The sequence below is a fragment of the Ruditapes philippinarum genome, unplaced genomic scaffold (genome assembly GCF_026571515.1).
Source record: "Ruditapes philippinarum isolate M1 unplaced genomic scaffold, ASM2657151v2 ctg5254_1_1_1_1, whole genome shotgun sequence".
Classification (NCBI taxonomy): Eukaryota; Metazoa; Mollusca; class Bivalvia; order Venerida; family Veneridae; genus Ruditapes; species Ruditapes philippinarum.
The window spans coordinates 1-144,179 of NW_026854361.1; the positions used below are offsets into that span (position 1 = coordinate 1).

At 33.0% G+C, this 144,179-nt stretch overlaps 3 protein-coding genes and 1 pseudogene across 6 annotated transcripts in view; 3 read left to right on the forward strand and 1 right to left on the reverse strand.

Moving 5' to 3' along the window:
- Positions 1-1,213: 1,213 nt before the first annotated feature.
- Positions 1,214-9,955, reverse strand: LOC132739946 (leukotriene A-4 hydrolase-like; annotated as a pseudogene).
- Positions 9,951-96,519, forward strand: LOC132739948 (transient receptor potential cation channel subfamily V member 6-like). 3 transcript variants are annotated; one of them, XM_060727793.1, is made up of 17 exons: positions 9,951-10,086; positions 34,966-35,815; positions 47,079-47,331; positions 49,393-49,548; positions 50,815-50,969; positions 62,195-62,338; positions 67,550-67,631; positions 68,933-69,048; positions 71,334-71,447; positions 71,682-71,789; positions 72,800-72,951; positions 77,472-77,581; positions 80,966-81,063; positions 84,029-84,052; positions 85,760-85,921; positions 92,993-93,193; positions 95,230-96,519. In XM_060727793.1, exons 2-17 carry the CDS (start codon positions 35,543-35,545, stop codon positions 96,208-96,210), a joined length of 3,129 nt encoding a protein of 1,042 aa, XP_060583776.1. In that variant the 5' UTR covers positions 9,951-10,086; positions 34,966-35,542; the 3' UTR covers positions 96,211-96,519. The 3 variants fall into 3 exon arrangements, with proteins under 3 accessions (XP_060583776.1, XP_060583778.1, XP_060583777.1); XM_060727794.1 differs by lacking the exon at positions 9,951-10,086 and adding an exon at positions 29,473-30,103; XM_060727795.1 differs by lacking the exon at positions 84,029-84,052.
- A 10,992-nt stretch (positions 96,520-107,511) lies between these two features.
- Positions 107,512-125,208, forward strand: LOC132739947 (uncharacterized). Of its 2 annotated transcripts, none has more exons than XM_060727792.1 (9): positions 107,512-107,980; positions 118,791-119,031; positions 119,531-119,814; positions 120,078-120,224; positions 120,570-120,729; positions 121,099-121,282; positions 121,666-122,928; positions 123,212-123,446; positions 124,042-125,208. In XM_060727792.1, the coding sequence occupies exons 1-9, from the start codon at positions 107,768-107,770 to the stop codon at positions 124,561-124,563; spliced, it is 3,249 nt and encodes a 1,082-aa protein (XP_060583775.1). In that variant the 5' UTR covers positions 107,512-107,767; the 3' UTR covers positions 124,564-125,208. The 2 variants fall into 2 exon arrangements, with proteins under 2 accessions (XP_060583775.1, XP_060583774.1); XM_060727791.1 differs by lacking the exon at positions 107,512-107,980 and adding an exon at positions 116,707-117,261.
- Positions 125,209-132,210: 7,002 nt separating this feature from the next.
- Positions 132,211-144,179, forward strand: part of LOC132739942 (serine/threonine-protein kinase Nek4-like) — a 17,075-nt gene continuing 5,106 nt past the window's right edge. Inside the window, exons 1-2 of the mRNA XM_060727788.1 lie at positions 132,211-132,408; positions 141,394-141,663. Coding sequence (XP_060583771.1) covers positions 132,316-132,408; positions 141,394-141,663 — 363 coding nt within the window. The 5' untranslated portion in view covers positions 132,211-132,315. The remainder of the gene's footprint in view (positions 132,409-141,393; positions 141,664-144,179) is intronic.

Here is a 144,179-nt window from a genome sequence, read left to right on the forward strand (position 1 = left end):
TCATCTCTGGCCAAGACTTTAATGCAAACTATGCAGTTTGAGGTGCAAGGGCCCATGAGTTGTCAAGTAATTGATCAAAACCATTTTACCAACAAGTCAATGACCCATGACCTTTGGACCCCTTGACCAAAAATCAATATGGGGTCATTTACTTGCCAAAAAGACCAATGTGCACCTACTATGTTTGAGGCTAAACAGCCCATGAGCTGTCAATTATGATTGGACACAGTTTTTTACCAAACAAGGTCAATGTGAAACTTAACCTTTGACGCCTTGAATCCTGAAAAATCAATAGGGACAATTCACTTGCCAAGACTAAAGCACCTATGCAGTTTGAGCGCCAAACAGCCTATGGGTTGTCAAGTTATTGATCGGTAACTGTTTTTACCTACAAGGTCATTATGATCTTGACCTTTGACCCCAAAACCAATCTACTGGCCAAGACCAATGCACATACAAAGTTTGAAGCCCAACAACCCAGAGGTTTTCAAGTTATTCATTTGAAACCATTTTTACCTACAAGGTCACTACAAGGACCTTTGACCCCTTGACTACAAAATCAATAGGGGGCATAACAATGTTTCATCCATAATAAGATTCCCTTCTTTGAAAAGATGCTCCATGTTATAAGATATTCTACTCCAAATAATGTGCCTTTAGTAATGACTTTGATAGTGGTTGGTCCATGTTTTCTCAGATACCCTACTTTAGTTGTATGTTTTGTTTTGTACAGAAAATCTTTCATCATGGTATAAATAAGGAACTGAAGATAATTTCAACAGCTTTAAAGCATTTACTGAAATATGCGTCTTATATCAGTAGAAATTAACAAATTCAAATACTTTTTTCCATTAAAGCCAATTTTTACATGGAAGCCATTATGTATTAAATTAGCCAAATATTTTTCATCCACTATTCACTTTTAGAACAAGCAAAAAGAGAAAAAACAGACTCAATAAAGGGATGCTAAAAAAGGCCCAAAAATTGAAAATGTTGGGCAGGTTCTCGTGTGAATTAAGTCTGTTGTACAGCAGTTATAAAGTGCAAGCTACTGTCCACGTCCCCTACACTAGGATTACGCTTTAATTTAATCTAGAACTACATTCATTTTAGCTGCATCCAAATATGAGTTTAGTATACAATACCTCCAGCATAATAAACTATAACAGTTTTCAATAAGTGTATGCCAGCCACAGCAGGGCTTTGAACTGACGAGTTTTTCCCCCGAGTCCCCACAAGGACTCCCTGCGATCTTCCTTTCTACAAAAACATTGTATTCCTTCGTTCAGCCTAAAACAATTGTTTAAACATTCATAATTTTAAGGCTTAAACATCATATATTAAGCTTGATTGTAATGAAAATTTGTAGGCTTATTTGAAAAACAGTTACATGTATGAGTCTGAGCCAGACAACTTAACAACTAGGTCGCCACTCATACTGAAATCTTTTCTGAATTTAAAATATTTCATTTGCAAGTTACAAAAATAGCGCGTTATTGAATAGTTGTAAGGTTTAATTCTAAATCTTATAAACGAGGCGGAACCAAAATTAATATTATGCTAGCCTCTGACAAACATTTATTTTGTTTAATTCAACGCTTTGAATTTTAAATTAAAGTATTGAATCTACATAATATAATATAAATATTCTATAAATCCCAGATATCTAAAAATTACAACGGTAAACCTTTACAAATAGAGTCATTTTTCATTGAAAGCCCTATAATGTAAAGCTAACCCATTAGCACGCTTATATGATATGTTTTATATAGCGCCAATGACATCATTTCAAAGTGTTATTACCACAAGCGTGTAATATCGTTTTATTAAATTTGGCTTTATTTCACCTTCCTGCCGCTTGAGGTTTTATGTGATTAAAATATAAATCTCCTGAATTCTTAAAAAGTTTCTAAATTCTTAATATTTGCTATAAATCAAAAATGTTCAAGCACCAAATAAGCACAGAAAATACCACTCATTTTCTTGAATTGAAAGCCAAACCTCAAAAATAAAAATATTCTTATCTCCCTATCGAATATCACAACCCCACCATATAGGGGGAAAGAAATATTGAAGCTAGTGGCCTTTATCATTCTGCAACTCGTGCCATTCGTATAAATTACTCACCAGAAATCGTCCCATGTTTTATTTGTAAACCAAGTTACCAGTCCAACTGTGCGAGATCTCGTGAGCAACAAACATCTGCCCAGAGAACGATCTCCTGCCTGAAACAAAACAAAGAGCAATAACTTGATTATTACCATTTGTTTGCTAAGCACTATCTTTCTTAAAGGGACTTATCTGAGGTTTCTTTGATATAAAGAACACAAATATATATTTGTGTTTCATTTAATGTTGGCCTATGATGCCAAACATGTGTTGTGTAATATTTCAGATCCATTTTGCTCACACTTTTTTTTCCCAGTATTATTATTTTCATTGCTCAAAATGACCTTTAAAACGGATTTAACTTAAATCAGGTTAAGGAATCACACAAAAATTTGATTTTAATCATCTTTTTTTCCATTTGAATTGACCCCCAGTTGATCTAAGTTTGAATTTTAAATCTGATATTTTCAGGCTTTTGACCACTGGAGTTCCTATTTAAGAGACGGTTATAGAAAAGTTTTACTCAGCCACCAGTTCGTGCCTAAATAATGCACCAGAAGAGCACCTGATATCTCCTCCACCAGTAAAGCTTGGAAAATGAACATATGACCCTATATAGTGTCAGTTTATATAAAACCCCAATTAAACCCAAACATAGTTAACAAAAAATAGAAAAGTTTCTGCTTACATATCAGATATAATTTGCTTCAAGGCATTGCTAAAATGCTAAACGGAAGTCTTAAGTCCTATGGAATTAACAATCTAGTTATGTACCCTACCCATGTGGTTTTGTATTTTCTGTTTGGGTTTTAAGTAATAGCAACACTTTTAAAGTCATATTTGTGTCATTCAAGCTTCACTGGTAGGGGTATCTTACCCTTTAGGTATCCCTCTAACTAACATCCTAATAGAACCATCTGTCTTCCGAGTGTTTGGACTTGAATCCAAATACATTGAGAGGCAAGAAATTCAACACCAAGGACCTTAAACACTTGACCACAAAGGCCTTCCTCTTACAGCATAATCATAATCTGTTTTTGATTATAATTAATAAACCACAAAAAGTGGACTGTATTAATCATTAAAGAAGATTTTTCTAAAAAAACTTACCAATAACGTAGGCGCTAACAAAGGTAAGACAGGGGTTCTCCATGCCACCGTACGGGAAAGATGGTGGCCAGCACTAACAGGTCATAGTGACCCCAAACATAGGGTCGAGAAGTTTTTTCAGCAGTTTGCAACAATTCTGTTCAGTCTTAAAATAGAAATTGCCTGCAAATTACCACCTGAGCATTGCATAAATTAAAATACTAAACAAAGACTTTAAACAGGAAATGCACTATAAAAGGTTATCAAGTATAAACAGCTAAATATTTACCATCTGTGGATTGTAAAATTGTTTATATTGTGATTATAACGATTACAGAATAACTTAATCAGTAAAATGAGAGTAATTTGTCATATTATTCAAAGCCAGAGGGGCAAGTGTGAAATTATAGCAAAACCTTCTATACTTTGTTCTGAAAACATTTTATTTTGTTTATGTACAATATACATGTATTGTATATTAAATAAAAAGCCTTTAAGAAAATACCAATAAAGTTTACTGTTTTTATATATTTTTTTTTTCTTTATATACCTGAATCACCCTCATTTTTTATATAAAATATGAAGCAGACATCTACCTTTAAACAAACGACCTGTCTGAGGGACATTGTGCTTGACTATTCTCAATGCTTGATAATAAAAACAAGAGTCATTATTTAATCATTTAGGAAAACTTTTAACCACACAAAGGGAAATAATTCAGTAAGTCTTTGCAAGGGTAATAGGTCTTTTGTCACTTGTAGGTATAAGTTTTGAAATATACCTCGGCAAATTCAAATGCTGATTGTTCCACAAGTTCTGGTTCTGACCATACTTTACTCCTTGGTCCAAGATCTCTGCAAATAATATCATACAAGCTTGTTAAATATAACTTGCTCTCAGTTTGTTGAGGGGTTATTGCCACTTTGACTAATTAACCTGTACTAATGGTAAACCTTTCAAATACATTCTATTTCAATTCTTTTAATTTGAAAAAAAAATGGTTAAAAAATTCTTGTATCATTCATATGCACCAGGAATGGAAACCATGGCGCGAGAAAAGGGGGGCGGGAAATAACTTGGCATGACATTCTATTCATTATCATATTATTTTAATACTGCATAAAGCAATAATTTTTCTTGTACATGTATTATGATATCAAAAGATAAGAAAGTCTCCTATACCTCTTTAGAGAGTGACAAGGTGCTTTTTTAAATTATGTTTAAATATGCTTTTATTTATAATAAGTTGTATAATTATACTGCATCACACTGATGGGACTATATTAAAGAATAAAATATTATGAGTAAGTTATAGTATGGTTTTCCAGTGGTATCTATAAATGAATAGAACTCAAAAATTATTTGTGACATAACCATTTAAATTTAAAGTGACATTAACTTACTTTGAAACAATATCTCCACCTACTATGGCAATGAGATAGCTTGGCATGGGTGTTTTCTGTCGGAAACTGTAAACTGTTTTACCAGGATCCGAGGCACTTGGTTTCGACCCCTCCAATAGCGCACTCATTAGAATTTTAATGACTTTAGGAGCAGTTATCTGTGAAATGAAAAAAAAACACCACTTCTGCTCAAAGGATTGATGCTTTAAACAGGGCTTCCATTCCAAAATCTAGAAAAGTCAGATTGAAAATGTCTGACACAGGAAGTCACAATAATTAGGTTTAGAAGGTAAAGTAACAAGCCAAAATCAGGAGTAAATGACTCCCAAACTTCCACTATGGAAGCCCTGTTTAAATAAATAGCATGTTTGTCTGTTGTTTTTTTTTTTAAGAGTATTTAAGCAATACTTTTTGCCGCAAAGTAGGTTTTATATTATCACCAACTGAATCATACTAAATGGTTTACATTATGAAAGTAGAAATTGTCGTGCAAATAAATGTCTTAATTACAACAACTGTTTCTTTAAACCAACAGAATAAGGCAATACTATAATTCAAAAACTTCACTAATGGTGCATGATCCCCCAATGACTCCAAAATCTACTGTGACAGTTATCATAATATACAGGTTTTTTTCTCTCTCCTCCTTTTTTTAAAAATATACCTTTGGGTGTTCAATTATATTTAAGAGCCAGATGTTCAGATAAAATATTTGTCTTTTCATCAAATGTAAGGGCAACAACTCTAGCTGTATCAATCTAATCGCCCCTTAAATCTAGCTTATCTGATTTTTTTTTTTCCAAATACATAATAAATTGTAGAGAATAAAGATCAGTGCCACTGTTGTTATCAACTTTTTGAAAACAAGTCAGTTTGACAATATTGAGATATTTTTGAGTGCTAAAATTTGGTTTATTTTGAGAGCTGAAATTCAGTTTGCCTTTAGCCTCCTAGCTGCAACAAATTCTACACATGCAACCAGTGCAGACCAAGACCAACATATCTGTGCCACCTCAATATGGTCTGCACTGATTGCTTTTCATTTAGTACATAGTTTGACATTTTCCATTAAATTGATAAATGGTTGTCATAGATTGAAAGATGGGCAAGTCTGCTACAGTAAGGGCTAATTGGAATAAAATTAATTACAGCAACATAAAAATAGAGTATTTTGAATGATCAGTGAAAAAAACAAACAATTTTTATACTCAAATGAAACAAAGTTACCTACCTTTGCTGTGTATGTACATTTAACATAAGGTGTATCCTGGCAGGGAACCATACTTCTACAGTGTATAGCCTGGAACCAGAACATTATCACATGTTGTTGAACATTAAACATTTGTTTTGAAGTTCAAGACAAAAAATACTAAGAAAAACCCAAAAATCCTTTTACAGTGTATAGCTTGAAACAGTACAGTGATTTTCCCCTTTATACATATATTACCAAGGCCTATAAAATGCCTCTTCCCAATTGAATTTTTCTTTAAAATTATGTAGTCTTTCCAAAAATTTGAACATACACCAGCTTTTTATTTCATAAATAAGGAAATGTAGTGAAAATTTTCTTAAAATTAAGAGGCTTTGACTTTTTCCCAATTAAGAGAAAAACCACTTACAATATTAATTTTCGACATACATAAAATATAACTTGAAGAGTTGTCTTGAAAAGTGCCAAAAAAGTGCTAGAAATACATAAGATAGAAATAGTGCATTTAAAGGAACCAGTTTATCTTTCTTCTCCATAGCAACATATTCAACAGACAACATATTAAGTGAAACACAAAAAACCCGAGCAATTAAAATGGAAACCTTACTGAATACAATCGTGTATATTTTTACTCAAGTATTTAATTTCCCTCAATCCCTTGATAATGACCATGCTGTGATACTATAAAATGCTATAGCTCCATTCTAGTTAAATTTTAACTGATGACAAAAGTGATAAATAAAAATGATACCTGACATTGACTGAACAAATATGGCTGCCTCCCTCCGGCAGTCTGTTCTGGGCGTAACCATTGAAGAGCACTGCATTCTGGAGATGTTTCATACTTTATAGTAATATCACATCTGAAAATAATATTTGTGTTATAATGCTGCATAAAGTAGGGGAACTGAGGTAGCAAAACATAACAAGAAAACAACACATACTTTCTGATAGGTGTTACTCTGGAAGCAAAAATGTATATATACAAAACAAGACCACTACAAACAGATAACTTTTTTTAAAGAAAAATGGCAAGCATTTGGATATAAGATATAAAAATTTTTTTTACCTTTTGTTATTTATTTTTTTTTTTTTTTTGAGAAGCTAGGGAGTCATATTGCCACTTTCAAGCTTTACCTGAGGAGGACCACGGGTGACCCTCTATGCATTGAATAAAAGATGTAAATAGAAACACTATCCTTTTGTAAGTTAGCTATAAACTCTCTAAGTTACATGTAGGTAAGTCTTCAGCAAGTTCAGAACCAAGAAGGACAAGTGATTCAAAGCCACCCCCCCTGCATTACCTTTTAATTACTATTATACAAATTCAAAACAATGATTTAATGCTTTTACTTTTTATCTGCAGATGTTGGAAGTTTTACTTCAAGTTTTGAACCAAAAGCTTCAAGTTTCTCCCCCAGTGAGAAGTTCAGCTGTTGACCGGTCTGCTTGTCTGTAACACTATGGACAGTTACATCACGTGTGTCCAGAATCTAACACAATATTGTACAGCATTAAAATAACATGAATTATAAAGAATATGTCTCATAACATAAATTATCATTAAAATAGCATATCTGAGGCATAATGGGCCTTTAAGTATGGTGACATGTCTGTTTCTATCATCCTCAGCAGATAAAATATACATATGATGCTGCATGCAAAAGATTATATACATGTATATGCCTAGAAGTGTGGTGTTTTTTCTCTATTTTTTAAAAAAATTAACAGAACAGTTCAACCTCGGCAGTGTAACACCCTTTGGGAGACAAAGATTTTGGTTGTTGCCATAAGTTGTTGCTCTGGAGAGGTTAAATTTTTAGTGCACTTCAGGAAAAACTGTTCTTGTAAAGATATTATTGCTCTACAGGAGGGTCTCTCAGTAAAGGAAAGAAAGTATATCTTAGCAGCTCTAAATTATTATAAATACAGCTTCTTTTTTTTAAAACCAATGAAAATAGAACACATATAAATGATTGAATGATATAGTTAATTAGTTAATTTGAAACATTTCAATACTTACAATAGCTTTAAAATAAAGATGCTGAAATTCCAAATCTGGACTGTGCTATTTTTATGCAGTGTTGGGTTTGAGTAAAAAGCAAATTTAGAATTAACTAGAAATGTGTCCATAGGACACGGATGCCCCCACATGCCACTGTTCTGTCAATCTTATGACTCTAGGTCAAATATTTTTTGGACTACATGTGCCACAAGTTGAAAACTAAAAATCAACAAAGGGCCATAAGTCTGTTAAATTTGGTCGCAGCAAAAATTCCTTCCTTTACTCCCATCTACACATTAAGGTTGTAAATCCCTGGAAGTTTAAGCAAAATCTGCCATCCGGTTTAAGAGGAATTACGTTCACAAAATTTCTACAAAGTATATAATGAAAAAATCAACAAAGGGCCATAATTCTGTTAAATTTGGTTGCAGCAAAAATTCCTTCCTTTACTGCCATCTACACATTAAGGTTGTTCATCCCTGGAAGTTTAAGCAAAATCTGCCATCCGGTTTAAGAAGAGTTGCATTCACAAAATTTCTACATAGTATATAGTGAAAAAATCATCAAAGGGCCATAATTCTGTAAAATTTGGTCGCACGAAAATTCCTTCCTTTACTACCATCCACACATTAAGGTTGTTCATCCCTGTAAATTTAAGCAAAATCTGCCAACCGGTTTAAGAGGAGTTGCGTTCACAAAATTTCTACATAGTATCTAGTGAAAAAATCAACAAAGGGCCATAATTCTGTTAAATTTGGTCGCAGCGAAAATTCCTTCCTTTACTACCATCTACACATTAAGGTTGTTCATCCCTGTAAGTTTAAGCAAAATCTGCCATCCGGTTTAAGAGGAGTTGCGTTCACAAGATTTCAGGACGTACGGACGGACTGACTGACTGACGGACGGACGGACAAGTGCAACGCTATATGCTCCCACATTGTGGGGGCATAAAAACATTCATATTCTATGAATATTGATAACATTCTCACCACTGTATCGACACCATCAACAAGTTTGTTGAGAGAAAGATTGACTTCTCCTGCTAGAACATGTCTTTCAAAATCCACCTCAAGATCTAGATCAATATGTGTGACTACAACTTTATCCGGGTTGGAGAAAGACGTTGGGTCAGTAGCACTAAGGGCCGACATTTCTGAAACAGAAATTGAACCTTTTCTATTTTCAATGTACACATTAATCATGTTATGTATTAACAAACAGTTTTTTGATAAAATTTTCCCATCTGTTTATACCCCCCCATTTAGCAGGGCTTCTTCAGTCAAAAACCCGTAGAAATGGGGTTTTCCAGTCACAAAAAATTAATTTAAAAAAAACATGCCCTTTAAAATCAAAAAAAAGAAATTGAGTTGACAAATTATTTATTAGAGCATTACTTTAAAAATGTTACAATTAATGCAAATGTTTGTTTGTTTGATTGGGTTTTACTTCATACGGCCACAGTATAGGTCATATGACGATGTAGGAAGAACTCAGGTGCCCTTCTGCAGTTCTGAGTATTATTTAAAGCACCAATGCAATGGGCACCCGAGTAGACCACCGATGTTCCTTAAGCTAGCTGGATAGCTTCTTCGCATGAAAGAATCCAAAGTCCCTATCCGGATTCGAACCAACAGCGGTGAGTTGCGAGTGGTTTGAAGTCAACGACCTTAACCACTCGGCCATGGATGCCCCTTTTCCATGCAAATGTGCATAACAGAATTGAAACACAGTCAGTTACAAATGTGAAATTTGGATTAACAATATTTTTTGTTATTATTATTCACTAATGACTTGTGCATCTACAGTATTTTCAGATTACCTTTACTATCAGTAGAATTAAAAACCATAAATTTCAAATAACTTCCTTTTTACTTTTTACAAATCTTTGGGTTTATTTCCAGAAAACCGACCACGTTTTTCATTACAATTAAATCTATCAATAACTGACTACAACTGCAACAATTATAAGTGAAGATTGTGTAAAAAAACATATAAGAATTGACAACAAACCTTCTAAATGAGACAGGAAAAACGTAATACTGTAGATACCCAAAACCGAAAATACAATGTTGCAATTTTTAGTCGACGCTAAAAATAAACTCTGTACTGTACTGGGAACCAACGGCGGGCACCTGTCACTTCCTGTTGAATGATCGTTTACATCACGTGATATGGATGTCAAGTGTTTCAGAGTTTGGAAGACCTAAATTTAGAAAAGAAGCCTTTTTTGTGATAGAAAGATTCTTCAGGTTAATGCCAGCGTGGCAGTCGTAAGTAAAAGTTTGAAAAATGTAATTTATTTAGTTTATATTCTTACAATAACCTGCGGTAATTATGAAAAATATGGTTTATCCTGATTTTTCAACTGCATGTTTTTCAGTGTCTTGACAGCATGTACAAAATTTGGCCTTTTATTAACATATCCAGTTGTATTGAATGTTTTCCTTCTTAAAAATCAAGACAAAGACTTGTGAGATAAACAAAAATGGTGTTGTAACTAGGACAGGGACGAATTTAGGGCACACAATGATAGTTACCATTTTTGTGCCACTTGCTATGCGCAGAGTCGGCGCCCCGCAGAGTATGGGCTACTAGCTGTTACTAGTCAAAGTCAGAATCTCGTAGAGGGTAGATATTGCCCATACACAAAATATCACAATATCTCATTGCATAGTTACTAGAACAGTAAGTAAGGACTATGTACAGTGTAGGTTGTTTGGACTTTACACCTCCTGGATGTTTCACCCCTGTATGTTTCACCCTCAAAACCCTGGTCTTTTCACCTCCACTTTTAAAATTTGATAAATATATGACATAAATACCATTATGGGTTATAACATTATATATAATATAACACATACTTGCAAACAATTACATTCATGATATAAAGAAGATTTTTTTGACATAAATATAGTGAAATTTCCCTGGGGAAATAATTATAATTAAATACATGTATGAGTTCTGAAAGAATTATCAGCTATAAGTCTACATGTATATATTATTTCATTTTTTTTTTGTTATCCAAAAATTAAATGCCATAAAAAATATTGATTAATTAAAATATGTTTTTATATAACAGATAAGAACAATTTAGAAGTGTGAAAGAATTTTGAATAAAGCATTATAAACACTGGTTTATTAATTACTAAATTAGCACCTTTAGAAGTGTGTAACTTATAGTTCCATAGATTTTAGAATTAAGTGATAAACAAATACAAAATCCAGAACAGGATATATAGAAGAGTTGCAAATGTTAGATATGTTTAAATATGTGATTACAATTAGTAAATTGTTAAAACATAAAATTTTTAGCCATAAATAGCCTTAAATCATCTATCCCAGTCCCTCATAAAACAGTGGGATGTTGATAGTTTAGGAGTTCATTTACATTGAAATATTTTTTTAATTTCTGATTTTACATACAAACATTATAAAATATATTTAAGATTTACATAGACATACAAATTAGCATATAAATTCATACAAGTTCACAAAGACATACAGTGTTATATTTTCTAATTTCTTATAAACAAGCCATTTGACATTTTTCAGAAATTAATTTGCTCTATTTTCAGATTTAACATATAGAAATATAGTAATGGATTTTTTAGTTCATAAAATAAAAAAACATTAATTTTCCCGTATCTGAAATTGTTACAAACTATGTCTAAGTTTACATGAATAATCAATATAGCATTTTCTGAATATATAGACAATTTAACATGTTCTGAGACTTTATTACAACGTCACAAGTACATACAATATATAATGATCATATAAAATTCTTAACCATTATAAGAACACTTAAACCAATGTTGATATTTGGATATATATCTATAAGTTAGTACATTTAATTTTATTTACTTACATGATTTTTAATATTTTAACTTTTTTTTACAAGAGAGTATTTTTCTATTAAAGTATTTAATTTGAAATAATTGGTAATAAATTCATTCTAGCTTGATTTTTTTAAAGCATTTTCAGCAAGTTTTTGTCATAGATTTATCATAATGAAGACTTTCTTGTTAATTGTTTATTTTAGAGTTGTGGCTCATTATTCAGGCCTCGACATTAGTGGTGGTCCCTTGGTCTGAGACCACCTGATTTTGGCAAGGACCACCTAATTTTAAAAGCCACTGGTCCGTCTGACCACTTGAATTATCTGGTTTGTGCAAGGCCTATTTGGGAGAATGGGGATTTAGTAAAAAAACATGTTATATACTTTTTGTTTAAATACATGTATATGGTTCATTAATCTCTAACTAGTTCAAGAAGTTCTTTAGTAATCAATATCATTTCATTTAAAGTTGCTAAAATTTTGTTGATGCAAGTTAAAAGAGTTAAGAATTTGTGATATTAATTACGGTCGAAAATTCATTCAAGTGATGATAGTAAATGGGATATCGGATAAACTTAAATTTCAGATACATGTACTTGAATAATGGCTACAAACTGAATGAAAAGGAAAAATATATCTAGTATTTTTTTGCTACTTATCTTTATTTTAACCGTAAGAGATCTATTTCTTCCAGAGTTGAAATTACTTTAAAAGGTTGAAAATACTCAATTTCAAAAATAAATATCAACCAACAAGCAACAGAGAGGTAAAAATTCTGTATTATAAATCTGTGAGAAAAATGTTATATATACCAATGGTATTATTTTTCATCCTTTAGATATTTCCTTGTTTTCAAAGACAAGAAAAAAGATAACAGTTTTATTTAAAATGTTAATCTGTAACAGATAATTATCATGATTATAAGACATACCACATATCAGCGCTTACTATTTTATTATTCCCTAACTTGTGTTGAGGGAGAAGTCACTTCAATATATAAGTTAACATGAATACGAGTCATGTTATGTTTTTTTAAATGAGATAAAAAAAAACACAAATAACTTTACAACAGAATACCTACTGACTTACTCTTCTTAATTTCTAATAGATGAAAAATATATATCTAAAAATATTTGTTTTCTTTAAAGGTTAATAATACATTCTATGTCCTCAATTTTGAAGCATATTTTTTTTCTATTAAAAGATTAAAAGAGTAAATAATTCAAAAACAATAATATAATAATAATAATTGACCACCTGACTTCCGGAGGGACCACCTATATTTGAAATCTAGTGGTCCGGCTTACCACCTGCTAAAAAAGTTAGTGTCGAGGCCTGTTATTGATTTTTATTTTGAAAGTTTGTTCAGACTACTAATGCAATTTGAATAAACTTACAGGATTAATTGATACCGCAAGTGCTTGCACATTTAACAGGTTTTCCAGTTGAATGGTGTTTTTTGGTGAGTTATGGCCCTTGAATATAAAAGGTTTATTGGCCTGTTAATTTTTGTGTTGTCTGCTACACAGTTACCTCTACATGCTACAAAGTAGGGCTCCATGACATATAGGGATCACTTCTATGTCCATCACAAAACTTGTCCGGACTACTCCTCAAAACGTACTGGTTCAATTTTAATGATCTGTACTTACTACCAAGTGTAGTTTTGCATATATTCAGCATTTTCCAGTTTAGTGATTTTTTTATCAGAGTGGTAGCCCTTTAATGGAACTGAGGTCCAAAAATTCTAAAACCACAAAATTTTAATTTCTTAGAAAGATCAGTTGGGGCACTTTAAAAACAGAAAGACATGCAAAAGCTAATTAAGAACTTTAATAATATAAAAAGAAATATCATATTGTTGTGCTATTCTTTGCCCAATTTGAGTGAAAGTGTTGCACTGCTCTTAAATATTGGGTCATTTGTCACAATTAGAAGTATCATTCTGGAAAATGGAGTGAGAAAACAATCTTAAATTTTTCACTGAAGATATTGGTGACTAGACCTACAAAAATCATTTCCAGTCCTGTCAAACCTCAGTGCAGTCCCTTTAATGATTTTTATTTTTATGTTTTGTCTGGACTATTTCTCTTATAATACTGATGCAAATTGAATGAAATGTTACAGGTTAATGGGTATCTCAAGTACTTGTGCATATTATTTAACTGTTGAATACTGTTTAACTCATATTTTCTGTTGAATGATTTTTAGCTCAGTAATGGCCCTTGAATAAAAATACCTTTTGGTCTGTAAATGATTTTTGTGTCACTTGCTATATAGTACCTGCAACATACTACAAAGTATGCACAACATATAGGGAACAAACTGTCCAATCACCCCACTATACAATTGATTAGTTCTCATCACAAGTTAAACTGTTAATTTATTATTGTCATGTTTAGTCATAAAGATTTAAAATTTATCTAAATTAAAAAAAAATATAGTCAAATGTAAATTTTTTTAAAGAAAACCTGGATCAAGAGTTGTTAAAAAAAGTATTTTTCCCTTTTAAAGTGGATTGGTCTACAATGGGCACAGTCTGTGCCACAATTCCTAATTGACAGTAGTCATATAGAGTTAACTGTAAAAGCCACCGGTTTAATATCCTGCATTTTATGTCTTTAAAATGTGGGCTAAATATACATCTCTCGCACATTGTATTTTGTATTGATCTAGAAGATCAACCTACTCCAGAAATGAAAAATGCAACTACATTGTTTGAAAATTAACATCATTTGATATTCTATTTTTGTTATACAAAGGTTTACACAACTTTCATCCCACAAGATAATCATGTTACTTGAGGTAGTATATAATTATATTGATTTTACATCATTGATATTGATTATAATTATTTGCATTGATTTCCTATAATGTTTTTGTAGAAACTTATGTTTGATGTATCATATACCATACACATAATTGTGTGATATTATTTTTAAGTTATTAACTTATATTCACATAACATAATTATGTAAAGAATGAAAAAAGATGCATGAACAAAATAATATGAATTTGTCAAAAAGGACATTTTGTTGGTTCTTGATTTGTAGAACTAGATAATGTGTCTGCCTTTGCAAAATAAAAAATACAATGTACATTAATGGAATGCGAAATTATACCCCTACAGCAGATAATTTTTTTTTTTAAATGGATATTGAATTCATTGAAAAGCATGAAAATTAGTGCCTGGGAATAATTATAAAATTGCAGTATTATTATTAACATTTTCAAATTTATACAAAATGTAGGAAGACATGTGTCGTAGTTCTACAAATTTAGCAACGGTTATGGTTAAAAGGTATTTGGTACTAAAGTAGCTTAATCCAAATCTGGTCAAAAAGTCAATGTGTATTAGTTAGGTTTTTAAGTATGTCAAGCACCTTGAAAAGGATTTAGATTTAGTAGAAATTGATCTTGTTATAATATCTGTTTATTTAATCAGTAATCTTAATGAGATTTTAACCTTAAGTATTATTAATGATTAATACCATGATTAAGTGTTTATTACGTATGTATCACCATTGTGTTTTTTTTAAAATAGGAAAATATTCTATGATTAAAAAAAAAATGTTTGTATGATACTCACTTTTAAATTGTTTACATAATAAACATACATAAGATAAAGAATTATATAAGTTCATGCTGAAGAAGGGGAAATAATTCCGATTGCTAATTGAATTTATAGTGTAAAATCATTGTCTTGTAATAAATTAGATCCTCAAACAAATGTACATACTTTCATATCTAGATGATATTTGTCCATATGTTTGAGTTTAATTATTAAAGAAGCTCCGCTGAGGAACATGAAAATTGAATTACTTAAAGATCAACTGTCCGGCACTTGAAACAGAAAATATGAAAATATATTGAAGAAATATATTGAAAATTGTATTTTCGTGCTATATTAGCCTAATTTGATTTAAAAGCTTTTTGTGTAATAGCCTGCACATATATGCAGTCTGACAATTAAAATTTACTCAATTTTGTATTGAAAACCCTTAATTTTCAAATGGATTGCTCCAATTTCAAAGCAGAGCAAAGTCATTATACAAATTTAGGAAGGAAGGGGTCTGAGGCTTTAAAAACAAAAATTTCATGTGTAAATGGGCTGCCATTTTTAGCTCGACCTTTTGAAGAATAAGGAGAGCTATTGTACTCATCCCTGAGCATCCATGTTTGTTAAGATTTTGTGTGCAAGTTGGTATTTCCATAACAACTGAAAGGAATGGGTTTACACTTTACACACTTATTTGAGAGTACAGTAAGAGATCTCTATGCAATGCCCATTATTCTAACAATTATGGCTCTTTATGAAGATAGAAAAGATTATATTATCCAAGTTAAACACTGACTGTGCTCCTACTTCTATTTTTCATTGGGGGTTTTATTAACCTTTGAAAACTGGGGGTAAAATGAAAAATCAGGGGGTACATAAATTTGTACAATATACTTGTATATAATTATATGAAATATACTCTAATTGAAGTGAAAAAAGTGTTAAAAAGAATATTTCTCAGTTCTTACTGGGATTTCCAAAATAGGAATACTGTGACTCCCAAGCCAGAAAAGTAAGAGTCCCAAATGACCGTCAAAAATATATTAAGCTGACTCTTTGCTGCAGTTGATGAATAAGAAGGGGGAGAGGGGATCAGAGATTAAACAGAGAAAAGGTAGTATAAGAAAATTGTAATATGTCAAAAAAATGGGAAACACTGTACCCCCCCCCCCCCGTCCCTTTAGGTGAAATTTTATTGGGATCAACACATACTGGCATATATCTCCATCTCAATTAATGTAACCATTATTTAAGTTATTTTAATTCATAAACAACTTTTAAATTGTTACTACATACCTTTGAACAACACAAAGCTTCCTTTTTTGGTAATTTTCTTTTAATTAATAAAATCAGCATCACGAAAATATGTGGCAAATGAAAATTTGTCAGTTTTCTGTATGAACATACACAATTTCAGCTATTGCAGATTACAGTTATATCAGATTTAATATTTTTAGCTCACCTGTCACAAAGTGACAGGGTGAGCTTTTGTGATCGCTTTTCGTCCGGCGTCCGTCCGTCGTCTGTCGTCCGTCCGTCCGTAAACTTTTACTTTAAATGACATCTCCTCATAAACCACTAAGCCAATTTCATCCAAACTTCACAGGAATGTTCCTTTGGTGGTCACCTTTAAAAATTGTTCAAAGAATTTAATTCCAGGCAGAACTCTGGTTGCCATGGCAACCGAAAGAAAAAACTTTAAATTTCTTCTTTAAAAAACCATAAGAGCTAGAGCTTAGATATTTGGCATGAAACATCTTCTAGTGAGTGTCTACCAAGTTTGTTCAAATAAAAGCCCTGGGGTCAAAATTGGCCCCGCCCCGGGGGGTCATTGATTTTCACTATATACATATAGTAAAAACTTAAAAAATCTTCTTTTAAAGAACCAAAAGAGCTAGAGCTAAGATATTTAGCATGAAACATGTTCTAATGGGTGTCTACCAAGTTTGTTCAAATAAAAGCCCTGGGGTCAAAATTGGCCCCGCCCCGGGGGGTCATTGATTTTCCCTATATGCATATAGTAAAAACTTAAAAAATCTTCTTTTAAAGAACCAAAAGAGTTAAAGCTAAGATATTTAGCATGAAACATGTTCTAATAAGTGTCTACCAAGTTTGTTCAAATAAAAGCCCTTGGGTCAAAATTGGCCCGCCCTTGGGGGTCATTGATTTTCCCTATATACATATAGTAAAAACTTAAAAAATCTTCTTTTAAAGAACCAAAAGAGCTAGAGCTAAGATATTTAGCATCAAACATGTTCTTATGGGTGTCTACCAAGTTTCTTCAAATGAAAGCAAAGCCCTGGGGTCAAAATTGGCCCTGCCCCTGGGGGTCATTGATTTTTCCAATATGCATATAGTAAAAACTTAATAATCTTCTTTTAAAGAACCAAAAGAGCTAGAGCTAAGATATTTAGCATGAAACATGTTCTAATAAGTGTCTACCAAGTTTGTTCAAATAAAAGCCCTGGGGTCAAAATTGGCCCCGCCCCGGGGGTCATTGATTTTTCCTATATGCATATAGTAAAAACTTAAAAATCTTCTTTTAAAGAACCAAAAGAGCTAGAGCTTAGATATTTAGCATGAAACATGTTCTAATGGGTGTCTACCAAGTTTGTTCAAATAAAAGCCCTGGGAACAAAATTAGCCCCGCCCCGGGGGGTCATTGATTTTCCCTATATGCATATAGTAAAAACTTAAAAAATCTTCTTTTAAAGAACTCAAAGAGCTATGGCTAAGATATTGAGCATCAAACATGTTCTAATAGGTGTCTACCAAGTTTGTTCAAATAAAAGCCCTGGGGTCAAACTTGGCCCCACCCCAGGGGGTCATTGATTTTCCCTATATGCATATAGTAAAAACTTAAAAAATCTTCTTTTAAAGAACCAAAAGAGTTAAAGCTAAGATATTTAGCATGAAACATGTTTTAATAAGTGTCTACCAAGTTTGTTCAAATAAAAGCCCTGGGGTCAAAATTGGCCCCACCCCGGGGGATCATTGATTTTCCCTATATGCATATATTAAAAACTTAAAAAATCTTCTTTTAAAGAACTCAAAGAGCTATGGCTAAGATATTTAGCATCAAACATGTTCTAATAGGTGTCTATATACCAAGTTTGTTCAAATAAAAGCCCTGGGGTCAAAATTGGCACCGCCCTGGGGGTCATTGATTTTCCTTATATGTGTATAACAAAAACTTAAAAAATCTTCTTTGAAAAAACCCAAATAGCTAGAGTTAAGATATTAAGCATGAAACATCTTTTAGTGAGTCACAGTCTACAAAGTTTGTTCAAATAAAAGACCTAGGGTCAAAATTGGCCCCGCCCCAGGGGTCATTGATTTTCTTTATATGGGTATAGCAAAAACTTAAAAATCTTCTTTGAAAAAACCCAAATAGCTAGAGTTTAGATATTAAGCATGAAACATCTTCTAGTAAGTGTCTACAAAGTTTGTTCAAATAAAAGCCCTGGGGTCAAAACTGGCCCGGCCCCAGGGGTGTCATTGTTTTTAACTATATGTGTATAGTAAAAACTTTAAAAAAATCTTCTTTCAAAAAGCCCAATGAGCTAGAGCTTAGATGTTTAGCATGAAACATCTTTTTATGGGTGTCTACCGAGTTTGTGCAAATAAAAGCCCTTGGGTTAAATTGGCCCTGCAACGTTGGGGGGCCTATATACAGGTGAGCGACCTCAGGGCCATGATATGGCCCTCTTGTTTTAATATGTTAAGATTGTTTTTAATTGGCTATTCTTACAACAAAAATTTCACATTTGCAATTTACAGCAATAATTCCCAGTGGGGGGTCTGTAAACTTCATTGTGTATTGGTAGATTTTCTTGCTTTTATCAATTTTAATGCAATTTCAGTGATATTTGTTTGAGAAATTGCTCCCAAGAATGATTTTTGAATTATACATGATTAAGTTTCTGATTTTCTGTGCGTGAATTATACATGATTATGTTTCTGATTTTCTGTGCGTATTTTTACCCTCTTGCTGTAAATTTCTGTACGTGAATTTTGACATTTATGCATAAAATACGCACATGTGTGTAAATGGGAACACTGCACTGAGAATAGTCTTGTACAACAATGTGAAAATACAGATATACTACTGAACATAGACTCATCAGCCGAGTTCCCATCTGTCACTGGATGTTTCGCCCCTTATCTCTGAACATCCTCAAGATGGTGGGGGAGGTAGTGCCCAATCAGGTACTACCTCGTCTACGATGGCTGCCAGGTTGGTTCATTGTGTCTTAAGCCAGAGCCAACTAGCCGTTCTCTTTGCAGCTTTGCCAAGAACATGTGCTGTCGTTTTCCAGGCTTCTCCTTTAATGCCCACTGCTCCCAGCATTCCAAACTGACTGTGATGGAAAGCCTCTGCAACCTGAACTTCTACTGGGAAGATCCATGTCTTCCATCCTCTATCACACTGTCTTACATACTGTTCTTGCTGGTCACATGATAAACCTATCGTCACAGGAGTTATGATGATGACATGGCCGACAAAATCTGGTCCATTTTTAGCTCACCTGTCACAAAGTGACAGGGTGAGCTTTTGTGATCGCTTTTCGTCCGGCGTCCGTCCGTCCGTCGTCCGTCCGTCGTCCGTCCGTCCGTAAACTTTTACTTTAAATGACATCTCCTCATAAACCACTAAGCCAATTTCATCCAATTTTCACAGGAATGTTCCTTTGGTGGTCACCTTTAAAAATTGTTCAAAGAATTTAATTCCATGCAGAACTCTGGTTGCCATGGCAACCGAAAGAAAAAACTTTAAATATCTTCTTTTAAAAAACCATAAGAGCTAGAGCTTAGATATTTGGCATGAAACATCTTCTAGTGAGTGTCTACCAAGTTTGTTCAAATAAAAGCCCTGGGGTCAAAATTGGCCCCGCCCCGGGCGGTCATTGATATTCCCTATATGCATATAGTAAAAAAATTAAAAAATCTTCTTTTAAAGAACCCAAAGAGCTAGAGCTAAGATATTTAGCATGAAACATGTTCTAATGGGTGTCTACCAAGTTTGTTCAAATAAAAGCCCTGGGGTCAAAATTGGCCCCGCCCCAGGGGTTCATTGATTTTCCCTATGTGCATATAGTAAAAACTTAAAAAATCTTCTTTTAAAGAACCAAAAGAGTTAGAGCTAAGATATTTAGCATGAAACATGTTCTAATAAGTGTCTACCAAGTTTGTTCAAATAAAAGCCCTTGGGTCAAAATTGGCCCCTCCCCGGGGGGTCATTGATTTTCCCTATATGCATATAGTAAAAACTTAAAAAATCTTCTTTTAAAGAACTCAAAGAGCTATGGCTAAGATATTTAGCATCAAACATGTTCTAATAGGTGTCTACCAAGTTTGTTCAAATAAAAGCCCTGGGGTCAAAATTGGCACCGCCCCGGGGGTCATTGATTTTCCTTATATGTGTATAGGAAAAACTTAAAAAATCTTCTTTGAAAAAACCCAAATAGCTAGAGTTAAGATATTAAGCATGAAACATCTTTTAGTGAGTGTCTACAAAGTTTGTTCAAATAAAAGAGCTTGGGTTAAAATTGGGCCCGCCCCGGGGGTCATTGATTTTCTTTATATGTGTATAGCAAAAACTTAAAATTTTCTTTGAAGAAACCCAAATAGCTAGAGTTTAGATATTAAGCATGAAACAAGTAAGTACGAATAGTAAGTGTCTACAAAGTTTGTTCAAATAAAAGCCCTGGGGTCAAAACTGGCCTGGCCCCAGGGGTGTCATTGTTTTTAACTATATGTGTATAGTAAAAACTTTAAAAAAATCTTCTTTTAAAAAGCCCAATGAGCTAGAGCTTAGATGTTTAGCATGAAACATCTTTTTATGGGTGTCTACCAAGTTTGTGCAAATAAAAGCCCTTGGGTTAAATTGGCCCTGCAACGTTTGGGCGGGGGGGGGGGGGTTGGTTGGGGGGGGCCTATATACAGGTGAGCGACCTCAGGGCCATCATGGCCCTCTTGTTATATAAAGCATTTTTCTAACTCAATGTCTGTATAATATTTATATAGTAATTTCTTGAAAATTTCCACTTGTCTGAACAGCCTGTGGGACAACCTGGGCAAAATTGACAATTGAATTTGCCATCCCTGGACAATGCAAGGAGTTTGTTTTGACTCTTGACAATGTGGAAACAGATTTGTTATTTTTTGTTTGGAAGATACAGATTTGTTATTTATTTGTTGGGAAGTAGTATCGTGTTTTCAATAGATACTGTAGGCAATTAAAGCCCATAAACAATTTTATAGATTTTCAGTAAGATTTTGTGATAATCAATGTCACATTTTGTCATTGTTTTGTTATAATCCAATTTAGTGTAAATCAGTATGGGTGAAAATTTTGTCAATACTTACTGTTTAACCTTACAAATAGAAATCAGTGTTCGCCAATACACAGTTGACTTGCAATGCTAATGAAAATTGGTAACTTTATTGGTTTGTCAATATTTGGCACTAAATGTATACTAGAATCAATAGTTTGTCGTCAAAATGCATTTGAGCCGTGTCATGACAAAACCAACATAATGGGTTTGCGACCAGCATGGATCCAGACCAGCCTGCGCATCCGCGCAGTCTGATCAGGATCCATGCTGTTCGCTATCAGTTTCTCTACTTGTTATAGGGTTTGTAAGCGAACAGCATGGATCCTGATCAGACTGCGCGGATGCGCAGGCTGGTCTGCATCCATGCTGGTCGCAAACCCATTATGTTGGTTTTGTCATGACACGGCTCATTTATATTCAAGGAAGACTAGGTCATTTTAATGGTCAGTTAGTATATCAAAATCAATACGCATTGTCAATATATGTCAGGAGTGTCCTAATGTCCCATCATATCCTAGGGTTTTTTTTTTCAAAGTGCTTTTTAATTGTTGTCAATGGAGTTGAATAATTACCTGGTTCCCGGTCTGAATATTAGAAATATCACAGCCTAGAGGAACCATCCAAAAACTTTATTGGCTTATCTTTTCGGCTATTTAGAATGCTTTTTGAGGCAGTTCTAATGTATGTATAACGATTTAAGAGACTTTGAATTCTTGTAGCATTTGATTTATGGAAAATATTGGATTTTTTAATAATAATTTATAGGTAAATCTCAGCACTGTGCTCATTTGAGGTTTTATGATTGATGGCATTTAGTTGGTCTCGTCATCTGATGCTGAAAATGGATTAAAGTCTTCTTTTTTTTAATGCTCATATTGTCTATTAAGCAATCATCAGAGGTAACAGATGTTGGAGTCTGTACTCAGGTGAGCAATAAATTATTGCCATCAATGTAACTCTCTTGTATCTTGTTTTTAAGAATTATTTTTAACTTTCTTTAACTTCTATATTACTGTATTTCTAAAAATTAGTACTGGTCCGTTCCTACTGTAAGAATACTTTATAAAATATTTCACCATGCATCTGAAGGAGTATATAATGTTGTTGTTGTAGTATTGGGTAAATAAGGTTTTTTGCCTTCTAACATCTTGCCCAACACCTAAGTTTGATCCCCAAAAAATTAGGCAAATTTTTATAATTATTAGAAATTTATGAGAAAATATCAGGCTTTATTGAGTGTCTTGCTATATAATTAACACCTAGCCTGCTAATTTAGCATGAGTGAATTTACCCATGCAGCAAGTGCAGACCAAAATCAGTCGGCTAAAAAAAAAAATGTCTGTGGCATCTGATCATGGTCTGCACTGTTCACTATTTAGTAAGTAAATATTTTGAAGTTTCCCTAAAAATAAGTGGCGGCATGACACAAGTGGACTAGTAATCTAAGGATTGCTGGCTCACTGTGTGGGTTTAAACCCTGTCACAGGCATGTCATTGTTTCTTGAGGTATTGGTTAGTAGTACCTGTTGTTTAAGGGAACAGGTTGGAGAATGTTACAATAAGCTTATACGAAATCCATTACACAATCACACTAAAAGATTTGTATAAACGAAAAATGATGATTTGTTTAGGAAATAGATATCAATTCTGAGTGCATTGTTGTAGAATAATGCACGGTTTGAGTTCAAATGCGTAGTAATATAATCACGAAGGCCGATAGGCCTGAGTGATTAATTACAAAGCATTTGAACGAAAAACGTGCATTATTATACAATAATGCACGAAGAATTAATATCTATTTCCATTCTAACACGTCAAGAAAAAATATAATTATTATTATAAAGTTGGACTTTATGTTTGGCGGTTAAATTTGTTTTCGCCTCAGACTCAGAGTTTCCAATAGAAACGTTCTTAAAAGGCCGTTCCAGTGGGTTGAAAAAAAATGTCGTTAAATCTACCGTGTGTAGAAACATTTTGAGAATAACGAATTTTGAAAACGTTGATAAAACTTTGTTTGTTTATTTTATTTCAGTCTATAATTTTCCAAGCGAAATACAAATTATTAAAAGTGAAATAAATGTAAAACTTAACTCGTCTGCGACGTTAAGATAGCGTACTTGATTTTGATTGTTTTGCACATGCTGTTTGGCGCTACATTGTGACGTCACGTAAACAACACTTTAAACGCCTGTACAGCGTTACCGACTGAATTAAAGATATTGGTGTTCGGATTTATTTTCTTAGTTAGACCATTTTCTTTCATTCTAGATAGTTTTAACAACAAAATTCGACAAAAAATTGTTTTTATTTATCAGATTTTTCAAACAAAATGGCGCCCTCAATGTGAAAATACACAGGGAGATAATAAGAACGGCGAGTGCATTGTTGCAGAATAATGCATGCTTCGGGCCTTCTTTATTTATATAGAAAAATTTCCGATAGTGTTAGAATCGTTTATTTTGGGTTTTACGTCACATCAACACAGTATAGGTCATATCGCAAAGTTCCAGCTTTACTGGTAGAGGAAGGCCTCAGGTGCCCTTCCATGCACTATTTCAGGCACGAACGGGCACCTGAGTAGAACCACCGACTTTCCGTAAGCTAGCTAGATAGCTTCCTCACATGGAAGAATCCAAAGTCCTTGTCGGGATTCGAACCAGCAACAGTGAGGGGACAGTGGTTAGAAGTCAACAACCTTAACCACGCGGCCATGGACGCCCCGGAAAATGATGAATGGTCTTGTCCATATCTTAAATACACAAGTCCATTTAAGATATTTAGAGGTGTATATGGGTAAATTTCAGATTGAAATGGAGCTGCAAACAATATAATTTGTCACAACATGACTGGAGGGAGGACCAGTCTGACTGAGGCTAAACTTGTGGCATATCTACCCACCTACTATTAACCCCATCACAGCTAGAAATGTAAATATTTGCTGCAAGGAAATAGATTGCATTTCCACCATGTATGTTATCGTAACAGAACTGAGATGAACTTTATTCAATCTTTTTTCAATTGGAATATGTAAACACTAGTGTTGTGGGGGTATGGTGATCAATATTCTAATCATTGGACTCTTAATCATTAATGACACTTCTGTCTAGCCTTTGCAAACTTTGTTCATGCCGTGATGATTTGATTTGAAGACTGTATTGCTTGGTGTTTCAAGGGTGAAAATTTGGCCACAATCCTAATTATTATAATACTCCAGTTAATTCTATAACAATCTGATTTTATGCAAATCCTTCAAGAAGAATTGTTCAACTCTTTGGTAAATTTTGAGCGAAGGCTGCAATTAATTATTTTTGTGTATTGGAACCATGCAGGCTTCCCATAGAGTTGGGTACACAGTTTTGATATTGAAATCCATTAAACTAACAATTGGAAATTCCAAATTAAAGGCACTTGACAAGTTCTGTAGACAAATTTATCTGGGTTAAGGTTATGTTATAATAAAACCATTAATTTTACAGTATTAAATTTTGCTTAACAGAGGACCATCTCTGAATGCAGAAAACACATCATTGTATTATGAAGGTCGTATTTTAATTCAAAGCTTAACCATAACATTGTAGAATTTGTACTGTTCTTGGAGACAAATATTAATGCATAATTAGTCCTTTGAAACCATGCCCCCAACCTAAGGAGAATTAAATTAGTGGGGGCTTGATATGTTGATTTAAAACACCTGGCAAAGGCAAGACACTCTGCAATTTTGACTAACTATATGGCAGTGAAGGGAAACACTCTGGTAATTTATCCATATTCACACATGTTTTCCCCCTTTCCTTGGTGATTTCTCCCCATTCATACTATTCTCTCAATTTCCTTGGTGATTTATCCCCATTCACACTGTTTCCCCCTTTCCTTGGCGATTTATCCCCATTCACACTGTTTCCCCCTTTCCTTGGCGATTTATCCCCATTCATACTGTTTCCCCCTTTCCTTGGCGATTTATCCCCATTCATACTATTCTCTCAATTTCCTTGGTGATTTATTCCCATTCACACTGTTTCCCCCTTTCCTTGGCGATTTATCCCCATTCACACTATTCTCCCCCTATCCTTGGCAATTTATCCCCATTCACACTGTTCTCCCCCTTTTCTTGGCAATTTATCCCCATTCACACTGTTTTTTTACTTTCCTTGGCAGTTAATATCCCCATTCACACTATTCTCCCCCTTTCCATTGAAATTTATCCCCATTCACACTGTTCTCCCTGTTTCCTTGGCAGTTTATATATCCCCATTCACACTATTTTCCCCCTGCATAAATTACAATGACCTTAGTCTTTCCATTATCTGCAAGTTTTATTTAAATATTTGTAGTTCCTATGTTACCTTTCAAAGTATAAGAAGAAATTAAGCTTTTTATAACATTTGAAGATTTCCCATTAAAATGTTACCCCCACTAATAAAGATGGACATGATTAATTGTCCAATTATGACACAGTTGTGGGTGTTATATTGATTTGCCCTACTTATATGTCTTAATTTCAGCTAACTATGCCAGAATATTAAAACCTGTCAAACTTCCAGGCAATGTAAGCCTGAGAAATGGCAAAACACAAACAAAGCGAAAGATAGCTCGGTAAAGGTGGCCAATCAATAATGTTTTAGAACTTACACAATTTTAGCATTTTTGAGGCTTTAAATGGGTCTTTAATTTCAAAAATTTAGAGACAAGATTATACAAAAATTTGAATTGGGACTTTAATGATAGTAACATACTTTTGTCCGCCAAGTCATTTTTGCGGGAGGGCTTTTGTCCGCCCTGTTATTTTCATGGGAGGGCTTTTGTCCGCCTTGTCATTTTCACGGGAGGGCTTTTGTCCGCATTGTCACTTTTTGACGGGAGGCCTTTTGTCCGGGAGGGCTTTTGTCCTACACTCGATTCTTATAGGTGTCAAGATAAATGGTTACTGCTAATTGGAAGATAATGACATTTTGAATGTTTTACAAACACAAGTATATTCCATAACACTTTTTTCAATTTCCAGATTTTGGATGTAAATTTGAATTGAAAAAACCCAAATTTTATCCGAAAATCGTTCGGAATTCAGAATTTAGAAGTTCGTAATTCAGAGGTATTAATTACATAGAAAACAGCAGGATAAATTTTGGGACCCTAAAAAATGTTTTCAGATTTTAGAAGTTCCGGAATTCGGAAGTTACACTCTTTGACTTGAGATTGTTTTAAAGAGTCCACTGATATTTTTATACAGTTTCAAGCTGAAAATACCGAATTCGAAAAGTCAGCAGTGTGTTACATATTTGGCCCATACCGTAGAGTCTTAATTGCTGAGTAGTTTATAAGTCGTTGACTTGTAGTACCTTGTCCCTTACTCCTGTTGGTTTGAATCCCACCAAAGACTGCAGATAACTCCAAAACAAGGTCAGTGAACCTAGAGTTTTTATTGCTTAAAATGTTTCAGCTATTGATTTCTTTAAAAATCATGGGAAGGTTTAAATAGATTTTCATTTTACATTTTCAGAATGTACAGTTTGCTATAATTTTGCAACTCTTAAAAAATAAGCCTTCACCTCTAAGGAAATGAACGTGAGCTAATCTTTTTAACATTATTTAAAGTAACCCATGTAATTAATATGATTTTTAAATAGTAAATTGAATAATACATTATTGAATATGAAAAATGCATTTGCAAAAACAGCTTGTTAGAAAAGGGTATGATCAATATAGATTGATTTTATGACTAAAAACAAACACAGTGTCACATGCAGAATAAAAGTTTCTATTTGACCTGATTCTAGGTAAAAAAACAACACAGGTTTCCCAGAATCTGTTGGTTGTTGTAGGCGATTGTTAATTATACTTTTTAAACATGTCAATTAAACTCAATTATAATTATATGTCAGTGGGCCAAGGTTGTTTGTCCCCAGTGTAGGACAAGACTTGTTAGTACTGTGAAATTGAAAACTTTAATTGAAACAATAAATCAATTACTGTTTATCTGTCCAGCCCATGCCTTTTAAATTGGGAAAATTTAGCAATATAACAGATAGGAAGTGGGAATATATAACCATTCACCTTTGATTCAAATAATAATTAACATTAAAATTGTGCTGTTCATAAAATCATTTGGGAATCCTGCCTGTACATGGATCTTAATTGTTTACCTGATAGGGAAATATCCTCTCCCAATTTTTGGGAATTTTCATGATAAAATTGTGAATTTTTTCCAATGGCAGAATATATAATTAAAGGCCCATAATGCCTCAAAAAATGCTTTTTATTTTTGGTGTCCTGTTAAAGCATCCAGAAAGATTGGCTATATTTACCCGAAACCATCTTTTGCTCCTGTTGCTTTTTTGAAACTAGAACAGTGTATATATATAGTAATTTAGTATTTTGTATGTATTGTCCAACAACATTGACCTGGCACTCTTGCATTTGACCCCATAGTCGGTAAATTCGGTAAACATTACAATCTATTGTAAATCAATATGAATGTACATGTAACTATATAACCAGTTGTTAAATGATCTAAATTACAAATCCCTCTTAGCACAGTCGTAAAGTGCTTTAACTTCAAGAATATAGACGCACACTCGTAGGTTTGAATCCTGCTTCAGCCACTTTTATATTTTTTTCTTATTTTAAAATTGCTATTTCTCTCTTAACTCGTGCAAAACGTTTTGAGTTTTGGTTGTGTATGAATTTTAATTTGTATTATGGACGTGCTGTCCTTTTTATTAATTAAAGATAATGTAATGAAGTAAAAAATAAAATTGTATAAAAACACTACTTAAAAGGTATCCTAAAAACAAGATGTAGTAAAACGATTTCAAATTAATTTCAAAATGAAATAAAAAAATGTATGTCCTCATAACATGGTGTTGGTAAGGTATCGAACCAGGGAACTTCAGATCAGTAGTCAGGCATCTATACCAATACACCACAACTCATTGACGTGTGAAGTAATAAAGATATCAATATATTCGTTAGATACCACTGTTTATCACCTGACCTTTACGGAAATTAATGAAGTGCCAGGTCAATATTGTTGGACAATAAGTCAAAATACTAGTTTGTTTACATTTTGCTGCCTATATTAGAAATGATATGACATAGACAGCCTTACATTCCTTTGGTAAATTTAAGCACATTACATGCTCCAAAACCGTTGTTTTAATGTTAAATACTCATGTTTGCCCTTTCTAAATTAAGAAGGAAAATTGTATTCATTTCTGAGGCATATTGTGCCTTTAAACATTAGGGAATTCTGCCTGTCCAAATCATGTCTTGATTGCGGTTTGTTGACAGTGATAGGTGGAATATCTCTTGCAGCTTTGGCATATAACATTTACATTACATTTACAATAATTGTTATAGATAAGTGAAATTTGAAGACTAATAATTTTCCTTGCTCCTTTTAGGCTTTTTTCCTTGCTCCCTTTCAGCTGTTTTCCTTGCTATCCTTTAGCTGAAATCTTCACAGGTTCTCTTGCTTTTACTTATATTATTTCAAACACTGAGAATAGACCTGTGAGCCAGGCAGCTCTTGTTATAGTCACTTATATATGATATTTTATTTCAAATAGCCCTTTTTGTCAAACTTAAGATAATTATTACTATGTTTTTGTTAACATTTTGAAGGAATGACTTTTAAAAAAATGTGATTGATAATACTAGAATTGATCCTTTCACCATTGCAATCAGACCCCACCCTGTTCTTAAAGTACCCGGGCTTAACATGTTGTTAACGGGAATTCTGAAAAAAATGACAACACAGAAATTTCTGTGTATAACCAAATAATCTGTTAATGCTAATATAAAATCTAGGGCAATTGTTAATAGATTAGGGTATACCGGTACAATAAGTGACAGAGATTATCTAAATTATGCGATTAACCTATCAAGATTTCACTCCTAGGGGAAATAAATCAGCGGGGTTACCGGTTGAAGTCAAATCGGAAGACATGAACAGTCTTCCGGTAATGAATTAGATAAACATTGCTGTAAACATTGCGACAGTCCCACAAAGGATTATATGCCATTTGTAAATGATAGTGAAGAATTCCATTTTCGATAAGAAATTTCAAATAGTGATTGCGGTTTTTAAGATATCCTTAAAAAATATTGAAACAGACGGCATGGACTGATACCTAAAGGGCGATTAAAGTAAATTGAGCATATGACTATGCGTGGTTATAATAAAAGCAGCGTTATTGAATTTTCTTTTCTGTCGTTTTCACTATCAGATAGTTGAGCTGTAAAATCTATCATCGGTCCGATACTAGTGTAATGTACGTGTGCTTTAAAGGAGTTAATAATAAGTCCCGTTGTAGGCTTGATATTACTAAATATTTGATATTTGAATTGTAAATATGGATATAGGAATTATTTTAAATATGTAAACGCCATTGAAAGTGTATAAATATCAGATATCATAATAATTTTATGGAGAAAAGTGTGAACTGTAACAAAGGTTTTAAACTAACTTTAGAAAATTCTTTATTGTAAAGTCAATTTAAGGATTTAAATAGGAACATGTGTTAAGATACACATTACTGTTGTCATATAGACAAGTAAGAATTTTTAACTTTTTATTCATGGTAATTTTTAAAGTTTTTTATGCGTAAATTTAAGTAAATAACATTGTACAGTAGTTGTGATTTAGGTAATTTGTATAATTTGTTTATATCAGCACCAAAATGGAATAGTTCTAAAAACCATGAAAAATTTACATTTTTGTCAATATCCCTCTTTAAAAATGTTAACTTAATAAATGTAATAACATGTTCATTCTGCATATCAGTAAGCTATCATGAAAAACCATGGTCTACCATGTAACAAAATTACAGACCATGGTAAAATGACCATGAATGACCATGGTGTACTATCAACATAATTTTTATGCCAATAAATACCTATATAAATTAAATAAAAAAATATGAAACACTTGTTTTTCTTCCCAAAAGGGATATGAAAGTAACATAAATAATGTTAAAAGAAAAAAAATGTTGACCCTTCTGGGGTTTGAACCCATGGCCCTGAGTTTCATTGTATCTAACAGTAGTTCTAGCCTTATAATTTGAATACTCTTCAAAGCGGAGGTAAACCTTACCACAATGCAACTTCCAACATGGCATCCAAATCCATGTGTGATTGTCAACAGCATAATATATATGTTTTAAAGTGTTTAAACAATGGAATTAATCACTCAGATTTTGCTAACTAACATGTTTCCCAACACCCAGTTTTAATATTTCACAAATGGATTTAACAAACATTATGGAATAAACACTGATAAAGATGTAAACACAAGGAAAATATACATGTGGGAAAAGGCGGGAACATTTTAAAAAGATAAATGGCAAGCACTGATTGTTTTATATGCAGGCTGACTGGTCTACAAATAAAAGTGATCACAGAGGAAACAAATTCAGTCAAGATATACTATTATTATGTTAGTCTACATCATAAGTAATTTACGAAAGTTGTCTTACACTGGGGTCGTGTAACATAACATGGTCAACCATTGCTAACCATGATCTGCATGTGAGCCATGTTAGTTCATGTTATTTCATGATAAAACATGATACATTTCACCAGTGGGAAAAAATTAACATGGTAGAACATGGTGCCAGTAGACATGATCTACCATGTTATTTTATGGTAGACCATGGTGTTAGCAACCATGGTTAGGTGACCATGAAAAGCTGTGGTGCCATTTAACAAAACATGGTCTACTATGGTAGTTTATGGTTATAGGACCATGAAATACCATTGTAGTTCATGGTTAAATGACCATGAATTTCGCCGGGGTGGTGTTTTAATGGTCTTTTACAAGTAGGCCACATTTAAAATTTTCATTTTACTAACTTCAGTTTTCATTTTTTTCAAATTAACAGAAGTGATTATCCAAAACTTAAATAAAATTAAAGTTAATAAATAAATAAATAAATACACAATATATAGAAAGCTTTATAAAGTTCAGTGTTTGTTTTTTGTCAATAATTAATAACACTGTGTACTTTACTCCATTTTCAAAAAATATGGCTTTTTTTTAATTGGCACAAATTTATTCCACCTACTATTTTAGTAAGCAAACATTATTTGTGTTTACTGTTCTTCTCCCTTGGTGTATTTTTTTAAAGAAACAAGTTTGAAATAGAAAATTAAGGTGGTTTTGAAATATTTGTTATAGTACATGTAGCTATTTCGAAATATGATTTAAAGTGTTGTCAAGAAATTATTAAAGGGACTCCACTTAGATTTTTTGACGGAACTGGATAAAAATATTTGACATTAACATTTCATGTAGGTATAGACCAATAAATTATTCATTACTTGTGTGCAAAATTTTAAATCATTGGCTCACACCATCTTTCTAGAATATAATTATTGTAAGCAACAACGCTTTTCACTCAAATCGGTGTGTCTGTTATGAGAACATTACTGGTGTATATAATTATAGAAAAATGGTAAGAAATATGAACACAGTTTGAGTATAATTGCAATATTACTATTTTACATATTAGGCAAAAATGACAGTAATATTTTATTTTTTTTAATATTAACACACAGTTTGAGAATAATGGTAATGTTACGTCTCATAATATTTTGTGAAAAGATAAAATACTTAATAGCAAAATGCATAACACACAGTTGAAAATGGCAATAAACAATAACTGTTTGAGAAAAATGGCAACATCTCTCATGATTTGTGTGTATAGATAAAAAAGCAAAAAAAAAGACAATAACACATTTTGAGATTGTTAAATGGCAACATATTACTTGTTTAATATGTTCCTTGTAAAAAAAAAAATGTTCATAAACAATTACACATTTATAGCATAATTATAGTATATGTATAGACCCAGCGTTAGTGCTTCGGTACGTTCTTAAGACCAAAAACTTTGACCAAAAACAATCTATATTAAAAAGGGGCATATCTCCTAAAGTATTGCTTTCAGGATAATGCCCTTAAATGTTTTATCATAATAACCAAGTGTGACAAGTTTCATGTTGATAAGTACCTTTCATAGGTTTGTAATCATTCTTCTTAATAAGCAATTTTGACAAAAATCAAAAAAGTTTTTGACAAAAGAGTTACTTAAAAAGGGGCATAACTCCTAAAAATAGCTTTCAGAATAATGCTCCTTTCTTACATATGCACCTTTACTGACATGATTATTTTAGTATATTTTCCAATTTTGAGGTTGATTCCTATTAAAATATTTGAATAATGGGCTATACATTAACGTTATAATGCATGCCAACAAGCATGATATCTATAGACTTTTGCTTCAAAACAGATGAGCCAAAATATTGCCATAAACAATAACACAATTGAGAATTATAATTGCAGCATTACTTGTTCATAGTTTAGGGGGAAAATGGCAATGAACTTGCAAATTAAGAATATACTGGCAAAATTAAATTGCTAGGGATTTTTTGCAATGCACAATTTCAAACTTGGGCAATTAGATTTTAAAATTAAATTTTCTATTGTATATACATGTAAATGTATATAGAAAGAAATAAAGGGGAAATTATTTAATAAATTATAAATGTTTTATTTGAACAAAATTACTTCACCATATAGGGTTAACGCACGTTTTTCCGTGTTATAACGTCTGCAGAGTCCAGAGGAACGGTTGGTGCCCGAGCCCGGTAGGGCGAGGGCTCCAACAGTTCCGAGGGACTCTGCAGACTTTATAACACGAAATAAACGTGCGTTGACGCTATTATAGCATAAAATTTTCAAACAGATTCGTCATGTATAGTTTATACAAAACACAATTACATTAAATTCTTGTGCTTGGACGGTATTTATCCAATTTTATGTTTTACGTATGCGTTTCATTTTTCCGGGGCCAACAACTTGGAAAATTCTCGGAACCGAACGAAATTTTGAATTTTAATTGATTTAACAAAGCTTGGCCTTTGGAGATTTATTATCTCAACAAAAAAAACGTTACATTACTCTACCCTCTACCCAAGACAAAACATGACCCTCAGAAATTCTTAGAATGATTTCAGATTGATGAGTGACATCAGAATCGGTTTTTTTTTTCAAGCAAACAAGTTTATAAAAAAAATCAGGCACTAAGCATTATTCTCTCAAAGAAATATAAAGAGCATTTATCAACATTAACATAAATAAAAAACATTTTCTCATATTAATTTTGTGTTATCTAGTTTTGTAAGTTAATCGGAGTGTTAAACTGAATGACAGGTAGATTCTACTGTAGGCCTATTTGTTTACATTGACAACTGTCCGTTTCTTAGAAAGGGCAACAACTAAGATTTATAGCACCGATGTCTGTACGCCGTTTTTCCGGCATAGTTTCTTGAATATGCGACTGAGGCCCTCGAATCAATAAATTTCAATATAACAAGAGCGCATGACTCTTTGGCAAACAGGCCAAATCGTCATTTTTTGTTTGTTTGTTTACTGGGCCCTGTATGTATTGCGCATAGGTGAAACCGGGCTATAACAAGAGCGCGTGACTATGTTAACACATGGTTTTGGTCCCGTTATAACATGGGCAAAAGAGGGGAAAAATATTAGCCGATTTTATGCTATAATAGGTATTCAAGATTTGGCAATGTCATTTTCTACTTGTTGCCCGATTGAAAAATTATAAAATCAAGTTTCTCTTTTCAGGGGGTGTATTGTGCTAACATAAGGTTATCTATAAGACAGAGATTTATTTTAGATTAATCCTTTATAATAAAGATCAGTGGAAAGGTCAGGTTGTTTTATAATCTTTATGTAATACAAGTGGGGCTTTATGGTCAAGTGTTATTGTTGAACAACCACAAATATTTTTGTACTTGTTTATTGATAATAAAAATCCACCAGTCTAAATAAATCTATAATACTTGCACTTTAGAGATCCCAGATCTCTCTTATTGTATTCCTTTTGAAGATTGAATTGAATTTTATTTATTTATTTACATTATGTATATATTTTTTTGCTGTTTTAACTTGGATAATATTAATATTTTCTTGATAAGGTTGGTTTCAAAGCAATAAAATTTATAAATTTATGCTTTTATATTTTTTTGATTTCTTTTTTTTTTATATAGATCTATATATAAAATGAAATTTTATTTGCATTTTGGTAATTGTGTTGACTAATTTGCTTAAGTTTCGTTATCAAGGAATGATAATGTAAAGTTGCGATACCATAATACTAAATTTGAGTTTATGGTATTAATAACCTTTCAATTGTCAAAATTAAAATAAGATTGAATATATAGTTGTTGTTTTTTTCTATTAAATTTTGTTAGAATTATAAAATTATACTGATACAAAGAATTACGTATTTTAGGAACGAAAATTGACAGTATCGCATGTTGCAGTCTTTCTTGAGCTATGAAATAGCAGATATTGATTAAAATTGATAATTGACCACTTAATTATTATTTTTTCCAGATTGTTAACAAGAGGAGTGATTATACAGATTTTCCAGCAACTGTTCGCTGATTATGTATAATTTGCGGAAATGACATAGACGATTATGAATGTTTATATTAATGTTTTTAGTGCAAAAGAATAAGGAAATTATTCGCAACCGACAATGAATAAGGAGTTCCATTTTGATAAACATCTTGAGTGGATTTATAAATACATGGATTGGAAATATTTTACAGAATTTTCTGGAATAATAAAAAATTTCTATTTAATTGATATATGCTAACACAGTTGTGACTGAAATATGTATTAATAATATTAATATATTTCGTATTTATTTACAAGTGTGAAAAGAGTTAAAACAAAGTGACCGTTTTTTTTCATCATAATGAATAAATAGCAGTTTTAATTAATCAATTGTGCTTTCAAACGTAAGAATTTGGCCAAAAATTAATATAGATTCTTGTGTTTTATCAACACTGAATGGCAGTAAATTGTTGCTGATTAAGAGAAATATGTTTGATTCGTTTGAGGATATATCGTGATAAAGTCAGCAGAAAAGATAGGAAAGTTTCAAGTGTGCTTGAGAATTAAAAATATGGGCAATTTAATAAAGAAGCAGCCGGTGGGGGACCCAGACTCCGCATGGCAGGAGCAGAATCGGGAAGTGGAACGTAACCCCATGTACAAGTTTGCCGATCTTAACAGAGGTGGTAAACTTGTTGAAGCATATCGTACTGGGGGTGTTGTTGCTGTACAGGAAATAGCACGGCGTGAGATTGGACCATATTTATACAGTGGTGGGAAAGGAAAGACTGTAGAAAAAATAGATTATATTAAATGGATACGTCAGAGGGAGGCGATGAAAACAGTATGTATTATAGAAACTTTTTTATGTTTTCCAAACTTGTTAAAGAAGGTTTTCTAAGAATTTGTTCTGCACCAATCATTTCTAATCCCGATCCCACAAACTTCTATTGTGAAATAGCGATGACATTGACCTTTGGTGTAATTTTAGCAATGCAGTGTGTGGATGTAAGGTCATACAACTGAGTTTACAATTGCTTTGCATTCTTTTGAAATATACATGTAGTGCTAATTATAATTTTAACACTAAAATGTTACAAACAGGCCTGCTGTCTGACTAGACATTGTATTATGATGACCACTCAATTCAAGAATTTTATATTTTATTAGAAATAAACTGTTCCATGTTTATAGCTGATGAAGTCTTAATATACAATTTTAGTGATTTTAAGACCAAGCTTAATTGTATGAAACACTGAAAAATATCTATTAACTATTGCCAAAAAAGCAACAGAAGAAAAAGATGGTTCATTTTTTAGTAATTGGCCAAAGAGTAAATTTTTGAACACTATAAAAATACACTTTTAAGAGAGAAATTAAAATATAAACATTTTAGGAGGCCTTGTGGGTCTTTCATTCAATTCTCTAGCTCTTGAAAAAAACTTTATTATTATATTATTAATAACTGCATGTTTGTTACATCATTGTTTATTGGATAATTGTGATGTTTAGATAGTTTTATATACACAGCTGCGTCAATTTATGAGGAAATTTTATTATTTTTCTCCCAAAAAGGAAATTTGCTGTATTATAAATTTGTTATGACCGTATATAAACTGTTGCTTACATTTATATATATGCAAACAGTCGTTTATATAGGACCATAATTTAATAACCTGTCAGAAATCTTTATATAACTAACAATATAACGTTGGTTAACAGTACCTATTTACACATGTTCTTGTCTTCATCATTTCATTGGTAATAAATTTTATTTTCAACATTTAGGACAAATAAAATGTCTTTTGACATCATTTTTTTAAAGGGATGTTAATAATGGTGACTGTTTTCTCAATCATGCTGGCATTTATTCTGATTATTCTTGGAAGGGTTGAGTTTTCATTTCAAAAGCAAAAATGTGAAATAAGCAAAGAAGAATGTGAAACGAAATCACAAAGAAATGCGATGAAAATGCCGGTCTTTTATTAAAATAAAACAGCTGAGCATGCAGTCTGTAAAAATGTTTTATGTTTTACCGTTGATTCTGTTTTCGTTAAAAATAAAGCAAATCAAAAGGTTAAAATGATCGTGTAATGAAAAGTAGGGCCATTACCAGCCTGAGCAAACATAAAAATCATTGTTGCTAACGATAGTAAACTGGAATTACTTTCCTATACCAGGTTTATCTTAGAGGGGAGAGATTGTACAAAGACCGAATCAATATTAAAACGATTTTGTTTCCCTCAGGGAAAAATCAATGTTTATAACTACACTTTACATGCAAATGTTAATAAAGGTGTTCGTAATAAATATTTCTGTTTTTCAAAAGCGACTCTTCCATGTTCCTATTGCTATTATTAGGTTATGTCAGACAAATCGTTAAAATTATTAGTGTAAAATAAATATTCCGTATCAACTGGTAACATAGAATGTATTATGTAAGATTTGACAGAATCTGAATTTTCTATGTTATGAACAGAGTAAGAGAAATAACTGCATATTCTTATTCCTATTTTCATTGCCCATATCATGTATGGGACCTTGCAGAGATGGGCAACTAAAATGCTAAAGTTAAAACAATACAACAAAGCCACGGCTGCAAGCCAAAAAAGCAAATATATTCTTTATACTTTATGTTATGTTCTTTATCTAGAGTACATTTTGGATCTAGATTAATTTTAGTGCCTAATCACAAATCATTTGTCAGTTCGCTGTTATGAAAGTTGTAAGAAATTGTCATACTCATAATATCCATGACAATATTATATAGCAGTGATTTATTTACCTTTTCTAAAAGCATAGTGGACCTAATGCTAATATGCCGCTTGTATTTATATATAGCCAGGCCACTCTGAGTGTTTAGGACAAAGAGTGACGACTGCTTCCAGGTTCATTTTAATATTGTCTGCTAAACTTTATTATTTTGTTATTGAAATACCTCAAACGAAAAAATTTGAGGCAAAAATTTCACAATTAAATTCAGCTAGAATTACAAGTTCAAAAAATAATAAAAATGATCACATTTTTTAAAAATTTGTTCGAGAAATTGATTGGCTATTAATATAATAAAAAAGTACATTAGGTATGTGTAAACTTCATTTTCAATAAAGCCTGATTGGTCAGTTTAAGGTTGGGTTTGAATTACGTCGGTTATTGTTTGACTTCATTCATGGACATTTATGGTAAACATTTAAACACAAGTAGATTATGTTTGTTTAAGATAAGGGTGTCACAAGAGTCTGTTTGCATGAGTTAGAATCATTCAGATTAATTTTGTATGAAATTCACATTTTAAAATTCATATTCTAACTGCCGCCGGCTTAAGAACTCAATTTTTTAGGGAGAGCATTAGATAATAATCCTGGAGAAGTTGGATCAATCTTTGGGCAAGGTTTCATTTCTCTGTGTCATTTGAGCCGCGTCACAACAAAACCAACATAGTGCGTTTGCGACCAGCATGGATCCAGACCAGCCTGCGCATCTGCGCAGTCGGATCAAGATCCATGCTGTTCCCTTACAAACCCTGTGACAAGTATAGAAAAAGGTAGTGAATAGCATGGATCCTGATCAGACTGTGCGGATGTGCCGGCTGGTCTGGATCCATGCTGGTCGCAAACGCACTATGTTGGTTTTGTCGTGAGGTGGCTCATTTGATCTTGAACAGTCTAATGGTCATTTGACTTTCTTAGCGGATTTAAAAATCATGTAGGCTTAGTAGTCAGTCTCTCAAGGAGAAACTGGTTATTTACTGGTTAGTTATTTAGGAATGTCCATTAGATGCGTGGACTGCTGAACTAAAATCAAAGCACAGAAGGCGCTGAATTTGTTTGGGTCTCAGAATGTCAGAAAGGTGAAGGTTGTGAGATTATAAGCCAATTAAATTTGTTTTTGTATAGTGCCACCAATGCTTTCCAGCGTTTTTAGTCCCCTAACGGTTTAACCGGAGGGGACTTTAGGTTTACCCTCCGTCCGTCTGTCTGTCTGTCCGTCTGTCTGTCTGTCCGTCAGTCCGTCCGTCCGTCCACAAAACTGGATCCCGCGATAACGCAAAAAGTACTGAAAATATTTTTATGAAACTTGATATATGGATAGATGGCAGTATGGAGATTATGCACGTCTTTTTCTTTTCTTCCTATGTTGAAAATTCTGGTTGCTATGGCAACAAATAGCCTGGATTTCAAGATTTCTGATTTAAATTTTTCAGCTTTTTCACTATAAGTTCTTTATTTCTTAAGGTGTTTACTTCAAACTTTAAATATAAGTTTCTGGTCATCAACCACATCATATGTGACAAGGTTTACAACTCTAGCACAAAAATTATCAGTATTACCTCCCTTGAACTTAGAATTTTTATGAAAAAAATGTTGTCTTTTTTAAATAACTTCTTTATTTCCTAATGTATCTACTTCAAACTTCATATATATGTTTCTTATTATCACTCAACATTTTTGAGAAGGTTAAATACTCTAGCAAGACTATTTCCAGAATTATGTCCCCCTTGAACTTAGATTTTTTTCGAGAAATTGGTATTTTTTACTCCAACTTCTTCATTCCTTATAGGATTTACTTTAAAATCCCACATCGTAATAATATGACAAGGTTGTATAAACATAGTTTCCTTACTAACACATTACTGTGAAATAGACAAACTTAGAACTCAAAAGATTTAAGTTAATTCATTCATGTCATTCATTCACTGGTAAAATTGAAATCAGAATGTTGCTGGGGTTCTAACCGGTAGGGGACTTATGAATTGCTTGCAATACTATGATAATTGCTTGTTATTGTAGTAAATTGGCTATAAGACTAATAGCAACACTGATATTCAATTCAATGTTTATTTGACTTTAATTAAACAATTTGAAAAAAAAATGACTTGCCTTAACTGGGATTTGAACTCCAGACCTCTGGCTTCCTAAGCGAGCGCGCAAACCCCTAGGCCACGGTGAGGCCACATGTTAAAGGCCTGAAGAAAACCTTATTATTCTAAATTAGGGTTTGTAATGACGCTAACTTTTGTTTAAAACAGATGTAAATAATCATGGAGCTTACTATAAGCATGTTTATCTATAAAGAATAAAACAATATTAGAAATCTTCGACCATTCAGGAACTATTTTGCTTGAAAATTAATGTGCCTGTCATTTGACCATCTTTACGCAGTGATCTCCCCTGAATTTTTCGGTGTTAGTGTACATATAAATTAAGGTAGGTAACCGCTTCAAAAAAGCGGACTACTTTCGGCATTTGCAATTAACAGCGTCAGGGTCTGAAATTTCGCTACCATTATTTGTTTGGTCTGACGACCCAAACAAATAAAAACAAAACATGATGCAGATCAGCATAAAACCACAAATACAAACATTTTAAAGTTTACAAAATATTTAAACCCTTAATACAATTTGCTGGAACTGAAATTGACTATATCTTTTGCCACTGGGCCAGCCTGTACATTTTGTGCAGTCTCAGACTACACTGTGCATATCCAGTAACCCATGAATGTGCATATATCGTAAAAGTAACGCTGAACCTGTGCAACGGTACTGCCAAAAACAAAAAATAACACAGAAAGTGAATGAACCAAAATATTTTATTCTAAATTGAATTAAAAGAAATTAATGAATTTTACGGCTGATACAACATTTTACTTTAACATTGTACCAGCATTACAATTTTTTTCAGGAATAATTGTTTACTTCTAAAGATCATTTGTGAGAAAGACAACCTGATTACTGTTTTGAAGGTGACTTTTGTGTATCGTCAAATAAATATGTACAATCAACACATTTAAAATATTATTTTTTACATATTCTGTATACCTAAGACATTTGTCAAACTACAAGTGTCGTATAACAATAGAAGGAAGCTGGTCAAATAAGATATAGCTACTTTTAATGAAATAACCGCTGTTGTTTCAGTGCTTCATTCACAAATTCGACGTTACCTTGTAAAAATGGTCTCAGTTACGTTCTATCTGCTAAATTAAGTTTAATGTGACATGCATAGATTGATAAAAATGTCTCAGTAACAATGAATATAAAAATCATAAATTAATATGTACACTATTGTATTTAAAGTTGTCAACGAAACTAAAAAATCGCCATCAATACCCTAGTCATCATTTTCACGAATGATCTTGAAAAATAAACATTTTCATGGAAATATTTTTGATGAGATTTAAAGTATAATGTCTCATTAATTCCAATAATCCAATTTGGTGTACAATAAAAAATGGCCTGGTCCATTTACTTATCGCGGTGCTGAGACCTTTTAGCCCAAAAAGCTTTGAATTAATCCCAATTGCACAATCCTGCGTTACTTTTGCACAATTCTGCGTTACTTTTGCACAATTCCTGCATTATTTGCACATTCCTGTGTTACTGGATATACATGGTGGACTAGGCAGTTGGCCGTCTAATTTTAATTTTTCATCTTCATATCACTGAAATAGAAAATGGATAGTTTAAAATATGGAAGCTGGGCAAGCAGGTTTATAAAGGGCAGAACAGCTGCACAGAATTTACTAGTTCAAATTTCACTTTAATTTCCAATGTTATGAATCAGAAGATAATATTATATTAGGTCCACTGAATACTGATACTAAAAATACCATTTAAAATATCCTCTCTTTTTTTCCCAATTTCGAAAAAATTCCCAAAAAATACCTTTGGGAAAAAACTGTTTTGACTTAATGTTTAATCTTAAAAGAAGTGAAAGGTAATTTTATATCATACATATGTTAAAAGATAATAAGTCATGTATTAGGTAGATTTTAAACATCTTAAAATTTTTCAAATTTCTCAGAATGTCTAATAATTTTTCCAAGTTCATGCCAGGGGCCTTTTTCTAAATAGCTGGAAAAGGCATTGCTTTATGCAATCTATAACAGACTGTATACTTTTGACTTTTTGATATTGAATGAAATTTGTTTAAATTAAACATGTACATTAATTAACTGGAACAAAATTTTAATTCAAAGTAGGTCATGTCCATTGGTAGAATTATAATGGGCTGCCGGGTTAAGCAGCCCGGGTTATAGGTTTGATTAAAGTTTAAAGTACAATGTACCCTTTAACCGTGAGAACCAATTTTGACCTAATTTTCTTGTAACCGTTATGATTATAACTTAATACTATTAATATTTGACAATAGCCATTATGCAATTTGATTTGATTAAAAGTACAATTTAAGCTAAAGCTGTCCAAGAAAAGAATGAATGACTGCTTATCATAAAGAATAATTTTTGTTAGTGGTAGAGGGCATGGGGGACCGTTCAGTCTGATGCCTTTCATGATTATGTCATGAAGTATTCATCATAATTATTTATCTTGAATTTGTATTATGGCTTACCCTGCATTTTATATGATGCTCCCTGAAAGGAGTTTTGGGTCTCTGGGGACAAGGGTCACCATTGCTAAAAATAAGTTTTTACACTTTTGTTAATTAACCTATTCCCTCATATAAGCGTGTTTTGACGACTTTTCGTCCCCCCTTTTTAAGGCCTCAAACAGTGCAAAAATGCCCTATTTAGGCCCAAACACTGTTTTTTGTTTGAGAAATGTTGTAAAAAAAGTGAGATTTTTTTCGGCGCGGCCCACAGTCAATAATTGACACATCGGTGTTACCAGAAGGGGGATGTGCCAAGAAAATTTTGGACATGTGACAGGCTAAAAATGACCTCAGGTCGATCTTAAGGTGACGTGTAACCAACGCTGAAAAGCCTTTTACTCTATCTCATTGCATTGACAAGTTGCAGTACTTTGAAATCAGTGTTGATGGAAAAAAACAATGCCGAAAGTGATTTTTCGCAATTTTGAGATGTCCCCCCCCATTGTCATGGTAACAGGAAATTTAAGATTGAGCATGTTGCTACAGAGGTTATGGTTCAGTCAACATATGTGTCAAGTTTCATCAGTATTGAAGCATTTTTCATAGTTTTATAGCAGTTGGAACTTGTAACAGGAGGCTTTTCAATGAAAACGGTCATTTTTCACAATATGCTCATGGGGTAAAAGGTTAAAGCCTTCATTTTGTATACTGGTGTCAAGGTCACATTTGGCAGTTCAAAATCTGATTTAAACTACAAATCAAGTGTTAGGAATCAGCATTCAACTGGGCATTAGGAATTTGTGTGTGTGAAGTAGACGCCTTCCTGCACATTTTATAAATAATGTTTAAGAAAAATATGCTGAATATTATTTCATTACCAGGCAGAGCCTACACATTGATTTCAAGTAATAGAAAGAGCACCGAAACACGAGGCTATCTGATTTGTACGAGGGGGCGTAGCCCCCGAGTATTAATCAGATTGCCGAGTGTTTTGGTGTTCTTTCTCTTTTGTATCATAGTCAAACATAAAAGCACGTTCCCTGCTGTCATAATATGAAACCCCGGCAAAAATGAACCAATGAACGAACATCTGAATATGACATTTCTGTCGCTTTCCCTTTCTCTGCCGTAACAATATGTAAACCCCAGCAAAAATGAGCCAATCGATCGGCATGCTCTGGAGTGCGGGTAACTAATACCCGCACTCCAGTTAACGCACTGTGCATGTATATGTATACGATTTAACCCTGACACATTTTCAACAGAAAGGTCTCCAAACTATGATACAAGCTTTGTTACAACATCAGTGACTTTTTTTTACCATAAATCTCTTTGACCTATGACCTTGCATACAAATAAATGTCAATTCTTTCATTATAAAAAAAGAATAACTAATTTTGTTCATGCTTACTGAAAGCTTCAACCTGCTGAATTTATGTAATGGGTTTGCTCAACTTTAAATTTGGAACAGTCCATTCAATGTTCAAGGGATTTTAATATGCAATTTTTATATGAAAGTTGAGCAGTATAAAGCCTAGTCAGATCTCACAGATTTTCATACTGTTGGCAAAGACTTATGACTTTTAATGCCGTCATAATTGATAAAAATTAAACTTCAATAATATTTTTGTTAATTTAACTTTTGATTTAGTGATGCTCTATGCAACGATTCTCTATGCAACAAGTTGCAGACGGCGCGAGAAAATGTTTTTTAAACAGCAATAATTTTGCAATCAATTTGGTAAAACATTATTAAGTTACATGTTATTTCTGGTATGACTTGAACCAGTAATTTTATAAATTCATTAATTGTTCTTTCCCATTCTTCTGTTTATTTTTAATTGCCCAAAAGAATTTTGACATGAACTCTGCATTATATTATGGTGAATTGATAAGTCAATAATCTGCTTATACATAATAAATTTTCAGAATGCTGTGCATTTTCATTTTATTTTTGTTTTGCTTTTGAAGCGATTGTGTTATAATAGGGTGAATCGATTTTGCTATAACAATACATGTAAATGCTGTATTACATATGTCATTTTATGCCAGGCAATTTTAGTTCATGCATTTGAAATTCCTCGGTGTCTAAAAAAATAAACCCTGCATTTTGTGTACAAAAATTGATTGCGTGTGTTGGCTCCGTTTGCTTTTTATCAAAATGAATAATAAAGTTAAATGTATTCTATAAAAAGTTCAGTTGGTTGATTTAGTTTAAGAACTACAAAATTCTAAGCTTTGATATAATATTAATTAATATTTACAGAATGACCTAATTTTGTTGTGACGTGTTTAATAGTATTTGCATAGGAGCTGTTCAATAATAAATGAAAGCAGGAATAGAATTATTTCAAAGACTTGAAAAAAAGTACTGAATAAATGCTTGCATTTTAGTTCCCCTGCAGGTGTTTACATGGGAAGCCAGGGACTGTAGGTTCACTGGCAGTATATTCTAACTCTGTGTACTTCACCCTGGTAACTTGATTAGGTCTAATAAGGGCCGGCTAAAAGTTAAGCAGAATTAGACCGAAAGGCTTCTTTCTAATGCACAACTCAGAGCTCCTACAAAAGGAAGGGATTTGTGCAAAATTTCAGATCATTTACTCACCGTGTTTTTCTAGAATAATTATTCTAATTGTGAAAAATAACCCAAAATTAAAATCAAGTTAAGAATAGTACTAAAATATGATTTTCAATTTATTTCTGAGTATATTTCTTTAAATTATCTTTTGCATATCTTTCTGTTTTGTGTGACCCAGCTGATCTATGTAAAAAAATAAAATTTTAAATTTTGTAGGTTTTTTGGACCTCAGTTGAGTTCCTTTAATATTTAAATATCAGAGAATATGAAATTTAACTGTCAATACTGTCAAAGTGTTTACATTTATGTTGTTGTCAAATTTACGATAAACATATCAGTGCATGATTCTTAATAGCGATACATGTATTTTGATACTGTGGTTTTTATTACATAAATTCTTTCAAAAGAAAAGTTTTACTGATCTTTATCAAAGAATTCCTGCATTTTTATTAGTATGATAATTATGAAAGCCTGCTTTCTTTCAAAATTAAATTTTCTTATCGTACCAAGTTTTCTTGAGAAAAAAAAAAGATTGAGAAAAAAGAAGATGTGAGCACTTATTTAAAAAAAAAAAAAAAAACAATTTTAAGGAACTGTCACATTAATATCAGGGTGGGACTCAACCTGATCTGAATTTATTCAAAAGTAGACATGAATGATGTCAAGGAAAATATTTTTGTCACTATATTCCGCCTGCTTTATTCATTGACGTAATTGGCCCAATACCCACTAGGTCAAGTACAATAATGTTCGTAAAACACGATCATATTTTAATGGCATAATCCGGAAATTGTATTTTGAGTGAATTTAATAATCTGTTTGTTTACTTTTCATTACTGATAAGGTGTTTAAATTCTATCTTCAATTATCCTTGAAGGTTATGAAGTACATAATGTTTGTTGAGTTTGAAAAATTAGCTGTTTAAAGCGAGAATTTATGTAAGTGACATTTATTCAATGCTTGAACAGTAAAATGACATGTCTTTTTTTCCAGTTTTACTGTGGCGGTGGTGAAAATTAGCAAATTTGAAGTGGAACACTGCTTGGTTCTCAGAGAAATTATGAATATTATCTTAATTAAGAGACAATGAAATTGATCAGTGAATTTATTTAAATACTTTAAGATAAAAATTAGAACTTTACAAGGCAATTAAGAGAACTGTTTGAATGCATAATTTGCAATAATAATTTCACTTTAATTGCTATTCATATAGAGCCAGGTCAAACAAATTTTGTCCCGTCTGACCCAGAAGACAGCTGTTAAAAGTTACCCCATACTTCACTGCAGTGTTGTTGTAATGTTCTGGTCCTTTGGAAGCATTGATTCCAGCATGTTAATATAATGCTGACACCAGTGCTAGGGGTTGTGTAATATGTTGTATTTTTACATTATCTCTCATCAACAGACTCAATCAGCAATTTTCATAATGTTTTTCTCATTGCTTCCAAGGGATGTCCGCTGTTCAAGATTTATTAAAGGAACTACACTAAGCTTCAAAAGTCTAATAACATAGAATTTAAATTCCCTACATAAATCAGGTGGGTAACTTAAAACAGAAAGATACACAAAAGACAATAAAGAAATAAAGTACTCAGATTAATTTTAAAATCTGATTTGTGTGCTATTCATGAGTGAAAAGCATCACAACGCTAATTGGAACTTTTTGCACAATTAGAAAAGTTATTCGTGAAAAATGGAGTGAGTGGTCTGAATTTTTTGTACACTATAACTATTTTTATGCATCAGTATTATATTAACAGTTTCAGCAATTTTGGAGAACTTGTAAGTGTTGCTGTTGTTCCCACACAACTGTGAGTTTACATTCCACCAATGATACAGGTTAAAACTTCTCTCACCTTTTTAGGAAGGCCTAGTCTTTCAGGTTTGCCCATTTGAAAAATGTTCGAGTCTCTAAGTTACGGTAAATTTTGGGGAAAATAAGTTGCAATATGACAACCAATTATTAATTGTTATAGTAAAATGTAACTTTTGGAACCAATGACTTGGGGGAGGGGAAAAAAGGGATTATTTGTCATTGGGAACATGTTTCTGTACATCACCCATCAAAAGAATTACACTGTAATGTTGTAAATCTTGTCTCAAATACTCCTCTTCTTTTCTAGTAAAAAATATAGACATATTTAGTAAAAGGTACATACTTAAAACTAAAATTAATATGTTTCAACATTTAATTTCAGGGCTCAACAGTGTGGGAATCAAAGACAGATGAAGAACTTGTGTTAGAGTGGAACGAACATGAAAAGAATAGTTTTAACAAAGTGTCAACACATGAAGCGTGTTGGGACCTTTCTAAACGTGGGGGTGTTGGGGAAACCCCACTCCATCTGTTGTATCTAATGGACAGTGCAGAACATGTAGAAACTGCCAAAATATTGCTCAATATGTACCCCAAGCTGGCCTTGGATTTTTATGAAGCAGATGAATATTATGGTATGTATTGTTGTATTTTTATGCCGGATCATGAGATGCTTGCTTCCCTCTCAATGCTGTAGGTTCAAATCCTAACAGAGACTTGAATCTTAACAGGGACTTTGGATTCTTTTATGTGAGGAAGTACGGAATGCTGGTCAGGTACTACTCAGGTGCCCTTTTATGCCTGAAATAATGCACAGAGGGGGACCTGAGGTCTTCCTCCAACAGTTAAGCTGGGAAATTGCCATATAACCTTTACTGTGTTGGTGCAACATTAAACCAAGCACTCACTTCCACCAACCCTCTCCCCATCCCCCAAAAAGAGATTCTTGCTCTTTAAACATTTTTGTTACAATGAATTTATGAGCTGGATTGTGAGGAAAGCTTTAGGCTTTTTTTAATCACTTCCAAACTTTACTTTTGGAACAAACAGATACTTTATCATATAAGGAAATATGGTCATGACTCCAGTGGAGCTCAAACTTATGATACCTTGGTTCAGAGGCAGAACCCTGAAAGATTACCTTTGTCCTAGTTATAGCCTTGACACACCTTGAGTTGATGTTCTTAATATACCTCTGTCTGAGTACCTCTGTCAGAGTAATGGCCTTAAAATACCTCTGTCTGAGTTACAGTCTAAATTTACCTCTGCCTGAGAAATAGCATATACATACCTCTGTCTGAGTTATGGTCTTAATATTCTTCTATCTGATTTATGGTCTTAATATTCCTCTGTCCAATTTACATGATATGTTTATGTCTGGTTTATGGCCATAACATACCTCTGTCCAAGTTACAGTGATTTATGGTCTTAAATATACCTCTGTCTGAGTGATGGTCTTAATTATACTTTTTGTCTGAGTTACAGCCTTAAAATACCTCTCTGAGTTATGGCACTAATTAACCCTCTGTCAGAGTTATAACCTTAATTTTACTCTGAGCAAGCAATGAGTATGATAATGATACATGATTGTTTGAGTTTGTACCTAAATATACCTCTATCCAATTTACGGTCTAAGTAGCTTTAATATACAGAATTAATTTTAGTTCAGTTGTGTAGAAACTTACAGACATGCTAACAAATCTGTCCCTAGAAATAATCAGTGCTAAGCAATGAGTGTAAAGTTTCTTACTCTAGGAAACAAAGGCTTGACCCAGCTGACAGGGTTTGAACACACATACAAAAGTAGCTATCAATACATGCAAATGCCTAAATTAACCTCTATCCAAGTTAGGTCTTAATAAACCTTTATCCAAGTAAGGTCTTAATAAACCTTTTTCCAAGTTAGGTCTTAATAAAAATCTATCCAAGTTAGGTCTAAATAAACTTCTCATCCAAGTTAGGTCTAAATAAATCTCTAATCCAAGTTTAAGGTCTTAATGAACCTCCTTCCAAGTTAGGTCTAAATAAACCTCTATCCAAGTCTTAATAAACTTCTATCTATGTTAAGTCTTAATAAACCTCTATCCAAGTAAGGCTATGCAAGTTAGGTCTTAATTAACTTCTATCCAAGTTAGGTCTTAATAAACCTCTTTCCAAGTAAGGTCTTAAATAAACCTTAATCCAAGTTATGTCTTAATAAACTTCTTTCTGAGTTAGGTTCCATAAACCTCTATCCAAGTAAGGTCTTTAATAAACCTCAATCCAAGTTAAGTCTTAATAAATTTCTATCCATGTTTAGTCTTAATAAACCTCTATCCAAGTAAGGTCTTAAAAATCCTCTATGCAAGTTAGGTCTTAATTAACTTCTATCCAAGTTAGGTCTTTATAAACCTCTTTCCAAGTAAGGTCTTAAATAAACCTTAATCCAAGTTAAGTCTTAAAAATCCTCTAAGCAAGTTAGGTCTTAATAAACTTCTTTCTAAGTTAAGTCTTCATAAACCTGTATCCAAGTAAGGTCTTAAATAAACCTCAGTCCAAGTTAGGTCTTGATAAACTTCTATCCATGTTAGGTCTTAATAAACCTCTATCCAAGTTTGGTCTTAATAAACCCTTTTTTATACCTTAGTCTAAGTAATGGCCCTTAAATTACAGTTAAAGATTGTTAAATTTATAAATATTTGTAAAATTTATTACAGGTGAAAGTTGTCTGCATTTAGCTACAGTATATGGTGATTTTGAATCTGTCAAACTTTTGGTTTCTAATGGTGCATATGTCAACCAGCGAGCGACTGGGCGATTTTTCCTTCCAGAGGACCAGAAAAATGCCAGGACTAAAACAACCAATTATGAAGGTATGGAATTAAGGAGGTTTACAAAAATTAGAATGGTTTATGAGGAATCAGAATCTATCAGGAATTTTGCTCCTTTTTACATGTTATTTTGGTATACAAATGAATTGCTTTTACACTGGTGGTTAAACCGGCTGTTTAAACTAAAAAACTTAATTCAGTCGATTTTTTTTCGAAGTACATGCCTTTGTTAATTACAAAGTATTCTACCTTTATAATTGATCCTAAAAACAAAAATAAATAAATTGTTAAATGATAAGACTGTGTAAATATAACTTATGTGTGTAACATTTAAACAATGGCCTTTAGTATAAAAAGTTATTCAAACACTCAATGCTATACTTTAAATAGAGGTACAACTTTCCAAACATGCTCTGCAGTTATTATTAGAAAAGATAATGCTTTGAAATTTCAGTGCAAAAGAGATTCCGCTTTGCACAGAAGTTAAGAGAATATTCAACATTACTTAAATTCTTTATAAGAAACTTTATAACTCCAACAGTTTCGATTTCTATATAACCCTCACAGTTATGGGTTCGAGTCAAGTTAGGCCAGACTTTGAATTCATTCATGATAGTGGATGGTTTTACTCAGGTTAGGTCACTGAGACCGTCATCAAGTAAATTTCAGTAAAACTGAAAATTTGCCGTATGACCTTTACAGTGTTGGTGTGGTAATTAAATCCCACAAAAAAAAAAAAAAATTCTGTAATTTAAAACGTTCACCTGCTTCATAACTTAAATAGCCGAGACTTTTCCATCTTTCAATTTTAACCTTTAACCTGCTGGAACTGAAAGTGATCACCTTTTAATTGCCATCAGTATTGAGCTAGGCCAGCGTTCATTATAATCCATACAGTCTGACCAGGCTCTAAACTAACCAACTTTAAAATTTTCATCTTATATCCCTGAAATTGATAATGGACAGTTTCTTGGATTCGGGCCACCCGGGTTCAATTCCTGGATGGTGCAGATCACTTTCGTGTGATTGATCATGAAATCCTTTCCATGGTCATTCGCTCTGTATCTCTGCTTTGGCATATGCAGAACTTATAGTTCCTTACAAAATTGAAGGCATGTAGTACTGGTAAACTTGTTGACAGCGTGCCCAGGAATGATGCTGTGGCTGAACTATGCTCTGGTAAGTTCAATGTGGCTTACTGTCGTGATCCAGAGTGAAAACTACCTATACCACCACCACCGATGGACAATTCCATTTAAGAAATAAAGAAACAGGTAAATGGTTTAATCATAAAATTACTTGTTTCAGGTTATGCATATTATGGGGAATACCCATTAGCATTTGCTGCATGTTTTGGTTACATGGACATTTACGACTACCTCATAGATAATGGAGCCGACCCGAACCTCCAGGACTCCTTCGGAAATACTACCTTGCATATGGTGGTTATAGCTGACCAACCTGTAAGTGAACGGTTTCATAAATTATATAAAAAAATGAGTCAAAAATGGAAATAACTTCATAAACATGAGTCAAAAATGGAAAAATAGTTATTATTCCATTAGCAATAGGTTAAAAATGATTATGGTGATGAAACTAGAAACTTCAGTTGTTTTTAACATATAGCATAATATTACATAAATGTTTATTATATACTTATGAATGAAATATTGTTAAAATAAAATGCGTATTTTCACTGTACATAATATTGTTTTTAACTTCAGTGAAATATATATTCCGTATTTTCACTGGTGATTTGTCGGACTACTTTTTTCTTACTTCAGCCAATACACAAAATTTAAGAGGAAATCTTTCAAATTGTAATGTTAAAAAAAGGTGTACTGGGATCCTACATATTACCAGACAAATTATGATGTTTTTTACCTGTAACTTTGATTTAAAATAATAAAAAAGAATGGAATTTTAACCAAATAATTTTGGGTTCTTAATAAAAGTATACATTACTTTATCAAACATGAAATAAAACATTTGACCTTAGAAATGTGTCTTTAAAGTAGGGAATTATAAAAGAAAAAAATCGTGTAGGCAACTCAATTTACCAGACATTATGTTTCAAAATTTTTTGAAGTTGTGAATTGAAATTAATCTTTAAATAATCAGCAAGGAAACAATGATTATTGAATGGCAAGGTTAAGATATTGGAAAAACCCAGTATGCATACATGCCATAATTTGTAGGCTCATTTCGGGGACACTTTTCATTTGAAGGTGGGCATTGATCAGCAACCGTATTGTTTCTAAAATTTACATAGTGGCATACAACCTATTTTACCGGTATTTAAAACTTGCAAATTTAATGACAACATAAACAAGACAATAATGATGTCAATAATTAAGCCCCCACTTCAAAGAAGAGAGGGTATATTGCTTTGCACTTGTCGGTCCGTTGGTCCGTCGGTCCGTAGACCAAATGGTTTCCGAGTGATAACTAAAGAACCCTTAGGCCTAGGAACTTCAAACTTGGTATGGTGATTGGTCATGATCAGTAGATGACCCCTATTGATTTTGGGGTAAAGGGGTCAAAGGTCAAGGTCACATTGACCTTGTAAGCAAAAACGGTTTCCGATCAATAACTAAAGAACCCTTAGGCCTAGGAACTTCAAACTTGGTATGGTGATTGGTCATGATCAGTAGATGACCCCTATTAATTTTGGGGTCAATGGGTCAAAGGTCAAGGTCACATTGACCTTGTTAGCAAAAACGGTTTCCGATCAATAACTAAAGAACCCTTAGGCCTAGGAACTTCAAACTTGGTATGGTGATTGGTCATGATCAGTAGATGACCCCTATTGATTATGGGGTCAAGGGGTCAAAGGTCAAGGTCACATTGACCTTGTTAGCAAAAAAGGTTTCAGATCAATAACTAAAGAACCCTTAGGCTCAGGAACTTCAAACTTGGTATGGTGATTGGTCATGATCAGTAGATGACCCCTATTGATTTTGGGTCAAGGGGTCAAAGGTCAAGGTCACATTGACCTTGTAAGCAAAAACGGTGTCCGATCAATAACTAAAGAACCCTTAGGCCTAGGAACTTCAAACTTGGAATGGTGATTGGTCATGATCAGTAGATGACCCCTATTGAATTTGGGGTCAAAGGTCAAGGTCACATTGACCTTGTAGGTAAAAACGATTTCCAATCAATTACTTAAGAACCCTTAGGCCTAGGAACTTCAAACTTGGTATGGTGATTGGTCATGACCAGCAGATGACCCCTATTGATTTTGGGGTCAAGGGGTCAAAGGTCAAGGTCACATTGACCCTGTAGGTAAAAACGGTTTCCGATCAATTAACTAAAAACGCTAAGGTCTAGGAACTTCAAACTTGGTATGATGATTGGTCATGACCAGCAGATGACCCCTATTGAGTTTTGGGTCAAGGGTTCAAAGGTCAAGGTCACATTGACCTTGTAAGTAAAAACAGTTTCTGATCAATAACCAAAGAACGTTTAGGCCTAGGAACTTCAAACTTGGTATGGTGATTGGTCATGACCAGCAGATGACCCCTATTGATTTTGGGGTCAAGGGGTCAAAGGTCAAGGTCACATTGACCTTGTAGGTAAAAACGGTTTGCGATCAATAACTAGAGAACCCTTAGGCCTAGGAACTTCAAACTTGGTATGATGATTGGTCATGACCAGCAGATGACTCCTATTGATTTTGGGATCAAGGGGTCAAAGGTCAAGGTCACATTGACCTTGTAGGTAAAAACAGTTTCCAATCAATAACTAAAGAACGCTTAGGCCTAGAAACTTCACACTTGGTATGATGATTGGTCATTGCCAGCAGATGACCTATTGATTTTGGGGTCAAGGGGTCAACAACTTGGCTGTCATTAATGAGGCCTACATGATTCATAAAATTTATGCATATATTATTTGGTAAGATTTGTAATAACTTAAATTGCTGCACACAACCTATAGGGTCACAATAATTATTACCTTGTGACTAGTCATGACCAGTAGATACTAGATAACCTTTATTGTTTGTTCACTGGGTCAGAAGTCAAGCATAATAACCTGATCACATGACTAATTGGCTTCCGACAGGGGGCATACATGTTTTACAAACATTTCTTGTTATTAACAGTTTTTCTATCTTTTTTAAAAGTATTAAGTCATCGTAAATTCAATCAGTCACAGAAAAGAATAAAGCTATGTTAAGTAAGGACAGTTTGCCATGTCGTTTGGGAAACAGACAAAAGTCCTCCAGGACAAAAGCCCTACCGTCAAAAAATGACAAGGCGGACAAAAGCCCTCCCGTGAAAATGACAGGGCGGACAAAATCACTTAAAACTACAAATTCTAAATGAACAAAAATAAATTATTCAAAATTTAATACATGTAAATTAATAGTGAAACATAAACACAAACATTCGTAGCAATGACATAAATGCAAGTTTGTCAGTATTCATCAGTATGCATAATTATGTTTTTAATAAGCACTCATGACAATTCACTATAATAAAAGCACAATAACACATTTATTTTTTTCAACTACAATTTGAAGTGAATTGATTATCGGAAGAAAACAAAAGAAGCAACTATCGTGAACCTGAAGTACATATTAATGTATGCAATATGACGGAACATTAATGATACAAATGTCATTTACGTTGATATTACACACATCAATACCTAGGCTGTTATTTGACTAACATCTGTCAGACTGGCGCGAGTCAACTTTCTTAATGTAATTAAATCTTAATTTAGTTATCTGACTGTTAAAACCAATTAAGTCCTGAAACCGATTAAAGCCACTTTTATGACGTGTTAATAATACATGATGACCAGCAATTAAAATTACCATGAAATGTGTGAATCACGAGTGACAACATCTCACCTTGATGTCTCCGACCTTTGATCAGTCGGCTGTTTTCACACTTCGACTAATTGAGATGAAAAAATGTTGGACTTTAATTGACGGGACCAAATTTTTTTTCCGACTAAACAGGTGTCTCGGTAAGTCAAAATTTGAACAGAGTTAAAATACAAAGATAAAGAAGGAAATTTGACAGGACTATAGAAATTCTTCGACTAACGCGGAATTTTGAGTAAAGCGCTTTCGACTTATTGAGAGTCAACTGTATGTTATGATTGTCTCCTAAGGTAACATTGAGAAGAATTAAAAGTAAAACCTATCTAAAATAACCCATTAAGGGCCTCCATATTCGGGCCTGCACACTCACTCACTGAACAGATTATTCCCCCACATGACCAGGTCATGAAATAACTAGTAAACAAAAGGGCATGTTAGTAAATATAGAACTGAAACCAACAATATTTACCTGAGAGTGTTTTTTTTTTTTTTTTATTATTTACTTTAAAATAGAAAGTGTGTGTACGATTCAGACTGTATGATTTTTTAATCGAAGCAAAAAATAAACTTGCTGCACTATTCGGCAGGAATAGCTTTTGTCTGGTAAACTGATTGTCCAGTTAATATGAAGGTAACCCAGTACGTAGTAAACAGAAAATTTAAGTTTTTTCTTCAATAAATACAGGATTTATTTTCATCTTGTGGTAAGAAAATTATCATATTTCACTATGACGTGGCTACCGCCACTCATGAAATATTTATTTTCATACCTCTCAATGAAAATAAATCCTGGATTATGGAAAAAACTTAAATATCCTCTATATATTATATAATAAATATTTTTTTTATTAATGATATAATCACAGTGTATCACATAAATATTGTGTTCATGGATAAATATTTTATGAATATCAATCAAATATTTCATAGCAATGTCATACAAATATACAAATATTTCTTACTATAGTATCTTACAAGTATTTTCACTACATAATGTGGACATTCTTTAATCTTTACTATAATTTTACTAGAATTGTCATTTCCAATTCATTAAACATGTAGCAATAGTATTTTTCTATTTTTTCTTCTTTTCTTGTTTTGTTATTATGAAGATTTTGAAAAGTCAGTAACTAGTTTGACAAAAGGTGAAGTCTATAATTTTGCCCCATTATATCAGATAAAGGGAAAAAAAAATAAAATTATTATTATACAATCTGACAAGCCTATATTATAATTAGAAGTCAGTATGATAAAGGGAGGTAATATAATTGACAAGAATCTTTGTTTTTAAATCTCATTTCTATTAGTCTTGTATACAAACCTACCACAAAAACTTATGATCATAAATAATTAAAAGTTTTATCAAATCATTTCAAATTTTCATGCTTTTTAAAAAAAAAATGTGGCAACCGGTAATTTTATCACATTCTGCTGTTAGGAGCAGCCATTATGTTTGGTGCAGCCATTATGATTGTTAAAGTTTTATGCAGTTCTTTGCTCTGGTATATCTAGTATTTATTGCCAGATTTTTTACGATACTTGAAACTTTCTGTCAATAAAAGCATTCTTTTGTTGTTGACTTGTTGCACAATTGCAGAAAATTCTAAAATGCATATAAATCAGCCATTATTGATCTACTTACATGACAGGAAACAGTTGATAATCTGCTGTAAAATGAACAAGGGTATTCAATAGTAATTGAACCCTGAATTGTTAATTACACATGCATGAACAATAACACAGCAGTTCAGTTGTCACCTGAGCCAATATGTTTTATTATATGATTCTCAGTGAAATAATTCGTAATTAAGACCTCCTTTTCTCCTGTTGATAATTTGTTATTGTCCCCCGCCTTTTCGAAGAAAAAAGGGGGATATAGAAATAGGCTCCGTCCGTCTGTCTGTCAGTCCTGTTGGGTATCTCCAACACACGAGAGGACACTTGTTGGGTAATTCTATTCATTCCGTCAGTATTGTTGGGTACTTATGTTCTCTTGTTGGGTACCTTTAAACAAAAGAAGTACCCAATAAATGACCATTCGTAGGAACGTCCGTCTGTCCGTCCGTGCAAACATTTTGGGTTTAGGGGCTAATGTAACAGTAAAGAGAACAAAAGAGAACAATAGGTTCATTCCATGATCAAAGGGTATATGGGCTAATAGCCCTTAAGAAAACAAAGAAAATAGCCCCTAAACCCAAAATGTTAGAACGTCCGTCAGTCCGTCTGTCCGTCACACTGTCTTGTCCGGTCCATAACTTTGTCATTTATCAAAGGAATCTGAAATAACTTGGCACAAATGTTTGTTATAATAAGAGGATGTGTCATGCGCAACAACCAGACCCCTACATCCAAGGTCAAGGTCACACTTGCTCATTCAAGGTCAACATTATCTATTTGAGGGTATATGTCGTGTCCGGTCCATAACTTCCTTATCTTTGAAGGGATTTTGTAAATACTTGACACAATTGTTCACAATAATGAGATGATGTGTCATGCGCAACAACCGGTCACCTACCTCCAAGGTCAAGGTCACACTTGGAGGTCAAAGATTAACATAGTCTGTTATAGGGTATATTTTGTGTCCGGTCCATAACTTTGTCATAGATCGAAAGATTTTGTAAATACTTGCCACAAATAGTCACTATAATAAGACAATGTGTCATGCACAACACCTGCATCCCTACCTCCAAGTTAAAGGTCACACTTAGAGGTCAAAGATAGTCTGTTATAGGGTATATTTTGTGTCCAATCTATAACTTCTTCATAGTTCAAGGGATTTTGAAAATACTTGGCACAAATAGTTACAATAATAAGACCATATGTCATGCATAACACCTGCACACCTACCTTCAAGGTCAAGGTCACACTTAGAGGTCAAAGGTTAATAAAAATCTGTTATATGGTATATTTTGTGTCTTGTCCATAACTTCTTCATAGATCAAGGGATTTTGAAAATACTTGGCACAAATAGTCACAATGATAAGATAATATGTCATACGTAACACCTGTGTCCCTACCTCCAAGGTCAAGGTCACACTTAGAGGTCAAAGATTTACATAGTCTGTTATAGGGTTTATTTTGTGTCCGATCTATAACTTCTTCATTGTTCAAGTGATTTTGAAAATACTTGGCACAAATAGTTACAATATTAAGACAATATGTCATGCATAACACCTGCACCCCTACCTCCAAGGTCAAGGTCACACTTAGAGGTCAAAGCTTTACATGATGAATTTTTGTGCCCCCACGTTAGTGGCGGGCATTTAGATTTACCCTTGTTAAATTCTGTGTTTCATTTTAATCTTTTGAAATAGCACAATTTTATGCTTCGTATAAAAATTCCCCGAGGCGGGGGACGTTGGTAACTCTGTTACAAATTCTTGTTCATTATAAACATTGGAGTGTCCTTGGCCAAGTGGTTAAGGTTGTTGACTTCAAACCACTCATCGCTATGGGTTCGAATCCTGACAGGGACTTTTGATTTTGTCATGTGAGGAAGCTATCCAGCTATCTTACGGAACTTCGTTGGTTCTACAAAGGTTCCCTTTCGTGCCTGAAATAATGCTTAGAAGGGCACCTGAGGTCCTCCTTCACCAGTTAAACCTGAACATCGCCATATGACCTTTTCTGTGTCTGTGTTAAACAAAACCCAATCAACCAAACAAACAAACAATTTACTACAGAAATTACTTATTAGTCATGTTGTTCATTATGAAAAAGTCAATCAACTGTATTCAGAATTTGTTGGTCGTTCAACCCGTTGCTGCTACAGTGCATCTGAAATAATATGTATAGAATGGCACCCACTGACAGAAAGAGCTGGAAAATTGCCAAAAAACCTAAACAATTTGCAGCTACGATTGTAACCATTGTGTGCAGTTTGTTTAATCTAAACATTCATTGGTTAAAAAAAATGCTGGAATGACGTTTTAAGCAGCAATTATATTTAATTTACCTAATATACCACCACAGCTACCTCCTTTCATTATTGTCTCAGGTTACTGTATGTTCTAGATCTCATTCAGGCCACTGTACAGTAAAGTGCTTTTTAGCTAAGAAATTATTTGCATTAGCCAGTGCTATATTCTCCTCATTTCCATATAATAACTGTATATAAAAGTAACTTATATAATTATCAGTGTCATAACGGTTTTTACTTTTCCACATTTTTGAGAACATGTGGTTTGGGTCTGAGAATTTAGGAAATTGCAAATTCTAGTCATGAGATAAGGTAAATGAAAATATTGAGGGGGGAGAGGTTGGGTTGGATTTGTGACAGCTGACAAGCTGACAAATTGTGAACTTTTTCACCATTTTGACAAACACTGCAAGAGATTTGGAACTTGACTATTCTCTTGTATCATCTCAAGAAGCAAACAAGAAAACAAAAACAAAAAAAACAGAAAAAAACAAACTTTTATTATCATCTTAATATTTTGATAAAATAAAACTTGAAGTAATATAAAGTATATACAAGTAGCAAAGACTAAGCATGATGAAAGAACATGTAATTTTGATGTTTCACAAATTAAATGTATATTTTTATAGTTATTTAGTTATTAAGATTTTTTGACAAATTATATCGCCTGATATAAACAGTTGTTTGGATATTTAATTTACTAGCAACCGTTTATATATGGCCATATAACCTGTCAGGAATCTTTATGAAGAATTTATAATACAGCAAACTTCCTTTTTTTAAAGAAAAAAATGTGATTTCTTTATAAGTTGACAGCAGTATATATAAAACTATATATACATCAAGACTATCCAATGAAAAGCAACATTATAAATGTGCAGTATAAGATCATGTATATATGAGCCACGTCATGATAAAACCAACATAATGGGTTTGCGACCAGCATGGATCCAGACCAGCCTGAGCATCTACGCAGTCTGATCAGGATCCATGCTGTTTGCTATCAGTTTCTCTACTTGTTATAGGGTTTGTAAGCGCACAGCATGGATCCTGATCAGACTGTGCGGATGCGCAGGCTGGTCTGAATCCATGCTGGTCACAAACGCATTATGTTGGTTTTGTCATGACGGGGCTCAATTATCACTTATATTTTATGTACTGATGTAGTTTTGAATTCTACTAGTACTGTCAAATAATGAAATAATTCATTTCACCATGCAGAAGTGCGAGGTACTGTAGATTATGTAGTTAATTGTGCTTTGTTTAAATGTACCCTTTGTCCAGCATCACTTTCTTACAGTACTATACAAAAAATGATCTGTGTTTGTTGAATCTGATAATGTCTGGTCCTATCTAGTGCTTTACATTGTTTTATTTTTATTTTCAGAGTATTATATACATTTATATTTATGTTGTTAGATTTGTTCTATGTTCTTTTTTGACATCGTAAACAATTTTTATATACTGGGTTATTGTAATGCCGAAGTCGGCGTGCGGGCGTCAACTTTGGGTTTCTGTTCAATAACTTTTAGTTTGCTTTGGCCTATTGACACCAAACTTGGTGTGTGGGTAGCTTATATCAAGTGTTACCAAGGTGTCTGTGATTAAAGTCAAGGTCACTTTTACTAAAAACAGAAATTCAGTTTCCGCTCAATAACTAGAGTTTGCTTTGGCCTAATGACACCAAACTTGGTGTATAAATAGCTTATATCAAAAGGCAGCTTGGGCTTGCTACCCAGGTGTCAGTAATCAAGGTCAAGGTCACTGTTACTAAAAATAGAAATTCAGTTTCTGCACAATAACTTGAGCAGTGTTCCCACTTCTATTTTTCATTAGGGGTATTTTTACACCTTACCTTTGAAAACTGGGGGTAAAATAAAAATTCAGGGGGTACATAAACTTGTACAATATTAACATGAAATTAAAGGATAATTCCAAAACCATACATCAGACAATTCTGGTGTTTTCTTCAAGATCTTCAAGATCGCTACCCAGGTGTCTGTGATCAAGGTCAAGGTCACTGTTACTAAAAATAGAAATTCAGTTTTCCACTTAATAACTTTAGTTTGCTTTGGCATATTGACACCAAACTTGGTGTGTAGGTAGCTTTTATCAAGAGGCAGCTTGGGATTGCTACCCAGGTGTCTGTGATCAAGGTTTAAGGTCACTGTTAATAAAAATAGAAATTCAGTTTTCCACTTAATAACTTCAGTTTGCTTTGGCTTATTGACACCAAACTTAGTGTATGGATAGTTTATATCAAGAGGCAGCTTAGGAATAACTTTAGTTTGCTTTGGCATATTGACACCAAACTTTGTGTATGAATAGCTGATATCAAGAGGCAGCTTGGGATTGCTACCCAGGCGTCTGTTATCAAGGTCAAGGTCACTGTTTCTTAAAGAGAAATTCAGTTTCAGCTCAATAATTCGAGTTTGCTTTGGCCTATTGACACCAAACTTGATGTATGGGTAGGTTATATCAATAGGCAGCTTGGGATTGCTACCCAGGTGTCAGTGGTCAAGGTCACTGTTACTAAAAATAGAAATTCAGTTTTGGCTCATTTACTTGAGTTTGTTTTGGCCTATTGACACTAAATTTGATGTATGGGTAGCTAATATCAAGAGGCAGCTTTGGATTGCTACCCAGGTGTCTGTGATCAAGGTTGATGCATTCAGTTTTCACATAATAACTTGAGTTTGCGTTGACCTTTTGACACCAAACTTGCTGTGTGGCAGCTTTGGATTGCCACTTAGATATCTAGGAGCAAGGTTAAGGTCATTTGCTTACAATAGAATTTTCAGCTTCTACTCAATAACTTTAGTACAGTTTGACCTATTGATTGCTGTCACATCAAAACTTGGTGGTTGAAAACCTGGTTTTCGTTGTTTTTTTATATGTTATATGTTAATTTTTACAGTCATATTTATCATAAAAATGTTTTTGGTTTTTTTCATATTTATTTAAGTAGGTAATTTTATTTTGTCACTTTGCAGAGTTTCTTTGGCACATTATGTCCTTGAAACATTACAAGTTAAAAGTGCAAGGTTTAAAGACATCTAGGTCAAGGTCACATGTCTTTGTAAAAACATTGAGATAACTTAAGATAATTGTTTTATTAATTTTAAGTTATAGTCATTACATGTTAGCCTGATGCCTGAAGAGCTTGATAATTTAATTTGAGGTCAATAAGTCAAGGTCATAGTTGACAAAAATATAGTGAATTGACCTAGATATTTAGATAAAGGTCAAGGCTTTTGTAAAGAGCATGGTAGATATGCTTTCTTTGCAATTATCTTTTTTTTTCATAAATATATTTTTTTACATGATAAAAGTTGATTGAGAGGATCAAAGATTTCAAAAAAATTAAGTAATTGGATTTACATCTGTGAGAGCTTGTGGTAGTTAGCTCCTTTGTTATTTCCTTTGAAATATCTATTGATATTTAGTTGATATTTTTGATGAATGTTGCCTTTGTTTAAACTTTTACTTTTAGTTTGGAGAATACTTTTGAGTAGCAATTAACAAACATTGTTATCTTGTCTCTTTTAAGGCTGTTTTGTTTTTCTCTTTTGCATTAATAAAATATACTTTATAGCACAATTCATATATTAACTTTTATTCTGATAAGTAACATTATTTAAATATTTTTCTTCCTCTACTTAGAAGAGTAAACCTTTTCCTATTTTATATTCTAACTTCATTGTATTTTATAGAAGAGTATCAGTTTTCTGTACTTTTAATTGTTTAGACCTCTATTTAGAAAATTATCCATTTCTTGTATACTTTTCCACTAACTTCATTATAGAGAGCACATCTTTTGTGATGAGTATCTCTCACAAATGATGTTTTTAGACTCCATTTTGAAGAGTATTTGTATTTTTACTGATGATATTTTTGGACTCCATTTTGAAGAGTATTTGAATATTTTATTCCAGGAGATGTACAAGTATATGGTGAAACATCATAAGAAGCCAGCTCAACGTGATATTGTTAATAATGAAAACTTAACTCCGCTAGCCCTTGCCAGTAAATTAGGACGACATAGACTCTTTAAAGAAATTTTAGAATTAAACAGTATTGTAAGTACATATAAATAATCATGTGTATTTATATAATGCCGGTTATTTCCTGTCAATGTAAGATTTATGTTGTCATTAAGTTACAATTCAGCTAATTTGCAAAGGTTGTTGGTCCTACGTAGAGGGGTCTAGAAATAAAGCACCAAATGTTTTTTTGGTCCCAAATAAGAGGTGCCCTCAAGTGAAGCACCAAGTGGCATCTTTGGTTCTATGTAGAGATGCCCTGAAATGAAGTACCATGAAATGAAGATGTCAGTTTGAATTTCTTTAGGCCTTACCACATCCTACAGGGGAGGACTGATTAGGGATTTTCCCTTGCTTGACATGCTGTTCTTACTAAGACTGACAACACAGTAGTAAGCGAGGGAGCGGGATTGATTCTATGGACACATTTCTAGTCTTTTAATGTGTCAATACTTCTATCCAATCATTTAGTAATTATAAAAAAAGAAAGATAAAAAGATTATTAAATCCTTAAGCTCAACAATATAGCAGGAAAAAATGTGGTATCACTTGATCCTAATTATCTTGATCAGAAGTTAACAAATTGATTTAGATATTGACAACTGTTTTGTTGAGAGGCAATTCAATTTATTTATTTTTTCAGTCGTGTATTTGGCCTCAATTAGTAGCATTACATGTATCTAATACAATTGTAAAATTTGGAAAACTGGTACACATGCATTGGTTATATGAGAGGGTAGAAATGGTATAGCTATGGGAAAGATGTGGTGTTTGCCTCTCAACCCAGAGATTGTGGGTCCGAGTCTCCTCTCTTGTTACCTCCATGTTTAATTTCTTTATATGGAAGCAGTGATGTGAGTTATAGTAGTGATTCACATAAGCTCTACAAACTTGCTTCACAATTGAGCTAAAATAAATATGTTTAAAACTAAATTATACTACGTGGATAAGTGTTGAAAATAATAGAAGTAAACAAAACACATTTTAATACATAATAAACACGAGGACATTCTCATGGATGTAAAACCTTTTTTTAAAGGTTTTTCAAATAAATAGAAAATACCCCCTCAAACGAACTTCGTTTAATATTGTCTGTAATTAAAATCAGTGATTACTTGAGTAAGCTTGGTGGCCGATAAATGATCAATAGGCGGTGATTGATTTTTAGACATGTTTCTCGGCACCAGATCACTATCTGTATTGGGAATAGCAAATAATGGTGTAATTGCCCTCAACGCAGATACACAAACCGATGTACTTGGTGACGCAAATTGTTTTTATCCATATGTGTTGGTTACAAGGAATTGAGTCCATTTAAGAGTATTTGGTTTAATTGAACAGTCTTTGGTTTAATTGAACGTTGCAATAACATTGCAATGTATTGGTAAATCAAGATAAAAAATAGGTATCGATTGCATGATTATTGCTTTCTTGCACTAGAAGCTTTTTGTTGATTTGTGAGTATTAAAGGAAATTTGTATGTTGTCAAATCTGAAAGCTTGACTGACGTGTTTGATTAATTGTGATTCTAACGCATTTTGCAGTAGTGCTTTGGTTGTTTCGTTTGATATCAGATTGACATGTGTCGGCCAATTAAACATCTCCCACTCATGAATTTTTCATAAATTGAATGTCAACACATTGGAAAAGCAGTGTATGAAACTTCATTATACTTTTAACAAACTTAAAAAAGTGATCAGCCTTTGCCGTCAGTATGCAGTTCTGACCTGGCTCTATACTGTTGGTAGCTTCATTTTTTGTTGTTTCATAAATCTTTTCATAAATCTTTTAATTAATTTACCCGTCTTTGGTTTGAATCCTGCAATGGATTTTGAAATCCCTTATATGTGAAGAAGCTAAGTTAATAATGATTTTCTGGTGTAAAGTCTCAGTTGCAGTTGATTGCAGGGTCAGTCATACATAACTAATGAAGAAGTACAATATAACAGACAAAGTTTTGCACACAATTAAAAAGAAACCCATCTACAACATTTTTCAGTTTAGAATAGTCTATTTCTCTACCAATCTTGATACATGTATATATTCAATATAGGTATATATTCAATATAGGTGTTCAAATTCTTACAATAGATTGGCTGTTTAAAAGTATCTTAACATTAAATTTGAATGATAAATAATGTGGATAATGTGCAATTGATAATTTTTCTAAAGTGTTGTAAGCTCTTCACTCAGAAATCTGTATCCATGTACCAGCTTTAAACTGGGTATTATCTAAATGGGTTTGTTGTACTAGTGTCCATCTGTCCGTCCCTGAATAATGTGACAATTGGAGGGTGTGATTATCTTTCAACTTTTTTCAAGAGCTAAAATGTCTTTTTTTTTACTTAAGAGCTCTGTTTGTTTGACCCAAGTGAATTATTATAAACAAGAAAGAATTTTTCTATGATTGTTAACTTATTATATTTATTTGGAATATGACAAATACTAATTTGACTGTTTTCCGTTTTTGACCCCTGCGATTGGCCAGAAATAGTTTATATTCAATACATGGGTAAAATTATATTTGTTCTGTTAAACTGATGCTATTGTTATGTTACTTTAATAACCTAAGATTGATGAAATCAATTCTCGATGGTGTACATCGATACCATTGATGTCATTATTTGAGCGCACTTAAACAAATTCATTGCTCTGACCTTTTTGTTTAACGGTAAATTAATAAGTCGTTACAATGTATATAGCGAAGTTCCTTGGTCTAGTTTTAGAAATAGAAACTAAGCAATTGTTTGATACTGATGTGGATCGAGATAAATAATGTTATATTTGGACAGTTTAGATTTTTGAATAATGTCAGAATCTTTATATATGCAGGGGGCGGTGTTTTACTGATTTTATAGCTGATAATAGGTAGTATTCACTATTGAAAATAAATGTTTTTGTTATACATTTACTCGGATAGAAATTACAAATTGATATAGTTGGCTGATATTCTGGCAAAATATATTGGTTGCTTATTAATGCTTTGAAATTTTTTTTATGAGGACTATGTGCCACATGTTTACTAGTAGTGCTTTGAAAAATTTTGGTGTCCACCCCAGATGTAAAATGTCCAATGTTGAGTTAAAACCCACAATCCTAAGCATATTATTCATGAAGTACTGAAAAAAAAAACCTGGGAATTTAAATTTAAATAACAAGTTGTTACAACATTGTTTTTAACCTAAGGAACTATAATTATATACATGAAGGTTAAATAATAAATGATTTAAGATTTCCAGGGGTGTTTTTTTGGTTGTGCATGAACCTTTTAATTGTACAATGCTAAAATTAGGCAGCCAACAAGAAGATGTAAGACCATTGTAACCCACACCATGCTATAAATGACTTAGACTGACATGACCATCTTTTAATCTACACAAAAACAGTCAGCATCTTTAGGAAAAATTTCAAAATAAGTACTAATTGAGAAGCAATTAGTGCAGACCATAATTAGATGGCTGATTTTGGTCTGCACTGGTCCTATTGGGTAAATTTATTTGTTAGCATTAGGGTAAAAGTTAAACAAATATGATTGATTTTGCAGTATTTCTATTGTTTTACTACCGCAGCAAAGGCAGCACGGGCTATTTTTCAATGTTTTGACCTGTTTTTGGTAATATACATAGGTTGTAAGTGCTGTTCCAATGAGACAGTTATTTTCTTTGTTCACTTCACAACTTTTTACTTTTTTTTTAATACATTGTGCATTTTTAAAATGTTTATGAAAGTTAGTATAGACCTGGAGGCGTGCTGCTTTAAAGATCGACCCTCCTCAAAGTTTTCTATAATTATTCCAATGGGCTGTGTTTCTATATTTGGTAAAGTCGGTTCCGGGCTTTTTTCTGGTGTTATATATTTTTTCTGCTGTTTCCTGGCTTCCAGTACAGATAAGAATGTTTGCTTTTAATGTTGAGTGTATCATGCTTTAGTTTTGAACTATTGATCTTTGTGAGAAATGGTAAACAATCTTTTATTATTGAATTGTCTGTCATTAAGATTAATAGAAAAATCATTGGTTAATTAAGAGTATTGATTGATGGTGAATGGTCGGATTGCTGTTTGAAGTTGGTTCTGTGCGGTGACAGCAATGAATGCCATAAATATTGGTTTCTCTTAAAGATGTATTAAATGCTCCATGTTCCCATTATCACATACTTGTTGTCCTTGAGATTTTTTACAAGGAAGGTCAAACTCTCACTCATGGCAAAGCTGGTTTTGTGTCTGTCTATATACAAAATTACTAATAATGCACAGGCAGGGATTGCAAGCATTATCCTTGGAATGGCAAGAATAACCGAGGAATGGCAAATGTTACCAAAGAATGGCAAGGATTACCAAGGAATAGCAAATGCTACCAAGGCATGGCAAGGATTTTCTGGGGATGGCAAGGATTACCAAGAAATGGTAAATGCTACCAAGGGATGGCAAGGATTTTCCAGGGGTGGCAAGGATTACCAAGGAATGGTAAATGCTACCAAGGGATGGCAAGGATTTTAGGGGGGTGGCAAGGATTACCAAGGAATGGTAAATGCTATCAAGGGATGGCAAGGATTTTCCGGAGTGGCAAACAGTATCCATATATGTTATCTCTGGATGGCAAACAACTTCCAGAGATGGGATGGCAAAATTAATTTTATCCAGGGATGGCATATAAACAATATCCAGAGATGACAAAATTAATGTTATCTAGAGGTGGCAGGCAGTATTCAGGGGTCGCAAGTATTATATACAAGGATGGCATGTATTATGTAGGGACTGCAAACATTATCTAGGAATGGCAAGTATTTTATATCTGGATCACAAGCATTATCCAGACAGTGAATGCCAGAGTTATCCAGGGATAACAAACATTATCCAGGGATGGAATATACAGAAATGCTACCATTATGCAGAAATTAGCAATTGTTTTTGCATTTTTTTCCGAAGATGACAAGAGTTATCCAGGAATGCGAGTATTATTCATGGATGGGAAGCAGTATGATAGCATTATTATCCACAGATGATGATGTCATTATCTAAGGATAGCATCATTATCCAAGGATTATGTCATTATTATACAGGAATTTCAAAATTTATCCAGGGGCTGTTTCTTATAGTTACAATCCGCAATGCCAGTTCAGATTCTGTTCTTAGAATCATCTCTTTTCTGTCGCAAGATTAAAAAAGAAAATAACAACTGTACCAAAATATATCTTGTGTTTTAAATATTTATAAATATAATTTATATATGTTGATGTACATTTTCAGGTATTTTGGAGATATAGTAATGTAACTTGTTCAGCATATCCACTCACAGAAATAGATTCTATCAGTCCAAATGGAGAGCCAAGTAAGTCACTAAACTCACTGAGAGTCCTTTAGTTTTGAGACTATTCAACAAAAATCACAAGACAAAAATTATTTTGTACCACAAGTATTGTGATAACAAAATGAATCACTATGGCACCCAGTGTTGATATGAATTTTTAAAGTAAAAAATATTTTTCTGCATAAACATTGATTGTATAATTATAGTGTATTTGTATTTTAGAACTTTTATTAGAAATTCAGAAATTAACTTAACTCTCAAACAAAAAATGTGATACCATTAATTTTTAAACTCCTCACAATATTCCCTATCAAACAAAAAGGGCAATCAAGTGCGTTCATACACTATAAATGGACAGCATAAAAAACAAATGCTTTACACATTATATAACATCAGATATGAAATTTTACCAAATGATGTCAGATACAAACTTTTCTTGCATTACTGTATAGTAAAATAATGCATGGTTTATCGTTCAAATTCTTTGTAATTAATCTCGAAGGCGGATAGATTATACTCCTACACATTTGAACTCTAACCATGCAGTATTCTACAACAATACACACAAATTTGATATCTATTTTCTAATTTAAAATCAATAAATCAAATAAAGTGCAAATTCTAATAAAAGATAATGACCTGATGGTACTCACAGTTAGTGGGAATGCTATACCTGTATCGGAGGTTATAAAGAAATTCTCAGCTCAAACTCAGATCTCAGGCATTTGATTGGTCAGAAATTACCTAAAAATGTTCACTGACCAATCAAAATCATGAGATTTGAGACAGAACTGAGAAAAAAGTTTTATAACCTTGAGGCCAGGTCCTGTCTATAGAGGGCAGGGTATGGGTTAAAAAGAAGTGTTTCAAAATATGCATTTATCATAGTTTATTGGTACAGTGAAACTCTGCTTGATAAGCACGCCACCAATATTAGGACACTCTGCTGTCAGGGCATTTGTTAAAAGATTGAAGAATTTAGTCTATATATATTTAGTTGGAAATTATACAGTATTGCTGACTCCTGGCTATTTTGGTATTACTACCATCTTTTGTAGTTAAAAAAAAATCTGTTACAACATTTAATGACATAGACACTCCTTTAATGTGTACAGAAATAGCAAATAAAAACATAGATAATGCAAATTTTCAACAGCAAATAAAAACGTCCAAAATGCATATTTACAAACATATAATTTTAAGCCTTTTCTTAGACGTAGTTTGTTATTTCATAATCATTAGGTTTATTCAAGATGATGCATTGCATTGATATTTGGTGTCAAGAGGTTCGATATTTTAGATGTTTATTTTTAATTTTACAGATTACAGCTCGGCCCTTATGATTGCCATTAACGGAGAGGAGGACGATCACCTGGAAATGTTGGAGGGCGGAGTCATGCGTCAACTTCTTGATGATAAATGGAAAACTTTTGCAAGGGTAATATGTTTATCTAAATTTCGATATTAAATGGAAAGTTGTTTTCTCTGCCTTATCACAGGATGTAGTTTGTTTTAAATGGAATAATAAGCTTAACTGACATTTTTTTATAGTGCACAGTCATGTTTAAGGTAGTCTTACTGCAATTCTTTCTGGCTTAAAAATTGCTTGCATCCGCCAGTATCGTAATAAATCAGTCATTTCAAGAAAATTATTTTTCACAATTATTTTTAACCGTTTATAACCGGAATTTAGTACATAGCAAGAAATAATGAGCGATTGTAAATAATGTAATGCCCCAGATTTAAAAAAAAAATAACCTTCTGGATATAACCAGTTTGCTACAATATTGGCTGATGTTAGAATATTTTTGGCGGAAAAGCATTGCAGTAAGACTTAACCTTAATTACAAATGTCATGTGACTTTGTCATTCTGCCCGTTATTTAGTCAAAGATTTAAATGTTGATTTTTTTTTCTCATTTCCGATGTTTTAATAGCATGTGATAAGAAGAAAAAGTTGCATATTTTAAATTTTTTATACACTTATATTTAATTTGTCCCTGAAATGTTATAAACTCACAACAGACTCCATTAAAATTTATGATATTAGATCTAAAGATTTTTGACAGGTTATATAGCCTTACATAAATGGTTGTTTGGTTGTAATATTGCAAATAAATGTTTATCTGTGCTGCGTCACGACAAAACCAACATAATGCGTTTGCCACCAGCATGGATCCAGACCGCGCAGTCTGATCAGGATTCATGCTGTTTGCTGTCAGTTTCTCTACTTGTAAAAAGGTTGGTAAGCGAACAGCATGGATTCTGATCAGACTGTGTGGATGCGCAGGCTGGTCGGGATCCATGCTGGTCGCAAACACACTATGTTGGTTTTGTCATGGCGCGGCTCATATATGGTCATAATAACCTGCCCAGAATATTTATAACAAATTTTTAATACAGCAAATTTGCTTTTTAAGTGAAAAGAATGAAATTTCTTTATAAAAACTATATAAACGTTACAAACATGCAGCATTACAATGTTTCCTACATTTAAACTAAATACAAGTGTGTATTGAATTACAACTTGAGTAAAATCCAGGTAAGGTGAAATTTTTCTATGACAATTATTGATTTAAGACATTGTGTCTAATAGTCATTAATAATGTGTTCAACTTCTGAATCAAACTCAAACTTAAATTATTTGATGGGATGAAACATTCAACATGCTTATAAGTCATCTACAATATACATATGAGCCAGGCCATGACAAAACCAACATAGTGCGTTTGCGACCAGCATGGATCCAGACCAGCCTGCGCATCCGCGCAGTCTGATCAGGATCCATGCTGTTCGCTTACCAACCCTATTACAAGTAAAGAAACTGATAGCAAACAGCATGGATCCATATCAGACTGTGCGGATGCGCAATTGGTGTAAAAATTAAACAAACAAACATGTAAAATTCTCTTTATGACTATTTGTTGTCAACTAATAAATTCTTCCTCTCTCATAATGCAGTGTTCTGTATGTCAGAAATATCAATGATATTTAATTTTACTTCAAATTTTCATTTGCACCATTATAGATAAGCAAGAGAGATAACTTTGATGAGTCAGTCAAAAAAGCTTCAAGAGTTACTGAACTTGATATTTAAAGTTTTGTAGCTGGAGGGGCTTCTGTCATTTAAATGTTGCATTAATTTAAAATCTGACAAAAGCAGAATTTGAAATTTGAAACACTTTGCATGGAACTGGTCTATAAAGACAAGTTCATATTTTTTCTCTTATTTTTTCTTTAACTTCCTACGGTTCTTTGTAAATAAAAGATAATGGAATCGATCAGATAATGGAATTGATCAGTCATATATATTGGATAGTAGTATTTCCAATTAAAGAAAGCTTGTTAATATAGTCTGCTACTCACAGGCATCGAAAAATATTTTCAGAGTCACTCATCCTGCAGGTCGATTAGCTTCTAAATCCAATGTGCAGGCAACATTTTTCTACTTGTTCTGCTTCGAGTTTTCTTAATTTCTACTTGTTATTATGAGCGGACAAGTGGAATTTTTTATCTCTGCACTCAATCATAAGTTTTGAGGGTTCGAGCCCTACTCAGATCACCTGTATGTTTCCTCACATGCCACCAGGACTGGTTACTGTTTAATGGACTGGACTCTTTGAAAGTGTTTGATTTAAGTGATCTAAGAACTTGCCTTACAGTAAAACTTTTAATAAATTTATACCAATTATGACCTGAAAATTTATATATTTTTTCGTTTCAGAAACGTTTTATCCAGCGGTTGATCCTGACTTTTATACACTTGTCAATGATAAGTTTAGCCATATATTTACGTCCTGCAGATCAGTTGTTGAAGTATAATACAGCAAAGGACGGGGTATGTTAGATTGACTATCTACAAGGTCTTTAAATTGATAATGAACTTTTTTTATTTATTACAATTTGTATTTGTATTTTCGTATTATTCCATCTTTTGAATGACTTGTGATATTGGGTTACTGTATTTATATAATGAGACTTTACTATCGATTTTTTTATAATTTTTTATTGTGAAATGATTTAATATTTCTGAACTTAAAATTTTTAATGTTTCAGAATTGAATATTTTCAGGTACGATTTGCAGCTGAGATTATTGTTTGTTTGATGTGTCTGGCATATTTGATTTTAGAAGTTATAGAAATTGGAGCTCAGGGGGCTTTAGCGTTTTTAAAAAATTGTGTAAGTATTGGCACTACAGTGAAGCTGAAAAATATAATTTATTATAATTTAATGATTGTGCTTTGAACACTTAAGCGTGTTTGATTCTTAATAAATTACAACGAAGTTTTAATCTATATAAAAAATTGTTGTAATTTAAAGGTACACAATGTTGTACTTTATATAAACATGGTTAAAACGGTCTAAACTATTTATATTTTGTTGAAAGGCCTTTATTTAAATTGATAAAACAGTAACATTGCTTGTAAAAGAAAGATGGCAGGTATTCTACATCTTTAGTAGCTTTTACATATTTATGTACATATACACATGTGTAGGGAATTTGAAGTTTGTGTTAATAAGGCCTGTATTTCAAACTATTCATGGATATACACAGGATTTTGATTGCACAAACTAGAAATGGGAAAACTATTATTTTAAACAGAATTCTCAAGTCACCCTTAAAGGTGTGACCAAAAAAGCACAAAACCTGTGAACTCATCCATCTTGTAAAGTCATATTCTTTTCATACTGTTTGTAGAGTTTTAATTGAGAGAGTCATTGTTACTCAATGCATAGATGAAATAAATGTATTAAATAATAAAAATATTCCTTGCAATATATGTAATTTCTAATCTTAGTAATGTAAGTGATGTTCTTGTGTCTGCATCACCGTCTTCAAACATTCTTTGTGCAATTCAGTTATTTTGGTATGATTTTTATCAAGATGAAAATACATAGTCCATCAAATACGAAAAAGTGATGATATTTTTTATATTCTTTAACCCTTCAACCTGCTGAATTTCTTAAATTGACTTGTCCACCTTCCATTTTGGAATTGTCCATTATCAATTTTAAGGATATCTTGATCAAAATTTCAAGTTTGATAGCCAGCTTTATAGATCCTGGTAAAAATGTATGTACAATGTATGTGCATGCTGGCTTAGCTCTAAACTGGTTGAAAAGTCTAATCACTTCCGGTTCGGTTCCCTGTACACTAAGAGTTAACTTAAATGTATATATTTTTTCAGCGGCATGCACCAGATCACACCGTGTTCATGATCTCATGTCTTCTGATATTGGTATGTATACCGTTCCGGTTTACCGGAAGACAGTACATAGAAGACGTTCTCTTGATATTATCAGTGCCGGGATCCTGGTTCTTCTTACTCTTCTTTGCAAGGTTCGTACCTTCTTTATTATTATATATTTAAAAAAAATATTTTGTAGGGGTAGGGGCATAGGGCAAAATGAATTACCTGTTAAGGTGCTATGTGGCAACGTGGTTACGATCACTGATTTGAAATCACTTCTTTACCAACACTTGACTGGGAGGGTTGGAATCCTTGGTCAGGAACTTTTGAATACATTCATGTTAAGAGGTTTAGCTAGCTAGCTTGCAAAACGCTGATAGTTCTACTATGGACCCTTTCATGTCTGAAATAATGTACTGGGGCAATTGTGGTTTTCTCCACCAGAAAAGTTGGAAAGTGACAATATTATAATTTCATCATTTAATAAATTTAAGGAGCAACCCAATTTGAAGAAAATCGCCTGGTTTCAGATTAAAACTGTCAGATTTATGAAATTAATCAATTTTCAAGAAATCAATTAATTCTGTGAACCAATCAATTTTAGAAAATGATTAATTAATTACAGAAATCAGTAAGTAAGTAAGTAGTAATTACTCCAATTTTAGAAATCAAGTGATATTGTAAGAACAATAGATACACAGAATGATGAGTTTTAGACATGAATTGATTTCAGAATAAACCCACCTACTGGACCATTTGTTGTAATGATGTTTTTGATGCTTAGAACAGATTTTGTTAGAGTTGCCATTATCTGGGTCATATTTGTATTCAACTTTGGATTAGGTATTTGGCACTGACGCATTATTACTTTACCCTCGGCAGTCACACATTCAATAACATGTTCACAATTTTATGAATTGTTTTTTATCCGCACCTTTTAACGTTTTACCAGATAGTTAATATTAACCCTTGTTTCTAAGTTTGCGATGCACACTGACTCATAAAATGTTCAAATTCATAATTATGAGGAATTTTTAAATTTTGTTCCTTTTAGTGTAATTAGGACGTTCTAATAGGTTGAACAGGTACCTGGTATGCTTTTTGGATTTTCACATAAAATTTCATTTCTTTAAACTTAAAGTATAATGTAGATAGCATATCGAGGGTTGACCACAAAACTGCAGTATTTTATATGAAATGAAGAAGAACCTACAACAGTTTTGCGGTCAACCCTCATTATATATTCATGAAAGGAGCTTGACTGAGTTGGAACACCTAAAGTCTTAAAATTTGAAATTCTTACATAGATCAACTGGGTAACATAAAGACGGAAAAATATGCAAAAGATAATATAGAAATATATTCAGAATTGTATTGAAAATTGTTTGTTGTGTGATTTTTAGCCTGATTTGAGGTAAAACTTTTGAACACTACATATTTGGGTCATTTTGCACAGTTAGAATGGTTGATCTGGGAAAACAAAGTGAATGCATGATCAGAAAGTTGCACACAAGTCATGGGTACACTTATTAAATAAAAAATTTAGTGTATACAAATACATTTTAGTTTGATTTTGTAGGAATGATTTTGTAGGAAGCTATAAGCTTATTGAAACAATCTTGGAACAAACCAGTACTTACCATTGGGTGTAAAGTTTCTTGCTAATAGAAACAACGGCTTGCCCTTGGTGGGGTATTAACCCAAATGACAAGAATCCTTAGATTGCTTGTTTGACATGTAAACCTATCAGACATGTCATATTTTAGTCCCGTTATGTCAAAAAACCTCAGTGGAGTCCTTTTAAGAATTCTGTTGCTCTATGATCAAGATATTTTTACTTGAAATAATTTATATCTGAGAGAGTCTGCTTTAGTTTCAAATCCCATTATGATTCATTTTATGAGAGGACTTACTTGAACTTGCAGAAAGGTTATGGTTCTACACTGAGGTGCACTTCCATGCCTAAATAACATGTCTACTGGTACTAGTTAAACTTTTGTGGCGTTTTTTTTTATTACCAGTATTTGATATTTATCTTGCAGCAGTAATTTTATGAGCATCTTTTGATAAATTGTATAGAATATTTTTATATAGAAACAAAATATCTAAAATTTACATAAGAAAATCAGATAAGCATAAAAACATTTCAGAATTATGATTTTTTTTCAAAGTGAAATAATGTTTAAGGAATTTGATTTTTTATTTACCTTATATATATCAATGAATTTTACTAAAAATGATTCAGCTATGAGGAAAAAATATTTTCCTTTGATGAGGCACACTTACTTAATTTACAGCATAGAAATTACTTAAATACACAGCCCCTCCCTATTATCAGCTAATCTAGTCGTGTCGAGTAAATTGTAGCGGTAGGAATTTGTAATGTAAAAATTTAAAATGATTTCATAAAATGACATAGCTATACAGAAAAAAAAAAGAGAAACGCTGTTTTAAAAAAAAACACCATTATGGCTGAAAATGAATTTATTGAGAAATTATATATAATGCATAACACTTAGAATTTCATTGTTTTTCTCGTTTTTTTTATGCTATAACTCTTCACAGAAATTTGGAATGCCTGCTTAGAATTGTTAAATATATGAAAGAAGAACGTGTGTAGAATAGTAAAAACATGTAAATAAGTCGAAAGTTTAAATAAAACACTTATGTGATAGTTACCAAGAAGGTGAATATTTAATGAAAGTTTCTTTCCTAGCCTGCTGGCCTCAATTTAATTTTGTTTGGAAGTCAAAATACTGCTTTGTTTACATCTTACTACCTTTCAACACATAACTGCATGTTCAGCAATACATTTTTCAGCTGTAAATCATCTCATAATATGCTCTTAATTCATTTTGGAAACATTATTAAACACATGTTAGATGTTTCTAAACAAAAAATAAAAAAAGATATGGCTTTTTAAGGCATAATGTGCCTTGAAAAGTTTAATGTGTTATTTATAGATAAACTTTCATCATTGTCATAACTATACTGTCTATGTAATTGACTTTTAAATATAATAAAAAGGTGATAAATATATATTATATGATTTGGTATATATATATGATTTGGCACAGTTTACAGACATAGTACATAATAAGTATGTGCATGAATGAGTTTTATGTACATTATGTACTTATATCTTTATGATCAAAATGATTTATTTTATCAAAAAATTGTAAAGAATTAAACAACCAATGGGATTTGAGCATTCTGTTCTACATTTATTCAGTATTCATCCAATCACATCCTGAACATGATGTAGCAAAACTATTAGACAAGGATGTATATTAAAAAAAAACACCTTAAACCACAAAAATTGCAATAGTTTTATTTATGTTCTTATTTTTTATCAATGAAAGGAGTATATAAAAAAAAATGCAGGTTTATTGCCCAATGGGAAGAAAACTTCATATGGATGAATGAATACGGATAAAAAAGGAGTGATTGCCGCATTTTTGTTTTAGTTCAGTAAAATAGTTATATATATATAGAAATGCAAATGATTTGAAAACTTTATACATGTATTTAAAAAAAAAGCTATTTTTTACATGGTTATGATATTCAACATAGATTCAAGTTGTTTTTGTTTTGAGAAAATGGTTATTTTCAGATTTTAAAACTACTAGAGTTGTCTATGATTAAAATGCTTTTCAATGTTTTAACTCTCTATAAAGATGTAAGTTAGAAAGTCACAAGCATGAGTAAATACATGGTCACACTTAATTTTGATGATTTAAAGAATTTTGTTCAGACATATATTTTCTATGTTCTTTTTTGGTACCAGACTCACTGTCTTTATATTTGGTACCAGTTTATATTTGGTACCAGGCTCACTTTGAGATTGAGTTTTTGTATATTTGGTACCAGACTCACTCTGAAGCTTGTGTGGGTGTATATTTGGTACCAGGCTCACTCTGAAGCTTGTGTTGGTGTATATTTGGTACCAGGCTCACTCTGAAGCTTGTGTTGGTGTATATTTGGTACAAGGCTCACTCTGAAGCTTGTGTGGGTGTATATTTGGTACCAGGCTCACTCTGAAGCTTGTGTTGGTGTATATTTGGTACCAGGCTCACTCTGAGATTGAGTGTCTGTATCATTTGGTACCAGGCTCAGTCTGAGAAATGGTTTTGACACCAAACAGTAAGAGATTTTTTATGACCCCACCTAAGAGCGCTGTCATACTGTCCGTAGACTGATAAAACAGCGGAATGTAGGAACCAATTTTTTGTTGGAGGAGATTTAATACCCATGAGTGTTATAATGAGGTTAGAGTTATAACAGGCACACAGTTTAATGATGTGCCAGTGTAGTTATTACCTTTGCTTTGTCTTTGACCATGGACTGGCAAATGAATACTTAAATGACTGTCAAGGTACTCGAAATAAACTTTTCCAACTTTTGTCACCAAGTGCTTTGGTTCATATTGTTGGGGTTTTATTATTTTGATCATTTTTTGGCGGAATTATGGCCTTTTATAATATTTTCACATCTTACATAAAATTAGCAAGAAAATCTGGTTTTGTACAATATCCTATCACTTGGTTGTTAATATAATATTCCTTGTGTTTGTTTTTTTTATTATGTTTTTCTACCAGATTTTGAGCGTGATTTAATTGTTTTAATGCTAACACTAACTGGTTTTTGTATATTTTTTTTTATCTAACAGGAGTGTGAAACTAACCGGACCATTTGTTACATTGATATACAAAATGTGTACGGGCGACCTGTTTAGGTTCGGCATCATCTATGTAATTTTCCTCATTGGTTTTACGCAAGGTAAGAAAATAATTTATATGTAGGTAACGCTAGACTGATGGAGGCTACGACAATCTGCAAATGGTGCAGACCAAGATCGATGTGCTCATCCATAGCTTTTAAATTAGTGATTAATATTCATAAGTGCATCTCAGTTATTATTATTTAGACTTGTTGTAACAGATATGATCAATTTCACCTCAAATGTGATGTTAGACTTATTGACTATTAAAAACCATAAATCATAAATAAGTCATAAGTCGGTGAATTCTTTAATTATTGGAATTCATATTTTATTGCACTTGCATTGATAGATAGGAGGAGCCCAATCAGTTGGCATACAATCATATTACATCTGTCTGTCTGTTTTTAAACCATTATCCTTCTCCAAATGAAAATGATTAGCCTGTGCAGTCTCAAACCAGACTCTATACTGTTGGTAGCTCAATTTTTGTAAAGGCCGCGGGAGATATAGTAATAGTCTCCGTCCGTCCATCAGTTCGTTCGTCCGCACTCACAGGAGAGTAATTATGTGGCTAGAGGGACAATAGGTAACTGTTCTTTCTCTTTGATGTCATTCATTCCGTAATGCTTTTATGTGGCTATTTTCTTTTGTGTGGCTAAAAAGAACAATAGAGAGAACAATAGAGTAGCCACATAATTACTGTCCTGTGAGAACTTCCGTCCTTCCGTCCGACATTTTTGTCCAGAGCATATCTCAAAAAGTATTTGAGTTATCAACTTGAAACTTCATAGGTGGATAGACCTCATTTAGGAGGAGTGCAGTGCACAAAAACGATAACTCTACCCTGCATAATTTTTTAGTTATTGCCCTTTGTTATTTTTCAAAATTAATTTTTGTCCAGAGCATAACTCAAAAAGCCTATGAGATATCAATATGAAACTTCATAGGTGCATAGATCTCACTCAGGAGGTGTGCAGTGCACAAGAATGATAACTCTACCCTTTATAATTTTTGAGTTATTGCCTTTTGTTATTTTTCATACCTAATTTTTCACCCGAGTGGAGCATAACTCAAAAGTGTTTTAGATGTCAACATGAAATATCATAGGTGCTCTACTACATATACATTCTTCCATTCGGCGGGGGATGGCCATGTTGACATGGCTCTTGTCATAATGAAATCCCTTAAACATTAATGGACTGCTCCAAATACAAAGCAGGGCAAATCCATTACACAAATTCAGAAGGTTTATGGTTAAGGTCAGCTCTAACCATGGCTGTAACAACTGGAGCTTTTTTAACTAATTTACATAATTTTGGATGAAAATACCATATAAGTACTTTTTTCTGCGGGAACTTTATTTCTGCTATTTCTGCGATTCATGACGACACCGCAGATTTAAAAACCGCAGAAAATTAAGCCTTTCCCTATGACTATGTCGAAATATGTCAACTACCGGTATTGTATAATTACATTACCATGTACCGTAGATGGGAATTTTTCTTTATGTATCCGTCATGAATAAAATGTTAGAAAAAAAGTTACTTGACTTGTTCTTTTTGTTTAAATAAATATCATGTATGTATGATTTTTGCTCACCCTAAGCTTGCTTTAAAAAAAAAATAAGACTATTATAGTTTGACGAGTGCAAAAAACATGCCCTTTTGTATTTGTACAATATCTTGTGTCTACGTGCGATTTTACCATTGTTTATTTTTCACACTTCATATTTATACACATGCAGTATTACAATTAATTGTTGTCATTGCATGTTGTTATTTTTTATCCCCCACCGAAAATTTTCGGCGGAGGATATAGAAATAGTCTCCGTCCGTTCGTCCGTCCTTCCGTCCGTCCGTCCTTCCTTCCGTCCGTCCGTCCTTCCGTCCGACATTTTTGTCCGGAGCATATCTCTAAAAGTATTTGAGTTATCAACTTGAAACTTCATAGGTGGATAGACCTCATTGAGGAGGAGTGCAGTGCACAAAAATGATAACTCTACCTTGCATGATTTTTTAGTTATTGCCCTTTGTTATTTTTCAAGATTGATTTTTGTCCAGAGCATAACTCCAAAAGCCTATGAGATATTAACATGAAACTTCATAGGTGCATAGATCTCACTCAGGAGGTGTGCAGTGCACAAGAATGATAACTCTACCTTTCATAATTTTTGAGTTATTGCCCTTTGTTATTTTTCATACCTAATTTTTCACCTGAGTGGAGCATAACTCAAAAAGTGTTTGAGATATCAATATGAAATGTCATAGGTGGATAGATCTTATTGAGGAGGAATGTTGTGCGCAAGAATGATAACTCTTCCCTATAAAATTTTTGAGTTATTGCCCTTTGTTTTTTTTCATGCTATTTTGTCCAGAGCTTATCTCAAAAAGTATTTGAGGTATCAACTTGAAACTTCAAAGGTGGATGGATCTCATTGAGGAGGAGTGCAGTGCTTAAGAATGATAACTCTACCCTGCATTATTTTTGAGTTATTGCCCTTTGTTATTTTTCAAAATTAATTTTTGTCCAGAGCATAACTCAAAAAGCCTTTGAGATATCAAAATGAAATTTCATAGGTGCATAGATCTCACTCAGGAGGTGTGCACTGCACAAGAATGATAACTCTACCTTTTATAATTTTTAAGTTATTGCCCTTTGTTCTTTTTCATACTTAATTTTTCAATTCAATTTTTTTCTCAAAAAGTATTTGAGGTATCAACTTGAAACTTCATAGGTGGATAGATTTTACTGAGGAGGGATGCAGCACACAAGAATGATAACCTACCCTGCATTATTTTTCAGTAATTGCCCTTTGTTATTTTCAGCCATCAGTATTCACATAGGTTTCAAATCTGTAATCACTATAGCCATCAGTTTTCATTACCAAAAGACCTCTTAAAATGTAATTATTCCGCTCTACTACATATACATTCTTTCAATGAGCAAACACATTCGGCGGGGGATGGCCATGTTGACATGGCTCTTGTTTTATTAACGTTTATATACCAATAGATGATGATTACGATGAAACACATTATAAGTCGTCTGCATGTTTACCGGGAGTAATGTACATGTTACATCAACAAATCTTGAAATTTTGTCTGTTTGTATCGGTTGATTTTGTAAAAATATCTAAATTAAGATGCAGAAAAAAAAAACATCAATGGGAGAATGATGACACCGCAGAAATAAGATACGCAGAAATTTAAAACCCCTTATTTTAACAAAAATCGCAGAATATTAAGCCCGCAGAAATAAGTACTTATACGGTATTTCATTTATCAAATTAAAACATGACCTTAACCACTAAGATTACCTTGAAAATTAAGCTCATATTTCCAAAATTCATGAATTTTCATTGTTACTCATAATTTTATTTTATGGCAGGTTGTGGGTAATAACAGACATATTTTTCCTTAAAATGATGATTATATTTTCAGGTTTTTATTTTCTGTTTCGGGACATCAACCAAGAGAGTTTCAAAACACTTCCATCAACTATCATGACTCTGTTTCAGATGACACTTGGTGAATTCAAGGTATGATAAAATTGTGTTTATTTAATCATTATTGTATTTAAAAAAAGTTTGGATTTTTTTATCCACACATAATAGGGGATTACTTTTTTCCACATTTGGTTAGAGGATGGTTTCTTTACCATATGTGATGGGTTTTACTACAATTCTATGAGAAGAGATTTTGTTTTTACCTCATTTTAATAAGAGGGAATTGGTTTTTACCACATTTGTATAAGGAATTAGGTTTTTACCACATTTTGATAAGAAGGAATTTGGTTTTTACCTCATTTCAATAAGAGGGGATTGGTTTTTAAAACATTTTCATAAGAAGAGATTAGGTTTTTACCACATTTGTATAAGAAAGGATTTGGATTTTTACCACATTTAGATAAGAAGGTATTGGATATTAACAATATTTATATAATACAGGGCTCGAGCTAGTGGGCGATTCGGGCAAAATAGTCACCGAATTCCGTCCGACTTCGCCGACATCCTACATGAAAGCGAAGATGAAGTCGCCCGATTTTATTGATCCATTATTGAAAATTACCAACAATAACAATAACTGTGAATAACATGTTGTGTGTGTTTGCTTTGTTTATCCTCGCCGCCGGGAAAAGGGACTGTCATGCATCTCAATCAACGCGAAATGTCATTAATCCGTTTGTTTACCAACATGTCATAAAAGTCATTAATCCGTTTGTTTACCAACATGTCATAAAAGTCTAATTAACAGACACTCGAGGAACAATTAGACTCCGCCCACGGCGAGATTACCGATACGTGCGAGAAACCAATCGTAATTCACGTTTTAATCGAGGCGACATTATTAAACCAATCATTAAATCGCTAACATACAACTACCCGTAACAATTATTTATGATGGACGGATCAAACGTCAATTAAATTTTCACTATCGAATGATTGTCAGAATTAAGAGGACCGCTCGACATATAACTGTAACGGTAATTTTAAATGAAAGTTATGATAACCTTTTTTGTCGACGAGTTAAATTTGATAAAATTGACGGCGTATTACACTGTATTTATTACAAATGAAGTTAAATTAAAGATCGTTTCTTTCGTTATCTACTTTCATTTTCTTTACAACATAAGTGAATATGAATATAATGTCCGGCGCAAGCTTTTTAATAGTAAATCAGAAGGGAATAACTGTTAATCCACCCATGATATGATCCATGATAGGAATCAACTATGGCTTTTTTATCTTCATTTAATGCAATGGTTGCATTACATGATACTCATTCTTATTACTTGTTTCAAACTACTTTTAAATTAAAATTGAATATTCTGTTGTAACACAAATCCAATTCATTTAATAAGATATGTACAGTGAGTCAACATAATTGCGATAACATACAACAAACATCGATAAATGAATCTCCTCACTTCTCCCTAAAGTCTCCCCAATTCTCCCTAAAGCAGCTGGAGGGAGAAGTGACTTCTCCCTAAATTTTGAACCTAGCTTGAGCCCTGTAATATACATTGTGTTTTTACCATATTTGTATAAGTTGGGATTGAGTTTTACAACATTTATGTAAGATGGCATTGGGGTTTTACCACATTTGTATTATATTAAGAAGGCAATCCAATTCAGTTTTTACCACATTTGTGTAAGAAGGATTTGGATATTACCACATTTGTATAAGAAAGGAAAGGATTTTTTTCTCCAAATTTGTATAAAAAGACTGGATTTTTACCCACACTTATACTAAGAAGATAAGAGTTTTTTGACCTAATGTATGTAAGGTGAGATGAGGTTTTGACAGAAAAGATCAGTGTAAATTGGTTAAAGGTCACAAGTATTTTAGATTGTGCAGATAATAATTACATTAAAAGAGTTTTGGTTGCAGATAATAATTACATTAAAAGAGCTTTGGTTGTCAGTAAGGTACACATTAAACCATTTGACACATTATTATAGACATTTTCCCAGTATGATAATTTAGTGGGGAAAAAGGCATTTACATGCAGTACTGGAACAGTTATAGATTCTTGAATCATGATTACAATAAACTACATGTGTAGGGTATTTAGCCGACTATAAGCAGTGTGTTTTAACCTACATCTTTGGCAAAAATGAAAAAAAAAACTCCTGGAAGTGGCCATTACTATTCAATTTTATTTAGTGGCCAGACCTTTCCTAGCTTGTGACATGTGAGGAAGCTATCCTTTTAGGTGATGGATGGTCAGTGATTCTACTTTGATCTCATTTTTGCCTGAAATAAAGTATGTATGAAACAGAGGGCTTGTGGTTTTCTTTCAAAGTTGCCATGTGGAAGAGGTTGGTTGCGTGACAAGGTTTTGTTTTTCTCTGTTAAATTGACATTCTTTATCATGCCAGAAGATTGCTGAAGTGTAAAAATAAGCAGATTTTCCTAATTAAAAAAAGATGAACCTTGTGAATGCATTATACAGGGAATTCAAGGAAAGAAACATTGACACTTTGTTTAATGTCACCTATGAAGTTGACAAACCTAATGATGTTAAGAAAATTACTTTTGCCCCACTAAATATGGTTAAATCGACTTTCCATATTCTCTATTTTACTTGCATGATAAGAATGGTAACATACTTTTAACTTTTCTTGCATTATTTGATAACATTGCACAGTTCTAGACCAGATGTTCTATAATAAATCATTCTGGTTTTAAGAATGATGACCCTTTGTGATTGTATCACTGCACATCTATACTGGAACCTTGCAATGTTATACAAAAATGCAGAAAGTATTTCCTGAATATAAGGAATAATTTTGTATGATAAGTTACCACAGTCATAGTGTTAAGCATAATTTTTGTGAAATTAAGGATATGTACAATGTATAGGGGAACCACCTTTGTTCTGTGCTTGTATAGTGCTTGTTTAGTGTAAACATAAAAATTGTTTGTAAAAATGGATATTTTCATTTAGCATTATTTGTGTTTCATTATATGTTATATGTCTTGTTTGTCATATGCTCATAGCTTACACGTGGAGGTAGCAGCAAGGTATTGGTCATAATATGATCTTTTCTCTTTTTTTTCATTGGCTGTCTATTTATAGCAGCAATTTCTTTACACATTTCTCCACCCACATCTTTTATCTACAGATAATGTGTTTGTATGTGTTTAGATGTACTGAGAACCTGTTTGTTTTGTTTTTGTTTGTGATTATTTTAGGTTTGTTTATGTTAAACTTCCTATTTTTACAGATTCAGAATAATGCATTTATAGGTATTCATGTCTTTACAGCACAGAAAAATAATTATATGCTTTGACCAAGATTCTATATTTTTGCAGTGTGCTGTTATAACCAAGAAATACTTTACTTTAAGCATCAGTCATAAATTTTAAAGTGTCACAGTTTTACTTGGACTTGTTTTAAACTTTCCCATATCTTATGTTTATTTTGCATTATTTAAAAAATAAATGTGATTTATACTTGAATTGTGATCCATAAAATTCAAGCAGTGGCCTATAAAAAGCCTCTTAACAATGGAAATTTTCTTTGAAGTCATGCAGTTTTCCCAAAAGTCTGAACTTACACAACCTTGTTAACTTCTTAATGTTGCTATTTTAGCGATAATTCTTCCCAAAGTCAAGAAGCTAAGGCCATTTCCAAATTGAATGAGTAAAACCACTGGGTCAAATGAGAAAAACCACTGGGTCAAATGAAGTTGTTAACCCTTAGCCTGATAGAATAGTTAAGTGATAAGACTTTGCCACCATGATATTTCCTGGCCAGCCTGCACATCAGTACAGTCTGACCATGCCGTATAACATTGGCTGACCAACTTTAAAGTTCCGTCTTTTTAATTATCCTCAAAATTGATATTGGATATTGGATAGTTCCAAAAAAATTAAGCTCGACAAATCTGTGAAAGGAATTCTGCAGGTTAAGGTTAAATTGTCGCAAGTAAATTGTCTGAATTAAGTTCTAACAAAACAAATTAAAAACGTACATGGATATGTAGCAGGTTTATTGCAGTTTGTCCTCGTTACATTTTGTTGCTCTTGAGTGCATTTTATTTTTATGTTTATTTTACATTAAGATAACTTTCTCAAAGAGTGCATTTTATACTTTAGAGTGTTGTTCGTTTTTACTATTAACTTATTGATTCAAATCAGTATGATCGCTTTAATCTTTTTCATATACAGGTCCATTATTGATACAATTTATTTTTTTCAGAAATGTATTTGTACCAAGAAATGATAAGCTTTTATTGTTTGGAAAAGGAAACTTTTCTAGGCTACAATTTCTTTTCTACTTATAGCCTGTTACTGTTTATCATAAGAAGATTTATATACCTTGAAATTAAAAACAAATTTCTTTTCAAAAATTACTATTAAATATTTTCATATAGTAATGTGGTAATGTCAGATATGATTGCTTTGGAATTTAATATTGAAAAACTGAGTTGAAAATTTAAAGTAGTCCTAATGTATGACAAATATCCTTTATGATGAAATTCTTTTAAATTTGCCAACAATTAGTATTTTTTTATTCATTTTGAGCATTTTATTGTATGTCTCATTAATGGATTGACTATTTTATGTTAAAGAATTGTCTGCATGTATGGACATTGTTGAAATACTGACTATAGTGTTCATTAAAACTAATAACCTAGATATTTCCGCATCATTATAAGCTGTGTTATTTCATTTACACCATGTTATTATATATGAATGCAAAAATGTTTACTTTACTGTTTTCAGTACCACGATTTTGACCTGACACGTTACGCCCTTCTCACCAAACTCGTGTTTGCCGTGTTTATGATCCTAGTACCCATCTTGTTACTCAACATGTTGATAGCCATGATGGGTAATACATACCAGTGTGTTATATCAAAGTCTGAAAAAGAATGGAGAAAACAGGCAAGCTATGTTTAGTAGAATTGTTTGATGGGGATAGTTTCAGTACATAAATATGTCCTCTTCCTTTGAATACATGAAACGATAAACAATGAATAAGATAAGCTTGCAATAAATCATACAGTGGATGGAATTTGGAATGCTCACAATAAACTGTTCACATTTAATGAGATAGACTTGAAATAAATGATACAGTGATTGCTACCTTAACCCATTACGCAATATATACGCCTTTTAACGCCTTTTTCACCCCCCCCCCCCCTTTTGGTTTCTCAAATGGTGAAAAAATGCCTTATTTGTGGAAGTAGTTTCGTATATTTGAAGTAATAATACAAAGGCGTTGTGTAAGTTCGATCTGTATTGACTCTCGATTCAATGTGTACAAAATCTCAACAGTAACATATCAACAATAACAACATACGTCAGAAGTGACGTTGACGTCAAATAGCGCGGTAAGACGTAACATAGATAATAGCGTACATATATGTAGTTTTCTTGCGGACATACTGGGGGCCGCGAAATGTTTAACACTTATTACACAAAGATAAAGAATATTTAAGCAGTATGTTCAGAAGTAACTTATCAGCATACAATATCAAAGCGTAATTTATATATAAGCGTATAGTCTCTAAGCAGTTCATTTGGCAAAACTATTATGGTTACTTTCGTTATTAAGCTTTAAAATACAGTCTTTTGAAGTGTCACTTTGTATGAATATTATTTCATAGTTAAAGTTCTGTAACTTCCAAAGGAAAAAGTTTCACTATCGGTCTATTGGTAACACCACTGTCTGTTCTAATTTTCGCCGAACGAACATGTCCATCTCTCCCGAGCACGAGTTGTTCAACGACCGCCAATTTCCATTGTGCACGTGGTACGTCATCGTGAACTTGTACTATGTCACCAACTGATATGGATTGTTTATTTTTCCCGGAAGTACGATGTTGTTCACGAAGAGCAGTTAGGTAATCATGTCTCCATCTCTTACGGAAGTCTTCTATGATTTTAATCTGAACTCTGGCACGTAGTGTAATGTTCTGTTGTTTCCCAAGGTTCAAACTTAGGTCCGTTTCATCAACAGTGTCATGATACGGTAATGTGGTAATGCGTCTACCATATAAAAGATGGGCTGGTGTTAATGGTTCTGGTTCTGGGCGATTGCCGGATGAGACATATGTTAACGGACGGTCATTCATAACGGCTTCTATCTCGGTTATGACAGTCTGCAAGAGTCGTATGTAACGTAGGTACGGCCTAGGGTTTTCTTGAGTGCTGTCTTTGTGAGACCAATCAACCTTTCCCACCATCCTCCATACCAAGGTGCACGCTTAGGAATGAATTTCCATGTGGTACCATGACTGGTAAGTGTGTCATGTACATGTCGGGACTCGAACAAACGTGTTATATGGTTGGAGGCAGCCATAAATGTTGAAGCAGAGATCATGACATGTGGTAAAGATTTTCCGCTGCTGAATCTTCTAAATGCTTGTAGAAAGGAGTCTTCTGTCAAATCTGGCACGAGTTCTAAGTGCACCGCTCGTGTGGAAGCACACGTAAATAAACAAATATATGCTTTTGATTCCATTCCATCTTTAGTTCTGACATAAAGTGCGCCTGTAAAGTCTACACCTGTCACTGTAAATGGCACTGTATCTTCTACTCGATATCTGGGTAACGGAGGAGGATCTGGGGGTGAGTATGCTTGGCCAACTACCTTCCGGCAAGTGACACAATTCCGAAGAATTGTCTTTACACATTGACGAATAGCTGGTATCCAATACTTCTGTCGTATGTAAGTAATTGTAGAATTTACTCCAGCATGTAGTATTTTTTGATGGTAGTGAAGTACAATCAAACGGGTCAATTTATGTTTTGATGGTAACAGGTAAGGGAATTTCGAACTCTCGACCAGTGGGGCATTGTGAATTCGACCTCCGCAACGGATTCCGCCATCGTTATCTTAAAATAGTCGAAGTTGTTTGACAAGCTGTGAGCGGGATTTACTTGATCTCATGTTGCTGATCTCTCCTTGATAAGTACTGGACTGACAGTCTATTAGCCATGTTTTCTCAGCTTGAAGTAATTCATTGGGGGACAGGGGTTCGAGTCTCTTTTTAGAACTTCTGCTGTTTTGTATGAATCTCATCACATATGCAGTAATACGTAATAGTTTCTGGTATGAACCGCATCTGTCAATATCAATAACTCTATGAATGCCTTGCTCGCTAGTTGTGGTAACATTACTGGTAGTGCTAGGATCTGAACCGGAAGTGTTGGTTTCATGACCAGAAGTGTCATATAAGGAAGCTGTAAGCACTGTTGCATCTTTTGGATTCCATGTAGGCCATTTTGATTGATTGTTTATCCATGATGGTCCATATTGCCAAAGGCTGTTATTGACAAACTGGGTCGCTGTTATACCACGGGTAAGTAAATCTGCTGGGTTAAAGTTGGTTGGACAGTATTTCCATTTCCGGTTCCCGGTCAGTTTTTGTATTTCTTCGACTCTGTTTCTCACGAAGCGGGGTAAAGTTTTAACTGTTTCTAACCAATGTAAAACAATCTGACTGTCTGACCAAAGATAGAAATTTGTGTGTTTTAATGTCTTCTTTATGTGGCTTAAAAGTCGAGCACCTATTACAGCTGCCATTAATTCTAGTCGAGGTAACGTAAGTTTTTTAAGAGGTGCCACACGATTCTTTGCCATAATAAGTGATGAATTTTGACCATTGGAAAGGTACGCTGCAGCTCCATATGATGACTGGCTAGCATCTACAAACACGTGTAAGGTAGTATGTGAATGGTCGTCTGCTTGTCTAATTTTCTCGTCTGCTCCGGGAAAATAGCAACGTCTGTATTGAGTGGTGGATAGTGTAGTCAAATCTGCAGCAAGATTTTTCCACCTCTTTTGTATATTTGCTGGAAGTGGAGTATCCCAATCAAACTTTTCTTCCCAAATTTGTTGCAATATAATCTTAGCACGTACCGTAACCGGACTAAGTAGACCAAGAGGATCGAACATTTTTGACGTCTGTCGCAAGATTTCTCTTTTCGTTGTAGTATCTGTGACTGGTATATAGGTTTGTTGGAAAGTCAACATATCTGTCTCTGTATTCCATCGCATTCCAAGTATCTTTGTGATTTTATCTGTATCTTGTACGTCGTAGTTTAAGGCTAAATTTCGTAGTTTCTGGCTATTTGAATTCCAAGAGCGTAAGTTAAAGTTTGCAGACGACATAAGCTTTCGGGAATCATGGAAGTAAGCAAGTGCCTGGTTTTCATCTTCAAAGCTTGACAAAACGTTGTCTACGTACAAATCTCTTCTTAAAATACTACTGATCCATACATCACTGTTACTTGCTAGATGTTTTAAAATCGTTGCATTAAGAATGAATGGGGAACATGTTGCACCAAACAGAACTGCTTTAAACCTGTAGGTGATCAAAGTACTGTCGGGATTTTTGGGGTCACTTAACCAAAGAAATCTTGTTACATCTTTGTCTTCTTCTGCAAGCTGTATTTGTAGAAAAGCCTTCTCTATGTTGGTAGTAACAGCATATCTGTGTAACCGAAAACGGATAAGAATTTGAGTAAGATCGTTAAGCTCTGGTGGCGTAGACTTCAAACAGTCATTTAAGCTTGGTTGGTCACGTGACTGATGACAACTACAGTCATATACGATGCGTATCGGTGTTTGTGAACTGAGTCTTTCTTGACGCCGTGGTGGGGAATGTAATGTATCTTGTGTTGTGGTGTGATACATTCGTCTACCTTCTCAATAAAACCTCTCTTTTCTTGATCATTGATTATTTCTCCATACGTTTGTAGAATACTAGGGTCTTGACGTAAACGTCTGATTACGTTTTCAGTGCGTTTCTTGGTGATGTCATAATTCGTTGGTAATATAGCGTGATCTTCTTTCCAAGGCAGTTTGGCTGTGTAACGTCCGTTATTGTAGGTGATTGAATCATGCTGGTAGTTTTCTAGGTATGTAGATTCACGGTTCTCTTCTTCTTGAGATATACCCAGGGACTCGAGCTTCCAAAATCTCTCAATATCAAAGGAGTCTGGGGAGGCCGTTAAAATGTTCAATAAATGGGTGGACGTTTCTTGTGTGGGAACTGGAGGCTGTTGGGATGTGGACGCTGTAAGTGTAGAAACCGGAAGTTGGTGTTGCCTTGACGCTGGAAAGTTGGAAACCGGAAGTGGACCGGATAAAAGATATCCAAGTCTCGACTGCACCGCTGTTGGACCATTCCCTCGGACTTCCTTATCTTGAACAATTTTCCAATATGAATCTGCTCCAATCAGTAACGATATCTCAAAATCTCTGTCATTTGTAACTGGATGAGCTAGCTTTAAACCATGCAAGTATGGAAGGGCTGATATATTCTGATTAAAATTTCGCAGCGGTACGGCTATCTTTGGAACAATCAAAACATCAATGCATATTTTCTCATTGTCGTCTGTAATAAGATATATATATAACATTTTCTCATGTGTCGTACTCTTTGGCTAGTATCACCAAATGATGCTAAATGAACGACTTCACTTCGGTCTGCTCAATTTGTAGATTCTCCGCTAATTCTTCAGTGATAAAAGAACGCTGAGCTCCCTCATCAAAAAGAATATTTGTTTCCAGTGAAACGCTGTTATAACATATCTGTGCAACTGCTGTCTTCAGAAGAACGTCATGTCTAAGCTGAGTGATAGAGTGTAGAATTGCAGCCTTGGGTTGATTTGAAACACCGGAAGTAGCTGGTATGGTGAAACTTGCGGCATTGGGATTCAGCTTTGAGTTTGATTGCTTAGCAGATTTGTCACAGATACTCGAATGATGTTTGCGCTGACAGTGACGACATCTGTTTGTGGAACGACATGCCGATACTTGATGTTTCCGTAAACAGTTAAAACACAAATGTTCTCTTTTTACAATGTCTATACGCGATTCATATGATGTAACCTTTCTGCACTCGTTTGGGGAATGTCATCATTACAAAAAGGACAAACTTTCTTTGAAAGTTTTTCCGGAAATTGACGTTCTTTCTTACGTTCATTTTTACGTTCATTTGTACTTTGTCTGGTTCCAGTAAAGAATGACGCTGTGGGAATATGAACATCAGGTTCACGGTTTTAATATCAGTAGTAGAAATACCTGCTTCCATGAAAGAAATTTCTTTACAGATAGCTGACCTTAACTCTTGTAATTCCCAGTTTACACTGCGATGTTCACGTGCCATATTTTGCTTCATTTATGCCTGGTAACTTCTCTAAAATTATTGGTATTAATAAGCTACCGTAAGATTCCTGTGACTGCCCAAGTGATTCTAAACCTCTGATAAAAGTTTCCATTTTTTATCATAAAAACATTGTAAACTTACTACATTGTTGCTAGGTCTTGGAAGTTCAAGCAAGGACTGCATGTATCTATGAATTATCTTCTGTTGTTGTCCGAAGCGCTCCCTTAGTAGACTCACTGCCTTTGAATAGTTCGCATTCGTCAAAGGAAACCCGTCTATACACCGTGCTGCTATACCTTGAACCAGAGATTGCAAGTAGTTGAACTTCTGAACGTCCGATAACGTAGAATTCAGATGAATAGATGACTCATAAGAGTCCCAAAAAGTCTGCCAGTTGGTGAGATCTCCGTCAAAATTAGGTATGGTAAGTTTTGGGAGTTTATGTTGCGCAAATGTACTCGAACTCGTATGTCTAGGTACCATAGGGTTATCTTCTTGATCAACGGAACTATTGTTTGTAAAATCTTGGGTCTGTTTCCGGTAAAACTCGCTTAACTTCTGAATCCTCAGATCCAAATCGTATGAATATTCTTCACTTTCCACGATTTCTGTTTCAATATCGTCACACTGATTAATGATCTTTTCAGTCAGTCCTTTAATTATTGTAGCTTTTTCTGTCAGATAATCTATGAGTGATGAAAATTCTAGAGACAATATTTCCTCATTTTGATCAATTGCGGCTAATTTTCTCTGCACAATTCTGCGATGACCTTCTCTTGTTGAAATAAGCTTCTGTAGATTCATGATTAGTCAATAGCTATACAAACGGCACCAATGTGGCGTTGTGTAGGTTCGATCTGTATTGACTCTCGATTCAATGTGTACAAAATCTCAACAGTAACATATCAACAATAACAACATACGTCAGAAGTGACGTTGACGTCAAATAGCACGGTAAGACGTAACGTAGATAATAGCGTACATATATGTAGTTTTCTTGCGGACATTATTTAGGCCCCCAACACTTGTTTTTGTTTGAGAAATGTTGTTTAAAATAGTGACCACTTTTTCGGCAAGGCCCCCCAACCAAAAGATACATCAGGGGGTTGCCAGAAGTGGGATGTGCCCCCCTCTGTTTGGGGGGTTTGAAGGGGGGCGGAGTCCCCCTCATCGCCAAGAAAATTTTGGACTTGTGTGAGGCTAAAAATGACCCCAGATTGATCATAAGGTAACGTGTAACCAATGCTGAAAAGCATTTGACTCTATCTCAATCCATTGAGAAGTTGCAGCACTTTGAAGTCAATTTTGATGGAAAAAATCAACGCAAAATAGTAATTTTTTGGCAATTTTGAGATGTCCCCTCCTTGCCATGGTAACAGATAATTTAAGCCTGAGCATGTGGTTGCAAAGGCAATGGTCCAGTCAACATTTGTGCCAAGTTTGATTAGTATTGAAGCAGTTTTTATTTTTTTCTAGCAATTTGAACTTGTAACGGGAGACTTTTCAATGAAAACAGCCATTTTTCACAAAATGCTCATGAAGTAATGGGTTAAGGAGATCTAAAGCTGTCTGCAATTAAGCTAATAACACCAATGCTGCAGTTATCAAAGTTTGTGTTTATGGTTTATTAAAGCCAGTGTGCACTTAAAAGACAACAGTAGTGTTTCAATTATCCTGAATATAAAAAATTGAAATGATGACTTTAATATCAATATTATATTACTACTTGCTAAATAATGGAAAAAAAATGTCCTTATCTATCAACATGAAAATGGTTAGAGTTCATTATTTAATTTTTTCAAGAGAGATTGTATATTTGATTTGTTATCTTCAGTGGGCAAAGATTGTGGTCGTACTAGAACGAGGCTTTACAAAAAAGCAGCTACAGCACCACCATAGGGAATACTCAATCAAACTTGGCGAGCCGTCAATGGAGAATGGGAAGATGAAGGAAGAGTTACGTGCCCTTGTTGTCATCAAAACGTCTCCTAAAACAAAAGCACGTCAGAGAAAGATAGCTGTAGGAAATTGGAAGGTAATTTTGAAATAATAGGAAAGATGGTTTTCTATTTTGCAAGAAGAAATTGCAGAGGCCATAATGGAGCCTGCTTTTTGTCTTTCTATTACATCTCATAGGATCTTATTTTTGGCACCATATGACCTAAATTGTGTTGGTCTTCCTTAAAAGCAAACAAAACAAACAAGTTATAGGATCTCTTATAAGTCAACATTTTTATGCTCCCGGAAGGGAGACCATATAGTTGCCACCTTGTCAGTCTGTCCGTCCGTTGTCTTGTCTGGAGCATAACTTGAAAACCCTTGGAGATAATTTGTTTAAACTTCATACAGTGGTAGAGGGCATTTAAGGGGAATGCAGTATCAAAAAAACCATAACTCTATTTTGCCTGGTTTTTGAATTATCTCCCCTTTTAGAAAAATCTAGTCTGGGACATAACTCTAAAACTATAAGAGATATCAACATGAAACTTTGTAGGTAAATAGATCTCATTGGGTAGTTGTGCAGTGCACAAGAACCATAACTCTTTTTGCCTAATTTTGGAGTTATTGCCCTTTGTTAATTTTAACACTTTGTCTGGAACATCACTCTAAAACTTAAGAGATATCAAGATGAAACATTGTCGGTAGATAGATCTCATTGAGTAGAAGTGCAGTGCAAAAGAACCATAACTGTTAAACCTCATTTTTGAATTATCTCCCTTTTTAGAAAAACCTTGTCCAGGACATAGCTGTAAAACTATAAGAGATATCAACATGAAACTTTGTAGGTAGATATATCTCAATGGGTAGATGTGCAGTGCACAAGAATCATAACTCTGCCTTGCCTAATTTTGGAGTTATTGCCCTTTGTTTATTTTTACTTTTTGAACTTTGTCTGGGACATTACGCCAAAATTATAAGAGATATCCACATAAAACTTTGTTGGTAGATAGAACTCATTGAGTAAAAGTGCAGTACAAAAAAAACAAAAAAACATAACTCTGTTTTGCCCAATTTGTGAATTATCTCCCCTTTTAAAAAAATCTTGTTTGGGAAATAACTCTAAAACAACAAGAGATATCAACATGATACTTTGTAGGTAGAAAGATATCAATGGGTAGATGTGTAGTGCACAAAAACATGAACTCCGCCTTTCCAAATTTTGTAGTTATTGCCCTTTGTTCATTTTTTAAATTTTGAACTTTGTCAGGGACATAACTCGGAAACCATAAGAGGTATCAACAAGAAACTTCGTTGATTAGAAGTGCAGTGGAAAGAACAGTTACTCTGCCTTGCCTAATTTTGGAATTATTGCATTTTGAACTTTTTCCAGGGACATAACTCTAAAACTACAAGAGGTGTACTTTCCTGTGTCCAAAACCTATTCGGGGAGCATCACCCAGCTCAAACGGAGCTCTTGTCTTATTGATACTTTGCCGACTTATGTTTTTGTTTGTATATGACAGGAGTCAAAGTCAGTGCTGCTAAGAATGAAAATAGATTTTTTTTCACATTTCTTCTTATAGTCATTAAATAACGAGTGATTTCCTAGATATTACATAAGAAGTTATTTTGCATAGAAGTTGATGGGATTAAGGTCAATTTTAAGGATGATTTTCTCTTCATAGAATTGTTAGGCAATGTTTTATTCTTTGTGGAAGGGGTGTTTGTTGAGCACTCATCACTCAATTGTTTATAATTGATTTTATTTAATGAATGGTAAGTTATTTATTAAATGAATGGTAAGTAATTATCTTGTATCGATGTAAGTTAATATGTTTAGATGAAGTGTTGATATGTGTGCAATATTTTCTCCTATCTTTAGTGAAAATCAAACTTTTTATGACTTTCACAAATTCAGTATCTGGATTTAATAAGATTATTTGGACAACTTTGAAAAATTGATTTAAATATTGTATTTATATGCTCAAAACTAATTTGCAATCATTTATTATGAAATGACAACAGCTATTTTATTGTATCAAACTAAGATAACCAAATATTCAAAAGTAAAGTCCATTTATTCACAAATAGTTTCAAAATTTGCATTTTATTTTTGTATTTCATTTTCAGAAACTTGGTCATGAGATTATATTACAACTGAAAGATCAGAAAAAGAAAGGCAAAACAGGGCCACTTAAGTTACAAAGAACAGCAAGGAAACCTAGAAAGAGCACAGCTGATTCTGATTCTGATGACGACAAAAAGTTCACAAATATTACTGCGCAGCTAGCATGGGAAAGAGATATTGACCTGACTAAAGGTCAGGCATTTACAAAAAATCCGTCTGCTATAGAGAGCACAGAACATGTTAAACCAGGAGGTCTAGCGAATAATATAGGCGGACACATTTCTCCTGATAAAAAATCCGATAAGAAAACTGGACAGACTGAAGAACAGGCTGGAAATCATATGGCAAATGGGCATGTAAATTCTGCCAGAACTATTAAGAAATTTGTTAAAAAGCCTAACGGCACCCCAAAAACTAGTCCTAAATTTCAGAAGCAGTTTTCTATGAATCGGATAACACCCTTACCGTTAGACTTAAACAACAGTGATGATCTTGGTTTGGACGGTCTCGATAGTGAAAATACAAGTCGAACTGAGTCGAAAGCAAGTAGTGGTAAAAGACCAGTTAGTTTAGATACTAAAAGAACAGTTAGTAGTATACAGTTTGATTTGGATCATTTTGTTGTGAAAGCAGACGACAAATATGTTACAAATATATCTCAGGTTGCACCTGCAACTGATGCTAAGACTAATGATGAGGCAAATAGAGCCGAAAGTGCCAATTCTAAGGATATGTATGAACAGTGGGTGGATGAAATTATAGAAGGAAGCCGGGAAACATCACCTAGCAAAAGTGAGTCCGGTTCCCCTTCTCATAAACATCATAAAAGTAAGAAACACAAAAAGGAGAAAAAGAGTAGTTCAAGAGAAGGAAGGCGGAGTCGAAGTGGGGAACGGAAAAAGAGTCCTCGTATAAAAACACCAACATCAGACGAGCTACTGCTGGTAGATTCTGATGCACCAGTAGATGAGAGTACATTATGAAACTTATGATAAGTTAGGAGGGAAAGTCCAATATGTCTGTGAATTTATGTTATGTGTTACATATTTCGCAGTGTAACTTAAGCATAAGTACTTGGCTTGAGATTTTTTGTATGAAATTTAATCATACATCTGGAAGCCTATGAAATGATATATTTTTAGGCTTTGGTTAGTTTAACTGCTAATCAACTGGTTTGATGACTTGCAATTTGGCCAGAGCAGCGAGTCTTTATGCAATATGTAAATTCAGTGCTAACTTATGTTGCTGAAGTCTGTATGCATTGTGTTAACACAGATGTATAAATGTGTGATGCAGCAATATAATTTTTAAAACTGCATAGCAAAAAGAAGAAAATTTAACTGAAACATCATTGAGTGGAGCAACAGGATAGACATGTGCTTCAGTGATATATTTATTGGTTTTTACACATATATGGTGTGTAATTGGTATATGTAAAATGAAACCAACGTAAATGTGTTACACATGTGAAATGTTTTTTTTACATGTTATTGGTACTTGTAAAAAGTTGGGTTTAAATAAAACAAATGTGCAGGATTTGGAAACTAAGGAAAGCTTGAAAATGGAACATTATTTTGACGACTGTGATAAAGGATTTGATGGGCAGTAAATAATTGTTGTTGTTTTTTTAAACTGACCACTGTGATGACCAGTGGTCATTTAGGATGACCGAACATTGATAATTGTTTGGGATACAAATCTAGATTTGTTGTGATCATTGATAGTTGGTGTAATGCAATTTTTGTGTACAATATTTTGACATTTATTTATTTAATTAGAAATGGAATCAAAATATAATCATTTTGAAGGAAAAAAAAAAATTTTTGGTCATACTAATCTAATAATAATATAATACTTTGTTGTAAATTTCTATTAACAGGTTCTTTTTTTTATTTAATTTTATTTTCTTTCATTTCTTACTGTGTGAGTTAGGAAAGGTAAGAAAAAGAAGACAATTCCATCCCTTTTAGCACTCTAATAAGCATGTATTGATTATTGAAAAAAGAAAAATAGACAAGAAAAATATTTTAGCAAATGTATGAAAATATTGATTCTGTATATTGTATATAATACAAACTTTATTTCATCAAAATCGGTTCAAGTACAAAAATTTGTTTTGTAATTGGAAAATTAGTACAACAACATATTTTACCAAAATGCCAAAATGAAATAAAAGATTATTTAAGTCACTTATTCCTGTCATGTCAAATATCATAAATTTGGTATTATTCTATTGCCTTCATTTTTTTGTCTATTTATGCAAACTTTTGACACAGGAATAGAAATCCTTTTCTTTTTACCTGCAACTCATTCTGTTAAAGCTGCATGCCTCCAGATGAACCAAAATATTTTTTTTCTAAATCAAACTTGAGAAAAATATACTAAGATTTTAAGTAAAAAGGATTGAAGTAATAATTTACATGCTACGTGCATTTTTCAGTATTCATCGCCATATTTTACCGATTGACTAACACAATAAAGGCTATTTTTGCATTTTTTGACCTTGTATGGTTATTTACATGGATTGTAAGTGCTGTTTGCAATGTGTAAATTACTTACTGTGTTCACTTCACAATATTTGACTTTTTAAACACATTTTCAAAATTTCATGAAAATTTACATTTACACTTGCAATTATGATAAATAAGAAAATAAACAATAAGAAGTTAAACTTGCAATTTCACTACACCTATAGTTTTCAGTCATAAAATTATGCAAATTAATTTTTGTAGACAAGTTGATTTGTTGTAAATTAATATTTTGTTTTTAAATTTCAATCATGAATTGATTATAGATGTTGCAAAACCACACATCATTAGAGCATTAAAATGTTGATGAAAATATCACCTTTGGTTGACATATTTGCACTTGATCATGTGACATTGTTTGATCTTTTTCAGATACATTTTTTTTCTTCATCGGATCAGTGTAAAAGAAAAAAAAAAGGCCAAAATAACTTCTTGTCAAAATTGCTGTAAATGTTGTAAAACCATCCAATTTTTTGAGATCAATTTTAAGTGTTTCTTTCATTATTTAATTCATAACTTTTTATGTTTTAAAAATGAGAAGAAACTGAGATATTTAGGATGATGTTTTATAATATGTCAAATATGAAAAGAAAAAAAACAAAAACAAAAAACCCTAAAAGTTCCCTTGTTAAATCTGTAGGAAAAATCTCTTTTATCAAACCACTTGCCCCTCACCGCTGTGGGTTTGAATCCGGACAGGGACTTTGGATTCTTTCATGTGAGGAAGCTATCCAGCTAGCTTACGGAACGTCAGTGGTTCTCCTCAGGTGCCCGTTCATGCCTGAAATAATGCACGGAAGGGCACCTGAGGTCTTCCTCCACCAGTAAAGCTGGAATGTCGCCAAATGACCTATACTGTGTCCGTGTGACTTAAACCCAAACAAACAAACAAAGTATCTCTTTTATCAACCTGATGTCACAGACAGTCATACAAGTGTAAAAAATAAGTAAGAATACATTAATATCTTGACAAAACATGATCAGGTTACTTCAACAAATCGAGTGGGAAAGTCTATGTCTTGAAAAGGTTAAATGTTACAAATATGTCACTGCAATACAATGTGATAGCCAGTCTACCAAATGCCCACTTGATAAACAAACTTGCACAGTGATAACTTCCCCTTTAACAGGACAGTAGCAAAATGCGTGGCAAGCTGATGCTGACATTAAGTTTTGTAAAAGTAGACCTATTTGAACTATTTGCAGATGCATATGCTCACAGAAATGAGCTTAGGTTTCTGGCATTTGCCTTGGTAACAACAAACAGAATAGACTGCACAATGTCGCAAAACCAGTAGGGTCTTGCCTTTAAAACACCAGCCCAAAAACTTGATGAAAAATTTACACATCGTTTCATTTTAATTGCATATTTTATACACCATTAAGTACGAATCTAAAGTAACTAAATCTTTTGAAAACATTTTTCCTTGAAATTCACTCTGTCATAGATAGTTAAAATTTGATTCAACTCGCTGGTGGCAACTTATTCTACCTATGCGACCATTCTATCTGATTATTATCTTCACTGTTTGCTATTCAGTCAATAATATTATATATTTTGAAATTTTCTCTAAAATGGTAAATGGTTTTGTCCAGATTAAAATGGTTGGCAAGTCTATTTAAGATATTTAGCAAGATATAAGGGTAAATTATGTAATTTATTCATTCATTATTCAAGCATGCGTTGAATTAGGAAAAAGAAAACCTTGATTATATGTACCAAATATGTAATTATCGGCCGTGAACCAAAAGACACCTGCCTTTTATAATCTTGGTTTATATACTTAATTCAGGGTTAAATCTAAACTTCCTTGTTCTTTTTTTTTCTATCAAACAAAAAGTGTTACATAATGATACAGTTTCTTATTGTTATATATTTTCATCGTTTCATTCCGGGAGATTAATGTTAATGTTGATATATAATAACATGAATTTTTGTTGTTTGTTTTTTTTTTTTCATTTTTAAGTATTACAATCTTGACAATATACAGACAAAATCATAAAATTAATGTTGTCACTTGTTCAGATTTTTTTCTGGGTTGTGTGATCAAGGAATTGATTTTTTTTTTTTGGGGGGGGGGTTAACATATTCAATGTCCTTTTGCTATGAAGTAGTTTATTAAAGATTTAACAATTAGTGATTTTATAGTCTTTATGTTTTCAAAGTACAAATGTATCAATAATAAAATTGAATTTGAAGGCCATTTGGTTATCAGTTGGCTTAAATTCACTGAGTTCTCATTCAATAATGACTTTGAATTTTCTCTTGTGACAGGTGCTGTAGATTTTAACATTGCAGGAGGCAACTGTATATACTGATGCCGCCATTGCTTACCAAAATCAACCGGCACACCAGAAGTTATGATCTGAACTGTTCTGTATTCGGTCTATATTTATTTCCCAAAAATGATAAATGGTTTTGTCCAGATTTAAAGATGTAAAAGTCCATTTAAGAAATTTAGGGTGGTTATGGTTAAAATCTGTGCTCACAGTGCATAATCCTTTTAATAATAGACAGGGCAAAAGAAAAACTTCTTTGTAGAGGCCAAATATAGGCTGCTTTCCCAACCAAACTAGCCTCTTTTTTACCCCAGTTTGGTCCTGAAAATTCCCCAGTCTTTTGAAATTTCCCATAGAATTTAGAACAAAATTAGATGATGGTGTTAAATTAAGGTATGATCCACCTAATGCATTACCTCCACTTTGAAGAGTACTCAAATAGGCTAGAACTACTGTCAACTGCATTGTAACTGAGGGGCCCCATAAGCGACAACTTTTTATTCTTTCTTTTTTTTTCTTTGAACATTATTTGTGTTTCTCATATCACTCTTGAGAAGAAAAAAGTGTTTCATTTTAATTATGAAATTATTATTGGTATTTATTGGCTAAATTGTGCCAAATTTTTATCAAATATGGTACCTGATATTTTCAAAGTCTAATAAAATAAAAACTAGACGGTAAAAGTATTTTCTATTTGACAAGCGAAACCAATATACTTTTAAGAAAATTTATGCAAACTTTGAAAACAGCCCCTGATTTGAGTAAATTTTAGCGATATTTTGAATAAGGCCCTCCAAGTAGAAAAATGATCAAACAAGTACTTAAAATAGGTGGGGTAGGGTAACATTTATATACATATTTCAAACATTTTGAGAACAAACAATAATTTTGCTGGGTCATTTGTTAGCTGAATGCTATTATTTGTTTCTCAGAAATGTTCTATAGGAAAACATTTTTTCATAATGATTATAAAATAGAATATTTAGAGTTTCTCATTTCTGAAAAAGAGCCCTTCTAATAGCCAAGTTTTACTTAAGAAAAATCTTCATAACTCGTAAACCATACAGTAAACTTTGTTTAAATTTTGCATTCTTGTGTCTTTTAAGGTATATAACTGACCTATGTTGTCAATTTTATAGATCCTTATAGTGCCCACTAGGGGGCTCATACCCTAAGGTCTTTTACAGCCTTATTAGTATTTCCCAGTGCTTTTTGCTTTTCTATTTTGAAGAACTTGTTAAAAGTTTGTGTTAAATTTGAGACCCCTTTTCCCAAAATCACGCATATTTTCCCCAAGAAAAAGGCTGAGGCCCCTTCCCAAAAAATGGTGTTTTGGCCCTGATAGATTTGTCCTGGACCGTTGTCTCTAATTCTAAATGATTCTAATATCAGAATGTTGTAATTGGGCAGCAGCCATTTTGTTTATTTGTCTAGTGACACTCTGTTTTTTGTATCATGATATTGAAATCACCTTAAACTTTTACTAGACCATTTTGATTCAAAGCAGGGATAGTGCTTTACACAAAGAAAGTTAACAGGGTAATGGTTTGAATGTCTTTAACAAGTCTTGACAAGAAGATACAATGTATAGAACGACTTTTGTAAACTTATGTTTTTTTATTTATGTTATTTTACTTTCTAAGACATTCACCGAAATAAGATTGAAAGATAATACTTTGTAAACAAGCTTAAAATAACTTAACATCTTATTGTTAAATTCTGTATTCAATTTTTGAACCATGAATTTCTATTGAATATGAAACCATGCTCATGAAGGATATCTGACACTGATGTCGTAATTGTGTCATAATAAATCTTAAAATATTTTCATTCTGGTTTGTGAAGAGAAGATGACATCTGGTCCGGTATTTCTTAATTTTCATGGTATTTTATCTAAAGACGTACGTTTTTTGCTATTAATTTACATTTTGTATGTAAATTTTGGGATGAGAAAATTAATTATATGTATCCTATTGCTGAAAATGGATGCCTATTTATTAAGTTTTTTGTTTTTTTGCTTTTTTTTATGATTTTTTCTTTAAAATTAAGAATGCGGATATGAAAAAAGTACTTGTACTCAAATGTACTTTAGAAAGTCTTGGCAAAATGGTCTTCGTTTGCTTGAATGGGAAGTGATGTATAAATGTAACAAATTAAATAATATAATAAAAACATAACAACAGGGGTAATAATTTCGAAATTGACATTAGAGCTTATTGTTTTATGATCTTATTAATAATATTAATGATTTAAGTTTTGGTGACATTAATCTCTAATTGACATGAAATGTAATTGATATTTAAGGCTCAGATTTACATATAATTGACAGTATTCTCTGAATAGTACTACAAGGCCCAGTTGAAAACAAGCTCTATGGTAATTTCTTCCAAATTTATTCAGCTCAACTTGAATTTGAGCCGTGTCATGACAAAACCAACATAGTGCGTTTGCCACCAGCATGGATCCAGACCAGCCTGCACATCCGCGCAGTCTGATCAGGATCCATGCTGTTCGCTTACCAACTCTATTACAAGTAGAGAAACTGATAGCAAACAGCATGGATCCTGATCAGACTGCGCGGATGCGCAGGCTGGTCTGGATCCATGCTGGTCGCAAACCCATTATGTTGGTTTTGTCATGACACGGTTCATTTAAAGCTTAATTGACATAAGCTTTTATATTTTTAAATAGGAAAGAGTTGACTGTCAGTATCCTCCTGACATAATCTTTATTTTCTTTATAATTTTTTTGTTTCTTTATTTTATTTGTCTTTATATAGTAAATATGAATCTTATAATTTATGAAAGGCAATAACGAAGACAACAAAACTCAGATTATTTTATATATGGGACAAGTAGATTTAAAAATTATATTTTATATGCTATATAGTCTGTAACACAGTAGTTTTTTATATATGACCGTAATTCTAGTCCAGTGGACTTTAATTTTGTGGTAATTTTATATTTTGTTTTTTCAAGGCATGTAGCTATTGTTTTGGACTTAAACTTTGAACCAATGCAAAGTTTATATAATTTATATGTTAAATTCAATGCAATTTATACATCAATTTGTTGATAATTCTTCTGTAAAATAAAATCTGTTGTTATTTATTTATTATGCTGTATATTCCAGAGTTTAAATTAAATTGAGTTTTAAGATTTAACAGTAAAAATGTTATTATACTAGAATTTAATGGATTTTTATGTACATCAAAGAAAATTATGTTGAATATGAAAGGTATTGTATAAAGAATCTGACCTTTAAATTGCATTTGATTATTTAATTTTTTCAGTGCACTTATATAGAAGATATTTTTTATTTACAGTGAAAATATAACTTATATCTCACTTGTTCATTGTTTTCAAATGATATAAGATTCTTAGTAGATTTTAGCTCAAGTGAAATATAAGTCATTTCAAAGTTAATTCTATTTTTAACAAAAAAACAACCCTTATTTAAAACTAATTTAAATAAAATTTATAGTGAGTATTATCAAATTCATTTCACTGATAAAATTATCCACATGTATTTTATTGTTAAGTATATAATATTTTGGCTATTGTCTTAAAGATAATCATGTTTACAGACTTGTAAGGTTTTTATATCATTTCAAAAAAATCACATGTGAGATATAAGTTATATTTTCACTGAAAACAAACAAATATATTCTATGTTAGTGGACTGAAATAATCGATAGAACATTGAAATACTTCTTCATCTCATAACATCCTTGTTTTTCTCAGTGTAATATATCATTTCATATTTAACTCACAACGTTCATCCAAGAAATATTATGATGCTTACTACAGACTAACTTTATAAAACTTTCTTAGAATTATTTAAAGTAGCTCTAAATGAAAAGATAACTTGTGTATAACTTATGTAGGTAAAGTTAAACTTGTATTTTTATCCTGTTTAGGTGAAATTAAACTTGTGTTAATCCTATCTAGGTAAGATAAACATGTGTTTATCCTTTTTAGGTAAAATTAAACTTGTGTTTATCCTATTTAGGTAAAATTAAATTTGTATTTTATCATGTATAGGTGAAATTAAACTGGTATTTTGATCCTATATATTAAGTAAAACTTAAATTTGTGTATATATCCTATTTAGGTAAAGTTAAATATTAAATTTCAGTGGCATTTTTGACAAAGATTTGAGGGTTTTTTTCCGACTTTGGGTACATGGTGGAAGCATACTATTTGTTGAAGAATGTAAATATTAGTATAAAATATTGTAAAGATGTTAATTGAAATGTTTTGATGCAATGTGATAATCATTAGTTTTCATTTTAATGACTTTTTAATGGAAGAATTTTCTTAGTAAACTCAATTATTAAGAAACACTTTTTTCAAATTATTATAGATTATTTCACCTGTAAGTTATTCTTGTTAATGTATTCATTTTGGAGTTTTGAAAAGAAAAGAATTGAAGTGCAGTGGTCCTCTTCAAAATGTGTATTTCCCCTATCCTACTGTCAGGGTGTCTGTCTGTAATCTGACAAAAATTGGGGGCATCAATTCTGTATATCTTGGACACATTTCTGTTTTAACAATACCTTCGTTTAATAAACCACTGGAAAGAGTTTACTGAGAAAATTTTTACCATGTTAAATTTTCATTTTCCTCAGCAGTCAAGCTGTGCAACTTGATTTTCATTTTTGATAACTCATTATTTTGGTTAGGATGTACATATTTGATTAGAATATATGTTTACATTTTTACGAATACATTCCATGCATTAAGCAATGTCCGTCCATCTTGGTTATACTGTTTGTTAATATTCATCTTGAAAATACTGTTGCTAATAAAAGTATATCTTATAACATTCTTTGTGTTGTCTCCTAAACTGTTGTATGTGCGCATAAAACTGAATAGAGCTTGCATATTTGATTACCCGTGTTTTGTCTGACAGACTATTTTGTTCACTCCCGTTTCAGGATCTTGAGCAATTTTAAATGCAACCATTTATATTGTACTCGTGCCATATGCCTGATCAATGACCAAACCTTGTACTGTTAGCTGTTTAACTATCCCATTTGAGCAGTGTCACAACAAAACCAACATAATAGGTTTGCGACCAGCATGGATCCAGACCAGCCTGTGCATCCGCGCAGTCTGATCAGGATCAATGCTGTTCGCTATCAGTTTCTCTTCTTGTAAAAGGGTTGGTAAGCGAACAGCATGGATACTGATCAGACTGCGCGGATGCGCAGGCTGGTCTGGATCCATGCTGGTCCCAAACCCATTACGTTGGTTTTGTTGTGACGCGGCTCATTTATATTGAAACAGTCAATCATTTGCAGAATTTGGTACCAAAGCTCTCCCTAAACAGACGGTTCCATATTTAAAGCATGGTAATTTGTTTCTAAACGCCCAAAGGCATTTTTTTATGCCGATTTAGCCAAATAATTGTAAACTGTAATCTAAAACTGGAAGACATACATGAATACATTACCAGCAAATTTCATTATTACATTGTTAATAGTCTTCCTACATTTTGAACAGAATTGCGTTATAACACCTGAAAGGAGAGCAAACGAATGTTATTTTTCGTCTGTCTGTGGACACAATTAGTTTCCGCAGCATAACTATTGAAGATAACGACTGTGTTTATATTTGATATATCAAAACTTGGGTAAAGTTCGAGTTTGGATGCAATCAACTCATTATAAATAGTTATGCTCCTTTTGAGAGAACAGAATAATTTTTGAAGGATTTCAATGATTATTTTTATATTTGGAATGCATGAATGTTCAATCAAAATATGAAGTTGTGTAATCAACTCATTATTGGAAGAGTTATGCCCTTTATCAGCTAATTTTCTGTGAAATTATTTTTTTTATATTTGGCATGCAAGTATGTAATATGGAAACAATGTTCAATTATGTTTTATTACTTATATGTTAACTTGTAACCTATAGAGAAAAAATGAATAGACTGTATTTTTCTTTTTCATTTAGTGAAAAAGGCATATTCTGAGCCATTTACAATAATAATCTGAGGCATCTTTTTACACACGATACTTTCCTCGAAATTTGCCATCGAGCATATGTTGACCCGCCGCATCAGAGCTCTCGGTTTGAACTGCCTGTGCGATTTTAAATTTCTAGAATTATAAGATTTTGAAAAAGAATATATACACAATCATGTATGCCTTCATGAGGGTCATTTTATAATATTTACTGCCGAATATCTCAACTTTTCGAAGTCGTGATTTTTCACCACCTGGCCATACAGGAATCTTTTCTAAATTGCACATGTTGAATACCTACACACATTAAGTTCCTTCAGCGCTTTGATTTACATTTGCGTTGTTAAAAATACGGCGTTTCCCCCGCGAATGTTTATGTATATTCGACAAAATAAGCCCAATAAGAACCATGCACGGTTAGTACTTATTTTCAAATTAAAGTTCTTTTTAATAGTTTATTTAAACATGTCAACTTTGTCAACATATATACTTTGGCGGTACTAAATCTTTTAAAGGTCCATCGATGTACTAACCAATAAGTAAGCCATTTTAATACAAAGAACAAATATAACTAAGATTTGAATATACAAAACATTTACAAGTTAAGGCCACAATTATTGAAATCAAATATGTTTCAGATGCATTATCTTGAAAAATTTAGAAAAAGAAATTATCGTATAGTTTATTATGTGAATTATTTTATTTTAATTCTTAACTTAAACTTATTCTTTCATGCTATGTGAAAAAGCTATCCAGTAAACTTGCGGAACTTCAATGGTTCTACCAATGAACCATAGAAGAATTTAAATGTATTGTTCTACACAGTGTCTGAAATAATGAACGGAGGGGCACCTGAGGTCTTCCTCCACCAGTAAAACTGGAAAATCGCCATGTTACCTCTAATGTGTTGATGCGAAGTAAAACTCACAAAAAGGTATTTTTAAATACTTAAATAAAACTTTGGATCATTTATCGTAGAAAATTGATATTTTTATTCTTAACTCAATAAGCCGAGAATATGTTGTATACTTTGTGACATCTGCTGCCAAAGTACCTACTACTTGAAATGCATTTTCTTTCATGTCACGACTAGACTAGAGTATTATTAAAAGACGAATATTAAAAATAACATGACTTCTCCGTTTTAAAGGCCCGCATACATCCTAATTTTTTCTCTTTGGCCTTTTGTTCAGGACAAATAGAGCCTACTAACTTGCTCTTGGTACTGACAAAATTTTGACGTAAATTTAAATTTTACTACGATTTACGTCAATGAAATTATCTTTGATTAAGGCTTGCACCCAGGATCCTACTTGAAATAATAAGAAATAAACACCCCACTTATCATCATTATTTAACCAAAAATAGTCTGAACACACGCGTCTGTTTGTTGTCTATTTACTAAAATTATTCATAAAGCAAATATAAATAGTTTACGATAATTTAAGGATAAATAACAAATATTTGTGCGGCCACTGATGCATGGACTTATACACGGGGTATATAGTTACTTTTTTGAATGAATTAGATAGAAGGAGATAAACGATAATACCAACACAGCAGTGTATGTACCCTAAATGTTGGAGCTTTGTGGAATTTATACATGTATTTATACTAAAAAGAATGTGTTAAAAAGCTAAATTACGCCTTTAAAATCGGAGTTAAAAGGAATAATTTAAAGTGCGCTAAGGATGACATACACATTTCTAGTGTAATAAAGATAAAGTTTTAATTAACTACGACTGAGGAAACTTCAAAAATGACCAACCTTACAGACACAGGTAATTCTGTTGGAGGTTTAGACGTTGCAGACGGACCAGATGTGGCTGGTATTGAAGATATAATAGACGCTATGGAACTTTGTGATGAACACGAAGTTCCCTATGACGGACTGGAGAATATAGAAGATTTTATAGAAAGACTTAGGTTGCATTTCACAAAACAGAGGTTTTCAGAGTCCAGAAAGAAACAGGTACATTAGTTAAAAGAGTATTTTTCGTGTTCAATCTTGTAACCACCTTGGTCATTTTGTGTATCGCTGCGAGCAAACATTAATTAGGGGTTTCACTAGGTGCTTTATGTTTAATTTAAGATGGCTTGTTTCAAATGGTGTGTGGTTTAATTTTGAAGAGTTATGACTTGTTACATAACAGGACTGTGTATATATAAATTTCATAATTGTTGGCTTAAAGTCATGCTATATTTCTCTGAGTTATTCTTCCATATAATGATTTATAAACAGACTGAGAGGTACCAATACTAAATCTTCCTTCAGTTACCTTCCATTTATAAACAATGTATAACCACAGTAATTGCAGGACACCGTCCGGTTAGCTAATTAGGTAGAGCGTTGGACAGTGTTTCGGGCGACCCGGTTTCGATTCCCGGACGATGCAGGTCACTTCCGTTGTGATGGAATCCTTTCTACGGTTATTCGCACTGTAAATCTGCTCTGGCATGTACATAAGTTATTAGTTCCTTGCGAAAGTGAAGGCAATGAGTACTGGTAAACTGCTTGACAGCATGCCCAGGAACGATACGGTGGCTGCTCTGGTAAATTCAGTGTGGTTTACTGCCGAGCTCCGGAGTGGAAACTGCCAACACCACCACCACAGTAGTTCTAAAAACTTAATAGAAGTCCTAATTAAGTTTCTTCTATATGCCCTTTAAAACTATCATACGCATACTTTTTATAGGCTTATAGCACAGTTTTGATGATGTTTCACGAACTTAGATTAGTTAAATTAGTAAAAAATTTCGCAATGTCCCTCAAGCTTTACTTCAACTTATACAAAAGTCCCTCAGCATTCATTTTAGACAGCGTGTCCTATCTTATTTCAGCAATCACAATAGAGAATAAAACCATTTTGCGTTAACTGGCAATTTTATATTTTGGTCGTTTAAAATATACGTTACTTGTAACGTTTTACTGCACTAAAATTAAAATTCATTTTAAACTGAAATTAATATTTTAAATGTCAGTATCTTTATGAGACTACATCTCCAGCCACCGATATACCCGATAGAAAATTAAAATATGACCTTACTTGACTGTTATATTTGTGTTAAATGAGTTTAGTTTAATGAACAATACTCATTAAAGGTCAAAGAGCCTAAAACATAAAATTTGATTTTTTTTATATAGTTCAAGAAAATGAAAAAAAAATCTGCTACGGATTATCAAGATAATTATATGCTCGGAATTAATTAAATTGAAAACAGATCGTTGGTGCAATTCTTTGCCTGATTAAGTGAAAAACGTTGCAATGCTTTTTACTTTTGGGTCATTTTGAACAATGAAAATGGTTATTCTGTAAAAAAGGGGTTAGGGAATGATCGGAAAATTTGCACAGGTTGTGGAGTCCCTTTAATGACATTTAAAGATAATATTGCGTTAAGAATTGAACACTATGACATACTAATTGGAAAGATAATATTGCGTTAAAAATTGAACACTATGACATACTGACCGGAATTTTTGCACAGATGTTGTGGAGTCCTTTAAGGACATTTTAAAAAGATATTGCGTTAAGAATTGAACGCTATGACATAGGATATGAAAGAAAAAAATGCACATATGTTGTGGAGTCCCTTTAATAACAAAGCACTATGGCAGGTTATGTCATAGGGTTTTTCTTGCAGATGATTATGAGCATTTATTTCCCTTCCTATAATGACAACACGTCAGATGTGGGCAATAATATCAAACTAAATGTAGTGATATCTAAATACATTTTGTATAATAGACATGTGCAATAGATATATGATGCGGTTAAAATAATTTAATTACATAATCATGTACATGTATACTTGTAAATACGTTCTTTAAAGCGTGACAAAATTGGTAAATCCAATCAGAAAACTTGGATCATGTATTCTAATATCTAGCTTTCTAAATATAGTGAGCATAAAATTTCGCTCTGTCAGAAATTCTTACTCAACTGATATTATTTCTACGGATACAAAACAAAATAGTTGTACCACTTACTCGAGTAATTTGTTCAGCTGCTCACGCAAAATTGTAGGCCATAAATTAAGTTAAATCATTGTGGGTTTACCTCGTTAAACAGTTAAGATGTTATCATATACAATTTCATAAATACACGGCGTGTGTGTCACGGGATGAGCGTCAGTGAACTTCTACGTTTTGTTTATTGCATAACGAAAGCGGTTACTAAAGCCCTCGCACCAGGACAGAGTATCCCAGCGTCTTGCCTGGTACCAAGATATTTGACAGTCATCCATTATTGTTGTTTTCTTCCCAAAACATTAGTGAAAATAAATAGTTTATACAGTTTATTTGGCTAAATCGGCATGAAAAATGCCTTTGGCCATTTACAGTAACTTTCATGATGGCCAAGACGATATTTTGGCAGACGACAATTTTTCCGAGCATGCAAAGGGTAAAGAAGTCTGTTGTTTTCAATTATATCTGTCAGGGTCATTCATAAAGAAAGACACTGGATTTACTGATAATAATCTCGTGCTATTAGTTGTATAAATGTGCACAGTGTCTTTAAGGTGCTGAAGTACTAAACTAAGTATGTAGCAATAAGGTTGTTCAACCTGGCTGAACAACTCTATTACAGGATGATGACTGGTTCTGGTAAATGCAACACAATTTTCGCTACCCTCTAGCATTTTTCTTATGCGATATCCGATCTTCAGGACTAAAGGTATTGAATACAGAAGTCCCTGAGGATCACAAATATTTTGCATTTTCTTCAAGAAAATTGTTAAAATCTCGGTTGGGGCGACATAATATGACCGTAGCACAATCAGCATCCGTTGAAAATTGTCAAATTTGAAATGATTAATAAAAAAGTCATTTCTTTCCGATGCTCTTTTGCGCCTATTAAACTACAAGTCAAAATTGGCCAAAAGGTCTGTAACAAGAACAATATCTGGCTTTTGTATCACTTTAAGTGTTCTGCTTTTTTATGATACGTACAAATATTTACTGTTGATTTATTTAGATGTTTCCTGGACCTTTGTGAATAAGAGAAGTAGACTCAATTCACGATGTCCAAATGCCTGTCTTGTCTCATTTCCAGAGGTTAAATATCATTTCTCAAGGCAGAGTTGTCGTTCGTACCTCAATTAACGTAGACAGTCATCAAAACGAAATTACTTCAAAAGACCTTTACATCACAGGAACTTGACATTTTAATTATAATTACATTAAAGTCTGATTTCCATTTAAAAATCCCATCCCAGTGAAAATGTAGGTTTATATATTTTTATGAAGATGGGGTATTTTCATAGAAAAATGTATTTTACTTTCGAAATTAAATACTAGGAAGGTCCAGTGTTTATATTGAAATAAAGTAGAAAGAACCAAGGCAAACAAACTTAAAATTAATACTGAAAAGTATGACAATCTCCAATAAATAATTATAGCAATGTTTCGTCTTTTGATATCAACTTATTTCACAATCGATTCTTTGAAACGCTATTTATTACAACACGGAAGTCTCTTTTCATAATGGAAAATAATTTATGATAAGTAGAAATTTAAATATCCTTATATTTACCGATCCCATTATTGTAATTTCATTCATCCCTTTTATACGCTTTTAAATATACATTTCACGATTAAATAAAATTATTAGTGAGACATATATTTTAGCAGACGACAAAAATCAGAACAAATTCTTTTATGAAAAAAAAAATATACTTAATATACCCCCCCCCCCCCCAAAAAAACAAAAAAACAAAAAAAAAACAACAACAAAACAACAAAATAAAACCCGGCGGACCGCAAATACAATTTTATGTAATGCAGGAATTTAAGATTAAGTTTGTATTGTTAAAAGAAGGAATGCTTGACAACCATTCTGTTTTAGATTAAAATTGTATTACAGAAGTACGTCCGATATCTTAGATTTGTTTGTCCCTTTTTGACGTTAGAACAACAATTTTTATTTTTGTGATTAAGGTATACTTACAAAAACATGTGGTCGCAATACGATACTGTGAAATTCAATTCAGTTAATTCCTTTGGACAGCTGAATAGAACAACCAAACAATATATACAACAAAGTACAAAAAGAAGAGAAAATACAAACAACTCGTAAATACGTTCTATAAAATAGTTGAACCACAGATAAATGTACGGTCACAAGCAATATATATATATATATACTATTAAACAACAACAACAACAATTGTTGTAAGCAGTACAATGGTATATGCAGTCTGCTGATTTTTAGACAAGATATAACGGAAACGTGTGCCAACAATGTGTCAAGCTAAAATTACTAAATCATGACTTTGTAGACTATCGTACATCTGCCATTAACTGATTATTTCTATATTAAATTTTAAAAAAAATGTTTAAATATTTAAGTACTAGTAATAGTACTAGCTATACCAGCCAATCTATCATATTATAGAGAATAATTGTATGCAAAATGTGGAATGAAAATGTGTGTTTATTATGTCATTGTTAAATAATTGAGGAAGTGATAGTATATCAATGTCAAATATTTATGATAAAAAGATAAAATGATATCATTTTCTTGTGCGCTGACTTTAAACCAGATTTTTTTGAAAGAAATTAATTTATATACTGGTTATTATAAGATCGGTCGAGGTGAAAACCTTTTATTCTGAACTCATACATTTCTCAAGTGATTTTAAACAAATTTTTATCGAATTATTGATACGATTTGTCCTTGCGAATATTGATGTCAGGGTTTTGTGGTTTGATCTTTTTTTTTTTTATTTTTACCATATACAGTGGTTGTGACATTGGTGATAGTTGTTCTATAAAGGTTTGGTTGAAATTCCACAAGAAATACAAAAGTTGTGTACAGAAGAACATTTCTCCCTATAATTAATATCATTTTTAGTTTATTAGTCTATCTAAGTCGTATGTATGTATGTCTTCATGTACACACATGTATAATAGAAATACACATTCAATTAAACTTCAAATACATGTAAATAATCATTCTTATAAAGAATTATAGGACATTATACATGTAATTATGCATGTTGTAGCAAACATGTAATAAGTGTCATAATATACGATCCAATATCTTACATTGGTGGAAAAAAAAAATAACCCAATATCATTGTAGGGAAATTTTTTAAATAAGTGCTGACTAAATAGCGACCATGTAAGAATAAGGACTGAGTAAACAGCGAGCAGTGCAGACCATGTCAAAATAAGTACTGACTAAATAGCGAGCAGTGCTGACCATGTCAAAATAAGTACTGACTTAACATCGAGCATTGCAGACCATGTCAAAATAAGTACTGACTTAATAGCGAGCATTGCAGACCATGTCAAAATAAGTACTGACTTAATAGCGAGCATTGCAGACCATGTCAAAATAAGTACTGACTTAATAGCGAACACTGCAGACCATGTAAAATAAGTACTGACTTAACAGCGAGCATTGCAGACCATGTCAAAATAAGTGCTGACTAAATAGCGAGCATTGCAGACCATTTTAAATAAATACTGACTTAACAGCGAGCATTGCAGACCATGTTAAAATAAGAACTAACTAAATAGCGAGCAGTGAAGATCATGTCAATATGTAATGACTAAAAAGCGAGCAGTGCAGACCATGTCAAAATAAGAACTGACTAAATAGCGAGCAGTTAAGACCATGTCAAAATAAGTACTGACTAAATAGCGAGCATTGCAGACCATGTCAAAATAAGTGCTGACTAAATAGCAAGCAGTGCAGATCATGTAAAAATACTGACTAAATAACGAGCTGTGCAGACCATGATCATATAAAAATATCATTCTTCAAAGTTGTTGTTGCAAACTCATATTTCATAAATTTGATATTACTTCAGATTATTTATTTTAACTTCAGGCAGGACTTAAAACATTGGACAACTATTTTCATTTTTTTGCTAAGGTTTTTGCTAAGTTCTAAAAATTCAGGCCAAAATATCAGTTTATAACTTTAACTGATGTTCAAGTTAAAGGTCCATTATTTCCAGAAATGCTTTTATCTTTATTTCTCAAAAGCTTTTTATTTTTGGTGTCCTGTTAAAGCTATCAAAAAGTTACTCATGGCCAATTACCTGACCTATCTTTTGCTCCTATTGCATTTTGACAATTAGTACAGTTACAGTGATTTAGTATTTTTTATGGAAGTCAAAATATTAATTTGTTTACATTTTGCTACTTTCATGACAAATAATTTCACATTCTGCACTACTTTCTTCAGGTGTTAAGTATCTAACATGCTCTAAATCCATCATTTTAACGTTATAAAACTATTGTATAAGGAAAAATTTATTTAATGTGCCTTTAAGATTGTTCAAACACTTCGACTGCTAGCGGCCGACAGAAACTTTACCCATGCGGCTTGCGCAAACCGAAATAATTCTGCACATCGTTGCAGTGTTTTGCGCTGTTCACTTTTTAGTCAGTATGCAAACTTTGGTCAGTAAAGCCCTTTGGGACTGAATTGTCTTAATGTTCGTCTTCTGCATTGCTTCGTCGGGCCCTTGTATGTGATTTTCTTGTTGCTCTGTCTTCCTTTAGGACATTGAGTACTTTTGTTAAGGTCATTGGGTTTACTTTTATAAGTTTCTACATGATCATTTTAGTGTTTTACTTATTTAACCTTTTGAAACCATGACAACTGTTAGAATTTCACTTGGCGGAGATTCATTTTATTTACACTGTCTCGTTTAAAGGAACATGGTGGGGCTAAGAGCGAGGTTTGGTGCACCATTAACCGGTTTAAACTCCCCAGCAGTCATTATTATTATTATGCTGCTGACCGTTCCAAGGCGGCGCCCCTCTGTGTTCCTCAGATGTATGTCTATGTTGTTTCATACTGTTTTGGTGACACTTTTGCTTGTGTCCCTTGTTGTTTTCTCGTCTACGGTAAGTATCTTCCCCATTACCTCTAGTTTTTATTTCTTTGATTAATTACCCCCCCCTTCCCCCGGTCTCCTGTCCCCTTCCCCTTTGTGGGCCTATTATTCTTTTCTTTGAATTTCTAATCAGTTACAATTTATTTATCATTTAATGATTAACCTGTCCGTGCTCTGTCTTTGCCCTGCCCTGATTTTGTTTGGGGTCCGCCTGGGCTCCTTGCCACTGGTTCTTGTTGCTGGATCATATGGGGGTTGCGTTCATTGAACGCCGCCTTTCCTTGTTGATCTTGTTTATCATATATTTGGAATCTTCCATTCTGTCTCGACTGATTTTTTTTAAATAGCATAGTAAGGGCATTTGTTTCAAAATGATATACATGTACCCATGGTACCAGAAGATACATTTACAATGTACCAAAAGGCACGTGTAGGCGTTGATATATTTCGTTTCCTTAAAGTTGCATTTGTTTTTGTTTGTTTTTTTTTTGTTCGAGCGAACTCTTTACCCACTAGAACACGTCATTCGACTTAATACCACAAAAAAAGAAGATCTGAAGTACACCTCTAGAAAGATGGTTTAAGAGATAATTGTCTGCACAATGATTAAAAACGTATCGTATGTCCAATTATATCGGTAATCCTTGAAATGTCATACATGTATTAGATTTTCGAGGTTTTTAGTGCTTGAAAGGTTGCTAGAAGTTTATATTATTAGTTGTAAAGATTTTTGACATGTCATATGGCCCTATATAAACGGTTGTTTGAAAATATAACCTAAGCCGCTAGGCGCTAGTAGTTTTCACTTCGGATTACGACAGTAAGCCACATTGAACTTACTAGAGCACAGTTCAGCCACCTCATTGTTCCTGAGCAGGCTGTCAAGAAGTTTACCCGTACTAGTTGCCTCCACTTTCGCACGGAACTGAAACTTCTGACATGCCAGAGCAGAGGTACAGTGCAAATGACCGAAGAAAAGATTTCATGATCACTCACAACGGAAGTGACCTGCACCATCCGGGAATCGAACCCAGGTCGCCTGATTCAGAGGTAGTCGGACGGCTTATAATAAGATAAAATGGATTTCTGCGTCTCAAAGCGATGATTTAATGCATCACATCATGACAACAACAATGGGTTATCTACTAGTTATGGCCAATTAATATGTGAAATATGAACTTTGTGATGAATAGTTTTCAAGATAATCAGCGGAAACCATTCTGACATTTAAGGCCCCCGTGACCTTGACCTATGACCTACTGACCCAAAAACCCTTACAAACGTTTTTTTCAAGGCTTTTATGACCTAATAATCGTAACAATTGTTACTGCTTCTGGAATGCTTCTGAAAGTCCCGATAATATTAAAGATACATGCCTCTAGATGAGCCAAAATATTTCAAGAAAATCAAACAGTTAACTTGAGAAAAATTTAAGTTTTAAAGGAAAGTAAAAAAAATCAAGTTCAAAATAATATTGTACATGCTATGTGCAATTAATGATTGTTTTTGCAGTATTTATCACCATATTTCTACTGCGTAATTTATGTGGATTTAAAAAATATGCCGTTTGCAATATATGTAAATTACTTTCTTTGTTCACTCCACAATATTTTACTTAAAAATACATTTTCAAAATGTTCATGAAAAGTAGCATGAATCTGGATGCATGCTGCTATAATGTGAAATATATTTTCATGAAAATAACCTCCTTTGAACAAAAATTTATTACATATTAGCCTTAAATAGTATCATCTTTACCTATGGAATGTATCGTGTTCCAAACTTGGGAATACCCCTGTCTTTATATTTTTATTTGCATTTCAACAGGTCTTATTCACGCATTGATTGTCACTTTGAATTCAAAATATGACAAAAGAAACGGGCGCGATTTCAAGGAATTGTTGAGATCGCTCATTAATTAGTAAAAACTAAATTTGGAAAAATGGGTATTCCGACCGACACATGATTATTTACACACTTCAAACGAAGTGGACTGGATAGTATATGAAACTAAAATGTACTTGTAATGACGAATTTAAACAAACGTGTTTGCTAAATGTAAGAAGTAGTCTTAAATAAATAAACTTAACTAAAACGCAATGAAGGACAAATAGATTTAAGAAAAACTGGAGAGAAGATATAGATCTAGCTTAAATAAAAAAGTTAGTTATGGAATTACAAAGACAAGTGTCAACTTCGTCTAGTAACGGAGGTGATGCAGATGAACAAATGGAACTTACACTAAATAACATAACTAAGCTTCAAGGTGTGTTTGAAGCGTATGAGTTCGCGGATTATAATGACATTCCTATAGAAAATATTGAGACATTAGAAGAACTCAAAGAAAGGTTTATAATGCATCTTAAGAAAAGTAAAGGAAGGAACAGAAAATTAAAGGTAAAGCTGTACCAGAAATATCGATAATATAACTGAAACTATTAGATCTACTACTTTGTACGAAGTCGCTCCATATTTCTTCTCTCTTTTTTTGTGGGGGAAAGGGTGTCTTTAAAATGCATGATTCCGATGTTTTTTGGGTTTTTTTCTTCATTTTTTTTCATAGAAATGTTTTGTTTTATTTTTGGAGTGAAACCGATCGAAGCACGATTTCTTGGATTCTTTAAAATTTGAAATGCAATGCATATAATATTCCGAATTCATTTGGTTATTTTTTTCATTTTTTTTTCAGAAGTACTTATGTTTTGAATGAAAGCGATCGAAGTTGTTTAGTATGATAAGAAAAACTGCAACATGAACTCCCAGTTATCATACAACTCTCTAAGAAGTATTTTTTCTAGGAAAGACAAATTAATCTCTATCTGTATTTGATTTAACAAATATTGCGAAATTGTATCTGGCACTAATTTGACAACTGTAAAAGATGAGAATAAAAGAAACTAGATTTTTTTTCTTTCTTGATTTGAAATAAGTTTCTTTTTTACTTATCCAAACCAAACTATATTCTTATCATGACATTTGTGATAATACAATTGTTTGCAATAAGTTTAAAGCTTAAATATCATAAAATGAATATACATTGTGCATGCACATACACATTTCAAAATACGTGATTTAGATACTTGATTGACCTTCAAACCGGTTATAGAGCACGTGTACATTACATACAAACATATCATATTTCCAACACCAGTCGACATTGTCCTTGTGCTCATTATTATACCCAACCAATCAAAACACCGCATTGTGTTTGCTTTCAAATGAAAATTAAGTATGCCTTTCAACATTCCTAAAATATCTATTTAATAATCAACAAGATTTCAAAAGCAGACGACACGGGTGACATTTTGGGTCGTTGAATCAAGGAAGTGACATTGTTCCAAACGTCAAGCATTATTAAAAAGTTTAATAACAAAACAATTTATTATGCTTCTTTAGCTGCTCCCCGCTGCACATTTTATGTCATTGCAATACATTAACAGTCAACGCGTTGGCTTTGAAAAAGGTCATATTATCGGTTGAAAAATATGAAATAAACATACTCGATCAAACCAAGTCGCAATGTCCAGGCATTAGATTTGTTGATATGTCTCACGATGGATCCACATGTTAAAATTTTCCTTAATGCATTTATGTATATGTATACATCATATAATGATTTATAATTAGTTACGCATTAATACAGTGTTTGTTCTAAATATTATTCAATCTTTGGCGTAATTCCGGGTATATCTTGTTCATCCCTCGTATATTATGTCCAAGACTTAATTGGCAACTTTATATTTTTTAAAAACTTTTTATTATTATTATAGATCGTATTGATCAGTTATGATTAAAATCTCTCCGTCTTATGTGCATGTATTTACTTGTTAACAACTAAACATATAGGGGCCCAAAGCGGATCAAAACATAGCAAACTGCTAGAAGAAACAATAAATGTTATAACACTGTGCACATTTATTTTTCAGATCGAAAAGAACATGCTGCTTGCCGGTAAAGATGACGCGAATAGGAGAAAGAAATTAACGTCTGTTATGACAGACATGATGTCCATTATTCATAAACAAGGACCAAATATGGTACCAAGAAGGGACAGCCAGTTAGTAGAAGGTTTACTCAGAACAGAGGGGACAAGCGACAATCTAGCTGACGACTGTAGAGCGTACATTGACGATCTGGAAACTGGAGAATGCGTTATGATTGTTGCAGGTAGATATCTTTGTTTCGGTTTACCGACAGAAAATAAGAATATATGCACAAAAGCTAAAGGATGTGCATGATAAATAGAATTCAAGCAATCCATGTAATTTTTTTTTGTGTCCCTTATTTTTACAACAATTTATTCTCCTTTTATCATCATTTATTTTGCGTTGTTCATTATCAGTTTTCTCAATTTGTACATATGCTGCATTCTATCATTTGTCAAATTTTATAATATGCCCCTAGCTTCTTTTAATTGTCGAATTCGACAGATACTTGTAGACCTATATGAACACTGTCATAAAACTGGGTAAAAATATATAACATTGTGTAGAAATAAACAATTCCACTTAATCTCTTAGGAAGTATATGCACGATCAGTGAAGGTTTCGGATTTTTAAAAAATTGAATAGTTCAGTTATTTCATAATAATATATCAAAATGAAACTTAATGGAACAATAAATTCAAAATCAGAAAAAAACAACTTTTTAACTCTTTTGATTTCAGGAGAAACATCAGCTGGAAAATCTAGTGTTCTCAACTTACTATTTGAAGATGACATTCTTCCTGTGTTCAATAATAGTTCCACGTCAACAATAACCATCATACGCTATCATAGACGGAAACATGCACGTATACTGTACAAATCGGACAAACCTGATACAGAGTTTGATCTGGACGAAGAAGGTCTTAAAAAGCTCCATGCAATCGCCTTTATGAAATCCGCCAGCGAGCGGGAAAATCACAATATTAAAGAAGTTCAAGTGTATTTACCTCTGCCTTTGTTGCAGGTACATTATTTAAATACTTATTATATTTTACAGAACAATACAAGTAATGTAATATATACATCTTGAATTCGTCTGTTAAAATATTGGACGAAAGTAATTTTGCATTTTCAGTTCAGCCACTCGTTTTTTTACCTAGTATTAATTAGAAAATGAACGTAAGTTTTTCTGTTTGTTATTATTTTTTCTTCTTTTTATAAATTTATATACTCTCCTGCGTTTTAGTTATATAAAACAAAACTAAATTCTATTGACGATATTTTCAGTCTGGTCTGGTATTTGTGGATACTCCAGGAATTGGCGAGAATGAGTTTTTGGAATTAGAGTTAACCAACTTTATAAAAAACAACACTATCCTTGGCTTTATGTACATCATAAAAACGGACAATGCAGGCGGAGTACAAGAAGATAGGGTATGCGCAAACAAGTAGAGAAGAAAATACTTTTGATATTAATGACCTCTTTTCGAGGCTTTTATTTATAATACTTTTAGAATACTTTTATTTATCAAACATATTGACAGTCATCATATCAAATACCGGTACTAATATTCTAGTTTTATATTGTTATTGATATACTTTTTATTAAGTATGCTTCAGTATGCTAAATGCTTCTGAAGATTTCAGCAAGACATTTCATTTATTTATTTAATGATTGATTGATTGACTGACTGCTTGCTTGACTGATTTATTGATTTACTTGTCTTGACAGAATGGAAACAATTACACATGTAATAACATTAACTTTTAATATTTCAGTTACTTGGATTGTTGAAGATAGTTTTAGAGATGCAAAGATCAGACGAAAGCTCCAAACACCGACATATAAAGTTTGATCCTAAATCTGCACTTTTTGTATGTAATCGAGTTGACCTTGTTGAGAAAACAGAACTTGACAAAGTGAAAGCAAATGCAATAGGTAAAAGTTATTCATACGTTTTAAGGTCTTAATTAAAATTATAGCATAAGATCTATAACCAAATAAGAAATTGTTCACATTTTTACTTTGCTTGCATTGCTCTCAAAGGGTTTGTCTTTTTTGTACGTATAAAAATGTAAGCAAATAGCCCTAGCAAAGATCCATGTAAATGATATCTGGTAATTGTTTTTATTCTTGCAGTATCACATATATACGGGTCAGCATGCCAATAGCACGTTATATTATGTTTGTTCATAGCTTCATGATTTCTCCTTTTATGTATAATATCTACTTTTATTCTTTCAAATTAAGAATACCTGCATATCGATATCTGCAATTTTTATAATTAATACGGAACTGTTTTTTTAGATAAGCTGTCCAAATGCTGGCCGAACTTTGACGAATCCCAGGTTGTCTTTTTCTCCACAGAGAAAGCATTACGAGATGTCAACGCTGACAATGACTATATCAATGACAATTACAAACAGTTTTTAGACAATCTGAAAAATCTCTTCATTTCTTCACTAGAAAGGAGAATAAAGCAGTCGTTCAAGTAAGTCAATGAACAGACTGAATTTCCAAATTATGTGGCATTTAATTGAATAATTTCCTCTAATTTGAGACAAAAACAATTCGGGAGTTATACATGTATCTACGCACTTTGTTTAATAATAAATTGCTTTAGACTTGAAACGTTTTTCAACATAATTCAGGTGTGATAAAGATTTTTACATGTGCGTTTACTACAACTAGTTTAGATAATTCATTATTATTATTCATTTATTTTAATAAATGTAAAGTAAACTTTGCATGAAATTAACGTAATATTAAGATGTCCAGAACTTCAATTATGACACTTTATGAACTGTTTAATTATAAAAGAAAATTACAAAAAAGTAAACAATATCTATTAATTATTCATTTAACGTTTTACAGATGGATTGAAAATGTTCTTAAACGTACAATTCATCATCTGAAGACAGTAGTTAGACGTCTCGATCTTTCAGATATGGATCTGAAAGATAAATCTGAAATAGCAAGAGAAAAACTGGCAAAATTGCGGTGTAAATCAGAATCAGTTCTTGAAGAACTGAAGGCAAAACTTGATGTTCAATCTAAAGAGATGTGCAGCGAATTGAGAGAATACCTGCTTTCTGAACAATGTAAGAATAAGCTGACACGCGAGTGGTCGGCTGGACAATTGCCAACTGTTGACGCTGGATTAGGAGACTGGCAATGGATTCGAATGAGAATACACGAAGCTTTCTATGACAGGATTATAGAATGTGTTGAAGATTGGAACGAAGATGAAAGAAAAATCGAATCTTTGGAAGAAGAGCTTTCCTTTGGAATGAAGATAGAACTGCAACTCCTAGAGGAAGATCTTGCAGAAATCGAAAAGCAAATTCACTGTGACTCGTCGTCGGCTTCTTCCGATGACTTGTCTAACTTATCGAAAAACAGAATGAGTAGACGAAGAACTTTGCCAAGAATTTCACAAATTAGGACAAAATATCTTCTCTCTGAACCTAAAATGCCTCTCAAGTTGGCGGGGAGAATTATAAAACCATTCCAAATGTTAATGAGTCCGATAAAGAATAAAATGAAAGTAAATGAATACAAAGATGATCCCGTGAAAATGGCAAAAAAGACTGCAAAGGATATGTACGACCAGCTTCTAAATGATTCTAATCAATCTACTTCTGGTCTGACTCATCTAGCTGAATACTTGCTTGAAAGACCACGAGAATACATAGAAGCGGTTGAACGACAGGTGCCAGCCATGATTCTAGCCAATCAACTGCTTGTTAATCGGCTTGAAGAATCTATCGAGACAGAAAGGTTACACCAGGCGGAATATGAAGAAATGATGACGTCAACAGAGGCACTTAAAAGGGCTTTAATGGAATACGGGGAAGGCTATATATTTGTAGCTGATTTTAGTCGCGGGGAGTTACAAATCCAACAAATGCCATCTGAGGGTGGTGAAGCGGTATCAGTAGCGTTTAATGTAACTGACTTTCTTCGTGGGAGCTCAGGAGATTTGGACGTTTGTAGAAGAAGGGACATTCGAGGATTGTGGACCGTGACTTATTCAGGCAGCCTTTTCAGAAATAGCCTGGAGAGACCAGTTGCGATCAAAGTTTATCTGCCTTCTTCAGGAGTAGAATTTACTTATGCAGAAGTAGCTAAACTAAGGTATGAGCACAAAACTATCTTTTACTGATCTTCATTAAATTTTACCTTTTTAGAGATGGACATGTAAGATACACTTATTGTTTTCTGAATACACGTTTTATTTTTCATATGAATAAGGCCTACTTTATTGCATATGTAGGTAAACATCAAAAAGTCATTTGCTGTATCGCTTTTTTCTGTTTTTTTTCCTTAAAAATAACTTAAAGTTGTTTTGATGAGAAATTAGAAAGTGGAATTGTGTTATATATTTAATTTTACTATCTACTTGTGTATATTATTTCAGGTGTCTCACAAGGCGAGGGGCAAACATAGCAGAATTTTTAGGTATTCATAATGCCGAAACTATAACGCCTGCATTTGTTTACGAGGGGGATTTAAAATCAGTTAGACGGTCCCTTAGTGCATTCTGCAATAAACGGGAAAGTGTTCCCGAAATTTTAATTGAGACGGCGTGCGGCTTGGAATATCTTCATACAAAAGGACTCGTCCATATGGAACTCAGTCAAGACACTGTGACGGTAAGTGTTTATATTTGTCTATATTATCCCTTGCTGGAATATATGATGTATGACACTATAAACGATTTGTTTAAAATAGAAGTCACCTTAATTTATCAGTGTCTTCTATTGATTTCTTTGACTATATATAGGAACCATTAAATCAAGAGAAATAGTTTACGAATAAATTTATGGCTTTAAAAGACTAAATCATGAAAAGCTTAATTAATATTAATATAATCATAATTACGACATTTTCGAATAATGAAAGTCACTTATGTTGAAAAATGTTAAATCATATTAAATAAAAAGGACAACGTTCAAGGAGTAAAGTTCCAATTTTTAATGTGACGACCTTTACTAATTATCTGCATACAAAACTATAACTATATTGCCAATCATATTTTATTAGATTTTTGTTAACTTTTAATTCTCCTGGTATATATGAAATGAAAAATCCGTTGTTAGATGAAATGTTCTATATTCATGTATTGCTTAAGTATTGCCTTTATTATAGTGACCTTTATCTCGAGCTGTTAGTAAATTATAACTTACACATAATGTTCGCTAGGAATAATTGATTATTCTTGATATTGTTATTTTCTTAACATTTAAGATGGATGAAGCTGGCAATGTTCAACTTACAGGCGCTTGTTTACCTAGATTCGCCAAGCTTCCATTTGACACAGAACGAATTGATACTGGAGATTTCGTGTACTTGGCACCGGAAGTTTTACGTGGAGATAAATACGAAGTATTTGCAGACGTTTACTCTTTTGGATTATTTATATTAGAATTAGCTCAAGTAGAAATGCCCGTAGTATTCAGAGAACAGAGAAAAATGACTCTTTGTGATTTTATCAGAACAGTTGATCCTGAAAAAATGCTCAATTTAGAAGAGGTAGTGGAAGTGTTCACCAATAATACACGAGCACTCATTCTGAACTGTCTTGAAATTGACAAAGACAATCGCCCGCTTATGAGCGAAGTTATAGAATACACATCATTCATCAAAAATGAGAAGGACGCTCTAGCCAAACTACCTACTCGCAGATCAAGAGCGAGGCCAATCAAACGGCCGTCACTAGACAAGGCAAAGGAATTAAAAGGAAAATATGAATCATCTACTTATCTGTGACACTACAGACTACGTATGATAATCAAATTTGACATGTTTGTTCTGCATTTGCAGAGTTATAGCGTTTGCGAGAAAGTATCTTATGTGCCAAAGTTCATTATATAACACCTTAACATATTTCATATTTATGTTTTACTTTTTACTTCAAGAAATTCTTTTGAAGTATATGTAATTATTTATGTTCTCTTATTGGGAACTGCAAATGCTTAGTACTGAAATAATTATAGATATGTTTACCTTATTAAGGACACTACAACGATACAATATTCTATACATGGGATACTTGGCTTCGTAGATATAAGAAGGTATTACTAGTATCCTATATTTAATTAAGAAATTCCTAAACATTACAGAATAAGAGAATTTTGTTATTTCAGTATAAAGTATGTTATTTCATTATCATAGCTTTGTATGAAGTATCTAACATATTTTCTATTTCTATCTACATTATCATTTACTCAAGATACAACAATATAACTACATTTAGTAAACCGATACTTCTATGTTCTCAAATGTTCTCCATGTTCTTGAAACTGATAACAAATTAGAACTGATATATTGACATATTTACAGATTAATTATTCACATGTTATCAAATCACTTGTTAAGACATAATTTGTTTATTAATAAAATATTCAAGCCTCATGAAGTTGTTTTCACATGAATATACTTGTAGTTCAATTAATTTAACTCAATGGGGTATGGGGTGCTTTGATATTGTATTTGGGTTATTTTTGGGTATGAGTACCGTAAACAAACAAATAAACTTATATAGAGAAAAGCAAACTCCTGGCACCGGTTACATTATGCTTTGGTTAACTTAATTTTAATACTGACCAGGGGAAGTAACTGCTCCAAGGTGTTTGAAAGAAAATGTGTCATTTTTGTTTGGAATTGACTCACATATGCAGTATTAAAGTACCGTGATAGTCCTATTTGGTTTAACTGATTCATATTTAACATCAATGAAGTTGTAATGAGAAAAAATATCTTCTTCATAGTTATCAGTTATCTAGGTCATTTTGTATTTGTCATTAAAACATTCAATGATACTTGTACTTGTATTCACAACATGTGATAATTAGCTTTACAAATTTTTTTCAGAGAAATTCATCTTGTGTGCGTTTAGGTTGACTAAAAGTTTTTCTATGCCATTGGTTATTATTAAGGTGTTTGGCATTTTTGAGTTTTGTTCGTTACTGAGAAAAGGTGGTTACATGCATATGATGTTCACCATACATGTCCAGAAGTACGATATACAATTTATCAAAAATATCTGTTTGAAGATCACACGCGGCAAATGAAAACATCATTATTTGCACGAGATTTGCATTTTCAGCTTGAGTGAGTCTGCTTAAGATTATCTCCCATATACACGCATCCAAGGATCGAAAATGTCAATTGGCACCATTAAAAAGCATCCTTTAGTTTGTATAATTAGTGACAATGGTGATGAGCGGAAAACTGTCAATTAACTTACTTTGTATATTATCTTTCATTCATCTAATAACAAATCAGTTCAATAACAGTTTTCCACATGAGTATATACATCTTTAAAACATATTTTACTTATGCTAAAAATGGATATGAAAAACGCATTTTCAATTACATTGTTTAAAAACACTGCTTAATACGTAGATTTATGTAAATGTACGTTTATGCATACGCTTTTGCAGTTATAGCCTAAATTCTATTTTGATAAAGAAGTTTCAAAGTGAGTTTACAGCATAGTGCTTACACTGTCATTCTCTGGTAAGTTTCCGTTTGTTTTTTTTTTCCAGAAAACGTTAAGTAACCGTTTCTCATTCGAGTTTTATGAAACATCATTCTCACTTCTCACGCTGATAATACAGTTTAATTTATCAGATATATAATTTAGCCTACCATAAAGCACTTGCAATTGGCATGAATTATTAAGATTATGTCAAAATATGCCCTTCGTTAGTAGCGGCATCGAACAAACAATGAATTCAGTCATATTCTCCGGGAACATGTAAAATGTTAATTATGAAGCGTGTATATTTATACATTTCTTATACTCCTAATAGATTTCTTTAAAGATTGTCCACTCATCTTGTGTGAAGCTTTAATCATTCATGATTATACTGTTTGTTCAAGAAATGTTGTAATTGAGAAAAACATTGAATGCGTGGAAGTGCAATATAAACATCTTTGAATGTTGAAATGAAATTCAGCTGATACAATCTAATAAGGTCACATTCACACAGTCGTCTTGTCAGCTTGTTGTAACGACTATGAACTAAGTGACCCCGGGTGGGACCAATATTTACCCAAGGGGCATGATTTTTACCAGTCATTGTGTGAGCATACTAAATGTTCTACTGGAGGTTAGCATATGATGCACCTCATCTTTAAATCAGTTATGGATTTTAAAGGCCAATTTTGGCAAATAAAATATTATTTATGTTATGGTATTGAACTGTTTATTACTAGCGCGGAAAATGTGTAAGAGGCCAGTAAAGCTCCCGAACGTTATCCTGGGGGTCCCAGTTTCGAATTCTGCTCAAGCTGCACATTTTTCTCACATGTGATATTTTGGCAGTGATGGTTTATAGCTGATAAATGTTCTCTACATCCATACAAAATTTGTGGACAAATTCCAATTAAGCAGGGATCGAAGTTTGTCACGGTATAAGAACGGAAAATACGCTCTGTTATTGCCCTGAATATTTATTAATTAGTGGCACAAATACATTTACATAACAAGAAATTGTCTCTGGTGAAAAAAAGACAAATTGTACAGGTAATAGTATAGATATATATTGTCAAATCATGTTCGAAACAGTTACAAATAACCTTTCATTTTCCGAATGTACTAAAACAAACAAAAGCAGTGAAGTTAAGAAAATAGCATAATTATATCAAAATGTAATTAAAAGTGGAAAAAACTTTGCATACTGAGCTTACTTGTGACCCTTCATATATTATATAGTTTCAAGTGAATATCTGTTTTAGTTTCAAAAACATTTTTAAGCATTAATGGTTATATCAGAACATTTTCTAAGCCTAAAAGTGGCATAACTTGTGTCATAATTCAATGGCATTGTATAATTTTCGTCATCTGAGCTTGCTTGTAACCAGTCCGTTCATATAAATTTTAATTTTCAAGTAAACGTCTGTTATGGTTTAAGAAATATTATAGTAATTAAATCTAAAGACATAAAAATGGACTTAACTTTGTCAAAATACAATACAAAATTATCCCCCACACTTTTTTTAAAAGTTATGAAACTTGACCTGCATATCTTACTTGCGACACTTCGTATATGTTTGAAGTTTCAAATGATTATCTTTCTAGTTTTAATAAATATTTAAGTTCATGTTAAAATTTCAGAACGTTTTCTAAGTCAATTTTTGACCTTCAAATGTGGCCTGGACCATAAGCCGGCACAAAGGTAACATGGGTTCTGCACATTGTCCGGTTGCGGTGAACATTTGAGTCAAGTTTGAAGAAAATTCTTGCATTTGTGTAGGATTTATAGAGCGGACACGACATATTGTCTAATATTTGATTGTATGTAAATTTAAAGACTTAAAAAAGGGGCATAACTTTGTCAAAATGCAATACATAGTTATGAAACTTGACCTGCATATCTTAATTGTGACACTTCATATATATTTTAAATTTCAAGCAAATACCTTTTCTAGTTTCAGAAATATTCAAATACATGTTCAAATTTAAGAATATTTTCTAAGTCATTTTTTGACCTTTAAGTGTGACCTTGACCTTAAGCCGCAAAGGTGTAACATGGGTTCTGCACATTACCTCATTTGAGCCAAGATTGAAGAAAATCTTTCAATTAGTGTAGGACTTACAGAGCAGACACATGGGCAACATTTGAGCCAAGTTTTAAGAAAATCCTTCAATTGGTATAGGATTTATAGAGCGGACACGATAATGGAGACGGACGGACCGACGGACTGACCGACCGACGCGACAAAGCGAATCCATTATAGCCCCCGCCCCCCACATTTTGTGGTGGGGGTATAATAAGGGTTCTTTCTATTTAATGTTCCTTCTGCAACAACTGTGTTTATTCTTTGGGATCAAATCAGTGAGACATGGCCAATGTCATAAAACCCTTAGGATGATCATTTAACTAAAGTCGGATCATAATTAAATAACTGGCACGAGTGACGTTATCTGATGTAATGTTATGCACCCTGTTGATTTATGATATCACGACCCTGTGTCGCTTAATTGTAATTACAACATATGCACTCTGTTGATTTGTCCAGCGTCGCTTACAGATACAAATCTTTGTATTAATGAAATAATTTCTGTGACAGTAAAGATTATATTAATTTACATATTACTCTTAATCACATTTGCAAAATCTCTTTGAGTCAATTATACGTATATAATATATATTTAGAAATTAATTACGAAGCACAGATTAACCACGTGCATTTTTAATTAAAATTGTGAAACTGTATGTACTAGGCAAAGTTATTTTACTTGTATAATACTTTAATGTTTTAATTACTATTACCACGGTACATGTCCTTCCTTGTTAATTTGTGTCATAATCATATATAATACTTTTTTTATTATTTTATAAGGATATATTTTTAATATTAACAATAATCTTATTTTCGTCTATTGTGAATCCTATATATAATACTTGAAAAAAAAGTCATTGCCACATGGTTTTCGATTTTTCAGGAACGTTTATATATAATATACATCCCTGGTTCTTTGTAAGATTTCTAAACCGCTTAATTACTTTTCCTAAAATCTTGGTACATTTTTCGCGAGTTTGGTTTTCTTTAAATATTTTGGTTTATCTGGAGGCGTGCAGCTTTAAGATGAATTATCATACTGAAACATGTGTTTATTTACATGTCTGTATATGTGAAGTTTTGTAACGAAAGTTATTTAGATATATTGCCTGAACATTTGAGACGATTTGTAACTAGATTACGAGCTTCTGCATACAACCTAAGAATATAAACTGGCAGATATGCTAGAAACAGAATAATAGAAATGAAGGCTACTGCCAATGTTGTTCTTTAAAGCTGCATGCCTCCAGATGAGTCAAAATATTTCGAAAAAATCAAACTTGAGAAATATGTACTACGACTTTAGGAAACATAAAATGGTTCAAGATTCAAGTAATAATTTACATGTTATGTGCAGTTAATGACTGATTTTTTATATGTACAACTATATTTCTTCTGCGTTACTAACGCAGTATGGTCTATTTATGCATATTTTGACCACTTTTTGGTAATTTACATGGCTTGTAAGTGCCATTGATAATGTATAAATGGCTTCCTTTTGGTTATTTCACAATATAAAACATTCAAAAACATTTTCAAAATTTTTATGAAAATAAGCATGAATCTGGAGGCGTGCTGCTTTAAATAATGTTCAATGATAGATCAAAATTTTTTTATTTTAAAGTTTTAATATTGATTTTCTTCCTTAAATATATTCATCCTCACTTAACTGAGGCTTAATAACAATCAACGTAGGTTTCATTACAATTATTGATTTCTTTATATTATTTATATCATGATTTCTTTACATTGATTGCACTGAAAGTACATGTTACTTGAATATAATATTATTATGTATGTGATGATGTACTATGTATAAATCCGAAATAAAAGTTCTGTTCTGTTTTGTATTTGTTCAAAATGAACTATAGCTACTTCTACCTTACTGATATATGATTTAGATACATGTGTATTATCATAGAATTAATTAATTGCCAACTTGTATTGACCTTCGTTATATACCAATTATTATATATATTTAAACTATGCCACTCAATAATAATTTCCCCTATATTATAATAACTTGATTTATAAGTGATGACGATAATGGTGATGACGACGATGATGATGGTGATGATAGACACTGCTTGTCTAAAACGATCCCGGCTTTTATAAATGTGATCCAGCTTGGATCTCTATATATCTAATACAATCCCGGCTTTTCTAAATGTGATATGGCAGACAGTCAATTCCCGGTATCTCTCTTTGTTCAATACGATCCCGGCTTTTCTGAATGTGACATGGCAGTGGTCAAATCCCGGGATCTCTATATATCTAATACGATCCCGGCTTTTCTGAATTTAATTTGGCAGACAGTCAATTCCCGGTATCTCTCTTTGTTAAATACGATCCCGGCTTTTCTGAATGTGACATGGCAGTGGTCAAATCCCGGGATCTCTATATATCTATTACAATCCCGGCTTTTCTAAATGTGATATGGCAGACGGTCAATTCCCGGTATCTCTGTTTGTTAAATACGATCCCGGCTTTTCTGAATATGACACGGCAGTGGTCAAATCCCGGGATCTTTATATATCTAATACAATCCCGGCTTTCCTAAATGTGATATGGTAGATCAAAGATATTCTAAAAATATTGTACAAGTAATCGTAATGATTTAATAGAGAAAATGATAATTCGTTTGATGTGATTTTTTAGAGGTACAATATACTAATTTATTGATAGGAGTAAAATGATTTGAACATGACAAGTCTGGTTCTGTTTGACAAGTGGAAGTCACTAAAAAAATTAAAAGATTTATATCTAAGTAGGAAAATCAAAAGATTTATGTAAAAGGTCATCATTTTCCGTGACGAATCAAACAAAATGTATTTAAATAAAATAAAAAAAACCGGCTTAATCTTACTTTACGTAGCAATCACACTTTGGTTCATCAGACAGGTGTCTCTACTCTAATATTATAAAAGGGCACGTGTCATTTGCGTCAATATCTCGAAACCATCAAAACCAACTCCGTCAGAAAAAAGATACACAAGTCTACTTCATAATTTCTTTAAGAACACTGACATAACATCATTACACATCTGTAAAAAAATGTAGGAGTTAATTATCAAATCGATAATTTACCAATGACACCTGCATTAATGATTTATGAAAATACATATGTATATATCAATAAATGAATTGATTGACAACTTATATTTACTTTTTCTTATTACATAATTATTATCATATAAGAATATATGTATACATGTATATTAAACTTTTATCATGATGTTTATGATGGTCACTTGATAACCAATACACAGCGACTTCCACTGCCAGTACATGTACTTCCAAAATAAGATTTTAGGTGTGTGACATTCTGAGGTCAATTAACTCTCTCATGTGTGAAAAAATACGTTAGCAGATTTTTTTTTCATAACTACTACAAATCAAACTTATTCAAAAAGCTCTACAAAAACATTCAAATAATAATAATAATAATAATAATAATAATAATCTAAACTTTATTTCCGTACAAATTGTAGTATTTGTAGTACGGCTGTTATTAATTAAACGTTTTCATTATTAAACATATGAAATAACCAACCAAGAAACATGTATACAGTACCGAAAATCATTCAAATACAAAAATATATCATAGCCATCAACAATAAAAAAACATCATTAAAATTGTCAACAAGCATATCACAAGCATATCTTTGACGAAATGCATGAGATAATCGATAATTTATCGTCGACACCGAGACCTGGTGGTCAATTCCCGGGATTACTATATGTTTAATACGATCCCGGATCCCGGCTTTTCTGTAGGCGATCGTGGGATTTTCCCCCACCGTTCCTGTCTTTGGGTTCATTTAAAAGGAAGTCAGTCAAAGTTGCCCCCCTTACACGGAAGTCGATTTTGAAGTTGCCACAAAATATGAAAACAAACCAAAACATGTTATTCATTCATTTTTTCGTCAGTGTTTATATCATGTAAAGATGGACAACGGTCTAGCTTTGCAGTATGACCGCCTTCTTGGGGAAGGTTCTTATGGCAAAGTGTTTTTGGTCAGGCAAGAAGACGGACAACAGGTTAAGATCTTTTTCAAGTTTTTGTTTTCAATCGTAACTGAGTTTTTTTTGTTATTTTCTTTTATTAAAAGCTAAGTTTATTACCGACTGTCAAATCGTAACGTCTAATTGTAACTGTCATTTTTACCAATGGAAAATTAATCGGTATCACTGTTGCGTGTTTTAACCGATTCCAAATCGCTTAAAATCAGAAAACGTTATTCAGTTCTTCAAAAAATCATAAGAATATAATATGGAATTTGGGATAGCATATGTACAGGGAAGTCGGGTAAGAGATTGTACATTTTTCCCTTTTTAAAGGTGTCATTCGGTATTTAACCGCTTCACGGATTTATATTACAGGGATCGGACACTCCCAGTTAACTGGTTAACCCTATATAAATGCTTAAATATCTTGTCGCGCACCCGATAAAGGTACATCGATCGCTAATTTACCGGTGCTAAGCGTAAATACCCGTTCGCAACGGATAGCTACTTTACAAAATACCATACAGCTTTTCCATTTATTATCCGATTTTGGAAATTTAAAGTTTATTTTGAAGAAAAATACTTGTTTAATTCAAATATCTAATTTATTTTTTAAAGGTACAGTTTATCTGTCCGAAAAGACGATTAAAAAATTAACTTGACGAAATCCACTGTAAATTTACATTTTTTATATAAAAATCAGGTGTTTGAAATTTATTATTACGGTAACATAATAAATTCAATTTCAAAATAAAAAAGAAGCCGATGTAAGTTATTCACAGATGATCAAAGATGCAATAATTAAGATTTATTGGGTTATGCAGTCAAATTTATTAACGCACAATTGTTTAACGGGTAATGTATTGCGGGCTTTACAATTCACTCAACACGTGAAGAGAATTTATTCATTTTTTTTGTACAAATTAGAAAATATTGCCGAGATTGTCAATTTTGCCATATCCATAGAATATTTAAATTTCATTTATCATTTATATCATTATTATTTTTTGTAAATCTGTTTTCAAATGTCGGTGCAGTGAAGTAGACAATCATCGTAACAGTAAAGTACTCTCGTGTGTCTATCTCGATTCCGGCCTTTTTAATGTCACTCGTATATTTTAATCCGTATATTTTAATTATTCTTTTTTATTTGAATGCCTGTAGAAAGATATTTCTGATATTTTTAATGTAACGCTAGAAAAACAATAAAAATCTTTACAGTTTGAGTCAGCATTTTGCGAAATAAAAGTAACTTTTGATTATTTTTTACACATCGCTTAAATTTCTTTCAAGTTTAATTACTTTTGAAGTGGGGTAATTACCAGGTAACAAGTGATAATTGAAAAACTTTATTTATTTGTGATAATTGCAACACTCGAAAACAAATAGAATTTGAATGTATATTTTGTATGTGCGCGGTCTTTAACTACAGTCCATGGTATGTGTGGTAAGAAAATGATTCTGAAGAGGATATACTATATAAATACAATGTAAATCTATTTTCTTTATTAACATTTATAAATGAAATTGAAAATATACAACTAAATTTGTAAAGTCCTTTCTTTGAAAAATAATGTAAATAAACATGTGACAAATAAATCATTTGACGTGAATTGTGAAGGATAACTATGAAAAAAAAATGTTTCAAAATAAAATATAATATTATAAAACAGCTGTTCTGTATGCCAATAAAAGTTTCTTCCTTGCCAATCTAATGAATTCATCTATATATGAACGCTTGTCTAGAATGATCTGAAAATATATTTAATACACTAATTAGTAGAATATTTACTATATTTATACTAATATACAGGTAATCAAGTAAAAAAAATGTACAAATCATTTGGAAATAATTCACAGAAATAAAGACAAATTTCAAACATGAATTTCTTTAAAAGTTTTTTAGCAATCAAGAAACATTTTTTTGCAATGCCACCATAAAACCATGTAAACAATAATTATCTTAATCTGAATCGCGGTAATAATTTGTGCTTGAAGTAAAAGGGCGTCAAAGTGTAGAGAGTATGTCTAAACAATAGGCGAATATTTTTTAGATTAGGTACTTTTTATGCCCCCACTTCAAAGAAGAGGGGGTATATTGCTTTGCATTTGTCGGTCCGTTGGTCTGTCGGTCCATAGACCAAATGGTTTTCCCAGTGATAACTAAAGAACCCTTAGGCCTAAGGAACTTCAAACGTGGTATGGTGATTGGTCATGACCAGTAGATGACCCCTATTGATTTTGAAGTCAATGGGTCAAAGGTCAAGGTCACATTGACCTTGTAAGTAAAAACGGTTTCCGATCAATAACTAAAGAACACTTAGGTCTTTTATTTCACTTAGGTCTAGGAACTTCAAACTTGGTATGGTGATTGGTCATGACCAGCAGATGACCCCTATTGATTTTGGGGTCAAGGGGTCAAAGATCAAGGTCACATTGACCTTGTAGGTAAAAACGGTTTCCGATCAATAACTAAAGAACGCTTAGGCCTAGGAACTTCAAACTTGGTATGGTGATTGGTCATGACCAGCAGATGACCCCTATTGATTTTGGGGTCAAGGGGTCAAAGGTCAAGGTCACATTGACCTTGTAGGTAAAAACGGTTTCCGATCAATAACTAAAGAACGCTTAGGCCTAGGAACTTCAAACTTGGTATGGTGATTGGTCATGACCAGCAGATGACCCCTATTGATTTTGGGGTCAAGGGGTCAAAGGTCAAGGTCACATTGACCTTGTAGGTAAAAACGGTTTCCGATCAATAACTAAAGAATGCTTAGGCCTAGGAACTTCAAACTTGGTATGGTGATTGGTCATGACCAGCAGATGACCCCTATTGATTTTGGGGTCAAGGGGTCAAAGGTCAAGGTCACATTGACCTTGTAGGTAAAAACGGTTTCCGATCAATAACTAAAGAACGCTTAGGCCTAGGAACTTCAAACTTGGTATGGTGATTGGTCATGACCAGCAGATGACCCCTATTGATTTTGGGGTCAAGGGGTCAAAGGTCAAGGTCACATTGACCTTGTAGGTAAAAACGGTTTCCGATCAATAACTAAAGAACGCTTAGGCCTAGGAACTTCAAACTTGGTATGGTGATTGGTCATGACCAGTAGATGACCCCTATTGATTTTGGGGTCAAGGGGTCAAAGGTCAAGGTCACATTGACCTTGTAGGTAAAAACGGTTTCCGATCAATAACTAAAGAATGCTTAGGCCTAGGAACTTCAAACTTGGTATGGTGATTGGTCATGACCAGCAGATGACCCCTATTGATTTTGGGGTCAAGGGGTCAAAGGTCAAGGTCACATTGACCTTGTAGGTAAAAACGGTTTCCGATCAATAACTAAAGAACGCTTAGGCCTAGGAACTTCAAACTTGGTATGGTGATTGGTCATGACCAGCAGATGACCCCTATTGATTTTGGGGTCAAGGGGTCAAAGGTCAAGGTCACATTGACCTTGTAGGTAAAAACGGTTTCCGATCAATAACTAAAGAATGCTTAGGCCTAGGAACTTCAAACTTGGTATGGTGATTGGTCATGACCAGTAGATGACCCCTATTGATTTTGGGGTCAAGGGGTCAATGTCATATTGACCTTGTACTTAATGGCGGTTTCTGACCAATAACTCAACAACTCAAGTTGCCTTGGTTGATATTTTTATATTAAACTAAAAATGATTTTGGTACACACATTTGAAGGTCTTATGTAATATAACAACTTTGCTGTCATTAATGAGGCCTACATGATTCATAAAATTTATGCATATATTATTTGGTAAGATTTGAAATAACTTAAATTGCTGCACACAACCTATGGGGTCACAATAATTATTACCTTGTGACTAGTCATGACCAGTAGATACTAGATAACCCTTATTAATTGTTTGTTCACTGGGTCAGAAGTCATGCATAATAACCTGATCACATGACTAATTGGCTGCCGATAGGGGGCATACATGTTTTACAAACATATCTTGTTTAACTAAGCTTTGCAGCGTACTTTCGGCATATTTTCATATATTAATACTTTAGCGACACAAAATAATACTGTATCAATACATTTATATGTGCATAATTTTTCACAAAGCTGCAATAACACCACATACTCTTGTGAAAATCTGTCATATTTCGCACTCTGCGCGTTCCGCCATCTCATTCTGTCCACCTTTATCCGATTCCACGCATGCGCGCAACGAGACTTTAAGCTAAACAAAAGTGTCCAATCCTTGTAATATAAATCCGTGACATCTTTAAGGGTGTAACTTGTTTGGTATACCGTACATGCGGTATATTAATTGTACCGTTTTCACTTGGTACGGTTCACGGTACCATGGAGCTAAATATAGATTGAGAAGAAACTGTGATGTCACACAGTTAAATTCAGTATCAGCGAAATTGTGTTCGCGCAAGTTATCATATGTCGCGGGGTTTTGCGAGATTTGATGTATCCTAGGTAAAAGTAGCCAAAAAAAACGCCATAATGAATTCCAAAAGGTACATCAACAAAAAAGACATTTGAAGCATTTTATACTGATATAAGAAGCAATAGATATATAGATATTTATTCTCAAACGTACAGTACACACTTTTCAACACAAATATTTCTCGGCTGAAAATCCTTGTTTGCAATGTAAACAGTAATTTATGGATATTGCCGAAGTTTAACAAGAGTGTGAAAATCGAAGACTAGCGGGAAAACCTGATTATCAGAAGTGTGCAAAGGATTGTGGGTCTGAATCTGATTATCGTATATTTTCGAAGCTTACTATCCGTTGTATATATATCTGTGACGGTACGACAAATCACCCGTATGGTACCAGACAGTACATCATTTTTCAACAATATTCCATACAAAAAAAATCAAACTGCAGAAGCCATTCCAATCATAATACTGTCTAACGAAAACCTGAAATTGACTTTATGGCTAAGTATAAAACTTTACCAAACAAGTATTATGGATTCCGATTCCGTAACAACAGCAGCATTCGGTAATGTTTATACTTAGCCATGAGGTCGATATTTTAGCTGAGTGCATTAATTAGAATTTGAATGAAATAAGTATTCAGGCTATCTTAAAAGAATTAAAAGAATGAAACATATTACAAACATTATTTAACAATATGTTTATAAATAAAGCCAATTATTCCAATATAGACCAGTCAATAGTAAATTTGAGTTTTGCGTTTGATTTTTATCAAACTGTTATATAATCTCACAATTTTCACCTTTATGACATTCTGAGACCGAAACAAATTTAGCCCCTTCTGATTACAAATTGTGTCCTTAAAACTGCATAATTGAAATAGAATTTAAATGAATATATGGACAATCCGGTATTGTTCACTTTAATATTTTTTAGCTCACCTGAGCTTGCTCAGGGTGAGCTTTTAGGATCGATGAATGTCCGTCGTCCGTCCGGCCGTCCACAATTGCTTGTGAACACTCTAGCGGTCGCATTTTTGCCTCAATCATCATCAAACTTGGTCAGGATGCTTATCTAGTTGAAAGCTCGGATGAGTTCGAACATGGGTCATCTCAGATGAAAAACTAGGTCACAAGAGCTAAAAATAGAAAAACCTTGTGAACACTCTAGAGGTCACATTTTTGACCCAATCTTCATCAAACTTGGTCAGGATGTTTGTCTAGGTGATAGCTCGGATGAGTTCGAACATGGGTCATCTCGGATGAAAAAGTAGGTCACAGGAGCTATAAATAGAAAAACCTTGTGAACACTCTAGTGGTCACATTTTTGAACCAATCATCATCAAACTTGGTCAGAATGCTTGTCTAGTCAATTGCTTGGATGAGTTCGAACATGGGTCATCTCTGATGAAAAACTAGGTCACAGGAGCTAAAAATAGAAAAACCTTGTGACCACTCTAGTGGTCACATTTTTGACCCAATCATCATCAAACTTTGTCAGGATGCTTGTTTAGATAATAGCTCGGATGAGTTCGAATATGGGTCATCTCGGATGAAAAACTAGGTCACCGGAGCTATAAATAGAAAAACCTTGTTAACACTCTAGCGGTCACATTTTTGCATCAATCATTATCAAACTTGGTCAGGATGCTTATCTAGTTGATAGCTTGGATGAGTTCGAACATGGGTCATCTCGGATGAAAAAGTAGGTCACCGGAGCTAAAAATAGAAAAACCTTGTTAACACTTTAGCGGTCACATTTTTGCATCAATCATCATCAAACTTGATCAAGATGCTTGTCTAGGTAATAACTCGGATGAGTTCGAACATGGGTCATCTCGGATGAAAAACTAGGTCACAGGAGCTAAAAATAGAAAAACCTTGTTAACACTCTAGTAGTCACAATTTTGACTCAATTGTCATCAAACTTGGTCAGGAAACTTGTCTAGGTCATTGCTGGGAATAAATTGAACATGGGACATCTCGGATGAAAAACTAGGTCACAGGAGCTAAAAATAGAAAAATCTTGTTAACACTCTAGTGGCTACTGTTGTGATCCAAATATTCTGTTAATTGGTCTGAAAGTTTGTTTTGATGATTTCTAAGTCAAGATCGAACATGGGTCATCTTGGATGAAAAACTAGGTCACACCGCCCAAATATGGAAAAACCTTGTTAACATTCTAGTGGTCACATTTTCGACTCCATTATCATCAAACTTGGTCAGAATGCTTGTCTAGGTAATTGCTTGGATGAGTTCGAAATCGCATGTGAAACTAGGTCACCGGAGCTAAAAATAGAAAAATCTTGTTAACACTCTAGTTGCTACTGTTTTGATCCAAGTATCCTGGAAATTGGTCTGAAAGTTTGTTTTGATGATTTCTAGGTCAAGTTTGAATATGTGTCACCTGGGTAAAAAACTAGGTCGCACTGCTCAAATATGGATAATCCTTGTTAACACTGTAGTGGTCACATTTTTGACTCACCTGTCATGAGACTTGGTCAGAATGCTTGTCTAGGTAATTGTTTGGATGAGTTTGATAATTCAGGTGAGCGATCTAGGGCCATCATGGCCCTCTTGTTTTATAAATTTATTACACTAAATTTATACCATACATGTTCATGATCTTATGATCATATTATCATTTATTATATTGGTAAATGCTACATTGTTACAATAATTAAAAGCAATTAAAACCCAAACTTGTGGCATTATAACTAATGAAAACTGTGCGTAAGTCTCAAACAATTATTCCTTCAAACAGTGAATTATCATGAATTGTCATTTGACTTCAAAGGGTCAATTAAATCAACACCACAATTACCACTGATAGATTATGCTAAACATCATAAACAACACATAACTTCAGCTGCAATCAATAAGATTATTAAAAAAAAACTGGCATTCTGTTTGGCTGAGGATGTTTAACAGGTGACAAGGGTAAAGCCTATTTAAAGGACTCAATGACATGGGCATTTGTTGTGTTTTTTTATCTAGCGTACAAGGGTTTGACGATCAGATTTTTATAGTGTTCTGCAGAAAATATCAGTAACAAGGTGAAGTTGTATGACAAGTTGCATATTTCTGAAAGCTTTATTTTTTGAGTTATGACAAATTTTAATTTAGATTTTTTGACAGAAGTGGTTATTTAAACAGACAGAGATAACATCACATGTGGTGCTCATGTAAACTTTGGTGTAGATAGTAAAAGAACATTATGTATAATTTACTAACACAGCAAGTTTTTTCATCTTAAATGGTTAGATAAAGAAAGCAAATTTCATATAGAACAGCAGTGTTCTGCATTACTTATTTAAGTACAATACTCCATAGCTAAAATACATAAAATATTGGATACAGCTAAAAGCCAGGGATTTCAAAATGGTTAATTACATCCTGATATATTTTATTATTTTAAAATTTCATAATATTCTACGTTCAATTTTTTCAGCTCAATAGCTTAATAGCTTCGTCTTAAGCCATGCAAGAATGTCAAATATATACAAGGGTTGTTCGGGAAGTTCTGAGAATTGTTTTATAGCACACGTTGTAGTCGGGTTAGCGTAAATATAAATATATACACCTTTATTTCAATATATACTGTACAGTATTTGAAAATATCATCATCATACACACAGAAACTAAAACATAATAAAAATAGTAAATAACCATATAACAAACACCCGAAGCACGCCGGCGTCATTTGCAACGTTATGCGACGTTAAAGTCCATCGATCGTCACACCTTTTCAACGTAGTCACCTGCAATTTCGATGCATTTCCTGTGTCGGCTGATCCACTTATTGTATGTTTCCACGTACCAGCTATCGGTAAAGGATGAGACTATAGCTTGCGTATGCTTAACAAGATCATCAGCTGAGTCAAAGTGTTTTCCACGCAGCTGTGATTTGAGCTCCGGGAACACACGGAAGTCCATCGGAGCGAGGTCCGGGCTGTATGGAGGGTTTCTTCCTTCTTTAAAACAAGCATGCCATCTACACACTGTAGCGGGACTGCATTTCTTGTATTTTCCTGTAGAATTGATCATTTTCATTGTTTCTGTGGAAGACTTTTCCAGCGCAACATAAAATTTTACGATGCTTCGCAATTCAACGTCACCTATCAACGTCACTGTTTACTTAGTGGCTCTGGGCAACAACTTTAAAACAATGTTGATCCGTTGAGAATTTAAATAACGTTATGATATTTTCAGGAAATGACGTCATGATGTTCTGCTGCTGACCAGCGTTTTCGCGCATTTTTTACGTTATCAAAATTACGAAATATTATTAGTGTAGCGCGTTATACCTTTCTTTAGAGTCTGACTGCTCCGGTGCGGCGTTATAGTGTAGCTATGGTTACTGCTATTTCCGGCTATTGTTGTCTGATTCTATTAAATTTTTAGGAATAGTTCCGTGATATGCTAATCTTAGTATGTGCAAAATATTACGTCTTAGAAACAAAAAATATAGGAGATATGACAAAATTCCCAGAACTTCCCAAACAACCCTCGTAATTATGTATTTTGTTTATTATTAATATGTTGTGATGGAAGTCATGAAACTAAAAATTTTAAGGTAAACAATTCTCTGTTACAGTTTGCTGTCAAAGAGATTGACTTGAAAAAATGCGATGAAAGTGGACGTGAACAAGCCCACGGTGAGGCGAATATCTTATCACGAATTAAACAAGAGAATATTCTGCTGTATGTTGAGTCGGTCATCTGTGACGATTGCCTGTATATTGTCACAGAGTATTGTGAAGGCGGTGACTTAGAAGATTATCTTCAGATTGTCTCGAAGAAAGGTGCGAGTATCCCAGAATCTCTTGTCTCTGAATGGATCATGCAGCTTGGTGGAGCTTTAAAGGTATAAACAGTCAACTATCGTTATCTCGACATCGCTTTTCTCGATATTTCGTTATCTCGATGAAATTTTGAAAGTCCCGATTTTCTTCCTTCTTTATCTATATGGAAATGTTTGTTTATCTTGATATTTTTATTTCAATATTTTCAGTATCTCGATGTAAAATTTCAGCCCCAACAGTTATTTTCACACTATTATCCTTTGTTTATCTCGACTAATAGTTTTCTTTCGTCTGTCCCCTTCAGACGTGTGAAACACAAACTAGACGATAATTGCTCAATAGGCCTGTCATAATGATGATTATGTTTGTAAGAGGTTAAGCTGTTTTTATGAAAGTTAATCTATTTAGCATGTTGATTGACTTATGTCCAAAATGAGTGAATTTTACGTTCTTATAAATATTCGAACACTGTATCAATTCATTATGACTTTTAATGTTAATGAAATAGTGAAAGTATAGAAACGCTATCGTTGCAATATTGTTTCACAACATCACCACCAAATCAATCAGCGGTCAAACAATCTCGAGAAAGACCCGATAAATAACCCGGGAGGATATCTGGAATACAGGATCAACCTACCTTCATTTTATTGGTGTATTACTGAGTAAACCTCACTATGTGTTTTTATCACAGACACCCGTATTTCCGCTGGTAAACATCCACTAATGTTACTAGGTCTATGAAAAGAAGACATGGGGATATCATAGTTTATTTGACATAAGGTATGCACATGTCTTTAGTAAAAATCAGTTTCTGTCTTATTCAAACCCTAATATGTTTATCTTGACATTTCGTTATCTCGATATTTTTTGACGGTCCCGATGACTTCGAGATAACGAGAGTCGACTGTAGTTATATAGTGGATATTGAAATTTAAATTTATTTTAGGGGAAAAGTGGCCTTTTAAATGCGAAATAATTTTTTTCTTGTGAAATGGTTGCATTGAGAACATTACTCCTTGCAGGAAAAATGAGCACGGCATTTTGTAGAGAATGTGATTTAAGATCAGTTTCTTTTTCATTACATCTATATAATTATAGAGTTCGTATTTTAGGACACAATATTGTGGAAGATGTCCTTGAATTATAAATGTGTGTCCTATATTAAAATGTACAACCAAATGGTTACAAAATCATTTTAGTATGCACTATTAAAAAAATGCAATAGGAAGGGAGAAAAGATTTTTTTGTCATATTTGAAATTTTGATATCGTATAAAGTTACCATGCAAAACTTGCATACCATATTTAATGGTTTATACCACGGATGATTTCAACAGTGAAATAAAATGTGAATTTTTCAATGTTTGGTCTTTTATTGACAGTATGTAACATGATAGTATCAGGTTACAGCCACAATTTACCCATGTTTTAGATTATATCATTATTTAGTTATACATGTAGTACAGCTGGTGTATATATGTATAAAGTTCATAAATGCTTTAATTTTAACATTTCTGCTTTTTGTGGAGCATTTGAAGTTAATTTAACTGTAATAGCATAGATAACTAATTTTAACATTTCTGCTTTTTGTGGAGCATTTGAAGTTAATTTAACTGTAATAGCATAGATAATGCCTATATGCCACCAGAGACAAGCAAAGATGCATTTCTTTTCAGTCTTACACGATGTCCTTAATTTTAACCCCTGCAAGATGTAATTAATTTTAACCTTTAACCTCAGTGCTGCTGAAACCAAGTGTTTAGCTTTTATCACCAGTGTAGAGTCACACCAGTGTGCACATTTGTGTAGTCTAGCCAAGCTCTACACTGTTGGTAGCTCAATTTTCACATTTTGATATTTAAATACCTTAAACATTAATAGACTGTTCCAAATTCAAAACTGGGCAAATCCATTACACAATTTTAAGGGTTACAATTGTAACACAAAGATATTGAAATGTCTGAATAGTTGCAGATTAACATACGTACATTTTCAAAGATTGTATAATATGAATTAATAAAACAGCCTATTTACTTTTTATTTAATTTTCTGATTCAAAGTATTCAAATTATTTAAAAATTTAGTATTATTTAAAGTAGATGTATTATCAAATTTTAGTTAATTGATGCCACAGAGTAAGTTTTATATGTAGCTAAAACTAAATAAAATCTCATATCTCATAAGCCACTATTCACACTGGTGAAAGGGGAAACTATAATTCACTTGGTAAAGGGAGTTATTATGATAATGTGTTTATATTTCTATGCATAAACATGTATAATATGAGTTTGTTTAAGCATATAAAACTTATGAAATAAAATTAAAATAGCTACAGTTAATGCATACAAAACTATGTTAATATTATTGTAACATTTTACAGTAAAATATTTTTTGATAAACAAATTATTGAATAGTTATTTTACATGTATTTCTTACAATGACATACATTATGGCATAGTTACATTATGTGGATGTTTCATAGTTCAGATACTTACATTCTATGTATGTGGCTGTTGATGTTTATTGTGTTATGGTTCACATGAATTATGTCATGGATAACATTGTTGCATTGTGTG

Bases quoted from the DNA above. Each gene is read 5' to 3' on its own strand.
- LOC132739948 (XM_060727793.1), top strand. From the start codon at position 35,543: ATGGGCAATTTAATAAAGAAGCAGCCGGTGGGGGACCCAGACTCCGCA. The intron at 71,448-71,681 runs GTATGTTAGATT...GAATATTTTCAG, and splicing joins ATAATACAGCAAAGGACGGG to GTACGATTTGCAGCTGAGAT. The intron at 77,582-80,965 runs GTAAGAAAATAA...TTATATTTTCAG, and splicing joins CCTCATTGGTTTTACGCAAG to GTTTTTATTTTCTGTTTCGG.
- LOC132739947 (XM_060727791.1), top strand. From the start codon at position 117,034: ATGGAATTACAAAGACAAGTGTCAACTTCGTCTAGTAACGGAGGTGAT. The intron at 117,262-118,790 runs GTAAAGCTGTAC...TTTATTTTTCAG, and splicing joins GAAGGAACAGAAAATTAAAG to ATCGAAAAGAACATGCTGCT. The intron at 119,032-119,530 runs GTAGATATCTTT...TTTTGATTTCAG, and splicing joins ATGCGTTATGATTGTTGCAG to GAGAAACATCAGCTGGAAAA.